Source organism: Lactuca virosa, chromosome 1 (genome assembly GCF_052849685.1).
Source record: "Lactuca virosa cultivar CGN04683 chromosome 1, Lactuca_virosa_CGN04683_v6, whole genome shotgun sequence".
In the NCBI taxonomy this organism is placed as follows: Eukaryota; Viridiplantae; Streptophyta; class Magnoliopsida; order Asterales; family Asteraceae; genus Lactuca; species Lactuca virosa.
The window spans coordinates 243,093,830-243,238,008 of record NC_136426.1 but is presented as its reverse complement, the minus strand read 5'-3'; the positions used below and the strand labels follow the sequence as shown (position 1 = coordinate 243,238,008).

Sequence of the window (144,179 nt, the reverse complement as noted above, 5' to 3'; positions counted from 1 at the left end):
TCTGAATAGAAGTTTCTTGGGCCAATTATGGAAATGGACCTTAGGATGAGGCTCAATTAAAGAGTTGGGCCCAATATGGAAAATTGGGTCAATTATAAGCCTTGTATATTTGAACCTTTGGATCAAAGATTTGGAGTTGCGCCTTGGCCCAAATTAGGGAAAGGGTAAAATGGACAATCACCCTATGTTTGGGACCTTAGCCAAGATTGATATTCCAACGGTTGATTAGTGTTCGTTTATTGTGATAGCTTGGGATTTTCGGTGATTCAGCAGTCGGAGGTTTTCATTTCAATTCGACATTGTGAGGTGAGTTTTCCTCACTATAGTTAGGGGTTGAAGGCACCAAGCCGGCCCATTGGATTGATATCCTAGTAGTTATTGATATGCTAAGTATGAGTTGATATGCATGCTACTTTGATATGCTAGTCTAGTAGATCTGTAGGACTACCTGTGATACTATCTGATTATCTGTATGTGTATTTATCTGTTAAATGTCGACATGTTGTGTGGGTTGGGTTGAGGTAGTACTGCTCCGTGATGTAGCCAACAAACCCTGGAGTATGCCAGATATAAGTTGAGGGCCAGGGAGGGCATGCCAGACTCCTACTGATGACTCATGAGCATTCCAGATTCAAGCTGAAGGTCGGGCAGGGCATGTCAGACTCATACTCAGGGCCAATCTTTTGTATTCTAGTTCAAGGACTAAGGGAGCAAGCCAGACATAAGTTGTGGGCCCAGGGGGCAAACCAGACTTATGTTGTGGGCTCGGGAGCAATCCAGACATGAGCTGTAGGCCTCATGGGGAAGCCAGACTCATGCTGTGGGCTTAGGGGTAATCCAGACTGTAAAGTTGTGGACCCATTACATGTTGTTATGATGTGAGGTTTTTTGGGGGAACTCACTGAGCTTTTGGCTTACAGTTGTGGATTTTGTTTCAGGTACGTCGGATGATCGCGGGAAGGAGAATGCTTGATCATGCACCTCCTCATATTTTATGTTATGATTTCTGGGATTCTCTGATGTTAAACTATTTTGAAAGCAAATTGTAAACAATGGATGGTTTTGGAATGTTTGAAAAGTTTGAATTTTTCATGAATTTTATGGATGTTACAAGTTGATATCAGCGCCTTGGTTTGAGTGAATTGGAGGAACACTCGTGTGAATCCAGTCTCAAACTAAGGGAAAGATTTACAAAATGATTTTCAAATGGTTTTCAAAATACTAAAGGAGGATGCGATGTGTACGATTATCCTGAGCTAATAAGTAGACCCCAAAATACCATACTGTTATTTGATATTGTGATATGTTAGAATAGCATGCTAGTGATAGGCTAGGGATCTTCAAGAATTGTATGATAGAATTGCCTGGTTACATGATGCCTGATAGCCTAGGGTTTTCCTTATATGAAATTAACATCATTACTATAGTTGCTTAGTGTATGCATCACAGTTGTATATAACTAAGATCTTATAGCCTGAGAATGTTTGGTTTGGCCTTATTTCCTGTTCTTGTTTGATGAAGGGCTTAGGGTAGGATCGGATATTCGAATGTCTATAGGATCCAATGTTATGTATGGCTAGCATACACGAGTGCTACAGGGTTGGTGGAAGTTTCATGGATGAGTTGTACGGGGTCATTCGGCCAGTTATGAGATATTTAGCCTTCCTCTAGGAGTGAGGATTGAGCATTCGCCTATGTTTATGAGTATTGTTAGGGCGTTGTGATGATCCCTGAGACAAATACGGGTAGGTGTGGAAGGTAGTATGTGCCCGTACTACTGAAAGCACAGGACCCGTACGCGTAACAAGGAAGTCACAACCCCTAGGGCTTCGTTGGGGAGTTGGTTCCCTGTTGTTTATGTGGGTTACCTGATATCTTTCTGGTGTATTTTCAGTATGGTGGTTACGAGGCGATTTAAGACTGGATCCGGGTCGAGATCAGGAGTTGGCAGTCAGGGCGGGCCAACATTGTCAGTGACCATTGGTCAGATGAGACCAGATGAGTTGGATGTCAGGATTCGGGAGATCCTGCATGAGGAGGTTGCTGTACTTTTCCGGGCTGAGTTGCCGGAGATGTTTGGGTCTATTAAGACCGCTATAGTGGAGTATTTTGATGAGCGCTATGCAGCCATTGCTGACACAGCTGCCGCTGTAGCCTCCGTAGCCTCCGCAGCTGCAGGTGGTGGGGCTGGTCGAGCTTTTTAGTATCGGGACTTCGATAACACGAAGCCTCCAACTTTGAATAAGGTACAGGACCCGATCATATCTATGAGGTGGCTATCATACGTTGATGGATGATTTTTCACGTGTTCATGCCCTGCTGACAAGAGGTTCAGGTGCGCTCTGAACCTGCTGAGGTCCGGAGCGAAGGATTGGTGGAGACTTGTTATGGGGTTGTATTCTGATGAGCAGAGAGCTGTGGTATCATGGGATTAGTTCAGGGAGATATTCCGTACTCGCTACATTCCTCGAGTTCAGCGCAAGAGGTTGTGTAAGTCCCAAATCTGCTTGTGTATCAATCAGATCTGTTTGATGGTGCGGAATCCCAATCAAACGGATGATGCCAGATCAAAATAGAAGAGAAGGAGAAGAAGAATAATATGAATCTTGTATGATTTTATTATAATGAAATTCCCTTACACAAGATTCACACACTTATACATACTTAAGCTCCTCTCTCTCTCTCTCTTGGCCATACTCTCTCACACATGTACTCCTCACCACTAATACAATATATAGTAGACATGGGACGTGAATGGGTTTACGGACGTGAACTAGTTCATGGCCGTAAACACCCGCCTTGACCTTGAACACAACAGCGAACACATATTACACTATAGAAAAATACATTTTGCTAGAAAAGTAAAGTATAAACCAATATTTTTGACCCAACAGGTTGGCTCAGGAGTTATTGGATTTGAGACAGGGATCAGAGTCGGTGACGGAGATCACCCAGATGTTTACCAAGAGGGCGATTATGCACTGAGTTTGCTTCCGAGCAGGCACAGCTGACCTGTTATCTGAGCATGATCAAGACGGACATCATACAGTTCATTTCTACTCAGAGGTGTGATACGAGTTAGCGACGTGAGCTCGAGATCGAGTTTTAGTTGAAGGAGCAGAGGCAGGCCCCGGCACAGTCGAAGCCTGCGCCAAAGCGGTCTAAGACCGGTGATACTGCATCTGGGGGTCGAAAGGGCCGCACTTGTGGTAATTGCGGTAAATCGAGGTGGTGATGCGGTGGGAGGTCCCGAAATCTCCCTCGGATATCAAGAGTTTTCTGGGTTTGGCCACCAGAGATTTTTTCAGGATTTCTCCAAAATTGCAGTACCCCTTACTCGTCTGACGAGGAAAGGGGTATATTTCTGGGTGGGGCCCTGAGCAGCAGACAACGTTTGAGACCCTTCGGCAGCGACTGTGCGAGGCTCCAGTCTTGACCCTCCTGGATGGAGTGGAGGATTTTGTGGTTTTTTGTGATGCATCCATCACCGGATTGGGAGTGGTCCTCACGCAGAGAGGATGAGTGATAGCCTATGTGTCGCGGTATTTGAAGCTGCATGAGACGAGATATCCCACACATGATCTTTAGTTGGGAGCGGTGGTGTTCGCTCTCAAGATCTGGTGACATTACCTCTAAGGGGTCCGCTGTACCATCTACACGGATCACAACAGTTTGAGGAATATTTTGGATCAGCCAAACCTGAATATGAGGTAGCGCAGGTGGCTAGATGTAGTCAAGGATTACGACTGTGAGATCCTTTACCATCCGGGTAAAGAGAACGTGGTGGCGGATTCACTAAGCCGCAAGTCGGCTGGATCTTCTGTTCCGACATCATGTATGAGGATTTTCGTGGACTCTCCACTAGTGGGATCGATTAGAGAGGCTCAGGGCGAGGGAGTACGAGAGGAAAATTGGAAGATTAAGAGGATCAGGGGCGATATCGCCCGATTTGTTCAGGACAGTCGTGGGTTGTTGACCCGTTGCGGTAGGGTGTGGGTCCCGATGTCTGGCGGGGTTAGACAGATTGTACTTGAGGAGGCTCATAAGTCTCGTTTCTCTATTCACCCGGGAGCCACCAAGATGTATCGGGATCTGAGTTTGAGTTACTTGTGGCCGTGCATGAAGAGAGAGATCACCTGGTATGTCGAGAGGTGCTTGACCTGCAGGATGGTCAAGGCCGAGCATCAGAGGCCACATGGCAAGCTGCAGCCTCTGGAGGTTCCCATGTGGAAATGGGAGCAGATCACGATGGACTTTATCACCAAGTTGCCAAGAACGGAAAAAGGTTTCGACGCTATAAGGGTCATCGTGGATCGATTGACCAAGAGTGCCCATTTTCTGGCAATTTGGGAGATTTCTTCGAGCGAGAAGTTGACCCGTTGCGGTAGGGTGTGGGTCCCGATGTCTGGCGGGGTTAGACAGATTGTACTGGAGGAGGCTCTTAAGTCTCGTTTCTCTATTCACCCAGGAGCCACCAAGATGTATCAGGATCTGAGTTTGAGTTACTTGTGGCCGTGCATGAAGAGAGAGATCACCTAGTATGTCGAGAGGTGCTTGACCTGCAGGATGGTCAAGGCCGAGCATCAGAGGCCGCATGGCAAGCTGCAGCCTCTGGAGGTTCCCATGTGGAAATGGGAGCAGATCACGATGGACTTTATCACCAAGTTGCCGAGAACAGAAAAAGGTTTCGACGCTATATGGGTCATCGTGGATCGATTGACCAAGAGTGCCCATTTTCTGGCAATATGGGAGAGTTCTTCGGGCGAGAACTTGGTCGATGTGTATATCCGGGAGATCGTTGCTCACCATGGGGTGTCGGTCTCTATTGTTAGATTCACCTCCTGTTTCTGGAAGAAGTTCTATGAGGAACTGGGCACAAGACTGCATTTTAGCACCGCTTACCATCTACAGACAGATGGCCAAAGCGAGCGGACCTTTCAGACCCTCAAGGATATGTTGAGGGCCTGCGTCATTGATTTTGGTGGGAACTGGGACTCCTACCTACCCCTTGCAGAGTTCTCCTACAACAACATCTTTCATTCCAGCATTGGTGCTCCACCTTTCGAGTTGTTATATGTGTTGGATTAGATGTCTAAGACGATAAATATTATTGGTATGTACTCGACCCGAGAGTAGCATGGTCCATTTGGGTTGCATATCATCATGACAATTTGTTAGGATAGACTCTTGAGAGAAGGTTATATATGATTTATTAATATATTATAAGTTATAATATATTAATATGAAATCATATGTTTTAATTAGTATTGATCAAGAATTAATTTGGAATTAATTTAGTGATCAAAAGAGACTAATTAAATCTATGGGGACTAATTATGGTGATTAGTTATATTTATATTTGTTGGGCTTATGATCCATGTTGGACCAAGTTTATGTATGGATACATAAAGAGTTGGGCCACATGAACCATGGATCATAACACCCATGAGTATGGATTTGGGTTATACCCATGACCCTTGGAATCCTACATATAAATATGTCCATTCATAGCCAAAAACGCCTAGACTTGTACTTGGAGTTCATGGAGGTGTTTTTGGGTGCATGGAATTCTCTCTCAAGTTCCACCTTTGTTCATGATGTGTTGTGACTTCATTTGAGGCTTCCACACAATTGGGGCTAAGCTCTTAAGGCCAAACACATCAAGACTTCAAGCTACATAAAAGGTATGTTACCCTAACTAGTATCTTGAATATGGTATATGTCAATTGCATGCTAGTTATAGGCTTAATACCTTGGAAACATCATTGCATGTATAATAAGTGAAAACATAGATCCAAAGTATTTAGGGTTGTATGTGCACCATAGGATGTTGTAGTATGCAAAACCCAACAGTGGTATCAGAGCCATGGGTTGTTTTCAAATTATATTTGATGCTTCTTGCTGAAAAAAGCTGCAAAAATCGAATTTTTTGCTGTCTGGACAGGGGACTCGACGAGTCCATTGAGGGACTCGACGATTCCATGTGTAAACTAATCCAACTCGTCGAGTTGGTTCTTGCACTCGGCGAGTTGGAGCCCCTGACAGCATATATTCGAGTTTTTTTGGCCTGTTTTGGATTAGAATCATTACCACAAAGTGTTTTTGTTCATAAAATTTGATTTTGATGTTATGGTAATGTTTATTCTCATCCAAATAAAAGATAATTGTCATAATTTCAAGATTTGTATTAGTTTATATGTTTTATGCTAATTTCTTGAAGACTGATGATATGAATTATCTTGTTCTTATGAGTTAGTTTAGATTAATAGAAAAATTAAGTGATAATTGGTTTTCGATTCAAATTGATCTAAAAGTTGTTCATAATATGAGTTTTTGTAACTTGTCCTTAAGTTATATGAAATGTCTCATTTATGAATTTTAAAACTCATAAAATTTCCATAAGTTATGAAAATGAAGAGTCTTATTTTTTAAATGTTTTAAAGTCTTCCATAACTTGTCCTCAAGTTATGGAACTTGAAGAGTTTTTTCATTAAACTACTTTAAACCCATAAGTTATGGAAACCAAAAGTTTTTGAATTGTTCAAAACTTGCCCTCAAGTTTTGAAATTTGTAAAGTTCCCCCCCCCCCATGAATACTTTAATTCCAAGTTAAACCCTTAGAATTTTAATAGTTTAAAATTCAACCCTTATACTATTATAATATTATAGGTTTAATATTTATATATATGTATAAGAGTAAGTCAGTCTTACCGTTAGTAGGCCTCATTCACGAAGCCGGTCTATAAGGGGGTATAAGGTTACTACCTATAAAATGGCAGTTTAATGGGTGTCCACTCTCACCCACCGCTTCCTTGACTAGTGGAGGGTCGTTAGCCGAACGGGTTTGACAGGACATTTAAATTCTCATTAAAAGTATAATGAAATACTAAGTAACTAAACACTTATAAATTCCCAATCTTAGTTACTTAGGAAAATTTGAATATGGTGTTAACCCATGCAATTGCACTTTGCACCCTCTTAAGTCGTTAGTGGAGCGTGTGTGGTTAACCGGCACACAAATCTGGGACTGACAGTGCGTGGCAAAGGGTAGCTTGATTTAAATCATAGATCAATGGAGCGTTTGTGGTTAACCGGCACATTGATTAGGTAGTTGTAACATTAAGTGTACCAAGTTAATTTGCATGGTTATTCACTCCTTGTTTGTGATCCTCGGCATCCCAGTCACAAACTTGAAGGGCACAATCGAGATTTAAACATGGCATTGAATAGTTTAATGAATCTCAAAAGATCTAGGAGTTTCAACTCATTTAAAACCTAATGTTAAATTTCGTTTTTCATGGTGGAAATTGGTAAATCGTCATTTACCTACCTTCAAATATTTTGTAGCTTGGATTACGGCATCCCTCTTCCAAGTTATAAAATATTGTGTTGGGTCCTAGCCTTAATATTTCATATTGGGTGTTATATTAAGGACTTAAATCAACTAAACTTGAATTTCTCCCTCATAGATGTCTAGTTATGACAACTATGGTCTTCCTTATCCTTTTGGATAAAGCTTTCCAAATGAAGATGATATCCCAAATGGCAATCAAGGTGAAAGATTAATCCCTTTGTTGTGCATTTATGGGACTGGAAATAATACTTCACTTCCTCCACCTCCTCCAATTATTCTCCCTAACCCACAACTTCTTGAAAAGTTCAAGGTCACTCAATCCCTATTGGCAAGCAGTGTCTATATGTACTCACATCTTGGAGATGAAGTCTCATATTGACAAGCTGGGAGAGTTAGGTGTTGAAGTCTCAAGGAAGTTGACTGTTGACTGGGTTCATCAATCACTTTCTGAGTCATATAGTGAGTTCATTAAGGACTACTATGTGACAGACCACGACATGACCCTTGATGATCTTACATGTTTGCTTGTTGCTGCTGAATCAGCAATGATTTGGAGCACTGGTAAAGAAAATTTGATTGGAAGATCTACTTCCCACACTTACATGCACATTGACAATGGAAACATTGGAAGTCCAGAAAAGTCTTCTCTTCCCAATGGAAAGGGATCGGCCATAGTCAACCCGGTTGACCAAATGGTAAAGAGAAAGGCTAAGTCTTAGATAGTCCTATGTACCATTACTAAAGAGTCCATATGTTTCTATTGCCAAAAGAAGGGGCATTGGTTGTGAAGCTGCCTCATTTACCTGAAAGTTCACTAGGATGGTAAAAGTCAAAAATTTTGACTATGCTTCAGGTAAAGTCCACTATCTAACTCTATTAAGTTCCTACGTGGAGATTCTTATTACATAATGTCTCTGGGTCGCATTTTGATGTTTTGTAGAATCGAAAAAGGAGAGGAAGCTTAGAAGAAGAGTATGATGAATCTGATCACGAAGATGGATTTCGATCGCATGATTCGAAGATCGGAATCTTCAGCTGCTGCTTAAGAGTTATGATAGATTGCTTAGGAATGCATCACAACATAGTTTTCATATGTATTTGCATTGTAAGGATAAGTTTTTCCGCAATTTTAAAATAAAAGGAAAATTTTTTATTTTATTTATTTTAAGTATCCTTACAATGGAATTTGTGAAAATTGTTGTTTATATGATTCCATTAACATCAATATTAGAAAATGGATTTGATTCTTTTGTTTATGGTAGTGTCATAATTTACCAAATAAGGAAAGATTCTCATCACCCAAGTTCCAGTTGGATAGAAACTTGGAATCATGCAACTTGCATTGTATGATGAATGAGAATTTTCATCTTTGGGAAATTAAGACTAATTCCTTGTTCACATGTATATGTGAGTCACGTGAAGGACTAGGAGATCGGGTACACTTGATTGTGCGCTGATCAGGTCCACCACAAAGAAAGATAAGGCTATTCGTCATGATTTACTAAAGTTTAGTAAATATGGTTATGCTTACAAGTTTAAGTATAATTTTGAAACATTGGAAAAGTTTCAATGTATGGTAGGACGAATGAGAAGAATCAAATTAGGCAGAAAGATAAAAGTTTCTCCAATCTGAAAAGATGGGAGAGTACTTCAGTATCATGTTTTATGATCATCCTAATGATTATGAAAAACCATATCACAATTGATCCTCTAAGGACATCTTAGTGCATTTGTTTGACTAAGAAGAGGAATCGTGAATTGTTGAAATGGTTAAATCAACAGATGAATCATACTTCGTTCCAAAATTGAGTCTTAGAGTAGTACTCCAAGATTTTAACTCGAGTGACATAATCTTAAGAAAGGTTTAAAACCCTTGTCAAATGTAGAGTAAAATGTTTTCTACTCTTGTACATTTGAAATTGGTAAGTTGTGATGTCTTGGATAAGACAAAGACCAACTAAGACTAATTGTGTGAAGTGTTTTTTTTATAAGAATCATCACTAACTCTTGAATATTTGTTTTGTCAAGGAATGGTTCTTGACATGAGAAACATATATGTCAAGAGGTTAGTGGGAGTTTTAAAGATCTTAAAAAAATTTCAAGAAGTAATCAAGAATAAAACCTGTTGTTTATAACTAGCACGCGACTTGAGGTTTGTAACCTATTGTGTTGACATATTCTTGTTTCTGTGCCCATTCCAGTTAAAGTTGACTATGCATATGAGTTCTATGAGTTCTCAATTGTTTACATAACAACCTGGAAGCAATGGTAGGACCTTGTGATGCCGGGTAGCAAGAAAACTAAGATTAAACAAGTTCAGTCCATATGAGTTTAGATTTGTCACTAACCTTGTCTTGTGATTATGGTTATGACAAATTTACATGGATAGGAACACATACACCATAAAAATCTAAGTGTCATAAGGTTTCTCTCCGATTCATGAAAATGATGGTGAGGAAACGCTTTCACTAAGTAGATTTTAAGTAGACAGCAATTGTGATATTTGCATTCTCAAAGTCGTTAGTGGAGCATCTGTGGTTAACCGGCACACTAACATGGACTAGTGATAATAGCAAAAGGTGTAAACATTATGATTACGACATCCCTCTTCATAATTGTTTAGACACACATGTGAACTATCTGAGGAAAGGTGTATGATTTTGGATACATGTCAAAGCTAGTGGGAGCATAAGTGTTATGCTAATAAGGATATAATTATCATGTTAGTGGGACCATGATTATTATGTTAAGTTTTGCAAGCTAGAAATGTTAATTATAGAAAACAAAAGTTTCAATTTGCAAAGTTGCAGGGTTTGAAAAGTTGTTTTGCTATAATTAAGGGAGAGGAAATTATGCTTCATTCTAATTCTAAAAGCTTAGATTATGAGTCTTTAATCAAATTTGGTCATGATTACATTATTTGCATTCTAAAATTCGATTATGATTACGGCATCCCTTTTCATAATTCGAATTATGAGAACATGGCAAATAGAAATAGAAATATTATAGCAAAAGACTGGTCTAGTATCATGTCTTTATGTGAGACATCATGAATCGTGTCCTATATGCTTTGGATATAGGATCGATTACATGTGCTATAATATTCATCCGTTCTAAATTTTCCAAATGCCTAGGGCATTAAGAGGGAAAAGGACTAGAACTGGATATGACTAAAAAGATTAAGCAATTGTCGAGGACAATCTGAGGTTTACTAAAGATTGGTTGCTCATGGACGGTTGGAAGTATAGTGTTAATTTTTGGAAAGACCATATTGACATATTCTGAAAAGAGGCAACTCTTGTTCATAAGTGATAGTCAAAAATGGGAATATGGAAATGTTTCCATAGGTGGAAGTTTTTCTTCAAATCTGTGTAAGATTAGAAAACTTAATGCAAGAAGTATGTTCAAAGGAATGTACTTTGAATGTGAGACTTCGTTTCTATGGAATTGCTCTCCATTGGAATACTTTGTAATGTCTGTTGTCGAGTCTTTGTGGCTTTTATGCATAGTCATTACAAAAGGATCAATGCATATAAGTTTAGAATCTAACAGATTTCAGTAAATGGCAAATAATCTTGTATTCTTACATTTGCGATAAGGATTTGGAATTGTGAAATGAGTATCATTTGAAATGTTGTCAATTGATCTATTCCACAAACAAAGGACCATAGGTAAACATAGTGTGCATGCTTGGAGCATGGGACAACTATTGTTTTGATTCAAGTATAAAGTTGATTATTCGAAACATTATACAATGAATAAGGAGTAATCAATATGGTGATTAAATAAAAAGTGTTTTATTTACTCTCAAAAGTGTTTGGGGCCATATAGGATTAGTATTATTCTTGTGTTTCACTTTGCATGTTTTGACTTCCCGAATAACTAGGTTATTCAAACTCTCCACATTCAATCATACTTTGGAAGTAGGTATGAATCAAGACTGTCATAAATTGGGCTTGTAGATGTCTAAGGTGTTTAGACATAGCAAAAGTTGTTGAAACATTCATGAGTGCTCATAAGTTATGAGTATTGGATTAAACCCACGCTCACTTGCATCACTTCATGGAATTTATCTCGAGTGATCGTGAGACGGTAATATCATATAAGTCTTCAAACCTAGAGATATGAGTTGTTGACTATGAGTTGGTTGTACATTGATTGTACGAAAGCGCATCAGTAACTTGATGTTATAAAACGTGCCTTTGTGTATGATTCAACAAGTAGTTAGTACAATCATATGAGTCGAAGTTTATCTGTTCCTTTTACCCCATGTGGATAAAAGCGATATCTGTGGTCCCCTCGATGATTTAGTGATGACAAACGTAAGTGCTCGACCGGGCCTGGACTGATTTTATTTGTTCAATTAGTTAGTCGTTATAAATCGGAAATCGGGAAAAAACATATGGATAGAGAGAATGATTATAATCCATGTCTCAGTCCATATGATATCTAGAATGGAGGAATATATGATCCCTTATCTAATAGACATGTCATTGACTAGGTCAGAGTTCAACAGCGGCTTTGAAGAGCTACGATTGCTAGTCGGGTTTTGGAGTCATACTTGCAATAATAGTTTTAGACTTATCCAAGTGGGAGACTGTTGGATTAGATGAATAAGCCCATAACTATTATTGGTATGTACTCGACTCGAGAGTAGCATGGTCCATTTGGGTTGCCTATCATCAGGACAAATTGTTAGGATGGACTCTTGAGAGAAGGTTATATATGATTTATTAATATATTATAAGTTATAATATATTAATATGAAATCATATTTTTTAATTAGTATTGATCAAGAATTAATTTGGAATTAATTTAGTGATCAAAGGAGACTAATTAAATCTATGGGGACTAATTATGGTAATTAGTTATATTTATATTTGTTGGGCTTATGATCCATTTTGGACCAAGTTTATGTATGGATACATAAAGAGTTGGGCCACATGAACCATTGATCATAACACCCATGGGTATGGATTTAGGTTATACCCATGACCCTTGGAATCCTACATATAAATATGTCCATTCATAGCCAAAAACGCCTAGACTTGTACTTGGAGTTCATGGAGGTGTTTTTGGGTGCAGGGAATTCTCTCTCAAGTTCCACCTTTGTTCATGATGTGTTGTGACTTCATTTGAGGCTTCCACACTATTGGGGCTAAGCTCTTAAGGCCAAATACATCAAGACTTCAAGCTACATAAAAGGTATGTTACCCTAACTAGTATCTTGAATATGGTATATGTCAATTGCATGCTAGTTATAGGCTTAATACCTCGGGAACATCATTGCATGTATAATAAGTGAAAACATAGATCTAAGGTATTTAGGTTTGTATGTGCACCATAGGATGTTGTAGTATGCAAAACCCAATAATATGGGAAGAGATGCCGTACCCCAGTCTGTTGGGGCGAGGTTGGTCACCGAGTCATGGGTCCGACCGAGGTGGTTCTACAAACTACCGAGATGATTCAACAAACCAGACATCGATTGCTGACTGCTCAGAGTCGGCAGAAAGGTTATGCCGACGGCGCCGATCCGAGTTGGAGTTTCAGGTCGTCGATATGGTGTTGCTGAAGGTCTCACCCTGGAAGGGTGTGATCCGCTTCAGGAAGAGGGGAAAGTTGAGTCCCTGATATATTGGACCGTTTTGGATTATTGTCAGGGTTGGCAATGTAACGTATAGACTGAACCTTTCGGAGGAGCTCCATTAGATTCATAGCACTTTCCATGTTTCGCAATTGCGGAAGTACATATTAGACGAGGGTGCGGTAGTGTCATTAGATGAAATTCAGGTCGACGAACGCCTGAATTATGTTGAGAAGTCGGTGGCTGTCTTAGAAAGGAAGATAAAGGTTGTGCGTAACAAGGAGATACCTTTGGTAAAGGTACAGTGGCAGCAACGGAAGGGATCCGAGTGGACATGGGAGTCAGAGGCCGAGATACGAGAGCATTATCCAGATCTGTTTGATGTAGCAGACTTCGAGGACGAAGTCTAGTTCAAGTGGGGGAGAGTTTTAACATTCCGGATTTCAGGTATTTTTCGAATTCTTCCTTGGTATTTTAATAAGTCAAATTTGGCCCCTGATATTGGTTTGGGCCTAGCCCTAGGGGCAGATTAGTAATTTTTGGAAGTTGAGTAGTATGTTGGGCGTACATTTGGGAATGCCATGCGTATTAGGGCACGTCCTAGTACGCTAGGCGTACACTCATGTACGTCGGACGTACGTGTGTCCGTATAAGACCCTAATTTTTAGGGTTTTTTGGGGTATTTAAGCATCATTATGGGACATTGTGGCTCACTCTTTCAGCCTCCAAACCTCCCTTAGCCGTCTTGAGAGAACCCTAGCCTCATAGTGAGCATTTTGATCTTATAAGTGTGTTTCTGCGTGCCTTAAAGGAGAATCTTGTGCATCAAGAAGTCAAGGAGGGAAGATTGGCTTGTAAATCTTGGTTCATCATCCGTTTTGGGAGCTCCAGAAGGTACAAAGTTGCTACCTTTGTGTCTATTGCTTCTAGATCTCTCATTGGTAGCTTATTTGCATTCTTTTGTCCCATAAAGTCCCATTATAATGCATGATTCGTTTTGGACGTTTTGAGTTGTCCTTTCAGACCCTAGGAAGGGTTATAGGTTATAAAAATGAGGTCCCTTTGGCTAGTTTAACTTCATATTGATTATAAGAGGTCTTAATGGATTAAGACCATGCATTAAGCCCTTTTTGGACGTCCAAAGTCTTAAATTTTGAGACTTTATGGTTCTGAGATGCATTTGGTCGATGGATTTGGGATTTGGGCTTAAGTGCTTAAGCCATTAAGCACTTATCGGAGTTTTGAATACAGTGAGGGTACGCCTCGCATAGAGAGTAGTACGCCCCCCGTACGCTGTCAACGCCTCGTTTCTAGTCAACACAAGGCTCGCGTACGCCCCGCATAACTCCGGGGTACGCCCAACGTACGCCTTCTGTTGGGCTTTTGCGAGTTGGGCTTCAGATTTGGGCCAGTTTGGCTTGGGCCTTTGCTGGACTTTCTGAATAGAAGTGTCTTGGGCCAATTATGGAAATGGACCTTAGGATGAGGCCCAATTAAAGAGTTGGGCCCAATGTGGAAAATTGGGCCAATTATGGGCCTTGTATATTTGGACCTTTGGATCAAGGATTTGGAGTTGGGCCTTAGCCCAAATTAGGGAAATGGTAAAATGGACTATTACCCTATGTTTGGGCCCTTAGACAAGATTGATATTCCAACTGTTGATTAGTATTCGTTTATTGTGATAGTTTGGATTTTCGGTGAGTCAGTAGTCGGAGGTTTTTAGTTCACTATACTTAGGGGTCGAAGGCACCAAGGCTGACCCATTGGATTGATATCCTAGTAGTTATTGATATGCTGAGTATGAGTTGATATGCATGCTAGTTTGATATGCTAGTCTGGTAGATCTGTAGGATTACTTGTGATACTGTCTGTTTATCTGTATGTGTATTTATCTGTTACATGTCGACATGTTGTGTGGGTTGGGTTGAGGTTGTACTGCTCCATGCTGTAGCCAACAAACCCTAGAGTATGCCAGATATGAGCTGAGGGCCAGGGAGGGCATGCTAGAATCATACTGAGGACTCATAAGCATTCCATATACGAGCTGAGGGTCGGGCAGGGTATGCTAGACTCGTACTGAGGGCTAATCTTTTGTATTCCAGTCCAAGGACTGAGGGAGCAAGCCAGACATAAGATATTGGCCCAGAGGCAAGCCAGACTTATGATGTGGGCTCGGGAGCAATCCAGACATGAGTTGTGGGCTCGATAGACAAACCAGACTCATGTTGTGGGCTTAGGAGTAATCTAGTCTGTAAAGTTGTGGACCCATTACATGCTGTTATTATGTGTACTATTTGTTATGTATCGGTATTTTGGGGGAACTCACTAAGCTTCTGGCTTATAGTTGTGGATTTTGTTTCAGGTACATCGGATGACCGCGGGAAGGCGAAGGCTTGATCGTACACCTCCTCATATTTTATGTTATGATTTATGGGATTTCTCTGATGTTAAACTATTTTGAAAACAATTTGTAAAGAATGGATGGTTTTGGAATGTTTAAAAAGTTTACATTTTTCATGAATTTTATGGATGTTACATTTCAGCTGGAATCCGCCGCCCGGAGAAAGTACTCATCAAATTCTTTAATAATCTCCAAAAGGTCCTATTAGAAAATAAGATAAAATAAACCTAAATACAAATAATCTTGCATCAACTAATCAAATCAATAAGAATTAACCTATCCCACTATTAGTTTGCGTTAAAATTTAATTAAAATCAAATCCTAAAAAGTAAAAACTACTAATAACTGATCTCGTATTTTAATTACTATAAAATCAACAGTAATTGATTAACTTTGGACACCACCAACACTACAGAGGACAAGAATTGCACCATCAAGAACATGTAGAGATCTCTCAACTTCAATTATGAAGTCCTTATGACCTGGAGTATCAATTATTTTACCTGTAAAAAGTAAAAAGAACATGCTTTTATTGCTAAGCGAAACAAAAACCAAATCTTCCTTTATCAAATGGCCAAAAATTTTTGTTTCATGATCCACCATGTCTAGAAAATGTAATTTAAAAAACATTCAGATGAATGTATTCAAGTTGGAACTACAGAAATAGGAATTGAAGCAGGTAGCATAAAACTACAAACACATAACACGTTTTCAAAAGAAATAATAATAAATAATGCATTTTAGTATCGTGTTTATGATGACTTCGATTTATCGTCCTTTAAATTTGTGTAATTTACGAAATGAAGCTAATAATTAACCAATATTGGATCAAAGTTACTCATTTGCATGATTAATCTACAACCAAATTCCAATAACAAGTTAATTATAACCTTAATTACAAAACCACTAACTAATTCCCCCCAAAATAAACTCAATTACCAGTTCAGGAAAGTTCAACTAGGTCAACACGATTTCAAACTTATCTTTAACTGATAATCAAACGAATTAACACAAAAAAAACAAAATTCAACATAATCATTGACGAAATAGTAAGATCTCACTTTCACTGAACTAAATAACAGATCTCACTTCCGATGAACTAAATAAAATAGTAATTTTTCACCTGATTAATTACTGTACAGTTCTAAACCTAACTACAAATTGAAATGAATCAAATCGGTACTTTTCAAATTAGGGAAAAAACCTGTTGATTGAAGCATTTTTTGAGCTGCAGTGGATTCATCGACGGGAACTTCACCTTAATTCTTACATCTTGGCGATGCTAATAAGATATAGCGATAAGACGGACATGAGGAGTGAGATCCGAACCCAGTGTCAAAGCACATGACATGGAAACCATATCCGAACCTTGGCAACGATCTGATCTCATCACCGGAGACGAATTTAGTCAAGTAGATAGTGCAGTCGGGGAATTTCTCCTCCATTGTTTCTTTGGTGTAAGAGGCTATGACGGAGCCCCGACGGATCCAGGTGCAGCGAGCGACTGCGACGAGACCGAGGACATAGATTAGGAACACAAAAGGGCGGCAATGATGACAACAAATTCGGAGGTAGAGGTGGTCGATTGAGGGAAGGCGGAGACGATCAATGTAAGGGAAGAGATACGGTGGAGACATGGGAGAGAGAGAGAGAGAGAGAGAGAGAGAGAGAGAGAGATCTGATGAGGAATGGTAATCAGACGTGTGTGTGTAAGGAGTTAATTTCTATAACCCTAAAATGCCCCTAATGCCATTTAATTTCTATGCCTCCTTCCCTTTATTTTTCCACTTATTTACAAAAAATGCCACAATGCATCTTGACCATCCATTTTTTTTATCCAACGTTCCACTTTTAGTTCTCGGATTCTCGGGAAACTATGAGTTCTCAAATGATCATTGCTCTCTCTCTCTCTCTCTCTCTGTATATATATATATATATATATATATATATATATATATATATATATATATATAGAGAGAGAGAGAGAGAGAGAGAGAGAGAGTGAGTGAGAGAGAGAGAGAGAGAGAAATATAGTTTCAAATGTTTCTAACAACTATTGTGTTCCTAAATGCACCAATTAGAAATTAGAAAATAATTAAATATTAATTAAATAAAAAAGGGTATTTTCGGTTTTTTTCCCTTTCAATTACTGATATCATTTAATAAAATCCTTGAAGTTAAGGAAACAAAATAAATATGATTGACCTACCATCTCTCATATATCACATGACTGTTCTTCTTTTCACCCACTTGTACATCGATCATAAAAGAAAAAGAAATCAGGCGAGTCGACAGTTTCACAAGCGACATCACACAACTACACAACCGACGCAAAAATCAGAAGACTCCACCATCACCGCCACCATCCTTCTTCCCTGCAGTTGCCGGCTTGCAATTCCATTCCATAGAAAACATGTTTTTTCTTCGTTTCTACCAACTAACTAATTTCTACAATTTCATTTTAGTTTTAGATTTTTATAATGGTGTTGAAATATTTTGTTGTTAATATGAATTTGATGTTGATGGTTCTGAATTGGAATTTTTTTCATTCATGATTCATAGAAAATGTGGCGATTTAGGGAGCGCCCTAAAAGTGTTTGATGTTTCAAGTTTTACCTAGGGATCGCTTACCATCCTCGAGCTTATCTCCTTTAGCAGCTCCTTGTATAAAATCATTCTCATGCAATGCAATTATGAAAGAATGCCAATCTCACAAAATGTCATTCTCATAGAATGCTAGGGTATTTTGAAGTGGATTAGAGGTCAAACATACACAAGACATCTAGGAACGAAACAAGAAGGTGAATGAGATTCTTTCAAGAATGACGATATTTTTTTGCAAGAGATTTCAAGAATGAATGTAATTTATGTTTATAGTTGTATTCTTTAAGAATGAATGTAATTACTTATTCTAAACTATTAAAATTCATCTCATATAAAATTTGTATTCATTAAAAATTATTGGTCATGATAATATATGTTTATAGTATTCTGTTAGAATATAATGTTTTTTCAAGATAATTATGAACACATTCTTTTAGAATGTCTGAATTAATAGAATATCATTCTGACAAAATTATACAACATCATTCTAACAAAATAACATTCTGATATAATAAAATCGGTTTATGCTTAAAAAATATGTTTGAAATTGAATTAATTTAAAAGAAATCATATTTTTTAAATCAAGAACATTAATTATCCCCTAAATCTCGAATTTTTCTTTATTAAATTTGTCCCAATTGACTAAAATACCCTTATAATGAATTTAGATGATATTTTTGTGTTATCTTTAATTTAATAATATTTATTAATCACTTACTTAAAATAACTAAAATGATTGGTCCATAATCAACAATACATGCACACAATACTTATCAAAAACACAATAACCTAATCATATATATATATATATATATATATATATATATATATATATATATATATATATATATATATATTGTGTGCATGTAGTATTGATTGTGGACCAACCATTTTAGTTATTTTAACAAAATAATTAATACATATTAAATGTTGAAGATATAATAAGTATTAATTAAATTTTCAGCATTTAATACGTATTAATTACTTTCTTTAAATAACTAAAATGATTGGTCAACAATCAATCTTACATGCACACAATAGATAGTAGAAACATTTGAAACTAACTCTCTCTCTCTCTCTCTCTCTCTATATATATATATATATATATATATATATATATATATATATATATATATATACCATTTGTTCCTACTTATATTCCTATTCATATTAGATATTGACATGTGAAATCCACTAATTCTCTCTCTTAATCTCCTCTTTTGGTTTTAACACTTTCATTGATCTAATGAGTAGGAATATGAATAGAAAGAAAAGGTAGGAGAATGTTTGATTTCTCAAATATATATATATATATATATATATATATATATATATATATATATATATATATATATATATAATAGCTAAATATGTAAAAAATACGTTTATACATTAAATATAAATTTTGAGAAAATCTGTAGAAAATTCATATTATTTTGGAAAAATTAACGATTTGATCAATGATCTACTGAAATGTCAAAAATGGCTAAAGTAAATAAATTAGCCGTTTTTTGGGGTTTTTCTATTAAAAATGTTAAATAATCGGGATTTTTCTGTTAAAAAAAATGAAAAATTTATTAAATTTTTTTCAAAATAATAAGACTTACCGTAAGAAACACATTAAAATATTATTGTTATTTTACTTATCAAATTAATTAACGATTACTTACAATCAAGAATACAATACATTTTTTTATAGTTCCTAATTTTATTTGTTTACATATTTTTTTCATGGTTTCGCCGTGTTATAACTAGTTGTGACAACCCGGAATTTCTATTCTGTACAACATTCAATTCAATAGAGGTCAGAACTGTTGCTGCTAATTTTCAAGCTTTTTGGAATAAGTTTGAGTATTTTAGGATTAACACTTTAGGAGATATCAGGAGAGAGGATGCCCTAGGGTTTATTGTGCAACAATAAAGTCCCGAAACTCCAAGAGTTTGGAGTTTACGGCCTAAACTGGGTGTTTACGGCCGTAAACCCCAAGAGTAAATATATGGCACTTAGCCATTTAAATCACTTTTTCACTTTTCAAGATCTAAACCCATTTCTCTCTCAAGTATCATCCAACAATTCTTCTTGATCTTCAATATTGTAAGTGTTTCTAACCCTTTTAAGTTGAGATATCACTTAATATAGTGTTTTAACACACTTCCATCCGTAAAAATGTTCCAAAAGGCTAGATCTTCAAGTTTCACCAAGAACACCAAGAACACACACCAGTGTTCTTGGACTTTTGGCTCATTTCAAGCTTCTATCTTGTAAGTACTTCTATCCTAGAGTATCATAGAGCTTGTTATATATCCATATATCAAGAAATCACCCAAGAAACACCAAGATCAAGGTGTTTATGGTCCAAGATGTTCTTGGACCGTAAACCCTAAAAAGGGTACCAATGTGTGCCCTAGCCTATCCTAAGCCTTGGTAACTAGCATAGATCCCTTCATTGATATGTTAAGGACTTGAAAACATCAAAAGACCATAGATCATATGTGTTTACGGCCGTAAACACATGGAATAGTGGTCCATGGGCCGTAAACTACATATAGGGGTGATTTGATGCCACAAACACTTCCATAGGCCGTCAAGCTACAATAGTGGTCCATGGGCCGTAAAATTTTTAAAATTTTCAAAATTTCAAATATTATACCAAACTGTTCATATTTCCGTATTTTTAAATTTTCAAATTTTCAAATTACAAATTTTCTTATTTTCGAATTTTGAAGTACTTGTTTTTCTTAAGATATATTGATATTTGATTAATTTTAATATTTTATTAATAATCTATGCTCCCCGATTAATCCCCGCCAAGACCGATTAATCCCTTAACACCAGTCGACCGTCAAGCTACCGTCGAGCGATTTTTACAACCTTGGTAAAAATATATTATTTTTTAATGGGAGTAATCTAAATGAAAGTTGTAGTAGACTAAAATACGAACGCATGGATATAAAGATCATTAAAATCTGAGATCATATGAAGAATTTATGACGTTCAGAACAGAACACATGACCTAAGCAACCAAGTAGTCGAGATCGCGATAGATATAAGCATCAAAAGCCCCATACACCTCATTAATGAATGTCCCACGTAAGATTTCGTAAGAAAAAACTAAAAAAACATTCATAAGTACAAAAAAAATGACTTATTACAAAAATATTAAGGACTAAATGTGTACAAAGTGAGAAATATATTATCCTATTAAGTCATTTTTACCGGGTAACCTGGAGTAGCCGGTCATAAGCACTGAATGTATACAATTTAACAAGTTGAAGGGGTAAATGTGGACGAAAAAAAACTCAGTGACCAAATGTGTACAAATCGAAAAATATATTACCCTTTTAAGTCATTATCCCTTGTGATTATGTTCTGAATCCTAGGTGTTTTAACATATTCCAAAATTATTTGATCATTCAATTTTCATTTTTTATTATTAAAAAAACTGATGCTGGATAGTGGCTAGAAGTATTTTCGATCTAGCTTTTGAAACTTGCAATTTAATCGCATTGGATTTCTATTACACACAAACTTTTACGTTGATTATTTATTCAGCGAACTATGGCATGCCAATTTTTTTTTGAACAGCTACTATGGCATGACAATTATGAGTTAGACTTGATTATATAGTAGTCGGAACACTGCTGCACCACAAGAATTTATGGACATGCTTAAAGTTGTTAAATAAAAAGGGTTAATAAACTAACACGGGCATTAGGTTGTTAAAGTTTATTTTTTAATAAACCAACCACTATTACTTGTGGTAATAGTAAATAATATATGAATATATGAATTTCCTAAACTAACAATTACTCCAATAGAATGAATGTGGCACATCCGTTCACATTTGAGTGAATACATTGCCTAATTATCAAGATTCTAAATAAGGTGAGATGTGTGTCTGGTGGCAAGGTCAAGTATAAAGCATGACGAGCGTTGACGAGTCATGACGTTTTTAAATGACGTGACAATTTTATATACCTTAAAAAAGATAAATCATAGAATTATAGAATTATTTTGCATTAAATTTATCTTTACCAAGTCTATCATTTGTGTATTTATTTTCAAAGAGTTGTATTTATTTTGCTTTAGATTTATCTTTACTAAGTTTATCATTTGTGTGGATCCCTGTGTGCAAATAAGATGCATGCAAGAGTTAGATTAAGTGAAATTACATATGTCACATAGTTTGGATGATGGGTTTTCTTATATTAATTAAAAAAGCTATATTATATGAAAGATCTTTTGAATAAAAATTATATTTGTTGAGCACATAACGGATATTCAGATAAAACTATATATTTATTTTAAATAATCGACACAAAAGTTTAAACAAAATAACTTAAATTTTATTAGTTTAATAAAATTTATAAATTTTTTATCTGTGGTTTCGAAAAGTTGTAACCTAATACTAAATAAAAGAAGGTATATGAAGTCCGTGCGTTGACTTTCTGTAAAATATTTGATGTCAAATAACAACCGTCACTATTAATTTAAATTGAATGCCGTAGTTAAGTTTCCAACAGCCACCATTGACTTTTTGTGGTGAATATTCATACATACATTTTAGACTGAAATATCTTATTTTTGCTGCATTTCTTCATGGGTTAACTATATATTTTTTTAAATTTAAATGTCGTATTTTATAGTTGTATATTGATAACTAGTTTATTATCCGTGGGAATTAGAGTTACAAAATTAATTAAACTTTTATAGTAAAAATTCAAAGTTATTAATCAATTATTTTAAATAAATTATTAATTAAAAGATTTTTTTAGTTATATTAAATTATAATTATTGATTTAAATAAATATATGAAATTATATCACTTTATAATTTGTATTAATTTTATTTTAATGTTATTAATTTAATATAGATAGAATGAAAAATTTAAAATTTAAAATTTGAAATTAATAATCTGACAAGTGGAAAATATTAATTAGTTGATATAATATAATAACACATGAGAAAAGAAGAATAAAATATATATTAATTAAAATGTCTAATAAAATAATACATGAATAAAACGCCAAAAGAATAAAACTATTGTTTTATTAAAATAATAAAATAGGGAGATAAATGGAAAACATAAACAATGCGCTAGTAAAAAATCCCCAATTATCTTATTTTCACTCAATATAGCTGACTTCTCTCCGTGTACTTTGGTAAGCAACAAAAAGATCTCCAAATCTCTTTTCTCTATTTGCTCTCAAAATTCGAACTTCAACATTAGAGCGAGTTCCGATTCATTTTCTGTCACCATTTTTTATCTGATCTTCTTGTTTGATTGATAATTCCGCTTCAGTTTCTTTCTAACATATTGATTTCACATCAATATGTCTCAATCCGTTGACAATCCAGATGTCTTCAACTCATCAAATCCCCTATTTCTTGGATCGTCTGATAATCCAAATCTAGTTCTTGTATCAAATGTTTTCAATGGAATCGGCTTCTCTGCGTGGAAGAGATCAATAAGTATTTTTCTCTTGGCCAAGAACAAGTTCGGACTTGTCGACGGTACAATAGCTCAGCCACTTGTTACTTCACCATCTTATTCTTCTTGGAATCGAGTTAATTCTATGGTAATAAGTTGGATTCTCAATTCATTAAGCAAGAATATTGCCGACAGTGTGCTTATGTTACAATCTGCACATGAGATATGGCAAGAACTCAATCAGCGCTATGAGCAATATGATGGAGCACTGATCTATCATATTCATCAACAACTTTACTCCTTATCACAAAATTCTGATGATTTTTCTTCTTACTTCACAAAATTAACAAAAATGTGGGACGAATTGCGAATTGTTCAAGGTTTGCCTGCATGTTCTTGTGGAACTGCTGCAGGAATCCATAAGTTTCTCGAAGATCAAAGGCTAATTCAGCTTCTAATGGGACTGAATGACTCTTACAAAGTCATAAGAGGTCAAATTTTGATGATGAAGCCCTTGCCTTCTGTCGCTACTGCATATTCAATGATCATTCAAGAAGAACAACAACTGAACATCAATTTACCTTCAAGTTTCACCAATGAAGTTGTTACTATGAACATGTCTGTTGCAAGTTCAATCATTCAAAATAAGAAGCCTCTTGCATGCAATCAATGCAAGAAAAATGGACATTCAAAAGCCCAATGCTATCTTTTGATTGGATTCCCAGCCAATTTTAAGTTTACTAAAAGCAAGCAAGATGATGTGAAATCAAGTATTCAGAATATTGTATCCACTCCAAACATATCCACAGAACAATATCAGAATCTTGTAGAAATGCTACCTCAACTCAAGAACAGTGATGCATCTCATGATACAACAACTAGCCATGTGAATTCTCTTATTACTCAAGGGGCAATGAATGAAGAAGGTACCACTTTTTTTTAAACATTTTGTTGCTAATGTTTATAAGTCATCTAAGTGGTTACATAAACATTTCTCATGGACAAGGTAAAAATATGGAACCGTGCCTGGAAGCGTTTTCCCTTTGCCACACGAGGCTTAAGCTTGAGACAGTATAAAAAAAACAAAATTTAAAAAATATAATAAAATAACATAGCAAGTCATAATTAAATTTAGAGAAATTTAAATAGCATTGCCATACTGCGTAACTAAATTTGTCTATTATCTAAGAAATCACCAACAATTTATTAATGAATAAACGCTTAAAAATTCTGTATTTATTTTTTTTCTGTTAATTAATCTGGGCAGAAAATGAAAATGTAAATGGTGGAAAACTATTTAAAAATGAAACCCAAATGAAGAAAAAACATGAGATTAGACTGTATGTAGAATCTACCTATCAATAGGTAAGGATAATTTTTCTGAATAGTTGTAAAATACATTACCAACAAGTTATATAGTAGTTCAATCTGAATCTCATGATAGGTTCAAATGTCTTTTTCAGGTCTTAACCTTAAAAGTTTTCTAATCCCACTGAAAGAGATCATCCAAGCCACAAAAAACTTCAGTCCAAAAGGATGTATTGGAGGTGGTGGATTTGGAAAGGTCTATAGAGGAGAACTCTCAGAGCGTTGGCAAAACCGCACAGCTGCTATCAAACGCCTAGATAAGGATAGCTACCAAGGAGAGCATGAGTTCCGTAATGAGGTTAAGATGATTTCCAGATTCCATCATGAAAACATCATCTCCTTCATCGGTTACTGTGATGAAGGGAAAGAGATGATTATTGTCTATGAATATGCCTACAATGGAAGCCTTGATCATCATCTCCAAGACCCGAAGAAGATGCATCGATTATCATGGATGCAACGCCTGAAGATTTGCATAGGGGCAGCAAGAGGACTTAGTTATCTTCACTCGGGTCTTGGGGAGGACAACAGAGTAATACACAGAGACGTCAAGAGTGCTAACATATTGCTAGACGACAATTTTGTTGCAAAAATCTGTGATTTCGGCTTGTCAAGAGTTGGTCCAAGGAATCAATCAGAAACCCAAATTTACACAAAAGCTGCGGGTACCCTGTTTTACTTGGATCCCACTTACCATGAAAGTGCCATCCTCCGTAAAGAATCAGATGTGTACTCGTTTGGGGTGGTAATGTTTGAAATGCTGAGTGGGATGTTGGTTTATTTAAAAACAAATGACAGGCCACAGTCTCTGATGCATTTCGTCCGCCGATACCATCACAACGAACTACATAAGATAATTGATCCCGATATTAAAGACTTTATTACTAGTCGTTCTTTTGATAAGTTTACACAAATTGCTTATCAATGCGTTAGTTTCAGTTTACCAGATCGCCCTCTGATGGACACAGTCGTTATGGGGATTGAGGAAGCATTTGGTATTCATGTAAGTCCTTTTATGGAAATCTAGTTTCATATACAAGAATGAAAACTATCATTCATCATAGAAATTCAAATAATACAAGAATAGGAAAAACTACTAAAAGAAATTAAGGGAATTAAAGGATTAGAACTAAATGTGAAATATTCTGATTCCAGATATCATTTATTTGTCCTTATTTTCTCTTATTACAGGATTTGATTTATATTGTTGATATGAGTTTAAATCTCTCTGCAGGATAGTGTTGCTATCCTTATTGAGTGTGTTATGGAAGACAACAGATTCAGTCATGGCAAACCTGTTTCAGCATTTACCCTATACAAATGCCTTCTCCATTGGAAATATTTTGAAGAAGAAAAAACAACCTTATTTGATCAAATTGTTCAGATTATTATTTCAGCAACTGAGGTAATTCCTTAGACAATGGTGAACAAAGCATATATATATATATATATATATATATATATATATATATATATATATATATATATATATATCTTCAGTCAATTTGCCCTCTTGTGTTTGTGTTTCTGGGTGGATATTTTTTCCCCTTTGGGTAAATGGAGTTAAATTAAAACTAAATTGAGATTTCCTCAACTGAATCATCCTTATTTTATGTCCTCTTAGTATTTATTCTTTTGATTTGCAACTTACAGTTTAAAAATGAAAACATTAATTTATTGAATTATTTCAATTGAAACGAAGGTTCACCTTATTTCAGGGTCAAAATAACAACAACCAGATAGCGTTTTGGTTATCAAATGTATCTACTCTGTTATTCTTAGTCCAAAAAAGTCTAAAACATCATAGTGCAAGTTCAGTTCCAGGACAACCACCTGGAACTTCCCTATCTGGAAGAAATCCAATGGTATTGGTTTTCAATCTTTTTATATTGGTTTTGTCTTTTCAGCTTATATATTTATGTTCCATGATGTGCTTTTCTACTTATATATCTAGGGATTTCATTCGTCGGTGTCTTCTGTTGACCTTTCTGAGGCTGAGGCTGCACTCAACGTAGTACAACAAGTTGAAGCCAAATACCCAGCCTATGCTTTCGTGCAAAAATTAACAATATTTGTAGAGAAAATGTATGGCATTATTTGTGACAACTTGAAAAAGGAGTTGGAAGCATTACTCGCCTTGAGTATTCAGGTAGTTGACCTTTCTATACATCCTCACTTATAACCATGCAATCATATTCCTATATTTAATTGACTTCCCATATTACCTATGATGCATATATATCGGTTTATATTTGTCAAAATGCAGACTCTACAAACGTCCAAGGGAGTGATAAAACCTGTACAGTCCTTTAACAAAGATTTTCAGTTCAGTAACTGGCAAGGCATTGTTGATCGTCTCAACTCTCTTCTCCACATATTGAAAGACAATTTTGTATGTGGATTATACATGACCTCTTATACCTGGCACAGTTCTTTTTCCAGAAAAATATAGACATATGTTGACAGATAAACATAGATACAATGATTCGGTTATACAAACATCACCAAACTTTTAAAAATTGTATCAAAGTGGATTTCAATTGGTGGATATATTTTGCTAAATTTTCTCATCTAATTTCATTTCAGGTGCCTCCCATAATTGTGCAGAAGATATTTTCTCAAAATTTCTCATATATCAATGTGCAACTGTTCAATAGGTGTTCGGTTACTCGACTTCCTTTTTTTTTCCTATAATTTTCTTGGTTTCCTATCATCAAGTATTCTTTTTGCAATTATCTTCACTCTGCAGTCTTCTTCTTCATGGAAAGTGTTGTAGCTTGAGCAACGTGGAATATGTGAAAGCTGGTTTAACAAAGTTGGAGCTATGGTGTTCTCAGGTAAAAGATGAGGTAATGCTTTATTCTGAAATTTCATGTGTAACTGTGTTGTGTATATTTATGCTTGAGTTCCACATCTTGTCTTAAAAATGGATGTGGTGGCATTAATCTTAGATAAAATGAGCTGTAGTATGCACAAGTTTTAGGTTGATCTTATCGTATATGTCTTAGTAGTTATATTCAGTTGTTGAAGCCTTTTTTTAGTCATGCTTTATGTTTTTAGGAGCCGGTTATGTGACGTCCTTATCTTATCTATGTTTAATTTTTATATGGGTTAGCCCCACAAATTATAAGTTTAGTCTTTATCTGGTCACTGATTTTTTATTTTTTTATTTTGTGTGTGTATTAAGCGAGAGGGAGTCGTTCGGCAATGAGCTCGGCATAGGCTAAGTGGCCTGGGCGCACACCACGCCTTGGCCTCGGCAGCCTAACTTGGCATCTCTTCCATCTAATTCCTTTGACTCTTTTTTGACCAGCCAATCACAAAGGCTATTTATTTATTTATTTTTCAATTCAAAAACTCTACGAACCACACCCTCTAACTAATGGCAAGAAAATTAAGTGGTGTGGCAAAGCCTAAAAACGTTGTCATCGGATCAAGCTTTCTACCCCTTGCACCACAACTTTCTCATTGTGCACCACAACTATGAGTTGTTGAGCGGAACCCCATGCTTAGTATTTGTAGTGGCAATGAGGTCAAAGGGTGATTAGGCTCCACAACACAAAAAAACTCCACTTGGAGGCCGATTAACCAATCTGCTACCATCCTAAGTTGAATTGCATAACCTCCATCTCTCTATCTTTAGTTTGTGCCTTATCTTCAAGTATCTCTGAAGGCCAGTTGAAGCCATAGATAGCTTTACATTCTCTATAGCCACCGCCTTGGTAAACATATATGTTGGATTCTTCATATTAAGAGTTATCTTTAGATTTATTGTACCATTATTTATCAATTCTCATATAAAGTGGTACCTTATTTGGATGTGTTTCATTATGCTTTGAAACATTTGATTCTTTTCGAAGTGAAGTGCAATCTGGGCATCACAATATAGGGAATGGTCTTCTTGTTCCATTTCTAACTGAGATCAGAGGATCTTTAAAAGCTTCTTGATATATTATGCTATAGCCATGTACTCAACTTATGTGGTTAAAAGAGCAACACTCTCATGTAACGTGGACATCCACCTGATGGTTGTACCTCTAATGGTGAACATAAAACTTGTTTTACTTTTCCATGAATCTACCCAACCTCTTAAATCTACATCAACAAAACCTTCCAAGACTACCTTCTTTCTTCTAAAACATAGGGCTACCCTAGAAGTTCTTTTTATGTAGCATAAAAGAACTTAACTCGTTCTCAATGATCCTTTCTCAGATTTGACATGAATATGTTAACAGATCGCACTCCATGAGCAATATCTAGCCTAGTCGATATCATAACATACATAAAACTCCATATATTAAGGCATAAGGAACTTTAACATTTTCTTCTTTGTCTTCATTCGTCTTTGGTGAATGGTTTTTGAGAGTCCCAGATGACTCCCTATAGGTGTGCTTCTAGCCTTCACATTTGGATAACTACTTCAATTTATTGACCTCCGGTATGTCGGATGTGGGATCCAGCTAGCAAGATGACATCAACAATCTGACCATCAACAATCTGACCTTGTACCTCTTGCTTGTATTGACTTCATCTTTAACCCTAAATACATGCATGTGTAATTCTTTTTTTCTCCGCTAGTAACTAGACTAAGGTGCTGTTTGTTTTTTGGAAAAAACCTCTTCAAACCTCTTACTGCTGCGCGGTGCAGCACACGTGCAACACTTTTCATCTCGCAGCTGTTTGTTTTTCAGAAGTCTTCGGATTAAAAAACATCTGCACGTGTTCTTCTTGGCGCATCACTTGTTTTGTCTCTTCCTACCTCTTCCAACCTCTTCTTTTTTTTTCTTGCTAAAATATTAATTATATATTGCTGAAATTTTATTTCATATTTTTTTTTGTTTATTCTTGTTGAATTTTTTTTCTTTTTTTTATATTGAATAATAATAATTTGGTGATGAAATATCATTATTTTATGCTAAAATATCTTTATTTTTTGTTAAAATATCATTATTTTTTGCTGAATATCATAAATTATTGCCAAAATGTCATACATTATTAAATTTTCGGTATTAAAAAAATATTTTCGGATTATAAAATTAGTTTATTTAATTTTTTAATATCTGCAGCAGCATGCAGATGTTAAAAAAACAAACATGCTTCTTATTACAGTCTGCAACCGTTTGATCCACCTCTTCTACTGCAGAGGGTTGCAAAGGTGGTCCACAGATTTTATGGATTTTTGCTTCAAAAAAACAAACAGCACCTAAGTGTAGAAATATGGTAGATATGATGAAGAATTTATGAATACCTTATTTTCCAAAAAAGAGGGTACATATATAAGATGGAAACCAGAAAAAGGAAACCATAAAATCAGGGAAAAGATATTTGCTAATCCTATTTAAGTAAGGAAGAAATAAATACACAATAATTTCCTTAAATCTATTCTAAAATACAACTGTTGACAGAAAAGGATATCATAAAATATTTACATGGTTGTAAATGTTAAACAATACAACCTTGGAATTTAATTCATCAAAATTAGTCTGTGGAATAGCCGCCTTGGTAAGAATATCCGCAATCTGGTATCGTGAAGCAATATAGTTCAGTTGAATAATGCGTTGTTCAACTTTCTCAGAGATGAAGTGACGATCAATTTCAATATGTTTGGTACGATCATGGTAGACATGATTTTTTGCAATACTTATAGCAGGTTGACTATCACTGAACGTACATCAAAATTGGTTCACATTTTTTAACACCAAGGTCGTCAAGGAGTCTTTGCAACCACATTCCTTCACAAATTGATTCAACACTGCTTTGAGAAACTACCGATTGCTTTTTACTTCTCCAAGTTACAACATATGAGCAATAACCTATAGTTGATTTTCGATATGTGGCTTTTCCTGCCCAGCTGGCATCCGTGTAGACTTTGATGTCTATGGTGTCATTTTTCTTGAATAACAAACCAACTCCTGGAGTCATTTTTAGGTATCTTAGAATTCTGTGAGCATCTTTAAGATGATCTTCATTTGGGTCATTCATATGTTGATACTAACAGAGTAAGCATTTGAGTAAGCAATATCAGGTCGAGTATGTGAGAGGTAGATTAGTTTGCCAATGAATCTTTGATATCGTTCTTTGTTCACCGGAGACCTTTCTTCACTAACATTGAAGTTCTTGAGGGATTCATGGGAGTTTGAGTAGGTTTTCATCCCAAGAAACCAATTTCAATGAGAAGATTGAGGATATATTTTCGCTGAGAAATGACAATCCCTTTCTTGGATCGAGCTACGTCCAAGACTAAGAAGTACTTGAGATTTCCAAGGCCTTTAATTTCAAATTTTGAGGCAAGAAATTATTTCAACCTTTTTATCTCCTCAGAATCATCTCTTGTTAGGATGATGTCTTCAATATAGACAATGCAAATAAATTTTTTCCATGTGAACATTTCTTAATGAACAAGGTGTCCCTGTACATATAACCTTGAGAAGTGACTTCCTTTGTTAACTTCCCAAACCACGCACAAGGAGATTGTTTGAGTCCGTACAATAATTGTGGTGTTTACACACCTTGTTCTTTCCTGAATTTTCAAATCTAGGTGGTATTTCCATATAAACTTCTTCTTCAACTTCACCATTAAGGAAGGTTTTTTTAATGTCAAGTTGATATAAGCACTCCCGGTTGATTGCTAATGACAGAAGGACTCGAATAGAGTTCAATTTAGCAACAGGGCATAAGTCTCGAGGTAGTCAATACCATAGGATTTTTTGAAGCCTTTAACCACCAACCTTACCTTAAATCTTTCAATACCGGTGTGGTGTTCGACTTAGGATCATGATGAATGCTCGTTTGTACGTCGGTATTTACTTGGATACTTCGTTTTCGTCTAGTATAGACACAAAACTTGTTGTTGAGTTGAGGGGAAATAGATGACTGGTTTTCTAAAATAGAAGAATGATTTTTAGAAATAAAAGACAAATTCTCTTCCGAGGGAAGATTTTCTAAAGTAGAAGGCATATTTTTTGCAGTAGAAGGTCATGTGAGTTGATGCTCCATAGTCAAGGATCCATGGTTTTTCGGATAACATGTTTGGAATAGTTGTACTAGAAGTGTTGTTGCCAATCATTTGTTTTAAGACTTCCATTTGATCTTTGGGGTTTTGAATATCTAATTGGTTTGTTTAGGTATGGTAGCCTGGTGTGCACAACTTTCTTTATCAAGTCGAGCACTAAATGGTTTCCAATCTGTTGGTTTTTCGTGGAGTTTCCAACAACCGGATTTCCAATGACCATGAATTTTGCAATGCTCACACCATGACCGTCCTTGACCTTTTTTTTTTTTTTTTTTTTTTTTTTTTTTTGAGTTGGAGCTGTTTGTAAACAATGAAGAAGAGTTAATTTTGTTCTCTGGTATCTGGCATCATTAGATTTTCCCTACTATCCTCATGACGAAGCTCAACAAAAGCTTCTCGGGTAGTTAGGAACGGAGGAGATCCCATTACACGGCTACGTACAACATCAAATTCTTCGTTGAGACCAAGGAGGAACCGTATTGTATGCTTTTGTTCTACCATATATTTGTAGGTCTTCACATCATCTGCACACTTCCATGGATAGACTTCAAAATGGTCAAGTTGAAGCCAAATACGAGAAAGAAGGTGAAAATATTGAGTAATTGAGGAATCTTCGTATCGTAGATCATACAAGCAAGAGTCAAGAGAACAGAGTTGTAAGTCCCCAAAATTGCTTGTATATCAATCAGATCCAATTGATGGTGCAGAATCCCAATCAATTGGATGATTTCAGATCAAATAGAAGAGGAGAAGAAGAAGAAGATGAATCTTGATTGTATTGATGATATGAATGAAATTCCTTACAATAGATTCTCTCACACACACTTCTTCTCTCTTGTTTCTCTCTCTACAATATGCTCCTCTCCTATTTATCTCTACTGGCCGTACACTCCTCACCCTATATATATGAGACATGGGCCACCAGCAGCACACAAGTGTACAGCTGCACACGCGTGTGCGGCCGTACACAGGGTGTGCGGCCGCACACACACATGTGCAGCCGTACACAACCACAAAATTACAGAAAAATATATTTTCCTAGAAAAGCAAAGTATAAACCAAATTTTGACCCAACAATCTCCCCCTTGGTTTATAGCTTTCTTTTCTAACTAACCCAACAAACTCCCCCTAAAAAGTAGCTGGCTCTTCTTGTCAATCTTCAATGGGAGCTTGGCTTCAGCTTTTAATCTTCAATTTCTTCACAGCATCAGGATGAACATATGAATCTTCTATGAAAGACTTCATCTTGAGCAGTTGGGCATTTCTTCAGAATTTTACATTGAACGCACATTGGGTGAGGAGGCTTGATGTAGAGATTCTTGAAAGATAGCGCTTTCAGCTTGAGAATCTTCAGAGAGAATATCCGAGAGAACTAATCTTCTGGATCACTTCAGCAGGTACAAGATAGCAGCAGACTGATTGAGGAGACTTCAATGCAATCCGTCACATAATCTTCAAGAACAGCTTCACCTTGCTTCTGAGGTTGAAAGATTGAATGATGGAAGAATAGTCTTCATTTCTTGCTCCTTCGAATGCGAATTCTTCGATGATCACGGATGAAGCCTTGGCTCAGAAAATCTCGATAGAGTCTCCATGAGTCTTATCTATACCTGAAATCAGTTTTCAAGACAAAACAAAACTAAAAGAAAACTTAGCACACAAAAAATATTTTTGATTTTTGAATTTTCTGATTTTTGTTTGATTTTTAATTAATTAATTTTTAATTAATTTTTTTTAATTCTCTCCCTAAATTTGTGCATAGAGGAAAACTATGAACAAATTTACCAGAAACAAAAATATTTGGGATCAAAGTTGTGAGACAGTCTGAACTCGTTTATCGGTACCTTCACCTTCATGAATAGATCTGGTCAATTGCCGGTATTGTGGTCCACTTAAACACGAATGATATCGACAAATTTTTCTAAATAAATCATTTAGCTGACGACAACCACGGGTATTGTTGTCCACTTAAATTAAGCAGCGAGATCTACAGACAACCTCTAAATGGTTCAATTTTAGTTGCACTAGAACGTGTTCCCCACTTCCCGATATACCCTGGTTATCAAGAACTTCCTAAGGACTCCTTACTTTAGGTGAGTAAACAATTATTCATAGAGAGGATAGATTTAGAGTATTATTAATTATAGTTTTTAGAGGGATTGAGAAGTAGAAGGTTGCATATGTTGTGAACCAGGTCGGATTGTTAATCACACAAAGGAGACAGCATATGGCTAACAGATAGGAAGAATTTCATAAATATAATATGCAGAGAAATAGATTTGCATATGTTGCAGTCCAGGTCGGATCTCTTCCAATCACGCAGAGGAAGCAACATATGACTGACAGATAGAAAGCAAGAAAATAATTTCCTACAGACCTACTTTATCAGAATCCCCAAGTCGCCTTATCAGAACCAGAATTAAGGACATAAGTCCGTACATCAAGGAAAAGTTAAGCCACAGTTCTAGATGCGTATTAATTTAGTGTATCCCGTGGGTTCCCGTGTTTATCTCACTGCTCAATCTACCCGAGCGTCGTATGGTCAGTCCAAACAATCCTATCTAAATCCACACTGTCAAATCCTTCGTGCCTACCAGCACTTTGAACACAGAGTCTAGACAATTCAGATTTAGTCCCTTACACTGGTTTAGACTGCCCGTTATCACTGTAACTTCATATCACTTCCCAAACCGTCACTTAACAGAGAAATATTATTATTATATTTTTTATTTTTCTGATTTTCTATTGTTTTTGGATTTTTTAATTTTTTAATTTTTGTTTTGTTTTTATTTCTCCCCCTAAATTTGTGCATAGGAGAGAAACGAAAGTAAATGCGCAAATTTAAACTATCCTAAAACAAAAATTAGTCTTTAAAGCAAATCAGCTTAAGAAAAACTCAGGAGTATAGAGAAGAAAACTCAAACCGTAAGTCACCGATTGAATTTGCATCCAGAAGGTCTGAGAAAAGCACGCATAATCTCAGAAAAGATCCGAAAATTCTTCACATCGTTAAGCACATACCCCATGAGTGACCCCTTCCTTTCTTCCCTTCCCGCAAAGGACACATACTCTCAAACAAAATTCCGAGTGTTGTACAGTTGAGAGATGCCTCCTATCAAGTGCCTGGAACAGCCACTATCAACAAACCGAAGTCTGATGATATGCCTCCATAGCTGTTCCGACACCGAGCGGGATTAGTTGGTCTTTGGAACCCAGTCCATTTTGAAACTAGGTTGACCTTTTTCATCCTTGCAAGGAACTCTCTCCCACGACATATCCTGCTTATCACAAACAGAAGATGAAGAAATATTAGAATCGTTAGAAGATTTGGGAGAGTGAGCCTTTGGAACCCATTTGTAGTTGGGTTTAACCCATTTCTTTTTCGATCTGATGGGTGGCTCAGTACTTGCTTTTGAACTTGAGGTCTGTTGTCGAGATGACGTTGACCTAGCCGGTTTTGGTTTCGTTGGAGCATTTCTTGAAATTGGCTTCTGGACCGGCATTCCCTTCTTGCCCTTGGGAGTTGATTTGTTGGCCTTGGGAGTTTGATTTTTCGCCTTTTGCGCGTTCCAGTCGCTATTGTCTGAACGTGACCTTGAGGGGTTTCTTTTGAAGTATCTCCTTCTTGGCGCGTTCTGCCACCCTTGTGCATAGTAGGGAACGTATGCACGATTAGGACAATTTCTGGCAATGTGTCCAGGTGTTCCACAGTGAAAGCAAGTCTGCTTTTTCACGTAGGAGTTGTTTCTTCCTGCCCCTGGTGGCGTACCCTTGCCTTGTTTCTAGTTGTTCCCACATGCACACTTGCAGCAAGCAGTCGGTTTCGCTTGTTTTGGAGGCCTGTATTTCTCAACAGCAGGTTGATCAGAAGCAACTGAGTTCGAAGCAACGGATTCAAAGCTCAAGGAGATGTTGGTTTGTTCAATGGTTTTCTCCCTGTTCTCATCTTCTGCTACTTTACCTGCACATGTAACAGAATCATTAGAAACGTTCACCTAAACCTTTTCTGGCACAACCACAGCAGGTTTCCCATATTGAAGATGTGCCTCCCTGTCAATTTCTTCCTGTGTCATAGGGATGGATGCATAGTTATGATCGAAAGGGGGAGGAACACTATCATACCCTAGACCTTTGTTTTGATTATCTTTGAATTTTAATTGGGTTTCAAATAAGGACTCGACTGTCTTACTTGACGTAGTGTAATTTTTGAAACTAATATCTGTTTTTCCACACTTAATTTTCAAAGCGTCAAGTTCTTCAGTTACCGCAACAAGTTTTTTCTTAATGTAATCATAATTTTCACACTTGTTGCTGTAATCTTCCTGGAGTTTTCGGAAATCCTTGATTTTGGTTTCTAATTGAGCTTTCAGGGGTTTCTGTCCTTTCCTGAGTTGATATCCTTCGTATTTTAAGTCCTCATTCTCTCTCTTGATGAACTCTATTGATTCTCGCAAAAATTTCATAGTTTTAGCACAAGATGGAGAACATGAAACTTCATTTACCGGAATGGATGAGGAACTCATTTTTATAAAAAAAAGCCTTTTGACAATAAACCTCAAAAGTCAACCCTAAAAGTCAAATTTAAAAAGTCAAACTTGAAAAGTCAAACTTAAAAGTCAAACCGAAAAGCTAAATTTGAAAATTTAAAAGTTAAACGAGAAAGTCAAAGTTTAAAGTCAAAGGTCAAATCTTAAAAGTCAAAGTCAAAATTTTAGATCAAAAAAATCAAAAATAAAAGTCAAAAATAAAAAACTAAATTTTTTTTTTGGTTGAAAATGTAATTTAAAAATGAAAGAAAATTGATTTTTGGGTTGATTTTGTCAAATTGCGAAACTTGGATGCGAGAATAAGATGTTAAGTTTAAAAATTCGAAGGGATGACACAAGGGATTGGCTGGCTGAGTTGGTTAAGCGCGCTGTGGCAATGACCTAGAGGTCCCAATTCCAGTTGAGATTAGATCAAAAATAAGAATGGTCCATATCGGAGCTGTAAAATTTTTGATAAAATCCCAATTCCAAGCAGGAATAAATTCTCCCATAAAAATGGCCTTAATTGACAACAAAATTACTGACAGACAGGACTGCATCTTAGGTGCTGCTAGGGGAAACCTTGCTTACCAAAAAATTATGTTTTCAGTCTATCCAAAATTTGCTCTGGATTTGAAATCTGCAAATATAGATAAAACTTTATCTTTTATACATCACTTTGAAAGAAGTGACCTTATGAACCCAGGTGATAAATCATTCACCATAACCTATCTCATAGGATATGCCCTAACCAATAGTCACCATAGCATAAACTACAAGAAAGACGAGTACATCGAACTTGATGATGTCTTTTCAGAAATAGGCCATGTCAAAGATAAACAATTCTGCGACATAAATCCTCAAGAAAACTTTTGGGTTTTAAATATAGCTAGAAACAAAAAAGCTCTAGGAGAAACTCTTAGACCAAGAATTTCTATGGACTCACTCCATATAGGAGAAAGCTCAGAAAGAAAAGATAGTAACTTGATAAGAAACATGTCTTTAAAAATTGATAGTCTACGTCAGAATATCAAACAAATCTCTAAAGTTATAAATGAGTAATAAAATAGATTTTCCTCATTTTTATAAAAAAGGTAAAACAGTAAAAATTAAAACTCTTGACGACAATACTAAAAAGAAAGAATACATTTTCTCTACTTCTGGAAAAGCTGGTATTCAAACAATTGTAAATCATTGCAATAATCTCAACCAGATCATTGCAAGATGTCTCTTAAAAACTTCAAAAATAAGTCATTACCTTGGTATTTCAAAAGATATTTCTAAAGATATTTCAAAAAATAAAATACCTTTTAACCAATTTAAAAACGATTTAGCCTTTTTGGTTAAAAACAATCTTGATAAAAATGATTTTGAAAAATTCTTCGAAGTTATTGAAAGGCAAAATAAATTAACTATCAAGTTAACCCAGTCTATTGACAAACATTCTATTCTTTTAGAAAACTTTTTAAAAAACAACCATTTTGTTGAAGAAGTCGCCAAAAAGGCAAATATTGAAGGCACTCTTAAGGAAAACAACCTTAAGATCACTAATATACAATATCAGTTAAAACAACTAATAGGATGACCTCGATTCCCGAGCTCAATAGATCAATCAACCTCCTTAATGAAAAAATAGATGGGTTGATCATAAACTTTGACTTAACAGTCAATAAATACGTAACCACTACACAGTTGGAAGTAGCATCTGCAAAAATTATTGCAGACATTACTAAAGAGTTATCTGAAAAGATTGACTCTTGCCCTTGTAATAAAGAATTCTTGAACACATCAAGAATATTTCCATCATAGAGCAAAAAACCAAACTTGGAAAATATTCAGGTCTTAAGAAATACTCACCTCCCAATCCTAGTATTGGAAACCCTGACTTAGGAAGCTCAAAAGACTCCCAGAAAATTGATATTTTCAAAAAAGAGCAAAAATGAAAGAAACAATCTCTGAGAAACTTGAGAAATATTTCTTTAACCTTCAATATGAAGATTATGATAAGGCTGACCAAAAACTTATTCAGCTTTTATCTTTAGAAACTAAAGAATGCGAAGAATTGTATCAAAAAGAACCCAAACTTTTTGATCAATATTTTAGAATGACTAAAATAGATGAACATGATACTGAATCAGAACAAGAAGATAACTTTAAAACTAATACAAAGACTGTTAAGTTCGAATATTTAGATATGGAAGATGATGAAGCAGAATCTTCTTATGCAGCCACAAGAAGAGGCAATAAAAAGAAATATGAGTTCAAAATGCCTGTACACAATGGTATTCCAGATAGTAGCAAAGGACCCAATACGATCAATATACTCAATATTGATTGTATCCAAGATCTAAAACTCAGAGAAAGAGTTGTAGAAAAATGGGTTACTGAGATTTCACTAATCTTACAGACAAACCCAGATGAATTTGAAAAAGCAAAAAATGTTCTTCTACTTTTAGAACACAAAACTGATGGAATTGTGCAAAAGTTCCTAAGAAACAATAATTGGAATGAAGATTTGCATGGTTCAGATCTTTTTGATAATCTCATAAATGTCATATACACTACTTTCTTAGGTCTTGATTATATTTCTAATAAAGACTTTACCATTAATAAGAAAGTTGACGTAGCAAGAGTTTCAATGACAAAACTCCAATTACATGATATTAGTCTTCTCGACAAATACACATGTATGTATGAATCATATTTATATGATATTCCCCAGAGAAGTGAATATGCACAATGGATATATGCTTATCTAATGAAAATTCCAATTATTGGAGAAATCTGTACTGAAAGATGGAAAAAAGAAGCTACTGGAGAAATCCAGCAAACCAGTCTTTCTTATGCAACAAAAATTGCAAAGTAAGAAATTGATAGAATCTGTCAAGATATATATAAACAACAAAAGCTCAAAACAATAAGTAAAGATTGTTGTAGCATTCTCTCTGATTTCAAAAACTTTGATATTGGAAGGAAAACTTATACTAAGAAAAAATATAAAAACAAAAAGAAATACAAATCTTTCTGGAAAAAGAAAAAAAGAAAATTTTCACCAGGAAAATACTTCAAAAAACCTTCAAAAGAATCACCTAAGAAGACTACTTCCTGTCCACGAGGAAAGAAAAAATGTAGATGTTGGATCTGCAATGAAGAAGGACACTATGCCAATGAATGTCCAAATAGAAAAAAATACCCTGACAAAGTCAAGGTTTTACAAACCGCTAATAATGGAGGTTATGAAGCTCTTGAAGAGGAGTATGAAGGTATACAACATGTCTTTACATTTCATGTTGAAACTGATTCTTCATCAAATTCCGATGAAAACGAATCAACCACGGATGACTCAGACTAGTCTCATACAGGCTCCACTTTTTAGGGAGGAGGAGTTTAACCATTTTTGCGCAAACCTCCAGAAGATTAATGATTCCCTTATTATGAATCTCACTAATCCAAACTCTATTTATGTTTCTGCCTTCCTTAACTTTAAAGGATATAAGAAATTTAGAGTACATTGTTTTGTAGACACAGGTGCATCTTTATGTCTTGCAAGCAAATTCATCATTCCGGATGAGCTCTGGGAAAATGCTCCCAAAGAAATTAGTGCCACTATTGCAAATGGTGAAACCATAAAGATAAATAAAGTTTGTAGAAATATTAATCTCGAACTTTCAGGAGAACATTTCAACGTTCCCACTATTTACCAACAAAATTCAGGAATTGATATCATAATTGGTAACAACTTTTGTCAAGTTTATGGACCATTTATACAATGGATAGATAGAATTGTCTTTCATCTTAATAATGATATGGTAATTATAAAAAAAGGTCACAGAAGCCTATAGCAAAGGAAAACCAGGTTTTCTCGAAACTCAAGAAAAAGGATCTAAAGAAAAACAAATTCCGGGTACTAATATAACCCAAGAAGGAATTAATAAAGAAAGGATTATTTCTATTCAAACTACCAGGTTCAAACAGATTGAAGATATTCTTGAAAAAGTTTGTTCTGAAAATCCTATTGATCCAGATAAAACCAAAGGATGGATGAAAGCTTCAATTAAGCTCATTAATCCCAAAACGGTTATTAGAGAAAAACCTATGGTTTACTCTCTACAAGATAGATAAGAATTCTCCAAACAAATCAAGGAATTACTTGATATGAGACTAATTATAGAATCAAAATCCCCTCATATGTCCCCTGCCTTTCTTGTCAATAAAAAAGTAGAAAAAAGAAGAGGAAAGAAGCGCATGGTTGTCAACTACAAAGCAATCAATGATGCAACTATTGGAGACTCAAATAATTTTCCCAATATGCACGAACTTTTGACTCTTCTACGAGGAAAAAATATGTATTCAAGTTTTGACTGCAAGTCAGGTTTCTGGCAAGTCCTACTTGATGAAGAATCGCAGCTTCTCACTGCCTTCACATGTCCTGATGGACTCTTTCAATGGAAAGTACTACCCTTTGGGCTTAAACAAGCTCCTAGTATTTTTCAAAGACACATGCAGAACGCCCTTCGAGGACTTGAAGGTTTCTGTACTGTATACGTTGATGACATCATGGTCTTCAGCAAAGATGAACAAGAGCACTATGTTCATGTTACACAGGTTCTCAGAACCATTTTAAAATATGGAATAATACTTTCAAAAAAGAAAGCTCATCTTTTCAAAACAAAAATTAATTTTTTGGGTTTAGAAATAAATGAGGGTACTCATTGTCCTCAAAAGCATCTTCTTGAACATTTACATGACTTTCCAAATGTTTTAGAAGACAAAAAACAACTGCAAAGATTTCTTGGTGTTTTAACTTACGCTGAAACATATATTGAAAAACTTGCAGCCATGAGAAAACCTTTACAGGTAAAATTGAAAAAAGATGTCATCTGGCATTGGTCAAATGCTGATACAGACTACATCAAAAAGATAAAGAAAGTTTTAATCAGTTTTCCAAAACTTTATCTTCCAAACATTGAAGACAGTTTAATTATTGAAACTGATGCTTCTGATGAATTTTGGGGAGGTGTTTTAAAAGCTAAAACCCCCAAAAACGAAGAACAAATTTGCAGGTACACCTTTGGCAGTTTCAAGGCAGCCGAGAAAAACTACCATAACAATGAAAAAGAATTACTCGCTGTAAAAAGAGTTATTACAAAATTCTCTGTATATTTAACACCAGTAAATTTCCTGGTTCGTACAGACAATAAATTTTTTACTTATTTCCTCCGAACTAAGATTGCAGGAGACAACAAATTAGGCCGACTAATACGTTGGCAAGAGTGGTTCTCACGATATACTTTCACTGTTGAACATCTCGCAGGAAATAAAAATGTACTGGCAGACTGCCTCACCCGTGACTTCAGGTATACTTTACATCATCCATGATCTCACTTGCTCCTCTCGAGCCCTATAAAAGGATATGATCCTCATGACATATTCCTCACAAAAAACTTCACCTATAAAAAAGAGAGGGGGAGATTAGAGAGAAAAGTAAACAAAAATTGAGTTTACAAAAATGGAAGACCTCAACACTTTGAGGATAAAGAAACAATGCTCCTCATTGAGCTATCTGCAATTGAGCAGAAAATCAACTTGTATGAACAAGTAACAACGGTCACCAATGTACCGGAAAGCGAAAGCTTAAAAACAAAGGCTATTCCAGTGCAAACGGCACCTGGTAAAGAATCGACAAATCCGTTGAAAGATGATGCTTTGCTAAAAAACATAATAAAGGAGACCGCTACTCCTCTTCCTGAAGGAAAAACTAGCTTATTGGTTAACCCCAATCCTGGTACTGAAGGAATCAGTAAAATGACAACTTTGTCACCCACCAACAAATCTGTGCAGGAGTTCACACCAGATTACAAAAAAGCTCTTAACAAAGAAGCTGAAAGATTTTATGTAATCTACAAAGGACCACATGCCGATGTTCATACTAACTGGGGAATTACAGAAACTTTCTGTAAAGCTGATAAAGTTACTTGCAAAAAATTCAGAAATGAAGCATCTGCAAGATTAAGCATTGCCACCTATCAAGATGATACAAGCAAAACTAGCCAACCACTTCTTCGACCAAAAATCCAAAAAGTCAAAGAAGCTCACAGAGACCAAAGGTTTGACGTTCCAATTGACGTTCAACAAACGGTTAACTATCCTGAAATCTCTTTTGAAGATTTCAGAACAATCTGGAAGAAAGCAAGAGCTGCATGCCCAGAAGATCTTATTTATGAAAAGTTTTTCACTACGGATAAGAAGACAAAAAGTCTGTTCAACTTCCTCGAAGGAGCAGATGCAAATTTAGTCTACCAAGCCTTTCAAGCTGGACTAATCGACAATATCTACCCAAGTTGCAACCTTCAAGAACTCAAATTCTTCCCAAGCAGCATGGTAGAATCCATTAAGAACTTTCGAAAGAAAGTACTTAAAGCAAAAGATAACCCGATCTACATCAGATGCATCTCTTCACTCCCAGAATGGATTCAAGAATCAACTCTTTCTTCATACCATTTTCTGGAAATTGGTCTTTCTAAAACCAATAGAGAAATTGAACAATCTCGACCAATGGAGGATAAAGATCTACCATTCACAGAAATTCTTCATCCCAATCGCATCAATGGGTTAAGAAGAATCTCAGAAAAAATCATTGAGATTATCTCTGGTTCAAAAAAGAAGATTAATTATACCAACTCACATTATATAATTACAAGCTGGAGTTACAACAACACCAGTCAAGAAGATCTTCGTCAAGCCTCTATGTTTGGCGAAAAATTCATGAACAATACCATGGAAGTCTCCAACGCTACACACCAACACTTCTGCCGACATGCAGAATAACTTTCGAAGAACATCTCTGTCACTTTTGCGAAAGCAAAGATTCGGAGACAAAGGAGGGGCCCTCCTCTGAAGATGACAAATCCTCATCATCTTAATAAAAGATGCTACGCACACTTCCATCCACTCAGAAAAATAATGCGTCTTACCTTTTAGAGATGCCTTCCAGCTATCCACAATAATGTAATTCGTTAGTGGAGAGAAACGTCATGCCTGACGTAACAAACAATTATCAGACCCTCTCAATGTATCTATAAATTGAGAGTTATGTTTTCATTAAGGGCATCGCAATAACGAGTGCAAGAAAAACACTCTCTATCCTATAAAATTTTAATGTCTTGTGAGTAAAATCTCCCTTAGAGGGGAGAATATGTAAAATATTGTAAGAGTACTCCCATCTTGGGAGCTCTTTTATCAATAAATCCATGTTTTGTTATACTTGAGTGTTCATACAAAATAGAGTCATGAAACTTGTAAGTGACAGAGTGTCAGGTCGACGATGGTCAACAGTACCGCAGGCATGAGGCCAACAGGGAAAGCAACCATACAGACCAAAGGATGACACAGGCTGGCTTGAATAGTTTCTATCTATGTAAGTAATACTCCTATTCCAAAACACTTATTGATTAAATGAGTTTTCTCTTTACAATTTTTGTATCTATTCCCTTCTTCTTGTTAAAGACACTTAATGAACCAGTTTAGTATGTGTGTGCGGTTTTGTGCGGTAAAGTGTCTTTAACAAGAAGAAGGGAATAGATGCAAAAATTGTAAACAGAAAACTCATTTAATCAATAAGTGTTTTGGAGTAGGAGTATTATTTACATAGATAGAAACTATTCAAGCCAGCATGTGTCATCCTTTGGTCTGTGTGGTTGCTTTCCCTGTTGGCCTCATGTCTGCGATACTGTTGACCATCGTCGACCTGACACTTACAGGTTTCATGACTCTATTTTGTATGAACACTCAAGTATAACAAAACATGGATTTATTGATAAAAGAGCTCCCAAGATGGGAGTACTCTTACAATATTTTACATCTTCTCCCCTCTAAGGGAGATTTTACTCACAAGACATTAAATTTTTATAGGATAGAGAGTGTTTTTCTTGCACTCGTTATTGCGATGCCCTTAATGAAAACATAACTCTCAATTTATAGATACATTGAGAGGGTCTGATAATTGTTTGTTACGTCAGGCATGACGTTTCTCTCCACTAACGAATTACATTATTGTGGATAGCTGGAAGGCATCTCTAAAAGGTAAGACACATTATTTTTCTGAGTGGATGGAAGTGTGCGGAGCATCTTTTATTAAGATGATGAGGATTTGTCATCTTCAGAGGAGGGCCCCTCCTTTGTCTCCGAATCTTTGCTTTCGCAAGAGTGACAGAGATGTTCTTCGAAAAGTTGTTCTGCATGTCGGCAGAAGTGTTGGTGTGTAGCGTTGGAGACTTCCATGGTATTGTTCATGAATTTTTCGCCAAACATAGAGGCTTGACGAAGATCTTCTTGACTGGTGTTGTTGTAACTCCAGCTTGTAATTATATAATGTGAGTTGGTATAATTAATCTTCTTTTTTGAACCAGAGATAATCTCAATGATTTTTTCTGAGATTCTTCTTAACCCATTGATGCGATTGGGATGAAGAATTTCTGTGAATGGTAGATCTTTATCCTCCATTGGTCGAGATTGTTCAATTTCTCTATTGGTTTTAGAAAGACCAATTTCCAGAAAATGGTATGAAGAAAGAGTTGATTCTTGAATCCATTCTGGGAGTGAAGAGATGCATCTGATGTAGATCGGGTTATCTTTTGCTTTAAGTACTTTCTTTCGAAAGTTCTTAATGGATTCTACCATGCTGCTTGGGAAGAATTTGAGTTCTTGAAGGTTGCAACTTGGGTAGATATTGTCGATTAGTCCAGCTTGAAAGGCTTGGTAGACTAAATTTGCATCTGCTCCTTCGAGGAAGTTGAACAGACTTTTTGTCTTCTTATCCGTAGTGAAAAACTTTTCATAAATAAGATCTTCTGGGCATGCAGCTCTTGCTTTCTTCCAGATTGTTCTGAAATCTTCAAAAGAGATTTCAGGATAGTTAACCGTTTGTTGAACGTCAATTGGAACGTCAAACCTTTGGTCTCTGTGAGCTTCTTTGACTTTTTGGATTTTTGGTCGAAGAAGTGGTTGGTTAGTTTTGCTTGTATCATCTTGATAGGTGGCAAGGCTTAATCTTGCAGCTGCTTCATTTCTGAATTTTTTGCAAGTAACTTTATTAGCTTTACAGAAAGTTTCTGTAATTCCTTAGTCAGTATGAACACCGGCATGTGGTCCTTTGTAGATTACATAAAATCTTTCAGCTTCTTTGTTAAGAGCTTTTTTGTAATCTGGTGTAAACTCCTGCACAGATTTGTTGGTGGGTGACAAAGTTGTCATTTTACTGATTCCTTCAGTACAAGGATTGGGGTTAACCAATAAGCTAGTTTTTCCTTCAGGAAGAGGAGTAGCTGTCTCCTTTATTATGCTTTTTAGCAAAGCATCATCTTTCAACGGATTTGTCGATTCTTTACCAGGTGCCGTTTGCACTGGAATAGCCTTTGTTTTTAAGCTTTCGCTTTTCGGTACATTGGTGACCGTTGTTACTTGTTCATACAAGTTGATTTTCTGCTCAATTGCAGATAGCTCAATGAGGAGCATTTGTTTCTTTATCCTCAAAGTGTTGAGGTCTTCCATTTTTGTAAACTCAATTTTTGTTTACTTTTCTCTTTAATCTCCCCCTCTCTTTTTTGTAGGTGAAGTTTTTTGTGAGGAATATGTCATGAGGATCATATCCTTTTATAGGGCTCGAGAGGAGCAAGTGAGATCATGGATGATGTAAGGTATACCTGAAGTCACGGGTGAGGCAGTCTGCCAGTACATTTTTATTTCCTGCGAGATGTTCAACAGTGAAAGTATATCGTGAGAACCACTCTTGCCAACGTATTAGTCGGCCTAATTTGTTGTCTCCTGCAATCTTAGTTCGGAGGAAATAAGTAAAATTTTTATTATCTGTACGAACCAGGAAATTTACTAGTGTTAAATATACATAGAATTTTGTAATAACTCTTTTTACAGCGAGTAATTCTTTTTCATTGCTATGGTAGTTTTTCTCGGCTGCCTTGAAACTGCCAAAGGTGTACCTGCAAACTTGTTCTTCGTTTTTGGGGGTTTTAGCTTTTAAAACACCTCCCCAAAATTCATCAGAAGCATCAGTTTCAATAATTAAACTGTCTTCAATGTTTGGAAGATAAAGTTTTGGAAAATTGATTAAAACTTTCTTTATCTTTTTGATGTAGTCTGTATCAGCATTTGACCAATGCCAGATGACATCTTTTTTCAATTTTACCTGTAAAGGTTTTCTCATGGCTGCAAGTTTTTCAATATATGTTTCAGCGTAAGTTAAAACACCAAGAAATCTTTGCAGTTGTTTTTTGTCTTCTAAAACATTTGGAAAGTCATGTAAATGTTCAAGAAGATGCTTTTGAGGACAATGAGTACCCTCATTTATTTCTAAACCCAAAAAATTAATTTTTGTTTTGAAAAGATGAGCTTTCTTTTTTGAAAGTATTATTCCATATTTTAAAATGGTTCTGAGAACCTGTGTAACATGAACATAGTGCTCTTGTTCATCTTTGCTGAAGACCATGATGTCATCAACGTATACAGTACAGAAACCTTCAAGTCCTCGAAGGGCGTTCTGCATGTGTCTTTGAAAAATACTAGGAGCTTGTTTAAGCCCAAAGGGTAGTACTTTCCATTGAAAGAGTCCATCAGGACATGTGAAGGCAGTGAGAAGCTGCGATTCTTCATCAAGTAGGACTTGCCAGAAACCTGATTTGCAGTCAAAACTTGAATACATATTTTCCTCGTATAAGAGTCAAAAGTTCGTGCATATTGGGAAGATTATGTGAGTCTCCAATAGTTGCATCATTGATTGCCTTGTAGTTGACAACCATGCGCTTCTTTCCTCTTCTTTTTTCTGCTTCTTTATTGACAAGAAAGGCAGGGGACATATGAGGGGATTTTGATTCTATAATTAGTCTCATATCAAGTAATTCCTTGATTTGTTTGGAGAATTCTTATCTATCTTGTAGAGAGTAAACCATAGGTTTTTCTCTAATAACCGTTTTGGGATTAATGAGCTTAATTGAAGCTTTCATCCATCCTTTGGTTTTATCTGGATCAATAGGATTTTCAGAACAAACTTTTTCAAGAAGATCTTCAATCTGTTTGAACCTGGTAGTTTGAATAGAAATAATCCTTTCTTTATTAATTCCTTCTTGGGTTATATTAGTACCCGGAATTTGTTTTTCTTTAGAGCCTTTTTCTTGAGTTTCGAGAAAACCTGGTTTTCCTTTGCTATAGGCTTCTGTGACCTTTTTTATAATTACCATATCATTATTAAGATGAAAGGCAATTCTATCTATCCATTGTATAAATGGTCCATAAACTTGACAAAAGTTGTTACCAATTATGATATCAATTTCCGAATTTTGTTGGTAAATAGTGGGAACGTTGAAATGTTCTCCTGAAAGTTCGAGATTAATATTTCTACAAACTTTATTTATCTTTATGGTTTCACCATTTGCAATAGTGGCACTAATTTCTTTGGGAGCATTTTCCCAGAGCTCATCCGGAATGATGAATTTGCTTGCAAGACATAAAGATGCACTTGTGTCTACAAAACAATGTACTCTAAATTTCTTATATCCTTTAAAGTTAAGGAAGGCAGAAACATAAATAGAGTTTGGATTAGTGAGATTCATGATAAGGGAATCATTAATCTTCTAGAGGTTTGCGCAAAAATGGTTAAACTCCTCCTCCCTAAAAAGTGGAGCCTGTATGAGACTAGTCTGAGTCATCCGTGGTTGATTCGTTTTCATCAGAATTTGATGAAGAATCAGTTTCAACATGAAATGTAAAGACATGTTGTATACCTTCATATTCCTCTTCAAGAGCTTCATAACCTCCATTATTAGCGGTTTGTAAAACCTTGACTTTGTCAGGGTATTTTTTTCTATTTGGACATTCATTGGCATAGTGTCCTTCTTCATTGCAGATCCAACATCTACATTTTTTCTTTCCTCGTGGACAGGAAGTAGTCTTCTTAGGTGATTCTTTTGAAGGTTTTTTGAAGTATTTTCCTGGTGAAAATTTTCTTCTTTTCTTTTTCCATAAAGATTTGTATTTCTTTTTGTTTTTATATTTTTTCTTAGTATAAGTTTTCCTTCCAATATCAAAGTTTTTGAAATCAGAGAGAATGCTACAACAATCTTTACTTATTGTTTTGAGTTTTTGTTGTTTATATCTATCTTGACAGATTCTATCAATTTCTTCCTTTGCAATTTTTGTTGCATAAGAAAGACTGGTTTGCTGGATTTCTCCAGTAGCTTTTTTTTTCCATCTTTCAGTACAGATTTCTCCAATAATTGGAATTTTCATTAGATAAGCAGATATCCATTGTGCATATTCACTTCTCTGGGGAATATCATATAGATATGATTCATACATACATGTGTATTTGTCGAGAAGACTAATATCATGTAATTGAAGTTTTGTCATTGAAACTCTTGCTACATCAACTTTCTTATTAATGGTAAAGTCTTTATTAGAAATATAATCAAGACCTAAGAAAGTAGTGTATATGACATTTATGAGATTATCAAAAAGATCTGAACCATGCAAATCTTCATTCCAATTATTGTTTCTTAGGAACTTTTGCACAATTCCATCAGTTTTGTGTTCTAAAAGTAGAAGAACATTTTTTGCTTTTTCAAATTCATCTGGGTTTGTCTGTAAGATTAGTGAAATCTCAGTAACCCATTTTTCTACAACTCTTTCTCTGAGTTTTAGATCTTGGATACAATCAATATTGAGTATATTGATCGTATTGGGTCATTTGCTACTATCTGGAATACCATTGTGTACAGGCATTTTGAACTCATATTTCTTTTTATTGCCTCTTCTTGTGGCTGTATAAGAAGATTCTGCTTCATCATCTTCCATATCTAAATATTCGAACTTAACAGTCTTTGTATTAGTTTAAAGTTATCTTCTTGTTCTGATTCAGTATCAGGTTCATCTATTTTAGTCATTCTAAAATATTGATCAAAAAGTTTGGGTTCTTTTTGATACAATTCTTCGCATTCTTTAGTTTCTAAAGATAAAAGCTGAATAAGTTTTTGGTCAGCCTTATCATAATCTTCATATTGAAGGTTAAAGAAATATTTCTCAAGTTTCTCAGAGATTGTTTCTTTCATTTTTGCTCTTTTTTGAAAATATCAATTTTCTGGGAGTCTTTTGAGCTTCCTAAGTCAGGGTTTCCAATACTAGGATTGGGAGGTGAGTATTTCTTAAGACCTGAATATTTTCCAGGTTTGGTTTTTTGCTCTATGATGGAAATATTCTTGATGTGTTCAAGAATGTCTTTATTACAAGGGCAAGAGTCAATCTTTTCAGATAACTCTTTAGTAATGTCTGCAATAATTTTTGCAGATGCTACTTCCAACTGTGTAGTGGTTACGTATTTATTGACTGTTAAGTCAAAGTTTATGATCAGCCCATCTATTTTTTCATTAAGGAGGTTGGTTGATCTATTGAGCTCGGGAATCGAGGTCATCCTATTAGTTGTTTTAACTGATCTTGTATATTAGTGATCTTAAGGTTGTTTTCCTTAAGAGTGCCTTCAATATTTGCCTTTTTGGCGACTTCTTCAACAAAATGGTTGTTTTTTAAAGAGTTTTCTAAAAGAATAGAATGTTTGTCAATAGACTGGGTTAACTTGATAGTTAATTTATTTTGCCTTTCAATAACTTCGAAGAATTTTTCAAAATCATTTTTATCAAGATTGTTTTTAACCAAAAAGGCTAAATCGTTTTTAAATTGGTTAAAAGGTATTTTATTTTTTGAAATATCTTTAGAAATATCTTTTGAAATACCAAGGTAATGGCTTATTTTTGAAGTTTTTAAGAGACATCTTGCAATGATCTGGTTGAGATTATTGCAATGATTTACAATTGTTTGAATACCAGCTTTTCCAGAAGTAGAGAAAATGTATTCTTTCTTTTTAGTATTGTGGTCAAGAGTTTTAATTTTCACTGTTTTACCTTTTTTATAAAAATGAGGAAAATCTATTTTATTACTCATTTATAACTTCAGAGATTTGTTTGATATTCTGACGTAGACTATCAATTTTTAAAGACATGTTTCTTATCAAGTTACTATCTTTTCTTTCTGAGCTTTCTCCTATATGGAGTGAATCCATAGAAATTCTTGGTCTAAGAGTTTCTCCTAGAGCTTTTTTGTTTCTAGCTATATTTAAAACCCAAGAGTTTTCTTGAGGATTTATGTCGCAGAATTGTTTATCTTTGACATGACCTATTTCTGAAAAGACATCATCAAGTTCGATGTACTCGTCTTTCTTGTAGTCTATGCTATGGTGACTATTGGTCAGAGCATATCCTATGAGATAGGTTATGGTGAATGATTTATCACCTGGGTTCATAAGGTCACTTCTTTCAAAGTGATGTATAAAAGATAAAGTTTTATCTATATTTGCAGATTTCAAATCCAGAGCAAATTTTGGATAGACTGAAAACATAATTTTTTGGTAAGCAAGGTTTCCCCTAGCAGCACCTAAGATGCAGTCCTGTCTGTCAGTAATTCTGTTGTCAATTAAGGCCATTTTTATGGGAGAATTTATTCCTGCTTGGAATTGGGATTTTATCAAAAATTTTACAGCTCCGATATGGACCATTCTTATTTTTGATCTAATCTCAACTGGAATACTTTTCAAGTTATTGTTTATTATTTCTTTAGTTAAAAGGGGTAGAAAGACAGCTCCTATTGTGTGTTTTATGTCTACAGACATTTCTTTAGTACTAACAAAGTAGAAAATTTCATTTTTTCTTTTAAGTGGATTTAAAATACTAAGTTTAGAAGGAACATTTTTGAAAATGTTTTCTTTCTTTATTTTTAAATCCGTTTTCTTAACTCGAGAGAGAAGGTCTTGTTTTATTAAGAGGTTTGCATGAAAGCCGTCTTCATCCTCAACATAAGTTAGGATTTGTTTTTCTTCTGAATCATTTTCTTCAGAATTATTGAAAATTTCTTTATTCATTTTAAGAAATGTTAACAAGTTAAAATCCTTTTTCTGAGTTCTGAAACTGAGTTTAAAGCTTTATCAAGGTGTTCTTGATGCATTTTTTGCCTATGAAGGAGGTACTTACGTATATTAACCATGGTTGGTATATATTCGTGAGTATGTTTATTTTGTGCTTGTAGAATTCTGAAATTTATATGCACTAAATCTTTTTTATTACTTAAAAGTATTTCTTTATGTTGAGAAATCTCATTCTCTTTATTACGAATTTTTTCGAAAATTCCACTGTAAAGTGTTTCATTATAATGTAATGTCATTTTAACAAAGGCTCTGATACCAGTTTGCAAGATTAATGATTCCCTTATCATGAATCTCACTAATCCAAACTCTATTTATGTTTCTGCCTTCCTTAACTTTAAAGGATATAAGAAATTTAGAGTACATTGTTTTGTAGACACAGGTGCATCTTTATGTCTTGCAAGCAAATTCATCATTCCGGATGAGCTCTGGGAAAATACTCCCAAAGAAATTAGTGCCACTATTGCAAATGGTGAAACCATAAAGATAAATAAAGTTTGTAGAAATATTAATCTCGAACTTTCATGAGAACATTTCAACGTTCCCACTATTTACCAACAAAATTCAGGAATTGATATCATAATTGGTAACAACTTTTGTCAAATTTATGGACCATTTATACAATGGATAGATAGAATTGTCTTTCATCTTAATAATGAGATGGTAATTATAAAAAAGGTCACAAAACCCTATAACAAAGGAAAACCAGGTTTTCTCGAAACTCAAGAAAAAGGCTCTAAAGAAAAACAAATTCCGGGTACTAATATAACCCAAGAAGGAATTAATAAAGAAAGGATTATTTCTATTCAAAACTACCAGGTTCAAACAGATTGAAGATCTTCTTGAAAAAGTTTGTTCTGAAAATCCTATTGATCCAGATAAAACCAAAGGATGGATGAAAGCTTCAATTAAGCTCATTAATCCCAAAACGGTTATTAGAGAAAAACCTATGGTTTACTCTCTACAAGATAGAGAAGAATTCTCCAAACAAATCAAGGAATTACTTGATATGAGACTAATTATAGAATCAAAATCCCCTCATATGTCCACTGCCTTTCTTGTCAATAAAGAAGCAGAAAAAAGAAGAGGAAAGAAGCGCATGGTTGTCAACTACGAAGCAATCAATGATGCAACTATTGGAGACTCACATAATCTTCCCAATATGCACGAACTTTTGACTCTTCTACGAGGAAAAAATATGTATTCAAGTTTTGACTGCAAGTCAGGTTTCTGGCAAGTCCTACTTGATGAAGAATCGCAGCTTCTCATTGCCTTCACATGTCCTGATGGACTCTTTCAATGGAAAGTACTACCATTTGGGCTTAAACAAGCTCCTAGTATTTTTCAAAGACACATGCAGAACGCCCTTCGAGGACTTGAAGGTTTCTGTACTGTATACGTTGATGACATCATGGTCTTCAGCAAAAATGAACAAGAGCACTATGTTCATGTTACACAGGTTCTCAGAACCATTTTAAAATATGGAATAATACTTTCAAAAAAGAAAGCTCATCATTTCAAAACAAAAATTAATTTTTTGGGTTTAGAAATAAATGAGGGTACTCATTGTCCTCAAAAGCATCTTCTTGAACATTTACATGACTTTCCAAATGTTTTAGAAGACAAAAAACAACTGCAAAGATTTCTTGGTGTTTTAACTTACGCTGAAACATATATTGAAAAACTTGCAGCCATGAGAAAACCTTTACAGGTAAAATTGAAAAAAGATGTCATCTGGCATTGGTCAAATGCTGATACAGACTACATCAAAAAGATAAAGAAAGTTTTAATCAATTTTCCAAAACTTTATCTTCCAAACATTGAAGACAGTTTAATTATTGAAACTGATGCTTCTGATGAATTTTGGGGAGGTGTTTTAAAAGCTAAAACCCCCCAAAAACGAAGAACAAGTTTGCAGGTACACCTTTGGCAGTTTCAAGGCAGCCGAGAAAAACTACCATAACAATGAAAAAGAATTACTCGCTGTAAAAAGAGTTATTACAAAATTCTCTGTATATTTAACACCAGTAAATTTCCTGGTTCGTACAGACAATAAATTTTTTACTTATTTCCTCCGAACTAAGATTGCAGGAGACAACAAATTAGGCCGACTAATACGTTGGCAAGAGTGGTTCTCACGATATACTTTCACTGTTGAACATCTCGCAGGAAATAAAAATGTACTGGCAGACTGCCTCACCCGTGACTTCAGGTATACCTTACATCATCCATGATCTCACTTGCTCCTCTCGAGCCCTATAAAAGGATATGATCCTCATGACATATTCCTCACAAAAAACTTCACCTACAAAAAAAGAGGGGGAGATTAGAGAGAAAAGTAAAAGTTACATCAGAACATGAAATGATACAGAATGTGGAGGATGAGAGTTATTTTGATGGAGATGGAGGAGAACGTGAAGGAAGTGATGAATTTGACTTCTCAGGGCTTGATAATGTTGCCATTCCTCTCAACTTCGATTTTGAACATGAAGTTGAACATGATACAGGTCTGGATTTCTCAGATAGATTCTTCGAAAAGGTCGATGAAGTTGCTCAAACTGCAACAGAGACTAGGGCTGCAAAGAAGACTCTCGAAACTATGCCTCCATTGTCCACCCAAATGGAAGAAAATTTGAGTCAAAAGGATACAGATTCTAGGATTCCTCCCCTAGATTCTGCTACTCCTACAACAGTTCCTCCTTCAAGTATCTCGACACAGACGCAGACCTCTCTGCCTCCCGTTCAAGAAAGTCATCAAAGTTTGAGGCAGAGAGTGCTCACTCAAAGCCAGTCATCACCTATTTCAGCCACTGTTATCACCACGACTGTTGCAACACCACCCCTACAATCTTATGAAGGTCCAAGTTCTATGCTTGAGACAGGAGGTCCATCTAATGTTCCTGCATATTCCCCATCAAGATCGTCTCTAGATGATGCTTCAGTCAGACTTGCTATGCATTTGTCTCAACACCCAGAATCAACCTCCCGTGGAAAAGGTATATCTTTAGAGGAAGGGCGCTCATGGGCTGATAATCCTCAAATAATCAAGCTTCAAGAAGAAATTGGCATTCTGAAGCAGCAAAACATTGAAAAGGACATCTTGCTGGAACAACATGGCAACCTTATTGCTGAGCTTCGGGCAGAAGATGCCTCAAAGTCAAAACAGATTACTGACCTGCAAACCAATCTTGGGTCAGTAACTGCCTTTTACTTTGACTTGAAGAACAAGCTTTTTGATGCCTTTGGAGATAAGCTCAAATCTCTGTTTCAACAGCCCCATGGCATTGAAGATCCTCCCACTGCTTCCTCTCAACCTTCAGAAAGCGACCTTCATGTTAATCCACCTCCTCCAAGAACAGCAACCGTCGTTAATCGATTTGAAAAAGAACCTGAAGGTGCCAGACCTCGAATCACAATAAAACATGGAAAAAGGACCGTCACTGCCAACAGAAGCGAAGGATTACTTTTTATGAAAAATTCAAACGAAAATCGCAAGTCAAAGGATCCTGAATTGACAGTGACGGATCTTAAAAAACGAAAATTTGGTGACGAGTTTGGAGATCGCTCCGGGATCAGAATGTGGGGTTATGATCCTGAGTCCAATCTATGGGTGGTTAAGAGGAATTCTGGCCGTTCAGAGCACTACAAGAGCACCCATGATTTCAACTCATGGACAAAGGTCGATCTCTCTGAGCTCTCAAGAGCTCCATTCCACAATTCTTCTAACGTTCCTAGTGCTACGAGCTTCAAGCAGTTTCTGGAAAGACAGGTCAGAGATAACTTCCCTTCAATGAAGACGGCAAAAGCACTGGTTATGAAGGATAAGGATATTATTGATCCTGAAACAGACCGTCCAGTGAAGATCATGATGTGGCCTGCTACAAAACAAGTCAAGGAGATTCCCATTCCGCAACATTTTCAGGAGGGATATCTTGACGATATGGAGTTTTGAGCATTTGATGACGAAACGGCGACCGCGGCAATAAAGTTCAAAAACAGTGAAACTGTTGTGAGACTAGTCTGCGCAAAGGATCTTCTGAGATTCAGGGAGAGAGACATTTGTACCCTAGCTCGTCATCAAATTATCTGCAGGAAAGAGGCCATGGAGGTTGCAGCCAAGGAGTACACATGGATGGTCGCCTCTATCATCAATGGAAAGCTTTGGATGGGATCCATGGGAAAGTCTGATCTGAAGTTATTTGACAAATCTGTAGAATGAAGACCACTTTTATGCTAGCCTCAAACCAAGGGGAAGATTGTTAGGTCATAATTATGTGGTTTGGGCTAGGCATCTTATTGTATAAGTCTTGATAGAGTGGTAGAGTATGGTTGTGGTGTTTGTAACACGTTTGTGGTGTGTGCTGCCGTGCATGTGTGTGCGGCCGCACACAGTGTGTGCGGCCGCACACACGTGTATGGCTGCACACTTGTGTGCTGCTTCAGGAGGTATAAATAGTCTGAGTCTGTGTCAGTTGTCAGGTGAGAGTCAGTGACGTATGTGTGTGTTTTCCCAAGGTGTACTTGACATTTATTCGTAATAGATGTGTGCATGCTTGGTTTAATTCTTCTTCTACTTCTTCTACACTCTGTTTGATTGTTGCAATTCATTGATTACTGATTTGGATCCTTAGATCGGGACTTACAATTGGTATCAGAGCTTGGATTGTATTAGTCAATTTTGTCAGATCTGGAGCTTATTTGATCTTATTTTGAAAAGATATTTGCGTTTTTGGATAGATCTCTGAAAAATAAGGGGGGTTTCTTCTTTGCATTTTTCATAAAAACGGGGTTTTGATCGAGTTTTGGAGCAAAAAGGGTGAAAAACGTCGTTTTTTTCGCGAATCTGTTGAAGGTGTGCGGCCCAGTTGAAGGTGTGCGGCTCGGGTGTGCGGCCAGGGAGTGTGCGGCTCGGTGTGTGCGGCCGGCTCGGTGTGCGGCTCGGAGTGTGCGGCCAGGGTGTGCGCCTCGGTGTGTGCGGCCGACTCGGTGTGCGGCCAGGGTGTAAGGTCCTCGGTGTGCGGCTAGGAGGGTGCGGTCTCCGTGTGCGGCTCGGTCTCGTGTACGGCTAGGCGGCTTCGGACGGTGTTCACGGCTAAAGCGACTTCGGACGGTGTATGAGTCTTCGGTCCTGGTCAGCTCAGTCTTCGCATCAGCTTTCATTAAAAAAAATTGAGAGAGTTTTCGGGTTGCCAGGTTTCCAACCTGGGTCTCCAGTTTCATCAAACGCGCCTCTTACCAGTTGATCTACCAAGGAATTCGTTAAACATCTCGTTCCTTTTAAACTTAAGGTCTTCCCAGCACAAAATAAATCAAAAGAAATTCGAGGTTTACAAGTTTCGAACACGGGTCTCCTCCCAACTCAACCAGCACCCCTTCCAACTCTTCTAGACTTCAAGTTGATACATTCCTTCCCAATCTAATTCATAAGGCGTCTTCATTTCGACCCTTCTTTCGCAATTTTTTTATATATTTTACCCAAAAACAATTTCCTTTTATTTTTAAATTCCTTTTTCACCCAAAAATTTTAGTTTTTAATTTTTGACTTTTAACTTTGACTTTTTACTTAAATTTTGACTTTGACTTTTCTAGTTTGACCTTTGACTTTAAAATTTGACTTTTTCGTTTATCTTTCAAAATTTCAAATTTAGCTTTTCGGTTTGACTTTTAAGTTTGACTTTTTGAGTTTGACTTTTAAGTTTGACTTTTTAAATTTGATTTTTAAGGTTGACTTTCTCGGTTTTTAAGTCAAAGGGCAAATTCAAACAAAATATATAAAATATAATAATAAAAAAAAAATGAGTTCCTCATCCATTCCGGTAAATGAAGTTTCATGTACTCCATCTTGTGCTAAAACTATGAAATTTTTGCGAGAATCAATAGAGTTAATCAAGAGAGAGAACGAGGACTTAAAATATGAGGGATACACACTTCGGAAAAACCAAAAGCCCTTAAAGACTCAACTAGAAAATAAAATAAAGGATTTTAGGAAATTACAAGAGGATTACAGCAACAAGTGTGAAAATTACGATCACATTAAAAAAAACTTGTTGTTGTAACTGAAGAACTTGACGCTTTGAAAATTAAGTGTGGAAAAACAGATGTTAGTTTCAAAAATTATACTGCCTCAAGTAAGACAGTCGGGTCCTTATTTGAAACCCAATTAAAATTCAAAGATAATCAAAACAAGGGTCTAGGGTATGATAGTGTTCCTCCGCCTTTCAATCATAACTATACATCCATCCCTATGACACAGGAAGAAATTGACAGGGAGGCACATCTTCAATATGGGAAACCTACTGTGGTTGTGCCAGAAAAGGTTGAGGTGAACGTTTCTAATGATTCTGTTACATGTGCAGGTAAAGTAGCAGAAGATAAGAACAAGGAGAAAACAATTGAACAATCCAATGACTCCTTGAACTCTGAATCTGTTGCTTCGAACTCAGCTACGTTTGATCAACCTGCTGTTGAGAAATACAGGCCACCAACTGTAGTGAAACAGAGTGCCTGTTGTAAATGTGTGTGTGGGAACAATAAGAGACAAGGCATGGACACGCCACCAGGGGCAGGAAGAAACATCTTCACAGTGAAGAAAAAGTCTTGTTTTCACTGTGGAACACCTGGACACATTGCCCGAAACTGTCCAAATCGCGCATACGTTCCCTACTATGCACAAGGGTGGCAGAACGCGCCAAGAGGGAGATACTCCAAAAGAAACCCCACAAGGTCACGTTCAGACAATGGCGAATGGAATGCCACGAAGGGCAAGAGTTCAACTCCCAAGGCCAAGAAATCAAATCCCAAGGTCAAGAAGGGAATGCCGGCCAGGAAGTACAATCCAAGAGATGCTCTCGTGAATTCAAAATCAAAGTCATCTCAACGGCCGACATCAAGATCAAAATCAAGTGCTGAGCCACCCATCGGATCGAAAAAGAAATGGGTTAAACCCAACTACAAATGGGTACCAAAGGTTCAATCTCCCAAATCTCCTAATGCTTCTAACGTTTCTTCATCTTCTGTTAGTGATAAACAGGATATGTCTTGGGAGAGAGTTCCTTGCACTGATGACAAAGGTCAACCCAGTTTCAAAATGGACTGGGTTCCAAAGACCAACTGATCCCGCTCTGTGTCGGAGCAGCTATGGAGGCATATCATCAGACTTCGGTTTGTTGATAATGGCTGCTCCTGGCACATGATAGGGGACATCTCTCAACTGTACAACACTCATAACTTTGTTTGAGAGTATGTGCCCTTTGCAGAAGAGAGAGAAAGAGGAGAGGAGCATGTTCTAGAGAGAGAAAGAGAGAAGAATAGTGTGTGTGAGAGAATCTATTGTAAGGAGCATCAATCATATCATCAATACATTAGATTCAAGTTATTCTTCTTCTCTAAGTAGTTCCTTTCTTTGTAGACATTCTTGTCTTGCAAGTACCGATTCACTAGTTCTTTATGTTGTCAAATTGTTCCTCTGTTGGTATGTGGTAGACCTACTCCTAGGTCAAGTTTTCTAAACTTAGTGTAATCTTGATACCGACAATGGTGGCAACTATCATATTTCAGTTAAAGATTTCCATTGTCAAAAGTATACCTTAGATCGATAGCATGAAAAGTAAGCAACTTTATCAAGGTCCCATCAATTGAATCCTCTTGCCCTACGGAGACTGAGGATGTGGTCATCTCCACTTCTGAACACGATACTGAAGAAGTTTCTTTCGTAGTATCCCATATTTCTTTTGCAGTTTGGTAAAGAAGGAAGTTCTCTCCAACTTCTGTTGTCATGGAACTGATGAGCCATGACATAACCAGATGATCATCTGTTTTCCATGAACGAAACTTTGGATCTGTTTTTGGAGGTGCAGGGGTGCAGGGATTTCTCCGTTTAAATGACCATCTTTGGTACGGCCATAGATAAACCAAAAAACTAAATGGGACCATTGTAGGTAATTTTGTCCATTCAGTTTGTGATTAGTGGGAGGAGGTGTTGGATCATGTTGAATCAGTGGGGATTGGTTAATGTTGGAGGTAACTTCGAATGTATTGCTTGAAGGCATGGAAATTGAGATTCAAAACAAGAGATGAGATGAGCAAATTCGGGTTTTAAAGTGGGCTTAACTCTGATACCACGTAGAAATATGGTAGAGATGATGAAGAATTTCTAAATACCTTATTTGCCAAAAAAGATGGTACATATATAAGATGGAAACTAGAAAAAGGAAACCATAAAATCAGGGAAAAGATATTTGCTAATCCTATCTAAGTAAGGAAGAAATAAATACACAATAATTTCCTTAAATCTATACTACAATACAATTGTTGGCAGAAAAGGGTATCACAAAATATTTACACGTCAATATGTATAAGGGAATTGAGCACTTTGGAGCATAGATGTGCCATCCATGATGAAGATGCGCCATCCGGTGCATGGATGCACCATCTTGGAAGAAGGTGCCCCATCCATGATGAGGATACACCACCTTGGGAAGCAAGTATGCCATTTATTGTCAAGGTGTGCCACTTTGAAGGAGGATGTGCCACCCTTGAAGCCTGATGCGTCATTTAGGAGAGAGTGTGCTAACCTTGAAGCTTGATGCGCCATTTAGGGTGTAGAAGCACCACCCTTCAAGAGGATGTACCATCTCTGGCACAAGATGCGTCATCTTGGTGCAAGGGTTCGCCATATGGTTCCTTGATGAGCCATGACATCCCTTGATGAGCCACTTATGCTTTGATGCACTCTATGATGCTCAAGATTGTCCAAGGATGCTTAGAAGTTGAAGATGCTCAATGAATATTGCATGATGCGTCACCATGATGGTTGATGAGCCAATCTTGCATCATGATGAGACACTATGGATCATGATGGTCCATCATGTATATTGTCGATGCTTATGTAATGTATATCAAGGATGAAGGTTCCAAAAGGTACTACATGGCGTTGTGATTCGTTGACACCTTTCATGACACTATAGATTAATGGGCTTGGCCCATTAGGGTTTTACGTCTGATCCCTTCTCTATAAATAGGGATGTCTAGTAGTTATTTGTTTAGTGTCTCTAATTCTATAATGATAGACGGATATCTGTTGAATTATACTTGTAACCTCTGAGAACTCATAAATAAAGAATATTCCCCTTCTGTCCGTGGACGTAGGTCACCTTGACCGAACCATGTAAATATTGTGTCTTATGTGCTTTTGGTTTCGTGTTTTATCTACTTTACTTCCTAACATGTTCCTTATTTTTAGTCATTAATAAGTAAAAAAAATTTGCAACGGAAAATCTAATCTACTCTTATAATCTCTTATTCCATTATGTCTTAGACGTGACTTGAACTCTCAACCTCGTGAGGGGGTGGTGGGAAGGATACTGTTAGGCTAAAAGCCCTTTGGACAATACGTAATTATTTTATAAAGAATATCTTAACTCGAGTCCTTCTTTCTTTAGTTGATCTTCTGGTCGTTAGGGTTTTTAATTCCACTTCCTCTATAATGTCTTTTCATGGGATCTCGTCAAACACGACTTGATATTTATTTTTTGGTTTCATACTTCTACTCTCAATAAATGTGAAATATCGACTTCTGAAAACCTTTTGTTGTGGTTATATTAGAAACGATAACCCATATCATCTAAATTATAGCTAATGAAGGTACACTTTTTTTCCTTTACATTATCATGTCTATATCTGCATCCTTTATGTTGATGTAAGGGACACAAGAAAATACTTTCAAGTATGTAAAAATATCTTTAGACCTTGGCATTCCTCCTTTATAATCATGAACCCTAGGGTGACTGAGGGTCCATAGTTAATTAAACATGTAACGTACTTAACAAATCTTCCCAAAAAATATTTGGTAAAACTACATGTAATCTCATGCTCTTTTCCTTCTCATTCAATCTTTTCTCCATACGCACATATATACCTATGTAAATATACACATATGCACATATACACATGCATATGTATGCCTATGTATGTGCGTAAAAAAATATGTGTACACTAAAAGATTGTTATGATATTTTAGCGTACGTTGACATTATTTATTTTCATAATGAAATAATGTTAACTCTCTTTTTTAAGAAAAATAATAAAAACGTCATTTTTGTAAGTCACAAATACTTTTATTATCTACTTTCTCAGTTTCATCATGAAAATACACACCTAAAAATGATTGTAATTGGTAGCATTTCAACTATTGATTGTTAGTAACTCTTTGTTAATACCATTCGTTAAGCCTTATTTTGTGTACTTAGTAGCATTTCAACTATCATCTAAATTGTTTTTATATTATAGTATGCAGGTTCGGCATGGGAAGAACTTACCCATGTTAGACAAGCTATTGGGTTCTTGGTATGTTCTTCCGACTAAGTTGTACCTGTAGCATTTAGTATTGTTTTCTTCCATCACTATTAAACAAACTTTTTTTTTTTCATTTTCTCTAATTTCAAATTCTACTTTTTCAATGCTTCATTGATATATAAGTCAACTTTATACAATATTTTTATGATCCTCAGGCAATACCTCGAATGCATGGGATATCGTGCGATGAAATCACTAATGATCTATTTTATGTAAGTCTCTCTCTCTCTCTATCTCTCTCTCTCTCTCTCTCTCTCTCTATATATATATATATATATATATATATATATATATATATATATATATATATATAAACATAAAAGTATTTACTTAATCAATCGAGTAACCGTAAAAGATCTTAAGGACGTTATATCATATGAAGTGTGGACTAGAAGTTAACATATATATATATATATATATATATATATATATATATATATATAGGGCTAAGTTATTTTGTTTCTTACATTTATTGTGTGCTAGAATGCACCAATAGGAATTTAGTAAATTAAATAATTATTTAATTAAATAAATATAGATATTAAATGATTTCCATAATTATATGTATATTAAATGATATCCATAATTATAATTCTATTTTTATGGAAACTAATTAAATCCGTCATTAATGTCAGCAATAACATTCTTTCAGAATGAATTTGCATCTAGGTTTTTATATATGAGTTAGTATTTTGTTTCAAAACTCACTCACTTAAAATACAATAAAATTGCATGGAATATGAAGAACGAGAGTGTATTCTACTAGAATACACTCTCATTCTTCTAGATATGAATTCATTCTGAAAGAATATTATTGTTGATATTAATGACGAATTTAATTAGTTTCCATAAAAATGAGTTATAAGTATGGATAACATTTAATATACATATAATTAATACTAAATTCCTATTGGTGCATTCTAGCACACAATAAATGTGAGAAACATTTGAACCTACCTCTCTCTCTCTCTCTCTGTCTCTGTCTCTCTCTCTCTCTCTCTCTCTATATATATATATATATATATATATATATATATATATATATATATATATAAACATAAAAGTAATTTACTTACTCAATCGAGTAACCATAAAAGATCTAAAGGAAGTTACATCATATGAAGTGTGGACTAGAAGTTGACTTATAAACACTTGATAGTTAATAGACAATATATATTTAAGATATTTAACAATATTTTATTTTTCTTATTATAGATGGTACTAAAGTGTAATATCTAGTCTTATATATAGGACCTTTATTGTAATCTTCAAATCTTAAGAATAATACAAAAATCATTCGGTGGCTTATTATGGTATCAGAGCCGCCACAGCCTCTGTAACCCTAAATCACCGATTTTTTTTTCTCTTTTCTTTCTTCTTTCAATCATTCTTCAATGGCGATGATCCAATCCTTTACCAATGTTGAGAAAACTACTCACAATTTTCACAAATTCGCCTTTAAACTCTCACCCACCAACTACAGATTCTGGAAGCAAATGATTTAGCCCTTCATGGTCACCAATCGTCTATTCGGTTATATAGATGGTACCATCCAATGTCCTCCACCGAAGACTGTTGCAACTACTGACACAGCCTCCACTGATAACCCTAGCTATCTTCATTGGATTACCAATGATGCACATGGGCGGATGCTTCTTGCCTCTACTATTTCAGAAGCCTCCTATCAACATGTTCAAGGTACAACTTCCCAGGATCTATGGCTCTCCCTTGAAAGAGCCTATGCCCCCAACAACTCTTCTCGTGAATACACATTGAAGACTCAACTTTTGAAGATCGAGATGAAGGGTGATGAAACATCATCTGCCTATCTCACCCGAGCACAGGAATATGCAACTGCTTTAGCCAATATTGGAGAACCCGTAAAAGACAAAGACCTAACCATGCTAGCTATCTCCGGGCTACGTGATGAATATAATGGCCTAAAGTCAAATCTGTTGGCTCGTTTCCCTCCAATAACCTTCCATGAACTGCATGGGTTATTAAGTGATCATGAGTTTATGATAAATCGATCACTTCCAGCAGTCCCCCAGGCCTTCACGGCTGCTGTCCCACTTGTTTCACGCCTCCCAGCTGCCCCACCAGCACAATTGACTAGTTTACAGCAGCTGGCAGCACAACTTGGCTACCAAATCAGCCCCATTGTGGCTACAAACAATCAGCCCCAAGCCTTCTATACCAACCGAACTTCAAACAATTACCGGGGCAAGCGTCGTGGTAACTCCCATGGCAACTACAACCGAAATCGTGATGATTCACGCGTTTCTGGTTTCGGTGGTAACACTCGTCCACCTCAGTTTGCTTGGGCTTCAACTCAGAATATGGTGTATGGCCACTGTAACCGGTGTGGCATAGGTCATATTCCAGCCCAATGCCCAAATCAGCCCACTTTAACTTCAGCTCGTGACGTGTCACAAGCCAATTATGCAACATTCTCAGAAAATGGCTCGGATGCCGGTTCAACATGGTTTCCCGACACTGGTTCAAACAGTCACGTTACACCCGACTTCACAACTTTAGACAATGTTGATGCTTACAATGGCAACAATTCTCTTCATGTTGGTGACGGTAATCATCTCCCTATTTTTCACATTGGTTCATCTAAACTATACTCTCCCAACAAAACCTTTAATCTATCTAATGTTCTTCATGTCCCTGAAATCAAAAAGAACCTTTTATCTGTTCAACAATTCTGCTTAGATAATAACGTGTTTTTTGAATTTCATTCGTCCTTTTTTGTTGTGAAGGACGAGTCTACACGTTCCATCCTACTCACGGGACCAAGTAATCAAGGGCTATATTCGTTGTGTCTCCCAAAATTGAAGTCTCTTCCTCATATGTCTTTCACCGCCATCAAAGCATCACCAACCACTTGGCATCATCGTCTTGGGCACCCTCATGCTCGTGTTTTTCAATCAATTATTTCTCGTAGTCATTTACCTATTTCTTCACATGTAATTTCTTCTTTATGTTCTAGTTGTCAAATGGGGAAATCGTCAAAATTATCATTGCCACTTTCAAATTATCGTAGTAATCATGTTTTGGATTTAGTTTATTGTGATGTTTGGGGCCCCGCCCCATCTACTTCTTTTAGTGGTCACCGATATTTTTTATTATGCGTTGATCATCATTCACGATACATGTGGTTTTACTCATTAGCTCAAAAATCGGATGTTTATATCACTTTTAAAAACTTTGTTCTCATGGTTGAAAGACAATTTACAACAAAACTTAAACAAGTTCAAACCGATTGGGGGGGGGGGGGTGAATTTCGCACTCTTGCATCTTTCTTCACCTCTCTTGGTATAATCCATCGCCGCTCCTGCCCTCACACAAGTGCCCAAAATGGCCTTGTTGAGCGGCGTCACCGACATGTGGTGGAAACGGGCCTTGCTCTCCTTGCTCACTCACATGCTCCTCCACGTTTTTGGGACTTTGCTTTCGAGACAGCGGTTTACGTAATCAACCGTTTGCCCTCTCGTAATTACTCCAACAAATCTCCTTTTGAGCATCTTTTCAATAAAACCCCAAATTATTCTTTCCTTAGAATCTTCGGGTGTCAATGCTTCCCGTATCTTCGCCCATATAACCGACATAAAATGGATTTTAGATCCACCCTGTGTGTCTTTTTGGGATATAGCCCTCTTCATCATGGCTACTGGTGTTTGGATCCAACCACTGATCGCGTATACATTGCACGCCATGTTCGTTTCAATGAAGAAATTTTCCCTTTTACCCCTTCTCCTACACCTTTACCTACTGAAAACGAACCTCCTTATTTCTCCTCCTTTCCACAACCTCAACCCATTCCCGACACTCAAAATGCAACCCCGGATCCACCTACTACTGCAGCTTCTTTTTAGCCCGCTGCAGCCCCGGTTACGCCCGCTGCTGCCTCTTTTCAGCCTTCTAACAGCCCACAAACTCAGCCTATACCTGCTGCCCCTACACCAAATTTTCAGCCACAACCTTCATCTTTACCCACACAGCCCTGTACCCGACCTCCCAACCTTCGCCAAAACCCAAAAACCACCACTAGATATGACCCATCAGCCTACTTCTCTTTCAATTGTCCTGCTAATTCTATTGAACCATCCTCTTTTACCGTTGCTAACAAATCACCAATATGGCGTCAAGCCATGACTGAAGAGTTTGATGCACTTGTCAAAAACGGAACTTGGTCTCTAGTTCCATTTGCTAAAAACACTAATGTCATTGATTCAAAGTGGGTTTACAGGATCAAAAAGGATGCAAATGGGAATGTTACTCGCTACAAAGCCCGCCTTGTGGCAAAAGGCTTCAACCAACAACCGGGTGTTGACTACCAAGAGACATTCAGTCCCGTTGTCAAAGCAACAACAATCCGTGTTATTCTATCTCTTGCTGTGACAAATCAATGGTCTCTCAGACAACTTGATGTTAAAAACGCCTTTCTCCATGGTGATCTCAAGGAAACGGTTTATCTACGTCAACCACCGGGCTTTGTTGATAAATCAAGACCTGATCATGTTTGCTTACTCCATAAATCCTTGTATGGATTGAAACAGGCACCGAGAGCATGGTTTGAACGACTCTCTACAACCTTACAGTCTCTCGGTTTTGTTGGTTCTAAAACCGATCCCTCATTGTTCATCCTCAAGAATAGGGGTACATTAGTCTATGTTCTTGTTTACGTGGATGATATTATTGTTACCGGGAATGATCCTCAAGCAATCACAGGTGTTATCTCTAAATTAGGATCAACGTTTGTTGTCCAAGATCTAGGGAACTTACACTATTTCTTGGGCCTTGAGATTGTTTCTCATGGTAAACACATCATTCTATCTCAGCTCAAGTATGTCTCTGACTTGCTAACACGTGCTGGTCTAGCAGATTGCAAACCCGTGTCATCGCCCATGAGCAACTCTCAAATATTAACCTTGTCCGACAGCCCCTTGCTAACGGATCCAACCAAATACCGCCAAACAGTTGGTGCTCTACAATATGTAACTCTCTCGAGACCCGATATTACTTTTGCCGTCAACAAAGTTTGCCAATTCATGCAAACTCCAACAGAAAACCATTGGTCTGCTGTTAAACGAATACTTCGTTATCTCAAGGGAACATCGCACTTTGGCGTCTTTATCCGTCATGGGTCTGCTTCTACACTTCAAGCTTTCACCGATGTTGATTGGCGCGCCACCTTAAAAGCGTACTCTGATGCTGATTGGGCCGGCTGTCCAGATGACCGTCGGTCCACGGGGGGATTTGCCATCTACTTGGGTTCCAACCTAATTTCGTGGACTGCTCGCAAACAACGTACGATTTCTAGATCTTCCACCGAATCTGAGTATAAAGCTCTTGCCGACACGGTTGCTGAGATAACATGGCTAGAAGCTCTCCTAAACGAGCTTGGTATTACATTTAAAGTCTCTCCCACGCTTTGGTGTGATAACTTGGGGGCCACATATCTTTCCGCCAATCCTTTGTTTCATGCACGAACGAAACATGTAGAAGTGGACTACCATTTTGTACGAGAAAAGGTTGCTCAAGGAAAGTTGAAAGTTCAGTTTATTTCCACACATGATCAAATTGCCGATGTGTTTACGAAACCACTCCCATCTCAAAGATTTCTGATGTTAAGGTCCAAGTTGCAGGTCGTTCCCCGCCCTCAACTTGCGGGGGGATAATAGACAATACATATTTAAGATATTTAACAGTATTTTATTTATCTTATTATAGATGGTACTAAAGTGTAATATCTAGTCATATATATAGGACCTTTATTGTAATCTTCAAATCTTAAGAATAATACAAAAATCATTTGGTGGCTTATTAATAGTGTTTGGTTGCATTCCACATGTGAGAGTAACCAGGAGGTACTTGAGTAAACGAGAAGATTATAGTTACTTTAGTTAGAGGTTGAGAAAGGCATGAAAGGAAAGATTGCAAGTTACTTGATCCTGACATAGGGTTAATTCGAGTTAGCAGAGATGTAAATTTTCAAAGAAAAAAAAAGATGTGGGAGTAGGGGAAGGAGAAAAAGATCAAGGTAACACCAGATGTAACTTTTACTTTTGAAGTGTTATAGTTTGATGAAACCATCATTGCTGAAACCGAAAAATATCGCAAAGACTCAAATGAAGACATTGGTGTGCCTCAAAACCCTCATAATGTTCTAGAAACTTTTGTGTCCTATCAAGCAGAAGAGACACTACAAGAAATTAGAGTATTACCGGCGACAAACGTCGCCGCTAAAAATAGCGTTTGTCGCCGCTAATAGTATTAGCGCCGACTCGTCGTCGCTAAAAGGCCGCCGCTGATGCTTTGTCGCTGATAATCAAAATGGCGTCGCTAATGTCATATGTCGCCGCTAATAACATGACGTCGCCGCTAAAGTAGTGTCGCTGCTAATAACCGACTGTCGCCATTAAAGGCGTCGCCGGTATTGGTATTTTTTTATATTTTATTATTATTTCACATTAAAATTGAAAAAAACCATATAAAAAGTATAAAAACTGCTATGATATTAATTAAACTATTCCTACATCCTTCCATTCCAAAATATTAATCCAACATCCGTTTAAAATACTCATCCAATTTAGCATAATACAAAATATCGAAAATAATAGTCTAAAATACTTACACAAACAAAACATACAAAAATCCTACAACTAGCTACTCGTCATCATCGCTCTCCTCGTTTCCTCCGGTTTCATTTCGTTGTGGCAACGAATGAAACCAATCTTCAAGTGCGGCACTACATGCTGGATCGTTTAACATTGTATGAAGCATTTCCAACTACAAATAAAACAACATAGTATTATAAGTTAAACAAATATTATAACATTCTATATACAAAATATACATTCCACATACAAGCAAAGTACAAAATATAGCATTGTACAATAACTAACAATTACCAAACTACAAAATGCCATTATAGCATTGTACTTTCATAATCAAACAATTACCAAATTACACATATTTCATATAACACATTATAGCATTGTACTATAACTAACAATTACCAACCTACAAAATACCATTATAGCATTATACTTTCATAAACTAACAATTACCAAATTACACATATTGCATATAACACATTATAGCATTGTATTATAACTAACAATTACCAAACTACAAAATACCATTATATCATTGTACTTTCATAAACTAACAATTACCAAACTACACATATTGCATATAACGCATTATAGCATTGTACTTTCTTGTTATAATTTTTTCCATAATAGCATTTTACTTTCATAAACTAACAATTACCAAACTACAAAATACCAATATATCAAACTATAACCAAACTAACAATTACCAACATATAAACTATTATCAATCTAACAATTACCAACATTTTAAACTATTACTAAACCAACAATTACCAACATTTGAAACAATTACCAAAATAAAATAGTTTTGTCACCTGTGATTGTGGTGGTGGTTGCATCAGTGGTTGTTCCTGATCGTACATTGACATAACCGTAGGTTTACGTCCGATGCCTCTGATATGGCCTCGTCGAACAACCAATATTCTTTCAAAACAATTTTGTGTATCCTTTGGTGTTAGACCGATGGCTTCAGAAGAAGCTTGAGTTTGTTGACTGAGGAAAACATGTTGTTCTGACATTGTACAAAATTATCATTAGCGTACTAAGTTACTTAACACAAACATGACCAGATATTGCATACTCAGTTGGAATGGTTAGTCGCTTCATGGAGAAACCAACATTTGAACACCTAAAAGTCATGAAACATATTTTAAGGTACATAAAAGGGTTAAGTATGTATGGTTTGGTGTATGTCAGAAGTAACGAAGAAAATGGTGTTATAGGCTATACCAATAGAAATCAAGCTAGAGATGTGAAGGATAGTCGTAATACAATAGATATGGAATTTTATCTTAATAAAAATCTAGTTACGTGGACCTCACAAAATGAAAAGAGTGTGGCTCTCTTATTATCAAAAACAACGTTTATGGTAACTACAAGTGCAACATGTCAAGGAGTTTGGATTCGAAGGCTACTTGGAAAGTTAACCAGAAGAAGAATCAACCCAATAGTGTTGTATTTGACAACAAATCGGCTTTGGAGTTTATGAAGAACCCGATATTCCATGGGAGGAGCAAACACATAGACACAATATTTCACTTCATATGTTAACCGGTGAAAAGAGGTAATGTCATCATGAAGCATGTGGGAAAATGAACAAAAGATTGATATACTTACTAAGTTTATGGAAAAAGTCATGTTTGAAGAAATGAGGAACCTACTTGTGGTGAAGGACATCTTAGTTTTTGAATTAAGTAGGAAAATGTTAGAGATAATACATAAGATAATGCCTCTTGGGCTTTTTGGGAAACCTTCCTTTTATTCAGTATTTGAGTTAGAGTAACCTTGCACTCCAAGTAATCAGCTTCTTACCTTACAACTCTCGGTAGGTAGGATCACAAGAAAGAACATTACATCCAATGTAGTCGTGTTAACCACTCGACCCTCTCCATATTGAGCTCCATCTGTGAAATAACCTTCATTATTTCTAAGATGATTTCGTTTACATCGATGTCTTATCCCTTTTAATTTGCTCTTGATTCACACGAAAACCCGTCAATATCTACCGAAGATCGTGTGCATTATTTTCTTTTTGTCTTCATAATCAGATAATCATCTATCTAGTAAAATAACAAATCTATCTTTTCGGTAAACTAATTCTAACAGGAAAACGATGTATCTTCATCTCTCATTTAAAAACTTGGCATGCTAAAATTTCAAGACATGTTATTACCAATGTTCCTTTTCTATCAATTTAGAAAATGTGGGAACTTAGAGATTCATGCATTAATTAAACATTTTAACATGAAAGACTCTCTTGCTATCAAACATTTTCACATAAATAATCACTTTGTTGTGTACCCAGAATATCGTCATGAACTCAACTGGCTGGTTAGTTAAACTAACTTCTACTTTGGCCTAATTTGCACTGCCTGACAACTTATTAATTTGCCAAAACATATACAAACAAAATACCAAGTTCCTTAGAACTTGTCTCCGCTTGAGTTCTCTTCGAAATACTATATGAGTAATGGAAGGCAAATGTTCACACAACTATATATTTTTACTTATGACATGAAAATTATTCATGTTAAAGGCACGTCCATGCGTGTCGTTTAGGTTTTGCAACATATCATCTTCTTTTTCCACATATCATATTCACTCGTTACATGTCGTATTATGGCAACACGTATCCATGACCCATACATGTCAACATGTCATGTCGTTACACATATACATGCCACGTTTATGTTTTGGCTTTCATTCACTCAGCTTCTGACTAGACGTTGAAACACAATGATTTTCCCATGCTTGATTTCTATTAATCATTTGAATATATACAATATACATTGGGCTCCATTAGGCTAATAATACCATATTGATACATATACATGGGCTAAGCTAATACAATGAATACATATACAATAAGCTCATTCTCAAGTTCAATGGCCCGAGCATCTTTGTTATCCCGAAAGAGATTCTTGAGACTAAGCCAATGTGTTGGCAGTGGAGTTTTTGGTGTGAATCATATTAAGAAGGGATTGAGTGAGTGTTCCATATAACCAAGTTTTTACCACATAGTCGATTTTGAATCATTCTTCATCTTTGTTAGTGGTTGGTTTAGAATCGTCGGTCAGAAAGTCTCGAACACCAAAACAATGGCAAGGATGATGGGAACGTATGTCTTGATGTTAAAGGGTCCATACGACTTCTAATTGCCTGATGATGTGGGGTTTTCGCCGACAATTGTTGGAAGAGAGAAGAAGAAAATGCAATGGCTAGGGTTAGAGAAGAAAATGATACGAGAGGATCACTCTGATACCATGAAACACAATGATTTTCTCATGATTGATTTCTATCATTCACTTGAATATATACAATATACATTGGGTTCCATCGGGCTAATAATACAATACCGATACATATAAATGGGCTAAGCTAATACAATGAATACATATACACTAATAGACACTTCGTGTCCACAAACCTGGTGCGTTGCATTCCCCCAAATTAGTTTTAAAGTAAAATGCCTTCTCTGGAAATAGCAACCTACTTTATCGTGTATGCTAGAACTGCCTCTACATCGAGTATAATCATATAGTTAAATTTTCGGGTCGTTACACTGATCATGGCAATTTATTTGTATCCCCGGGTAGAATTAATTGATTGATCAGGTGTATGCAGGTAAAACAATTATTCTACCTCTACCCTATTTCGAACCATTTTGAAATTCTATTTCCAAACTAATTAGTCATATATTTTTATAAATCTCAATGATGGAGAGAACTATTGAACAACTTTTAAGGCAAATAATGTTGGAAAACATAAGCTCAATATGTCGTAATTGGTTCAATCACCATGCCAAAAGGAAGTTTGATTCCCATAGCCATTTAAAAAGGTCTATTAGATCAATATTTATGGTGAAAAAGTAAAAATCAATTCTAGCAATTACTTTTCAAACACCAGGAATATCAAAGTTTGACTCGGATGAATTTCCAAGTTCGAGAACTAATGTGAATTTCCCTTACTGTTCTCGCCTAAGAAATGTTTGACGTCGGTTTATGTATCCACCACCATATAGCTATAAGAAAATTGTTCGACACTCCCAAGCTTCCTACAACATGACAAATAAGGGGCCTTAACTATGTCCCACCTTAAGCAGCATATTTTGGTGTGCGTAGGGTGACTACCCAACGAAAATTTCTTCAAATTTGTTCTAAATCATGGTGACAGAGAGTGGATATTTAAAAAAGATAAAAAGTTGATTGGAACTCCCAAGTACAACCTTGATTAGAGTTAGCTCCCATGAAATTATATTTTTATTTCCTTCCATGAAGAAAGTCTTGATTGGAACTTAAAAAGCATTGGTTTCTAATTTTTTACAAAGTACATATTCGTCCCCATGGGCAGGTCGGTATATGTGAAGGGAAAGGATATGAGCTGGAAATGGAGAATTATTTCCATTGACGAGATAAGTATGGGGTCAATGCCAATCCTAAATACTTACCTCTTTGCAAAGCTTACTTTAAAGGAAGCTCCGTACAATTCTTATAATGTTATTGAAATTGAAGTCAATCCAATATCCTATAAATATGAAATCATATATGTAGAATAAGCATGAAAATGTTGTAACATTATTTAATGTTTTTAATTCCATGGTAGATCCCTAAAAGGCAACATTTTTTGGTTTTGCAATGTGTAAAGATTCCATAGCAAAAATGAATAGAAATTGATACAATCGATATATATCCTTTTTGTACACCTCTTTAAATCTAGCTACTCTTTTATGGGAGAATCATTTGCAAGGACCTAGGCTCTTTTCTTTAAGGATAACCATGGATCCAAGATCACACAATGTTGCGGAAACCCATTTGTTCTATATGATAGAGTCGAGAAATCCTATCTTGAAGTGCCAAAGTCAAACACCTTTTCAAAATCTAATTTAAAGAACATTGCATCTCATTTCGTTTTTCTTGACCCAATAAAATACTTCATTTTTTGGGACAATCTAGAATGTTTCATCCTACCAAAAATGTGGATTACATATCTCTCACTATTAGTGTATATATATTATTGTGTATTGCTTTATATTTGGAAAGATAACTAGCCCGTTTGTATTGATCTTGTATATTGGCCTACGGCCCACTGTATTGTATATTTATTCATTCCTATTCAATGAAATCAATTATGGGAAATTACGTGTCAAACATGGTATCAGAGATCTTTCTTTGATCCTTGGTGACCTTAATCCAGCCGGCCCACTTCTCTTCTCCCCTCTCTCCAGCGGTGTTCCTTCCACCGTCCCCCTCTCTCGTCCCTCTTTCATTCTTCTTGGCCATGGCTAATCAAAAACCATACGGTATTACAAATATCAAGGCATATGTTCCCCTGATCCTTGATTTAAACGAACTCAACTATGATGCTTGGCGCAAACTTTTTACCACTCACTGTAAGGCTTTTGGCGTTCATGGCATCCTTACCGGCACCACAAAACCCACCAGCCCCACCGATGCTGAATGGGAAAATCTCGACAACATTGTCCAGATATGGCTCTATGGGACCATGAGGCAACCGTTACTCAACATGATCTTAAGCGTTGAAGCACTCTTTCGGGACAATAAAGATGCTAGGGCAATCGAGCTTGATAATGAACTCCGCTCATTAGTCATTGACGACCGCACCATTGCAGATTATTGTCAGAAATTGAAGTCCTTATCTGATCTTCTAGCCAACATCGACTCCCCAGTTCCCGAGAAAACTCTTGTCACCTACATGCTTAACGGTCTATCACCAAAATTTGAAAACATTGCCATGCTAATCCGTCATAAGGATCCATTACCTTCTTTCCTTCAAGCCCGGTCAATGCTTGTCTCTGAAGAACTCCGTCTCAATCGAACTCATCCTCAACCATCAAGCCATCACGACCACAGCTCCTCCCCTTCTGTTCTTGTTGCCTACCACTCCACCACCGATCAAGCTGCTATTCCTCCCCCTTGGCAATGGTTTCCACCGGTGAACAATGATCGGCCCACTGATATCGCTGTTGCATTTAACACCATGACACTTAATGACCCCGAAGATGCAAGTTGGTACATGGATACGGGAACAACCTCTCATCTCGCATCAGATTCAGGTATACTCTTTTCTGTCAGTAATAAGAGTCCTTATAATTCGGTTTTTGTTGGCAACGGTTCATCCATTCCCGTTACCCAATCTAGCCATTCCATAATTCCTACAACCCATCGACCCTTACACTTAAATCATGTCCTTGTCACACCCAATATCATCAAAAACTTGATTTCTGTTCGTAAATTTACTACTGATAATAATGCCTCCATTGAATTTGATGCATATGGTTTTTCTGTGAAGGATTTCACAACCAAACAGGTGCTCCTTAGATGTGACAGCACGGGCGACCTTTATCCTATAACACCATCTGTTGTCGCCCTCCTTACAACCAACGCTTCTCTTTGGCATCAACGCTTGGGCCACCCTGGACCTCGCGTTCTTCAGTCGTTAATTTCTAGTGATTTTATTTCATGTAATAAAACCAGTCTTTCTATATCATGTAATGCTTGTCGTCTTGGCAAACACATTCGCTTATCATTTGTTTCTTCTAATAATAATGCCACTGAGTTGTTTAAAATTGCTCATTCTGATTTATGGGCCTCCCCGGTCACTAGCAATAGTGGTATTGAATATTACATTATCTTTCTTGACCATTATTCTCATTTTTTGTGGGTTTATCCTTTACGAAAAAAATCCGATGTCTTCACTAAATTTTTACATTTTCGCAAATATGTTCAAACTCAATTCAAATGCGAAATTAAATCATTCCAATGTGATCATGGTGGAGAATTTGACAATCACGAATTTCACTCTCTATTTGATCAAAATGGCATACAATTTCGTTTCTCATGCCCTTGCACCTCCCAACAAAACGGCAAGTCCGAACGGATGATTCGTTCCATTAACAATATCATCCGCACTCTTCTCTTTCATGCACACATCCCACCCACGATGGAAGCCTTACACATGGCTTGCCATCTCCTCAATATTACCCCATCTACCTCTATCTAAAATGACATTCCCTTCACTCGCTTATTCCATAAAAACCCAACATATGATCATTTACGCGTCTTTGGTTGTCTTTGTTATCCTTTAATACCAACCGCTCACAAACTTGCACCTCGATCAACTCCATGTATCTTTTTAGGGTACCCATCTCTCCACCGAGGGTATCGTTGCTTAAACCTTCACACTCGCAAAATTATTATTTCCCGACATGTTCACTTTGATGAACAATCCTTCCCGTTTAAAGCTATGACACCAACCTCTCCACCATCTTATACCTTCCTTGAAAATGACATCACCTCACCGCCCTCTCCCCTTTTCTCTTCCCTTCATCCCGTCTAAACCTCTTCAAACAACCCCACAACTTCTGCCAATCACCAAACCAGACCCCTCCCCAACTTCGAAAACCACCAAAACAGCCCCCCCCACATCCGAAACCGTCCTAAATATCCCTTCTTCATCCGATTCTGATCCTCACAATCCTTCCCCACCTCCCTCTCACTCTCCTACAACTCACATCCCTCACCCTATGACCACTAGAGCCAAAAGTGGTATCACCAAACCTATCTCTAAACTCAACCTTCTCACCTCAACTGAATCCCCGCTACCCCGCTCTCATCTTTACGCCCTTCGTGACCCAAATTGGACCAATGCCATGAAAACCGAATGTAATGCTCTTATTTCTAACAGAACGTGGGTACTTGTACCTAGACCACAGGGTGTCAACATTGTTCTGTCTATGTGGTTATTTAAAAAAGAAATACAAAGCAGATGGCTCTTTAGAACGATATAAAGCTCGACTTGTTGCAAATGGAAAAAGTCAAAAACCGGGGATTGATTGTGATGAAACTTTTAGCCCGGTTGTTAAACCGGCCACCCTCCGTACCGTTCTCAGTCTTGCCACTTTTCGGAAATGGCCTATACACCAGCTTGATGTTAAAAACGCATTCTTACATGGTCACCTCAATGAAACCGTCTACATGCATCAACCTCCGGGTTTTCATGACCCGGACTTCCCAGACCATGTGTGCCATCTCCAGAAGTCTCTTTATGATCTCAAACAGGCCCCGAGAGCATGGTTCAATCGGTTTGCTACCTTTATCACCCGCCTTGGATTCATCCACAGCAAAACAGATTCGTCCCTATTTATCTTTAAGCGCGGGAGACGCCACTGCTTACTTGCTGCTATACGTTGATGGTATTATTTTGACAGCTTCTACAACAGATCTCTTAGACCGAATCATCAAACTTCTCACTGCGGAATTTTCTATGACCGAATTAGGTCCTATATCATACTTTCTGGGCATCTCGGCAACATCTAATAATGAAGGACTATTTCTTTCTCAGCGCAAATATGCCCTTGAAGTCCTCGAGCGAGCTAACATGTTACATTGTAACCCGTGTCGAACTCCGGCCAATCGAAACTCGACGACTCAGGCGACCCAGTCTCTGACCCAACTCTTTACCGCAGCTTAGCTGGAGGCTTACAATACTTGACCTTTACTCGACCTGACATTTCCTTTGCTGTGAAACAGATATGTTTATATATGCATGACCCGCACGAACCTCACTTCCATGCTCTTAAACGCATCTTGCATTACATTCGTGGGACATTGGATTTCGGTCTCCAGCTGCATCGATCCTCTACCACTGGTTTGATTGCCTACTCAGATGCTGACTGGGTCGGTTGTCCTTCTTCTGGCAGATCTACTAGTGGTTATTGTGTTTTCTTAGGAGATAACTTGATCTCATGGTCTTCAAAACGTCAACCAACGGTCTCCAGATCAAGTGCCGAAGCCGAATATCGTGGTGTTGCTAATGCAGTTGCCGAATCTTGCTGGCTTCGAAATCTTCTTCGTGAGCTTCATACCTCCATTCCTAAGGCAACCATTGTGTATTGTGATAACATCAGTGTCGTATACCTTTCTACGAATCCAGTACAACATCAAAGGACGAAACACATCGAGATAGACATTCACTTCGTCAGAGACAAAGTTGCCACCGGTGAAATCCGTGTCCTGCACGTCCCTTCTTCTCTCTTCATGGATTTCAGGAACAGTTTGAGTGTTCAGACGTTAACTACCGCTCAAACTGCGCCGGGGGGGGGGGGGTATTAGTGTATATATATTCTTGTGTATTGCTTTATATTTGGAAAGATAACTAGCCCGTTTGTATTGATCTTGTATATTGGCCTACGACCCACTGTATTGTATATTTATTCATTCCTATTCAATGAAATCAATTATGGGAAATTACGTGTCAAACACTCACAAGATAGCTAATCACCATTTTCAACATATTGGCTAAGGTCTTTGAGATACCCTTTTAGAAGCATCCAATCAAATTGATTGGTCTTAATTCAGAGATGGTAAGCAGGTCAAACACTTTTGTTATGAGAGTGATGAGATAAGAATTACATCCTTGATTGATTGCCATCATAAGATAGAAATCCTGTAAAAGTTATAGTGATCTAAAGGTTGCTATAACATTAGAATAATTAATCAAAGAATAAAATGCCATACATGTGATATTTAAAACTATCAAAGTTATGAAATTGACCATTTTTCTCCCGTATTTCCTCGCATCCATATCCACAAAAGATGAGGAATATACTAAAACAATACAACTAAATGCCATAATAAACTTAGTAAAATTTTCAAATAGTAATGAACAGCCACCTTCCAAAATGAGTAATAGTTTCTAAAGAAAACACGAGTTTCATGCTTTATGGATATTTATTGATATGGACAATGATATAATACATTTGTGCTCTCTCCCACTATCAATATCTATTTGACACTATTTATTTCTAGATTATAAGCATCGATCAGGTGAATAGAACATGCACTCTTAGTTGGGATGAGAAGGATGGCACTGAGATTGTATCCGCAGATGTAAGTGTTATATGTGGAATTTTATCTTTACAAAACTAAACTAATTGCTCTATATGATATATGAAGTAGCTTGTGATTATGATATATTTGTCTAGGATATTTCAAGCATGAAGATACTCATGGAAAAGGATTCTGATGGTGCTACAAGTAACTCTTTTCATCTAGAAGATAGTTCCAGGTATAACTAACATCTTAAACTTTCTTATCATTATAAAACATGAAAATTAGACTTAACTGAATTAATGTATTTTACTTTTTTTACAAAATTTGTTCCAAAAAAACATTTTAGTTATCAAACCCATAAAGAAGGTTGCAATTAATATTACAAACCATACGAAACGTACAACTATATATTACATTACATGTCAAAAGACGAAAATTGTGATTTCCACTTATAACATCTATGTGTGAAGTCTTTTAATTCCAAAAAACCCATGCTAGTGAAACTAAGTTACTATAACTTGTCTTTGGTACCTAAGTGCATGTCATTAAAATAAAATAGAATACATTTGATAAAAATCTTCTCATGGTATACTGTATACATAGGTTTTGACACAAAACATATATAATTCATTTCCCGGCATTTTGTAAAACCATTAGTTTAACATAAGGCATTTGTCCTTTAATACCAAAACAAAACATTATTTTGAAATCATGGTTTCAAATGTACAAATTTTCCACATACTTCATAGTATCTAAATGCTAATTCGAAATCAATATTTCAAATACAAATCCAATAATTATTAAAATACCAATCACAATATCACTTTGTAGAATTTATTAGCCACATGGTAAAAGTAAGAAAAACTTGTAACTATAAGGATTATATGGTCAAAGTTTAATTTCTTATGTGTCTACAATATTAAATAATAGTCATGATAAATTAAAAAACTATGACTATGTTGTTTATGGTCATGGTTTAATTTAATATATTTGCCTTAAAGAAAATAATATTCATTATAGAAAAAACTTGTGACTGTAACTATTTTGGTCATGGTTTAATTTGTCATGTGTTTCTAAAAGTAAATAATAATCATGATAAAAATTAAAACATGTGATTATATATATCTTATAATTTAATTTTTGTTTGTGTCTAAAAGTAAAAATGTTCATGAAAAAAGGAAAACATGAATTTAAGTATCTTATAGTTATAGTTTCAGAAAAAAAAAATAACTATAAGAATTTTATTGTCATAATTTAATTTCTTATGGGTGTCCTAAACTAAACAATGCTCTTGGTAATTGAAATAATTTGTGAATATATGGATTCTATGGTGATAATTTAGTTTTTATATGTGTCTAAAACTAAACAATAATAATGATAAAAAAATAACCTATGACTATAAAAAAATCTATCGGTGCTAGGGCTGTTCGGTATTTGGATAAAACCGAATTGTCCAATTGGACAATTTGGATTGTACTATTTGGTTCGGATATTTGAAAATTTTGTATTGGTTTTCGACACAACCGAATTATTATTTTGGATTTCGGATTGGTTATGGTTTATAAAATAAGAACCGAATAGTCCAAAAAAACTGAATAACAGTTTATTATTTATTTATTTTTAATATATATCTATAATTATTTATTAATTTTGTAATTTATTTTTTGAAATAGGTTCAAAAGGTTTCACCTAGTAAAAAATATTAATATACATTTTCTCTCAAAAGTTTTTTTATCTATAAAATATTAAAATATAATATACCTTCTTAATAATTGTTTATAAATTTCATATCGTAACTAAATAATTTGTTTTTGCTTCTTGTGTAAAATTCAGTAATATTATAATTATATGTCATTTTAAAATATTTTAGTTTTTAAAAACCGAATTATAAAAACCGATCCAACCGAATTGTAACTAGATCGGATCAGATCAGATTTGAATTTAGTTTGGACTATTCGGATCCTTGTTTTGAAAACCGGAATCAATTTGGATTCACTTGATTGGATTGGATCAAACCGATCCATCCAAACGAACACCCCTAATCGGTGCGGTTTAATTTGTTATGGATGTCTAAAAGTAAACAATAATCATGATAAAAGAAATAATCTTTGACTATAAGTTTTTGATGGTCATGATTTAATTTCTAATTTGTGTCTAAAAGTAAGTAATCTTCATGATAAAAGAAAACACATGTGTTTATAATTCTTTTATGGTCACCCTATAATATGTTATGTGTGTCTAAAAATAAATAATTGTCATGATAAATGAAATAGAATGTGACAATATTTTGTGGCCACGGTTCAATTTTGTATGTCTCTAAAACTAAAAAAATTTCATGCTAATTAAAAAACGATTTAACTATAATTATTTTATGGTCATTGTTTAATAAGTTATGAGTCTATAATTAAGCAATAGTCATGATAAATGAAATAACATGCGAGTATAATTATTTTATGGTCACATTTTAATTTATTATGTTTTTCTAAAACATTATTGATGATAAGAAAAAAAAACACATGATAATAAGTACTTTATGGTCACCGTTTAATTTCTTATATGTTCCTAAAAGTAAAGAATATGTATGTTAATTGAAATAACTTTGTGACTACAAGAATTTTATGGTAATTTTTTTTTGTATGTGTCTAGAAGTAGATAATAGTCACGATAAAACAAAAAACATACGACCATAAGTATTTTATGTTCATGGTTCAATTTCTTTTTTGTCTAAAAGTAAATAATAGTCTTGATAACCGAAATAACTTGTGACTATAAGAATTTTATGTTAACGGTTTATTTTGTTATATGTGTCTAAAGAGAAAACAAGACTTGTGATAAAAGAAATAATATCCACTATATTATTTTTATATCAAAAGGCATTAGGCCTTGTTTGAAAATGTGTATCTCTCCTAAGGGGTTGACATAAAATCACCAACAATCATCCTCCATTTTAGTATAACCAAGGATCTACAAAACCAATAATAAGAATTTACCAAAATTATACATACATTATGTTGGTTTTTATTCAAAAACTAGTTTAAAAAATATGATATTTAGCAACGGAAGACTTGATCATTTTTTGAATAACATAAACAAGTTAAACCCACCAACGATCATCTTGCAAAGTTTGGAAAGAAAACAAACACAACCAAAGACGAAAAAGAACAAATAACAACCTTTGTAGTTCTTTAGATCCTCTTGGAAGGCTTGGAAGTTGATGAAGAATGATGAACTTTAGAGACACCAACAAGAAGCCAACTTGATGTAGATGCTAGTCTAAAACTCTTAACTCTTAAGCTTGAAGTTCATAACGAATATGAACTTCAAGAGAGCATAAATGCAAGTAAGTAAACTCAAAGTCTTTTGCAAAATGGAGAGAGCATGCATATCATATGCATGTTACGGTTTTGATTCCACTCAAAAGGAAGGCATGAAAGCCTTCATAAAGTGATTCTTTTACACATAAGTTCTTAACCTCTTAAGCCCTCATGTCACTAGACCATGCTTGTCCCCCCATGCTTTATAAGACTTGCCATTACTTTATATTAACTATGATAAAAGCCATACTCATCCTTTTTTACTCTTATTTTCAAAAAATAATAAAAGGAATAAGATGAAACTTTTATATTTTATAAAACAAGTTTATAAAATATAAACTTTAACTTTTTGGTAAAAGACAAAAGAATTTATTTAGTCCAAAATGTTGTACATAACTTATTAATTCATACCATATGAATTATATAATGTTACTTACTAATGAAAATTATTATTTCCTAGAAATAAATAACTTCCAATTTAATTATAAGACTTTATTGAATATTTATTAAAATCAATTTCTAATAAAAAATCAATTATATCAAGTTGTTGTTAGTGTGATCCATTAGTATCATATGTTAATTAGCAGTATCACTTTAATATGATTATTGAGAATACTAGATCTTTCACATTAAAGTATCGAACCGGTTGAATTTGCATATTAGTATATTACGCATTCCAAATATTCAAGAACTATGGTGTTTTAATAATTGAATCCTTCAACCTATTTGAATACCTAGAGATAACATAAACTTAAGTTAAAATAAAATGTCTAATTACAAAACTCCTGGCACTATTATTAAACAAATTGTCCCAATCCATTCCCAATTATATAAAAATAAAGTACCTCCTTACAATTTCTCAAAGGACTTATTAATAATATACACTTCACTATCATACATGTAATTCCTATCCTCATGTACAAACACCCAAAGTAGGAATGCCTTTATTGGCTCACACCCAAAAGTTTAAAACCATAAAAAGTTTAGGAGAAAGGAGAGAGGACATTGAGAACTGAATTTCTTAGCCTTCCAGGAGGTTCAATCAAATTTCATAAAGGCTAGAGGGTTTTATATATAGTTGAGGTAACTTGCAGATAAAGCTTATTTAAATCAATTAAATAATCAAATTTAATCATGATTCAAATCATATTCTTATTTGTTACCTGTGTCGATTCTAGAAGCTCTTAGAGCCTCTCCAAAACCATCCACACTCTTAGGGTTTCTAGAATGCTCATCTTGTTCAATTATTGAACAATTAACATTTAGTCCATGCACCTTTAATTAAATATAGATTAATTCTAATTAGTTCCAATTAATTCCAATTAATTCTAACTAGTTTCTAGTTAATTTATTAACTTGTAATAAATTAATAAACTATTAATCTCATTCTCTTAATTTCTTTCGGCTATTTTAGCTCCTGAGGGCAATCCTAAAAGGAATTTGTTATTATTATTATTACCAAAGTTATAAAAATTAGTTATGACATTTGACACCTATTTCCAACACTTGAGTCTACCATTATATAGTAATTAAAATTGCTAACTAGAAATTTCTATCTAGATGCATCCTCAGTGATGTAGTCATCGTTCTCCGACTTGTAACGACGTCTGGTTTGCTCCACTATCTCATCTTCTTGTGCTTCTAGTGCATGAGTGCTCATATAATAAACCACCTTGAGATTGGTAGAAAGAGCATCTTCTTCTGCGAACGGCATAAGTCGTTTCCCTGGAATTTCTCCAACTTGTAGAACTTGGACGTCATCTCTTTCACTGATTCATTCTTGATTTCAGAAAACCGTAACAAATATCAGATTCAGTTGTTAGGGTTGGGTTGGGAGGAGAATAGGGTTTTTGAAATCAATGTGAAACTTGGATGTTCTTGAAGGATTGTGTGATCACTTCTGAATACGATATTTCAACCCTATGTTTGGGATACACAAAATCCGAATAATGGGGATAATTGTTCAAGTAACAGTCTTGTATCAAGGCACCGGTAGGAAACCACGAACTAGGGTTTTTTAGAATTCAAATTCTTCTAATTACCAGATATAAGATCAATCAACATTACATGTTGATTTTATCTCATTAACAAGGGATGACAGTTTCAAGGATATTAATATGAAATTAATAAGATCAATCAACGTTACTAAATATAAGATCAGTGAGCGTTACGAAATATAAGATCAATCAGTATTAGAATCTGAAATTAATATTTTCCATAATACTTTCCTTAACAAAATTAATTTCCGTCCAACTCGCTGATTGGACCTGCCAGGGATGTTGCCCATAGGACCCCTCAAAGTGGCATAACCCTCTCTTGACTCCTATCATTTGGTTGAACCGACATCAAACTTGTTTATATAAGAATGCACTCCGCACCTCCTAACTTGTCTAAAAACAAGAATTGAACTCCAATTGGAATCTGAAAATTGCGTTATATACTAAAATGGCATGGTAACACTAAAATCACCAACACATCCATCATTTATAAGTTCAATAGATTTTACTTTAGTGTTATTTCAAATACAATTCTTCATACATAATCTAATAACATTATAAATTAACAATCTGCACTTTCAAATGCAGCATGTTTTTCTCTGTTGATGACCTATCATCTTCCTTGCAAGTGAAAGATTTCGTAAATGTGAAAGCTGCTCTAGAACTTTCCAAGTATCAAGCATTTCATTTCTTGTACAATTAATGACACAACCACAAGATTATGTTTTGGGAATGTATAGCATAATATTTGCATGTTTGTAAAATAAGCAGACAAGGTATTTCCGACAAGTTGAAGAAGTTATCCTTTAAATTTAAGGATGGTACTGAAAATACTGATAAACTACATCCAATTGGATGGAATGTATTTTGATAATGGAGCATTGTACACATATTTTGAATAACATGAATGAAATGGATTGTTTCTTTCAATTGGAATCAAGAAAATCCATTTGCTTTGTTCGATGGAATGTAATCGTGTATTCTTGAAGAATGTGTGTGTTTCCTAATGTTAATTTTTATTGCTTAACCACATGTAAGACCCTTTTAAAATCTGAAAAACCACAAAATCAAACTGTTAGTCATAATACATTTGATTTATGATAATTACCTATCGATAGAGACTTAAAATATGTATATGTTTTAATCATTGCTGAATAGTGTAAGGTCTAAAGTTGAGCTCCAATGTTGATTCATGTGGATTTCGTAGAAAGATCTTGACTAAGAGTATACGGAGCGGGCAACGCCACCGGGCGTGATGGTGATAACGGGACGAAACGCGTGTTATTCCTCTGCTTTTTTCCTGATTTGCTTCTTCTCAACGCCGTTTCATATAAAAAACACCATTTCCTTTTGATATTTATAGATATGTTATGGACATAATAAGATGATGTGGCACCCATAACGTGGGTATGGGCGTTACCCATACCCACCGGCCTAATAAATAAAGGTTCACTGTGCCACATGTTTTTCTCTCATTCAATTGGCTACATGTCATTTTGTCATAATTTTGAGATATTTATTTTCAACTTGCCACTTATTTCATTTTTTTTATTTTCCAATATATCATTAATTTAGTTTCCATAAATTAAATATAAAATAATGACTATATTAATTTTAAATTTTAAATTTCAATTTCAATTTATAATAAATTACAGTTTAAACCTTCGTATCTAACATTTTGTTATAATTAACCTGTTTGTTTGGTACACGAGTCTGAAAACTAAACATGTAATTTTAACTTATTTATTTTTCACATGCTTATTTTTTTTTAAAAAAAATACATAATTTTCACTTATTTCAAATTTCAAATCTAAATAAACTTCATGTTTACTCCTTCGTATTTAATATTTTGTTTTAATCAATTCGTATAATATACGTGTCTTACAACTAGTTATCATATAATAAATGAAATTTAACTCATATATTCATGAGAACCTGCGAATTAAAGGTAGAACGTTAGATCAAAGTTAACTCATTCAGGGTATGATCGTTATACTATCAATCTTATTTATTGTTTAATTTATTGTGTTATTGGGAATATTAAAAAAATATCTAACAATTAACATAATAAATCAAGTTTTTGGAATTTGTTTATAAAAATAATAATTTTTATTTTTTTAAAAATGCAAATTTAATTTTTTTTTAAAACATGATTTAAAAAAAATAATATTTTTTGAAAATAGTAAATTTTTAAAAATTAGTAAATTAAAAAAAGTAGAATATTTAAAAAAAAAACTATAAGTTTTTTAACCAAAACAAATCAACGATCCAGGTGCATATATGCATATTTTTTCAAGTGTATATATACATATTTCTTGTACTATAATATTAATAAGTAAATTATAAAAAAAAAGCTTATTTTTATTTAGTAATCTAAAAACACAATACTACAAGTATTTTATTCGATACAAAATAAACCATAGTTGTTAACTCGTAACTCGACTCGTGACTCGAAATCCTAAATTTTAACTCGTGACTCGAATCGTGAACTTCCTTGAGGAGTTGGCAATTGACATCATTTTGCACTCCCTACCCTCGTGTTATGATCAATTCTGCATGACATACCACATGAACAAGGAGGAAGTTACACTCAGCAAGATTCAAGGACTTCTGAAGACCGCTGAAAGTGGTCTTAAAGGTAAGTCGGTTGTTACTACTTCTACTCCTACAGCTACCCCTGTTTTGGCTATCGGGCAAGGCAAAGGGAAGAAGAGGAAGACACATTCGAAGGGTACCAAGGGAAAGTCTCTTGATGGCTCCTCATCAAGTGGAACCAAAGGTGGTTCTGCTACTCCTTCTGCCATCCCTAAGGATGTTGATTGCTTCTATTTCCAAAATAAGGGGCACTGGAAGCGAAACTGCCCAAAGTACTTGCAGGATGTCAAGGATGGGAAAGTGAAACCATCCCATGCAGTTATTTACACTATATTGTCTAATAACTCACCATATTCTAACTCTTGCGTCCTTGATACAGGTTGTGGTATTCACATATGTTGTGATTCGCAGGGCCTAAGAAGAAGTGAGGATGTGGAGCACAGGAAGATAAACTTAATCATGGGGAATAGGAAGGCTTCACCTGTTACCAAGATTGGAGTTTATACTTTGTTGCTAAGTAGTGGGTTAAAGTTAGATTTGAATAAATGTGTTTACTCGTCAGAAATGGCGAGGAATATTATTTCTTTTCATGGTTTGTACAAACAAGGGTTTACCTTTTCGTTTAATAATGAATGTGGTGGTATTAATGCTTTCTTTAATAATGTTCTTTATTTTAAAGCATTACCTTGTGATGGTGTGTATGAAACTGTGTCGGTTGTAGATAACCTAGGAAATAATGTGTTGTGTATTGATTCCTTTACTAGCTTGGATAAAGCATCATTGTGGCATTGTCGTCTTGAACATGTAAGCAAGAAACGCATAGGCCAACTCCAAAAGGATGGAGTCTTAGAGTCATTTGACCTAAAGTCAGATGATAATTGTGAATCTTGCTAGCTTGGGAAAATGAAAAAATCACCCTTCACTGGTACTTGTGCAAGGGGTGAGGGTTTGTTGGACCTTATACATACTGATATATGTGGACCCTTCAAAACTGCCACAAGGGATGCTAATCGCTATTATCTGACTTTTACTGATGATTATAGTAGATATGGTTATGTATACTTAATCAAGCATAAGTCAGAGACTTTTTAAAGGATTTAAGAGTTTAAACAGAAAGTAGAAAATCAATTGGGCAGGGACATTAAGATGCTTCGATCCGATCGAGGTGGTGAGTATCTTAGCACAGAGTTCCTCGACTATCTTAAGGAGTGTGGGATTGTCTCACAATTGACACCTCCCAGGACACCACAGGTGAATGGTGTGGCTGAGAGGCGTAATCGGACCTTGTTGGACATGGTTCGCTCCATGATGAGTCGAGCTTCGCTACCAATCTCTTTTTTGGGGTATGCCTTAGAGACTGTCACCCATATCCTTAATCTAGTCCCTACAAAGAAGGTTGCCAAAACGCCTCATGAGATGTGGACTGGGAAAGTTCCCAACTTGGACCACATCAAGATTTGGGGTTGCGAGGCTTTTGTGAGAAGCAAAACTCATGATAAGCTCGAACCTCGAAGTGAGAGGTGTATTTTCATCGGCTACCCACATAAATCCTTTGGTTACCTCTTCTACAGACCCAGTGAGAATGTGGTCTTTGTGGCAAGGAAAGGGGTCTTTCGTGAGAGAGAGTTCATGAGCCCAGGAAACAGTGGGAGGAAAATTGACCTTGAAGAAATTCAAGAGTCAAGTGGTGAAGGAACCTCAAACCCTAGCAATCAACCTGAGGAGGAAACTCCTGTTGATCTGACTGACGAGTCTGTACCTCTGAGGCGCTTCACGAGAGTTAGGAATGCACCTAAGCATTACTATGGTTTCCATATTACTGCGGAAGGTGATACACTTATCAGTGATAGTACACTGGTAAATATGGATGAACCTAACAGCTACACGGAAGCCATGGCAGGCCCTGAGGCTGCTAAATGGAAAGAGGCTATGGACAGCGAGATACAGTCCATGTATGACAATCAAGTTTGGAACTTGGTTGACAATGTACCAGGTCGTAAGATAGTTGGGTGCAAATGGATCTTCAAGAAGAAGACCGACATGGATGGTAATGTACACACTTATAAGGCGCGACTGGTTGCAAAGGGCTTTTCTCAAACTCTGGGAGTTGATTATGATGAGACCTTTTCACCGGTGGCAAAGATTAAGTCTATTACGATTATGTTAGTCATTGTTGGATTTCATGACTTTGAAATATGGCAAATGGATGTCAAAACCACTTTCCTTAATGGGAAGTTGGCTGAGGATGTTTACATGAGTCAGCCAGAGGGTTTTGTCAGCACAGAGTACCCTAATAGAGTGTGTAATCTTGAGAAATCCATCTATGGATTGAAACAAGCACCTCGCTGATGGAATCTTTGTTTCGATGATAAAGTCAAAAAGTTTGGCTTTTCGAGAAGTGAAGATGAGTCCAGTGTATATGTCAGAGCTAGTGGGAGTATAGTTAGCTTCTTGGTGCTATATGTGGATGACATACTGCTCATAGGAAATGACATCCCAACTTTGCAGGAGGTGAAGTCCTGGCTTGGGAAGTGTTTTGCTATGAAGGACCTTGGAGAGGCTGCATATATCCTAGGGATAAGAATATTAATAGACAGGAGTAAAAGACTAATTGGACTTATTCAGAGTACCTACTTGGATAAGGTGTTGAAAAGGTTCAACATGCAGAATTCCAAGAAAGGAGAATTACTGATCCAAAGCAATGCCAAACTGAGCAAGGCTCAGAGCCCGAGTACAGAGGCTGAGATATCTGAGATGAGTCGATTACCATATGCTTCTGGTGTTGGCTCGATCATGTATGCTATGACTTGTACCCGCCCTGATGTGGCCTTCGCTTTGAGCATGGTCAGCAGATATCAGGGGAACCCTGACAAGGCTCACTGGACTGCGGTAAAGTATATTCTCAAGTACCTGCGGAGGACTAAGGATTGGATCCTTACCCTTGGAGGGTGTGATGACTTGAGAGTAGTAGGGTATAGTGATGCTAGCTTTCAGACTGATAGGGATAACTTCCGTTCTCAGTCGGGCTGGGTCTTTACTCTAAATGGAGGGGCAATCACTTGGAAGAGTTCCAAGCATGAGACAGTAGCTGATTCGACCTGTGAATCAGAGTACATAGCAGTGAGTGAAGCGGCAAAGGAGGCGATGTGGCTGAAGAACTTCATCGGAGACCTTAGAGTTGTACTAGCTATTAAGGAGCCTATGGAGATTTTCTGTGACAGGAATAGTACGCATGGTATATCCAGACACATTGAAAGAAAATATCACTTCATAAGACACAAGATAGAAGAATGACTCCGCGTGACAAAGACGATATCATCAGAAGATAATCATGCAGATCCCCTTACGAAGGGACTGACGAGGGTTAGGCATTTACAGCATGCGAGGCGCATCGGGCTAAAGGATGATATTAGTTTTACAGATTAGATAGCTATTTCTGAAACTTGTAAAATGTAATCGACATTTGATGATGAATAAAAGGTGTGTTTATTTATGAGTCAGGTGTTACTGTCTTTTGTCAATTATTTACTATTGTTTCAGCTTTGCATGTTTTGACTTCCAGATTAAATTACTTTATTCAAACTTCCACAGTCGGTCATACGTCGGAAGTAGGTATGAATTAAGACTGTCATGAATTGGGCTTGTAGATGACTAAAGGTGTTTAGCCATAGCAATGGGTGCTACAACATTCATGAGTGCTCATAAGTTCTGAGTATTGGAATAAACCCACACTCACTTGCATCACTTCATGGAATTTATCTCGAGTGACCGTGAGACGGTAATATCATATAAGTCTTCAAACCTAGAGATATGAGTTGTTTCCTATGAGTTGGTTGTGCATTGATTGCACGAAAACGCTTTAGTAACTTGATGTTATAAAACGCGCCTTTGTGTATAATTCAACAAGTAGTAGAAACAAGTATATGAGTCGAAGTTTATCTGTTCCTTCTAGTCCTTGGAGGATTAGAAGCGATATCTGGGCCCCTTTATCATTTTGTTTTGACCTATGTACCGGGCCCAGTCAGAACCTAATTGATGTGTTCAATTTAGTTCTATGTCAAACAAATCAGAAATCGGGAAACAAACTGTTGGACAATAAGTACGACATTGTTCCATGTATTTGTCCGGCTGATATCTTGAGAACAGAGGATTATATGATCACTTATCTAAAATGGCGCTTCATAGTTAAACAGAGTTTTAAGAGCTACGATTGCCGGTTGGTTCCTGAAGTCATATAGGCAAATATAGTTATTAGACTTATCCAAGTGGGATACTGTTGGATAAGGTGTCTAAGTCCATAACTTTATTTGGTATATACTTGACCCGACCCGGCATGGTCCATTTGGGTTGCACTTCACCCGAACTATTTGTATGTTAATCCTTTGAGAGTTGTATGTTTATGATTTGTTAATATATTATAAGTTATAATATATTAATATGAAATCATGTTATTTAATTAGTATTGATCATAAATAAATTTAGAATTAATTTGGTGATAAAAAAGGTGACTAATTAAATATGGGCTCTTGTATTTTATGTAGTGTGGGCTAATACTCATTTGGAAGGGGCTTGACATGTATGTGAGTCCATGGAGCTTTTAACCCATGGATCCTTGGAAAGGAAGAGTCATGGGTATTAGGGTTTACATGGATGTAACCCTAATTCCCCACACTATATAAAGGAGCTTATGATGCTTGAAATGACACTACTAAGTTTGTGTGTAAGAAGGTGTCCGATTTCTACAAGCAAACATACACTCTCATAGTTTTTCCAAGTTTGTGGTGATTTGTGATTTCCATTTGTGGCATCCACATTATTGGTGCTTGGCTCTCAAACTCCAAGGAATCAACTCACTATTGAAAGGTATGTAATTCTTTTAGCTTTTATGTTTAAAGTTCCCCATGCCATGCTAGATAGGTTATGAACCTTGGAAAAACAAATTTGCATGTATTCATAGTAAAACATAGATCCAAGGTTTCTAGGGTTGCATGTACACCATAGGAGTGTTACGATGCTCAAAACCCAACAAAAACATCAACAAATTCCTTAAGCAGGGGAACCATAGCCTCAGGAATTTCAACGTCTTTAGCCACTTCCATACCTAGCAAAACAAAATGTCACCTTCCCCCTCCAACTCGTCTTGAAACTGAGTAAGGGTCAATAGAGTACCCGAAGGTTTAGGAATTGGTTCCTTTGGATTACTGGGAACCAATGTTATCTTCACACCACCAAACAAGAAACTGTAAGTATTGGTCCGCCCGTTATGATCTATGTTATGATCATACTCCCAAGGTCCGCCCAACAAAAAATGACAAGCATCCACAACAACCACATCATACATCACATCATCTTAATATGTGGTACCAATAGAAAAGTGAACATGGGCTCATTTAGATACAGTTACCTCACCACCCTTCTTGCGCCACAGTTGCTTGTATGGCTTAGGGTGATTTTCTATTTTCAATGCTAACTTTTGGCTTCAAAATCTGGTTTAACAGACACATAATTTTGGGAAAAATTATATGTTCATTAAATTGATGATCGACCATCCAAATTACATCAGAAACAGTTAAATAAGAACGAGAAATTAAAATAGAACCCTAAAGGTGCATAGGTCAAATACAAACCGAAAAAGAAAACCCAAAACTTAACGAAAAATAACAAAATTGTTCATAACTCCGTTTAGAAAGCGATTTATGGACTCAAAAATAGGTAAGTCCCCTTTGGAGACTTATCTAGATGGGGTCCTTGATCCAAGCTTCGATTTGACTAGTCGTAGGCCCAAAACGGAGCCTCATAGAAAAATTCATGGCCATTTACGTGAAACCCCTTTTTTTCACACAATCGTGGGCCTCTAGGAACGCTAGGGCCCGATCCTCGACACTGGGCACACATCACCAACTAAAGAATCCCTGTAATAAGGAAGCAAATGGTTTACATTGAAAACATCATAACAATGAATATGACTTGGTACCTACAGACGGTAAGCATTGGAATTGATATTTTCCAAAATCTCCACTGGTCCAATCTTCTTGGTCGACAACTTGTTGTACTCACCAACTAAAAAACAATCCTTAGTCAAAACATCCCAAACAAAGTCATCAATTTTAAAATCAACTTCTCTGTGTTTTTCATCTGCATCTTGCTTGTACTGGAGTTAGCTCGAACCAAGTTCAAAATCAAAAAAATTTTGCACTTTCTGTGGAACAACACCAGAAATAGGAAGCAACATCAAATCAAGTGGTCCCCATGGCTGAACAGAATAGACCACCTAGAATGGACTAATTCCAACACTTCGGTTGATAATTATGAGAATACTCAACTTAACAAAGCTTTTGATACTAGGCCTTCACATGATCACCCACTAAACACCGCAAAATACTACCAAGTGGTCGATTGATAACTTCTAAGTGGCCATCCGTTTGAGGATGATATACACTACTAAAATCGGGCTAAGTATTCGCCATTTTCTACAAGCTGCACCAAAAATAACTCAAAAACCTAGTGTCTCGATTTGAAACAAAAGAAGACAACAATCCATGAAAATGGTAGTCGTCTCGAAAGAAACTGTGCCACATTAACTACATCAGTTGTCTTTTTGCAAGGAATAAATTGCACCATCTTAGAAAAATGATCAACAACCACAAAGATTGAATCATTTCCCCATTGAGTACGTGGTAAACCCAATACAAAATCCATGCTTATATCTACCCACGGTGCTAAGATACTCACCACCTCGATCGGATCGAAGCATCTTAATGTCCCTGCCCAATTGATTTTCTACTTTCTGTTTAAACTCTTAAATCCTTTAAAAAGTCTCTGACTTATGCTTGATTAAGTATACATAACCATATCTACTATAATCATCAGTAAAAGTCAGATAATAGCGATTAGCATCCCTTGTGGCGGTTTTGAAGGGTCTACATACATCAGTATGTATAAGGTCCAACAAACCCTCACCCCTTGCACAAGTACCAGTGAAGGGTGATTTTGTCATTTTCCCAAGCTAACAAGATACACAATTATCATCTGACTTTAGGTCAAATGACTCTAAGACTCCATCCTTTTGGAGTTGGCCTATGCGTTTCTTGCTTACATGTTCAAGACGACAATGCCACAATGATGCTTTATCCAAGCTAGTAGAGGAATCAATACACAACACATTATTTCATAGGTTATCTACAACCGACACAGTTTCATACACACCATCACAAGGTAATGCTTTAAAATAAAGAACATTATTAAAGAAAGCATTAATACCACCACATTCATTATTAAACGAAAAGGTAAACCCTTGTTTGTACAAACCATGAAAAGAAATAATATTCCTCGCCATTTCTGACGAGTAAACACATTTATTCAAATCTAACTTTAACCCACTACTTAGCAACAAAGTATAAACTCCAATCTTGGTAACAGGTGAAGCCTTCCTATTCCCCATGATTAAGTTTATCTTCCTGTGCTCCACATCCTCACTTCTTTTTAGGCCCTGCGAATCACAACATATGTGAATACCACAACCTGTATCAAGGACCCAAGAGTTAGAATATGGTGAGTTATTAGACAATATAGTGTAAATACCTGCATGGGATGGTTTCACTTTCCCATCCTTGACATCCTGCAAGTACTTTGGGCAGTTTCGCTTCCAGTGCCCCTTATTTTGGAAATAGAAGCAATCAACATCCTTAGGGATGGCAGAAGGAGTAGCAGAACCACCTTTGGTTCCACTTGATGAGGAGCCATCAAGAGACTTTCCCTTGGTACCCTTCGAACTTGTCTTCCTCTTCTTCCCTTTGCCTTGCCCGATAGCCAAAACAGGGGTAGCTGTAGGAGTAGAAGTAGTAACAACCGACTTACCTTTAAGACCACTTTCAGCGGTCTTCAGAAGTCCTTGAATCTTGCTGAGTGTAACTTCCTCCTTGTTCATGTGGTATGTCATGCATAATTGATCATAACACGGGGGTAGGGAGTGCAAAATGATGTCAATTGCCAACTCCTCAAGGAAGTTCACATTCAATTTCTGCAAACGATCCACATACCTTTACATTTTCTGCATGTGGCCCGTGATGGATTCACCATCCTTCATCTGGGTTGTTATCATGGAGGAGATTATTTCATCCCGCTCTTGACGAGCACTCTGATGGTATCTTTCCATCAAGTCCTGGTGCATCTCAAAAGGGTAATAGTCCTCATAGGACTTTTGGAGCTCGGATGTCATGGTGGCCATCATGATACATGCCACTTTGGTGGCATCTCTCTCATGTGTCTTGTATTCAGCGATCTCCTCAGGTTTAGCAGTAGACTCATCGAGTTCCTTAAGCTCCTTGTCGAGGACATATTCCTTGTCCTCATAACGAGTGACCATCTTGATGTTCCAGATACAATCCATAAAGTTGGAACCATCGAAGATGACTCTCCCACAAAGGTTCATGAGAGAGAAGGAGCCGGTAGGGTTAGAACCCGAAGCATTGTTGGAAGACATCTGAAAAGAAGAAAGACAAGTTCAGATTAGATATATATAGTCCTTAATAAGACACCCAAATGTAATATTAAGGCTAGGACCCAACACAATATATTATAACTTAGAAGAGGGATGTCGTAATCTAAGCTATAACATATTTGAAGGTAGGTGAATGACGATTCACCAATTTCCAACATGAAAACGAAATAAATTATTAGGTTTAATTGGTTTTGAAATTCCTAGATTCTTTTGAGATTCGTTGAACTTTTCAATGAGCATGTTTCAATCTCGATTGTGCCCTTCAAGTTTTGTGACTGGGATGCCGAGGATCGCAAAACAAGGTGTGAATAACCATGCAAATTCACTTGGTACCCTTAATATTATCACCTAATCAATGTCTCGGTTAACCACACGCGCTCCACCGATCTATGATAAACCTTAAGTCACCCTTTGTTATCCTTACTAGTCCAAGTTAGTGTGTCAGTTAACCACACACGCTCCACCAACGACTTGGTAAGGTATAAAGTGTGAATTTCATGGGTTAGCACCATTTTCACATTTTCCTAAAGTAACTAAGATTGGGAATTTATAAAACATTTAGTTACTTTATAATAATCATTTTACTTTTAATGAGAATTAAAGTCATTGTCCTACCCGTTCGGCTAACGACCCTCCACCGATCAAGGAAGCGGTGGATGAGAGTGGACACCCAATAAGCTGCCATTTTATAGGCAACAACCTTATACCCCCCTTATAGACCGGCTTCATGAATGAGGCCTACTAACGGTAAAACGACTTAATCTTATATATATATATATATATATATATATATATATATATATATATATATATATATATATATATATATATATTAACAATTAATCTTATAATAGCATAAGCGTTGAATTTTAACTTTTAAAACCCTAAGGGTTGGAATTAAAGTATTTTAATGTGTGTGTGACTTTACAAATTCCAAAACTTGAGGGCAAGTTTTGAAACTATTCAAAACTTTTCATTTCATAACTTATGAGTTAATGGTTCATAAAAGTGAATACTCTTCATTTTTATGTAACTTATGTGTTTTAAATAGACATTAAAGAAAGTGACCTTTAGAAATCCATAACTTGAGGACAAATTATGGATTCCATTAAAAACATAATTGATCAAGAATTAATCATTAAACAATTTAGCAAGTAATTCCTATGATCTAACAATAACTCATAAGAACATGAATATCATATCAAAATTTCAAGAATCATGTGAACACATATAAAACATGGAATTTTGATATAAGCCATTGTAAATGGATTAGCACAACCATTACACCATTTAAAACAAGTTTTAAAACACCAAAACAGTTTAGGGTAATGTTTCTAGTCCATTTCCAGCAGCAAAAGTCGAAAAACTGCAGTCAGAGCCTCCTACTTGTCGAGTGCAGGAACCTACTCGACGAGTAGGATGAGTTTTCACTTGGACTCGTCGAGTCTCCCCATGGACGCAGCGAGTCCACTGTCCAGACAGCTCATTTTTCGATTTTTCAATAGTTTGCATCAAGTATTCAAGAAAACAATCCTAGGCTGTGATACCACTGTTGGGTTTTTAGCATCCTAACACTCCTATGGTGTACATGCAACCCTAGAAACCTTGGGTCTATGTTTTACTATGAATACATGCAAATTTGTTTTTCCAAGGTTCGTAACCTATCTAGCATGGCATGGGGAAATTTAAACATAAAAGCTAGAAGAATTACATACCTTTCAATAGTGAGTTGATTCTTTGGAGTTTGAGAGCCAAGCACCAATAATGTGGATGCCACAAATGGAAATCACAAATCACCACAAACTTGGAAAAACTATGAGAGTGTATGTTTACTTGTAGAAATCGGCCACCTTCTTACACACACACACACACACACACTTAGTAGTGCCATTTCAAGCATCATAAGCTCCTTTATATAGTGTGGGGAATTAGGGTTACATCCATGTAAACCCTAATACCCATGACTCTTCCTTTCCAAGGATCCATGGGTTAAAAGCTCTATGGACTATCCATGGATTCCCATGCATGCCAAGCCCATTCCAAATGAGTATTAGCCCACACTACATAAAATACAACGAGATAGTTTTTGACTTTACTACGACGAGATAGTTTATATGCAGCTGTGAAGAAATGTGTGTTTACGGTCCCTAAAGTCTTGTTCTTGGGGTATGTTGTTTATAGGGAAGGAGTACAGGTGATGAGTCTAAAGTAGCAATTATCAGACAATGGACAACTCTAACTACCATCACTGAAGTTCGAAGCTTTCATGGTCTTGCTTCATTTTATAGGAGGTTTATTCCAAACGGTAGTTCTATTATGGAACCAGTGACTGATTGTATGAGAGGGAAGACCTTTACTTGGACCGAAGCAACAAAATTAGCTTTCCAATTGTTAAAAGAGAAGCTTACTACAACACCGATTCTTGTATTGCCAAATTTTTCTCATGTTTTTGAATTACACACAGATGCTTCCAAGGTTAGGATTGGAGCAGTTCTAACTTAAGGATGATGACCAATTGCCTATTTTAATGAGAAGTTGACGGGGCCAAAGCTGCATTATAGCACTTATGATGTTGAGTTCTATGTAGTGGTCCACGTTGTAAAGCATTGGCGCCATTATCTGTTTCTTATGGAATTTGTTTTGTTTACATATCATGATTCTTGAAAACATATTCGCAGTCAAGATAAGGTGTCACACAAACATGGGAGGTGGATGTCGTTCTTGAAAAAAAATTCACTTTTATGGTGAAACATAAGCCTGGAATGTTGAACCGAGTGGCTGATGCATTGAGCCAGAGGAGTAATTTGCTAGTTTCCATGAGAGTTGGTATGTCGGGGTTGGATGTACTCATGAAGCAACTAACGATTGATCCTTATTTTTCTGTTGTTCTACATGGTATACAATCTGGTTAGAGGTGTGATTTTCTAGTGCATGAAGGTTTCCATTTTAAAGGCAATCAGTTGTGTATCCCTGATTCTAGTCTCCGCCTTCAAATCATCAGGGAGTTGCATGGTGAAGGGCATGTTGGGCGAGATCTCACTTTACATTTGGTGCAATCATCTTATTTTTGGACTACTATGTGCATGGACGTGGATAGATATGTTAAACTATGCCGAATTTGTAAGGTGTAAAAGGGCACATCTACAAATGTAGGACTCTATATGCCTTTGCCTATTCCATCACAATCTTGGGTGGATATAAGCATTGATTTTGTATTGGGTTACCACGTACTCAATGGGGCAATGATTTAATCTTTGTGGTTGTTGATCGTTTTTCTAAGATGGTGCACTTTATTTCTTTTAAAAAGACGACAGATGCAATTAATGTGGCTTAGTTATTCTTTCCAGATGTCTACCATTTGCATGGATTGTCTTCTTCTATTATTTCAGATCAAGGCACTAAGTTTTTAAGTCTTTTATAGCACAACTTGTGCAAAATGGTGAATACTTAGCTCAATTTTAGTAGTGCATATCATCCTCAAACGGATGTCCAAATAGAAGTTATCAATCGATCACTCAGTGATATTTTGTGGTTTTAACGGGTGATCATGTGAAGGTCTAGGATCAAAAGCTTTGTCAAGCTGATTTTGCTCATGATCATGCTATCAACCGAAGTAATCAATTTAGTCCATTCCAGGTGGTCTATTCTGTTCAGCCATGGGGACCACTTGATTTTATGTTGCTTCCTATTTTTGGTGTTGTTCCAAATAAAGTGTAGGATTTTATGGAAGGACTATGTGATGTTCATAAGGCTATTCATGACAACTTGGTTCGATCTAACTCCAAGTACAAGCAAGATGCAGATAAAAACCAAAGACAAGTTGATTTTGAAGTTGGTGACTTTGTTTGCGTTGTTTTGACTAAGGATCGCTTTTCAGTTGGTGAGTACAACAAGTTGTCGGCCAAGAAGATTGGACCAGTGGAGATTGTAGAGAAGATCAATTCCAATGCTTACCGTCCGCAGTTGGCAAGTCACATTTGTTGTTCTGATGTTTTCAATGTAAAACATTTGCTTCCTTAATATGGGGTTTCTTCAGATGATCACCATGGTGCGCATTCGAGGTTGGATTTTTTTCTACCTGGGAGGGGATAAAGTGGGCCCTATTATGGAGGATTGGGCACTTGCATTGCTTGAGGCCCACAATCGTGTGACAAAAGGGGCTTCACGGAAATGGACATGGCTTTGGCTACAGGGCTCCAGTTTGGGCCTACAACCATTCAAATCGAAGCTTGCAGCAAGGAACACATCTAGATAAGTCCCCGAAGGGGACTTGCCCATTTTTGAGTCCATAAATCACTTTCTAAATGGAGTGATGAACAATTTTATTATTTTTCCTTTTGGGTTTTATTTGGCTCATGGAACTCTAGGGTTCTGTTTTAATTTCTGCTTCTTATTTAACTATTGCTGATGTAATTCGGATGGTCGATCATCAAATTCTATGAACTTTCAATTTTCTCCCAAAATTATGTGTTTCTTAAACCAGATTTTGAAACCAATCCCATGGTATTCGTAGAATCAACGTGGTTTTGAAGAGATTGTACGCTGCATCAGTTGGTATCAGAGCCAAATTCCTGGTTCAGAAAGCCTCCGAGGAGAAACCAGACACCCGCTAATGTTCATGAGCAAGAACTGGATGAACATATTATGGCATGAATGGATGAGATGATGCATCAAATGGTTCACTAATTGACTAACAAGATGGTCAAAATGAAGAATCGAGGAGGGAAAAGGTCTCGAACTCATTCGCAGGTGGAAGTTGGTGAGTTTGGGAAGTCGTTCGATGGCAGTGACCGTTCGTATTCTGAAGACAATCCAGAAAGGAGGTCAAGGTATGATCGTAGTGGTGACGATAGGCCTTAGGAGGCCAGAATGAGAAGTGACATCCTAGAATTTGTTAGGGCTAGTTTAAATCTGGAGGGGTTCAGCGACTGGTTGGCTACTAGTGAGGAAGTTTTTGAGTTCAAAGAAGTCGCAGAAAACAAAAGAGTGTCATTGATTGCTACTAGGCTACGAGGTAGGGCACCTGGATGGTGGCAAAAATTAAAACTGACATGAGACAGGCTCAGAAAGTCAAAGGTATTGAATTAAAGGAAGATGAAGAAGTATTTACGGTCCAACTTCCTACAACATAATTTTCAAAGGTTGATGTACCAATGCTTGCAAAATCTAAAGCAGGGTGCCAAGTCAGTTGACGATTCCACAACTAAGTTCTACCAATTGATTGCCTAAAATGATATCCAGGAGATAGAGGAATAACTCGTTGCTCGATATATTGGGGTTCTAGGTCAAAATCATGGACTCTATAATATGTTTATCCCTGTATATGTTTCTGAAGCGCACCAACAGGCGTTGGCTTTTGAAAAACAAAGCCATTGGGTGGGCGGTTGGTCTTTAACTGCCATTGCTGAAGGAAGTTCCAGGATGGATGGTATGGTCCCCCGTGTTGTGCCTAATAAAAAAAGACCGACATCTAACAGTGCTGGACAAACTCCTAGGACAACTAGTAGTAGTAGCTTGAAGTGTTTTAGTTTTGGGAAAATGTCATTTATTTGTTGAGCAAGATGATTGGCTAAATGATGACGATGGTGAAAATTACGAAGATGACCCTGTGTATGATGAAGAGCCTCAATTCGAAGAGGAAGTTGTAACTGGAGATGTGGGGGTAAATCAGGTGGTAACGTGCTCATGTTTTACACAAAACGTTGTTGGTCATGATTGGCTCAAACACAACATCTTTCAGTCAACATGTACTATTTTGGGCAAGGTTTGTACCTTTTTTATTGATTCAGGAAGTTATGATAAACTTATATCTGAAGAAGCGTTTCAAAAGTTAGCTTTGAAAATAGAAAATCGCCCAAAACCTTACAAGCTACAGTGGCTCAAGGAGGTTGGTGAGGTAACTGTATCTAAATGAGCCCTTGTTTAATTTTCTGTTGGTACCACGTATAAAGATGATGTGTGGTGTGATGTGGTTGCAATGGGTGCTTGTCATTTGTTGTTGGTAAGACCTTGGGAGTATGATCGTAACATAGATCATTACCGGCGGACCAATACTTACAATTTCTTGTTTGGTGGTGTGAAGACAACATTCGTTCCCAAGAAGCCAAGGGAACCAGGTCCTAACCCTTCGGGTACTCTATAAACCTTACTCAGTTTGAAGACAAGTTGGAGGCAGAAGCTGACATTTTTGTGTTGCTAGGTAAGGAAGTGGCTAAAAAGGTTGAAATTCCTGAGGTTATGGTTCACCTGCTCAAGGAATTTGCTGATGTTTCCCTAATGAATTACCTGATGGCTTGCCACCTTTAAGTGACATCCAACGTCATATTGATTTACAACCAGGAGCCCAGTTGTCGAATAGGCCACATTACAGGATGTGTCCTAGGGAACATGAGGAGTTGCGATGACAGGTGGAGGACTTAATTTTAAATGGTCATGTTCGGGAGAGCATGAGCCCGTGTGATGTTCCCGCTTTGTTGACTCCTAATGAGTATGGTATGTGGCACATGTGTTTTGATAGTCATGCAATCAATAAGATCACAATGAGATGCAAATTTTCAGTTCCTCGACTTTAACTCGGGGATGAGTGAAAGACCGCCTTCAATACTCGTGAAGGATTGTATGAGTGGTTGGTGATACCTTTCAGTTTATCAAACGCTCGTAGTATGTTTATGCGAGTGATGAACCAGTTGTTTAGGCTCTTTATTGGTAAATTTGTAGTCGTTTATTTTGATGACATACTTATTACAATGCTACTTTTAGTGAGCATGTCAGCCATGTGACGAAGATTTTGACTTTACTACGACGAGATAGTTTATATGCAGCAGTGAAGAAATGTGTGTTTATGGTCCTTAAAGTCTTGTTCTTGGGGTATGTTGTCTCTGGGGAAGGAATACAGGTGATGAGTCTAAAGTAGCAGCTATCAGACAATGGTTAACTCCAACTACCATCACTGAAGTTTGAAGCTTTCATGGTCTTGCTTCATTCTATAGGTGGTTTATGTCAGAACCCGAAAATTTCTATCTTGTAAGGTTAAACACATCAACTTAAGGTCAAACTTATAGGTTTCTAGACCTAGTATACGTAAGGGTTGCGTGTTAGGAAGTGAACCACGTAAGAACCGAGAGCCTAGATCAACATTCGAGCCATAAAACCTCATCAAGTGAGGTTCACGGCTGTGAACCCTCTTTAGGCTGTGAACTCATGTTATATATATATATATATATATATATATATATATATATATATATATATATATATATATATATGAGTTTTAGAAGCTTACTAGTATCTTCAAACACTTGCCAAAACACCAAGATCTTCAAGTTTTTTTCACCTTTGGGTGGTGAACCATTCATCATTGGCTCGTGAACCTTCAAGTGGGCCGTGAACCATTCAAATTGGGCCGTGAACAATCATGTGTTCTTGGGCCGTGAACACCCCGTAAGGTTGTGAACACCATTTCAGCCTTCCAACTTGCGTCTAACACTCCTTTGGTGAGTGATTCTTTCATCCTAGGTTGTTTCCCAATCGCCTTTGTAGTTAGATTCACAAATTTCATGCCTATATGTATCATTATATGTCATTTAGGACTCGTTTGTTCTTCGGGACTTCATTCGTGGAACTTATCATCCTTATTCGAATCTTCAATTGAATCACCCACATAAGGTGAGTTCATACCCCCATAATATATCTTTTAAATGGTTTTAAATGCTTTCAAAGGGGGGATACAAGTTGAACACAATAAAATTGTGTTAATATTTACCTGTGATAACCATCACATTAACAGAATTCTTATGCTTTTATAACTTATTAAATCAATTCAAAAACTCTTTTAAAAGATGTTAGATTGTTGGTTATAAACCCCCATTTTTAAAGTACATGCTTCACTCAGTTCCTAATTGAGTCTTTTCTACAAGTCAATAACAGTTCAAACAAACATACTAGTAAACTATAATAGGTATAGTTTAGGGATTCAGTACGCACTATATTCTAGAACAGAGGAACAATACATGATTCACGTACATATACTTTACACTCCCAGTAAACTAGGAGAGGAACGTATCATTAATTCATTTGTTTAAAACAAAATATGATAATACTCTAGTATATGGTTATATATATATATATATATATATATATATATATATATATATATATATATATATATATATATATATATATATATATATATATATATATATATATATATATATGGGATACATCTACAAAGTACCGAGTTTTATTTAGAAAGGGTACATCTACAAAGTACCGGACAATAATAATAAAACATAGCAATATATAAAACTCACAACAATATTGACTAAGGCGTTTAGAGTACAAGATTTCATAACTTCTAATAGTCTTCCTAAATAATAGAACAGCGCCACATAACTTTCCTAGTAACATGAACATACAGTTGAAAGGGGCCAACAATGCTAACTTTATGATTCCTCGGTAGATACATTAGGGTTATATATTAATCAGATCCGACAGGCAGTAGGATGTGTGCTTTCTGCTTCATTTCCTGTTCCTTGTTTGGTTGTGGGCTTAGAGTAGATTCACACAGTCTACTATCTATTCGATCTTACATATATATATATATATATATATATATTTATATATATATATATATATATATATATATATATATATATATATATATATATATATAACCCGTATACACCAAGTAATCATAGGGAGTAAGTGGTATGGGTCAGGTCATAACATACAAATTCAGTATACCTCTTTCTAGTACAAAAACATACTTTTCGGATAGAAATTAAGTAGGTGAAACTAGAAACTTATTTATAAAAGGTTTAATACTTCTCATTAAACTAATATAACATAAAGGACCTTTATTGGTTCATTCTACAATTCCTTAGTTTATACAGCAAGGTTATATATAATTAATATCCGATAGGCAGTGGAATGCGTGATTTCCTCCTTACTTCCTGTTCCTTGTTTGGTTGTGGGATGAGGGCAGATTCACACATTTAACTGTCCGTTCGATGTTAGATTATATATAACTAGTATAAACTAAGCAATTATAGAAGGAACTATTATGGTCACCATTTTACTAAAGAAAATATATGATTTTCTTAAAGTATATTTTCATCAAATGTCAAAGAACTATTATAGTTAACTCTGTAAGCACCTGGTAAATACATCAGGGTTATATACAATTAGGATCTAACAAACAATGGAATGTGTGACTTCTGCCTCATTTCCTATTCCTTGTTTGGTTGTGGGTTTAGGGCAGATCTACGCAATTCATTGTCAGTTTGATCTGGATTGTATATAACTAGTATTCATTAAGTGCTCATAGAAGGAATTGTAAGAGTCATTTTTACTTATCATTCATCACATCAGAAAATATAGGATTTTCTGGAGGAACAGGCGAACTTTTCTAAAAGAACTTAGAGTATACTTTTTATAACTAAAATACTTATGAACTCAACAGCTTAAATGTTGATCTAGTCTTTCAAAATAACTTGTATTCTCAGGAAAGTAGTAGACAGGTACGCGCACCGGGATTCAGAAGATGGAGCATAGTAGCTTCATGTATTTGTTTTGTTATTTGCTTTGGAGTCAATATTTTGTGAGTCTAATACATTGTAAACACTTTTATATTAATGCAATGGTTGTTTGTTACTTTGATTACTATGATGCATGTGTTGTGATACTAAGCATGACGTCCTCCGCCCCCGAACGTTTCCGCCGTCTCAGTTTGAGGGTGTGACAGATTGGTATCAAAGCATTGTTTATAGTGAACTGAGTATATCAACCTATAAAAGATATACAACTATAAATACAATGGGGCCGAAGTGCTCTAACTAAAGTATATATTTAAAATATAATAATATTTTCTATAAAAGTATACATACATGCATACATATATACATACTAGAACAAGTATCACAAGAAGAACAAAATAGAAGTATTTAAAGGTTGGACATTGCGGTCAAACCTGGACAGTTATGTAATTATATATGGGATCAGTATAGCCTGATCAACTATATTTATTTGAGATATGACTAACATATGTTTGGGAGTGATGTGATGTTGCAACAGAATTAAAACTTACCTAACTCTATACATAAAGGATTTCTAGATCAGAACTTAAAGTTAAAATACTATAGGAGCATTTTATGATACTATAAGATAACAACAAGTTTAGAACATACCAAGTTCATACTATTAAAATACTATAGGAGTATTTTAGGCACTATAAATAACTTATGTGAAGATTTAAAAGACCCTTCTAGTAGGTCTATAATTTCGGAGTGTATACTCCCAAGGTTTTATATAATTGAGATTTTATAGACTTAGAATTTGTGATCTATGCTTTACTTCCTGTTCCTTGTTTGGTTGTGGTTTTGGAGTAGGATCACTTATTCGAAGTTCTATTTAATCTTAAATTATATACAACTTGTATACACCGTGCAATTATAGGAGGGCCCGGTAAGCATCACCCCATAATGTTTCACTTAATCTCATAGATTCTTTAGACACTTCCCTTCTCGCACGACAAACCTAGATAGATGTAACAACTCCGTCATAGCAGTTAGCAGAGAAGTCAAGGAGGAACAAGAAGAGGTTCATGAGGAGTTTTCCAAGGAGGGATCAGCCTAAGAAACCAAACGACTTATGCGTCACACTAATAATTAATAACCTAAAATGAGTTAGTGAGCTAGTGAATACACTACTCACACTATGTGTTAGGATTATTTCGTTTTTCGTAACAGCTTGTAGCAAGTTATTCAATTAACAAAAATTCATTCGAGGATAGCCACTTCAAATTCATAAAGTTTATTTTATATAGACTTCCGTCATGAATTGTTTCAGAACCTTACGAAAGTCAAAACATGATACACTAGGAAACAAGGATAACTTAGTTTAAATATCACTCGTACAATACCTACTTCTACTCACTACCATGGACACATCTCATAAATGTTGGCAAAAACATTGAGAATAGTCCAGTAAAGCGTGAAATTGTTAAGTATATTTAATTTGGTGGAATACAACCAGCAATGACCATCATTACTCACGAGATCATTTCTCGTCATGCAACAGAATCATGTCTTCACAAGGAAGAAACCAACCAACTGGCGAGGCACCAATTCTGCAGATAGACTCCGCTACTTTTCAGGCTGTGGTCACAGCTACTGTGATAGCCGTCATGGCACAGCTCAATGCTAATAACGCCATCGGAAGCGGAAGTAGTGCCAATTATGCTAATCGCAGTAATAATCAAGGGAACCAGCGAGTGTCAGCTGACAAGGACACCCCAGACCACAAACTTAAGTATAAGAAACGAAATTTCTGGGACAAAAAGGGGAAAAAGTCGGCTCAAGGTCCTACCAAGAGACCACAGCTCATGACTACCCCTGTGGTCACAACAGCAGTCACCACATCTGACCCTACATCTGCCACTACAACTCCCATCAACCGATATGCTGGAAATCTTCCAAAGTGCGACAAATGCAACTACCACCACACTGTAGCTTGCCGGGAGATGCAGTGCACGAATTGTCGCATGAAGGGGAACACTGCCCGTTTCTGAAGGACACCAGCACTAACAATCTCCCAAGTCCCCAGAGTAGAAGCAAACCAGGTTTGTTTTAGGTGCGACGACTCTGGACATTTCAAGAGGGATTGTCCAACGGAGAGAAATGACGAAGGGGCTCGCTTCTGTAGAACTCCGACTCAACACATCACTTCAACCACCGATGCTAGTATAATTCAAGTATGCGATGCATGTGATGAAATGGGACATTTCAAGAGAGATTGTCCAACAGAGAGAAATGACGGATGAGAAGGAGGAATTTAATGACAAGACATAAGGGAGCAACGAGGAACCCCTGTTTTGAGATTTTTGGTACGTCTTCTAAGTGAAATTACTTTAAAGATTTAAGTTTATAGTAATATTAATATTAAAACTTGGGGAAAATTTAAAAGTAATTATTAATTATTTACTCGAACAAGTCAAACATTCATAAGAGAACTAAAGATCCGTTCAGGTGAGCTATGATGGATTAGTATGTACATCAGGGTTATGCATAACTAAGATGCTGCAGGCTTAGAGTGAGTGATTCCGCCTCAGTTTCTGCTCCTTGTCTAGTTGTCGATTTAGGGCAGAGTTACTTAGTCAACCGTCTTATTCATCTTAATTATTCATGACTTGTATATACCAAGCGATCACAGAGGTACTCGAGACAGATCATAATATAAAGTATCGTCACTAGTTATCAAAGCACTTTCACTGCTAGTACTCGCTTATCACGGTACGATATGTAGCAGTGGTAATATCAAGGAGAAAATGGAAAGCACTAGAAAGCCAACACAGAATGCACTGTCGAGCACACTTGAAATACACCTTTGTTATAACAAAAGTTTCTTTCAAATTGACTTAACACTTGTTTCTATAAAGAGTCCGGCGTCGTCATCCGGCGTGGATTGGTGTGGTCCTTACCATACCAAGTTCATGTGTTCCGAAAACCCACTGCCTTAACCGAACGATTAACGAAACCCTTGTCACTCGTAACGACAACACGACCCAGACCTCAGAATTGTCTCTTGTCTTCTAAACCCCGAAGTACTCTTGAGAGGAGTACTGTGACCTCCGAAACCTTGCCGACGTATACCCCGCATATCTTCAAGAACTACCACTCGTCCAATAGGTCAAGTTCAAGAACAGAGGCTAAGGACATATACGGTTAACCTATCACTATTAAATGTATACGCAAGGGTGGTATATAATTATGATTATACGGATTTAGTATGTGTGTTTCCACCCTATCTCCGGTTCCTTGTCTGGTTGTGGACCTGGGACAGAGTCACACATCCGATCGTCTTACTAATCTTAATTATATACGACCTGTATACATGAAGTACTGATAGATATACCGTATATGAATCCTATCAGGAACTTCAGGGCAAAGTCGCCCAGGTCTACGAGTAGATATTCTACCATTTAGAGGAGCACGATCCCAGGAGTCCTGCTAAGAAAGCCAATTTCGAGATGAAATTCCATCAAACGAGGGGATGATGTCACAACCCCAAAAATTTCTATCTTGTAAGGTTAAAGACATCAACTTAAGGTCAAACTTATAGGTTTCTAGACCTAGTATACGTAAGGGTTGCGTGTTAGGAAGTGAACCACGTAAGAACCGAGAGCCTAGATCAACATTCGAGTCATAAAACCTCATCAAGTGAGGTTCACGGCCGCAAACCATGTTCACGATCATGAACCCTCTTTAGGCCGTCAACTCATGCTATATATGAGTTTTAGCCACTTTTCCTTCACTTCTTCTTCTCTTGGCCGCAATCATTCCATTCTCTCTCAAGTATCATATTTCAAGAACACCATCTTTCACACCTAAACACCCCTTTTCCTTTACTACTCCTTAGAAGCTTACTAGGATCTTCACCCACTTTCCAAAACACCAAGATCTTCAAGTGTTCTTTACCTTTGGGTAGTGAACCATTCATAATTGGGCCGTGAACCTTCAACTGGGCCGTGAACCATTCAACTGGGCCGTGAATACTCATGTGTTCTTGGGCCGTGAACACCCATAGGGCCGTGAACACCATTTCAGCCTTCCAACTTGCTTCTAACACTCCTTTGGTGAGTTATTCTTGCATCCTAGATTGTTTCCCAATCGTCTTTGTAGTTAGATTCACAAATTTCATGCCTATATGTATCATTATATGTCATTTAGGACTCATTTGTGATTCAGGACTTCATTCGTGGAACTTATCATCCTTATTCGAAACTTCAATTGAATCTCCCACATAAGGTGAGTTCATACCCCTATAATCTATCATTTAAATGGTTTTAAATGCTTTTAAAGGGGGGAATACAAGTTGAACAAAATAAAATTGTGTTAATATTTACCTGTGATAACCATCACATTAAAGGATTTCTTATGCTATTATAAGTTATTAAATCGATTCAAAAACTCTTTTAAAAGATGTTAGATTGTTGGTTATAAAACCCCATTTTTGTACATGCTTCACTTAGTTGCTAACTGAGTCTTTTCTAAAAGTCAGTAAAAGTTCAAACAAACATACTAGTAAATTATAATAGTTATAGTTTAGGGATTCAGTACATACTATATTCTAGAACAGAGGAACAATACATGATTCACGTACATATACTTTACACTCCCAGTAAACTAGGAAAGGAACGTATCATTAATTCATTTGTTTAAAACAAAATGATAATACTCTTAGTATATGGTTATATATATATATATAAATGGGGTACATCTCAAAAGTACCGGGTTATATATGGGGTACATCTACAAAGTATCGGGTTATATATGGGGTACATCTGCAAAGTACTGAGTTTTATTTAGAAAGAGTACATCTACAAAGTACTAGACAATAATAAATAAAACATAGAAATATATAAAACTCACAACAGTATCGACTAAGGCGTTTAGAGTATAGGATTTGATAACTTCTAATAGTCTTCCTAAACAATATAACAGTGCCACATAACTTTCCTAGTAACATGAACATACAGTTGAAAGAGGCCTATAATGCTAACTTTATTATTCCTCGGTAGATACATTAGGGTTATATATTAATCAGATCCGACAGGCAGTAGGATGTGTGCTTTCCGCTTCATTTCCTGTTCCTTGTTTGGTTGTCGGCTTAGAGCAGATTCACACATTCTACTATCTATTCGATCATATATATATATATATATATATATATATATATATATATATATATATATATATATATATATATATATATAACCCGTATACACAAGGTAATTATAGGGAGTAACAGGTATGGGTCAGGTCATAACATACAAATTCAGTATACCTCTTTCTAGTAAAAAAACATACTTTTTGGATAGAACATTAAGTAGGTGAAACTAGAAACTTATTTATAAAAGGTTTAATACTTCTCATTAAACCAGTATAACACAAAGGACCTTTATTGGTTCATTCTATAATTCCTGAGTTTATACATCAAGGTTATATATAATTAATATCTGATAGGAAGTGGAATGCGTGATTTTCGCCTTACTTCCTGTTCCTTGTTTGGTTGTGGGATTAGGGCAGATTCACACATTTAACTGTCCGTTCGATGTTAGATTATATATAACTAGTATAAACTAAGCAATTATAGAAGGAACTATTGTGGTCACCATTTTACTAAAGAAAATATATGATTTTCTTAAAGAATATTTTCATCAAATGTCAAAGAACTATTACAGTTAACTCCGTAAGCACCTGGTAAATACATCAGGGTTATATACAATGAGGATCTAACAAACAATGGAATGTGTGACTTCCGCCTCATTTCATGTTCTATGTTTGGTTGTGGGTTTAGGACAGATCCACACAATTCATTGTCTGTTTGATCTGGATTGTATATAACTTGTATTCATTAAGTGCTCATAGAAGGAACTGTAAGCGTCATTTTTAATTATCATTCATCACATCAGAAAATATAGGATTTTCTGGAGGAACATGTGAACTTTTCTAAAAGAACTTACAGTATACTTTTTATAACTAAAATACTTATGAACTCAGCAGCTTAAATGCTGATCTACTCTTTCAAAATAACTTGTATTCTCAGGAAACTAGTAGACAGGTACGCGCACCGAGATTCATAAGATGCTGCATATTAGCTTCATGTCTTTGTTTTGTTATTTACTTTTAGAGTCAATCTTTGTGAATCTAATACATTGTAAACACTTTGATATTAATGCAATGATTGTTTGTTACTTTGATTACTATGATTCATGTGTTGTGATGCTAAGCATGACGTCCTCCGCCCCTGAACGTTTCCGCCATTCGGGTTTGGGGTGTGACAGTTTATTCCAAACATTAGTTCTCTTATGGCACCAGTGACTGATTGTATGAGAGGGAAGACCTTAACTTATACCAAAGCGATAAAATCAGCTTTCCAATTGGTAAAAGAAAAGCTTACTACAACATAGATTCTTGTATTGCTAGATTTTTCTCAAGTTTTTGAATTACACACGAATGCTTCCAAGGTTGGGATTGGAGTAGATCTAATTCAAGGAGGACAACCGATTACCTATACAGTGGTCCAAGATGTAAAGCATTGGCACAATTATCTATTTCAAAAGGAATTTGTTTTGTTTGCATATCATGATTCTTTAAAACTTATTCGCAGTCAAGATAAGGTGTCATACACACATAGGAGGTGGATGTCATCTTTGGAATAATTCACTTTTGTGGTGAAACATAAGTCTGGAATGTCAAGCCGGGTGGCTGATGCATTGAGCCAGAGGAGTACTTTGCTAGTTTCCATGAGATTTGGTGTGCCGGGGGTGGATGTACTCATTCAGCATCTAACGGTTGATCCTTATTTTTTTGTTGGTCTGTAGGGTATACAATCTGGACAGAGGTATGATTTTCTAGTGCATGAAGGTTTCCATTTTAAATGCAATCAATTATGTATCCCTGATTCTAGTCTCCCCCTTAAAATCATTAAGGAGTTCCATGGTGAAGGGCATGTTGGGCGAGATTGCACTTTACAGTTGGTGCAATCATCTTATCTTTGGCCTAATATGTGCAAGGAGGTGGATATATATGTTAAACGGTGCCGAATCTGTTAGGTGTCAAAGGGCACATCTACAAATGCAGGACTCTATATGCCTTTGCTTGTTCCATCATATCCTTGGTTGGATATAAGCATGGCTTTTGTGTCGGTATTACCACGTACTCAATGGGACAATCATTCAATCTTTGTGTTTGTTGATCATTTTTCTAAGATGGTGCACTTTATTCCTTGCAAAAAGATGACATATGAAGTTAATGTTGATTAGTTATTCTTTTGAGACGTCTACTGTTGCATTGGATTTTCGTATTTAATTGTTTCAGACCGAGACACTAGGTTTTTGAGTGATTTTTGGCGCAACTTGTGGAAAATGGTGAATAATTAGCCTAATTTTAGTAGTGCATATCATCCTCAAACGCATGGCCAAATAGAAGTTACCAATCGATCACTTGGTAAACTTTTGCGGTGTTTAGTGTGTGATCATGTGAAGTCCTGGGATTAGAAACTTTGTCAAGTTGAGTTTTCTCATAATCATGCTATCAACCGAAGTATTGGATTAAGACCATTCTAGGTGGTCTATTCTGTTCAGCCACGGGGATCAGTTGATTTGATGTCGCTTCTAGTGTTGTTCCAAAGTGTCACACCCCAAAACCAAGAACGGCGGAAACGTTCGGGGGTGGAGGACGTCATGTACAGTATCATAGCAATGCAAAGTAGTAAACAAGCAACAACATCATCCATTGCATTAATAGTGTAGTTTAATGCATGTGCGTTCTTTCATAGTAATATGACACCAAAATAAGTAATCAAAATAAAAGACGAGTCTTGAACGTGCTCCGTCTTCTCAAAACCTGGTCGACTGTACCTGTCTACCGATGACCTGAGAATACAAGTTGTTTTGAAAGTGTAGGTCATCATTTAAGCTGGTGAGTTCATAAGTATTTTGTTTAAGAGAGTATCTTCCTTGATAATTGAATAAGTTTGAATGATCTACTAGAAAATCCTATATTTTCTTATAAGTGAGAAGCAGTCTTAATAATCAAGACTGTAACCTGTAAGCAAATATGCCATGCATAGAATGAAGAATGTAGAGTTTTATGTTTAAGTAAAACTGGTTAAAAGGGTGTTTATCCCGAATTATGAACATGCTAATAATACTCCATTGTATAGTTATTACCCCCTGAGCATGATTGAGTTAAATATATATTACTATGTACAAGAGTTGTTGTTTCTGTGGTTTGTGAGTTTCTCATAACCATACTAGACGTAGTACTAATGTCGACATTTGTCACCCCAGACTTGCTAGTCTAACTGTAGCTAATAGTTTAGGTGCGGGGTCGTGAACCCCGTATAGATCTATACACAAATTCGCGCTCTCCCTCCAGGAGACTCTGGTCAAAGATGGGGACTTTCGTTTGGTACAAACAAAGCCATATGTCTCACATGATTGCTAACAACAAGTTCACGAGTAATATAGTGAAATACCTTTTGTATGAAAAGATTATCCTTGATATGAAGAATGCATACTTGTAAATAAATCACATTTCTATTATAAGATCATGTTGTAACCCAAAGAGGTAAAGAAGTGCTTTTCCATGATAACTACTTCATATGATAATCAAAACTACAGTATGAAAAGTATACCAAAAGATTTACGCGTACACATTTCTATTTATAGTATTCTCTATTATAGTATTCTCTGTTATAGTATTCTCTGTTATAGTATTCTCTGTTATAGCATTCTCTGTTATAGTGTTTGTATATGACAGTATTTCTCCTAAACTATACCTATAATAGCTTACTAGTAATTTATGTAATTTGAATGAATGAAAGTATACCTTTGCTACCCAAAGGTATTGAACTGATTGAATAGTACTTTTATATCTACATATGTATACATAATATTTAACTAAGATTTAGACGACCTTCGGACAACTAATCGATACCCTAAGTACACATCCATACAAGGAAAAGGAATTAAAGCGGGTTAGCAGTCCTAAGTCCTTTAAACATTATTTATATAACTATACATACATAGACATTGCATTTAACAATATGTAAGTTTAAAAGGAAGTTTTGTAAAACATTTGAAGAGTTTAATAATAAATATTGATGACTTGATGTCAATGTATAAAACAATTTAAAAGTAGTTTGTTTGATAAGACAGTGTAAAGTAAAAAAATCCTTTGTTCGAAACACAGTTATAGAGTATATGAAATCATTTGCTTGAAACACAGTTATAAATCACATGTGATTGATTATATAACTACTATGTTTTCTACTTGTATCCCCCCATAAAAGCATTAAAATCATTCGAAAGATAGATTTACGGGGTATGAACTCACTTGATATATTGAAGAAGGTGAGACAAAAACTGAGCAAAACTTCGACTTGATAAGGTTGATTTCTCGGGATTCTCGGGAATGTAAAACCTTCCTTCAGAAACTTGGATGTGAAGACCGGGCTTTTGGGATGGCTTCGAGGGTTTAAACGCAGAGCTTCGACACGAAAAAGAAGAGAATTGAGCAATGAAACCCGGAACCCTTTGAGCTCTATTTATAGCCCAATTGTTAGGTCCCACGTCGTGGCAAAAGGGTTGCCCACGTCATGGAGTCGATCCTATCCTCTTCCATGGATGAGACGTCTGCTGCCAAGCCTGAAAACCCATCAGTCATGATCCCACGTCGTGGCCATCTATGCCATGTCGTGGCCAGCTTGACAGCCTCAGATTTTGTGTCTCGAACTTGTAAAATCCGTAACTTTTGCGTACGAGCTCCGTTTTTGACGTTCTATATATGCACGCGTAGGTGAGAATATGCTTTACAACTCTTGTTTAGATTTGGTCGGCTAATTTTGATTTTATTTTTAATTAATTATTTTTAACAGGCCGGGACACAAAAACTCCGTCATAAATCCATAACTCCTTCATCCGACGTCCGTTTTCGTCAGACTTTTTACCGTTGCGCTACTAATGTTGAGATTTTCGATTCTTGTTTAGGTCATGATGGCAAAAAGTCGCTCGATCTCTAATTCGAGTTTTTAGCTGTCTACTGCTATGTCCGAAACTTCGAAAAATCATAACTTCCTCATATGAAGTCAGATTTGGGCGTTCTTTTTATGTATGTTTACGTTTTTGGGATATCTACAACTTTCATTTAGACACCTAAGGTTGAAAAGTATTTTATTGAAATTTCTCGTTTTATGCTTAATAGTGTTTTACCGGATTTGCTACGGATCTTAAATTGGTCATAACTTCTTCGTTATAACTCGGATTTTAGTGTTCTTTATATTTTTGGAAACCTTAATACGATATTTATCATTCTAGGCAATCCAGTAGAGACTTTTGAACATTTTATTTTTGACGATAATTTCATTATATCACAAGAGGTTACAATTCTTGACTTTTTAGGTCATTACATTAATTCAAAATATCGGTTTGTCACACAAAGAAAGTGCAGGATATTGTTGAAGGACGACCTGATGTTCATAAGGTTGTTCATGACAACTTGGTTTGAACTAATTCCAACTACAAGCAAGATGTAGATAAAAAACGTTGACAAGTTGATTTTGAAGTTGGTGACTTTGTTTGAGCTGTTTTGACTAAGGATCACTTTTCAGTTGTTGAGTACAAGAAGTTGTCGGCCAAGAAGATTGGACCAACGGAGACGATCAATTCCAATGCTTACCGTCTACAGTTTCCAAGTCACATTCGTTGTTCTGATGTTTTCAATGTAAACCAATTGCTTCCTAATTCTGGGGATTCTTCAGATAAAGACCATGGCGCACATTCGAGGTCGAATTTTTTCTACCCAGGAGGGGATGATGCGGAACCTAGTGTGGAGGATCGGGCCCTCGCGTTCCTAGAGGCCCATGATCGTGTGACAATAGGGGCTACACGGAAATGGCCATGACTTTGGCTATACGGATCCGTTTAGGCCTACGACTAGTCAAATCGAAGCTTGGAGCAAGGAGCACATCTAGATAACTACACGAAGGGGGCTTACCCATTTTTGACTCCAGAAATTGCTTTCTAAATGGAGATATGAACAATTTTGTTTATTTTCCTTAATTTTTGGGTTTTGTTTTTGGGTTTGTATTTGGCCCATGGACCTTTAGGGATATGTTTTAATTTCTTCTTCTTCTTATTTAATTGTTTCTGATATAATTTGATTGGTCGATCATCTATTTTATGAACTTTGAATTTTCTCCCAAAATTATGTGTGTGTTAAACCAGATTTTGAGGCCAATCCCACAACATTCGTAGAATCAACGTGGTTTTGAAGATATTGTCCTGGTTATGCTTTTAGAATCAACATGTTCCCTCATGTTTATCTTTGTTTTTTTTTTGTATGCAGAAACCCGTATTTCCCAAAGGCACCAGCATGGAGCAATCTAATCCATACGGATGATGATGTGAGACTACCATTGGAGAGTATTGAGCGGGATGAGGCTCCCGAGGAGGAACCCTAAGAAGAAGAGTCGAAGGAGGACATGGATTCGGAAGAAGAGTCAGTCGTAAATGGAGTTAGAAGAACATGAATTAGAAGGGAAGTGGAACTGATGAGTGAAGAGAAATAGGACGTGACAACACCCACTACTCATAGTCTTCCACTTTGGGGAAAATGCTACACAAAGAAGATGACTCAGAATTCCATACCAGTATGAGGAAAAATAGCGAATATGATTAAGATGAAGTTCTCTGATCTTCTGAGAAAAAGGGACAATCCAACATGGATTAGAAGCCAGGTGGATACATGAATTTTTGAGAAAAAAGCTACAGGAACCTTCGAGGAAGGATAGGAATCAGGGGCAAAAGCCCCCATATACCCTTAACATTAATCCTTTGTCCTTACTCTTTAAACGAAACACCGAGTTGATCCATCATATATGAACTGTGAGTGATGAGCTTAATATTAAAAAATGAAATGTAGCGTATTTTACTGGAAGTGTGATAATGGTGGAGAGGCAGCAGGTGCAGGACCAGGAATCTCGTATGAACTTGAACCAACCCATGAACTATAACCTTGATCGTGTAATGGATCACGATATGAGGCTTTTAGGGATGGAGCTGAAGAGACAAATGACTCTCACAATAGCAAACACGGTAGAAGCAAATCATGCAACAATGGATGAATGACTAACTGAATTGACTCAGGGATTGGGTGGTTTTCTAGGATTTTAGTAGAGGAATGATGGAGGTTGGTTGTAAATAGGATCTCAGTGGTAGGAAGGCGTATAGGCAAATACATAGTGGATTTGCCAATTTTGTTGTAGAAGTTTCATATCAGTGTAAAAGTAGTAGCATGATCGGGCATGTAATTGTAACATCCATAAAAATTCATAAAATTTGAACTTTAAAAAACAACCCTTTTTCTAAAGAAGTGTTTATAAAAACGATTGTTCCCAAAACATTATTTAAAATCAGAATCGCTTTCAGCATAGTTTTCAAAACATTCAAATTTTCAAAGTTTCCCAGAAATCATAAGCCCAAAAACGCAAGGATGTGTACGATCGCACCTTCACCTTGACACGATCCATTAAAGTACCTGAAACGATAAACCAAAAATGTAAGCACGAAGCTTAGTGAGTTCCCCCAAAATACCAACACACAAACAATAGCGCATATACAAAACAACATACTATAGGTACAATCAACCATTGAGTTGGAATACCCCAGGCACCTCAACCATCGGGTTGGAATGCCAACATACTATGGGTCCAATCAACCATCGGGTTGGAATACCCCAGTCCCTCAACCATCGGGTTGGAATGCCAACATACTATACGTCCAATCAACCATATGGTTGGAATACCCCATGCCCTCAACCATCGGGCTGGAATGCCAACATACTATGGGTCCAATCATCCTCGAGATGGAATACCATCAGGCCCATTCAACCATCGGGTTGGTATGCCTCGGCCTGTTGGCTTACGCACAAAGCAGTGAAGCCTCAGCCACCGACCAAACATGTGCACATATAACAGATGATCATATAGTAGTCTACACCCAGTCAAACCAATGTATAGATCACTAAGCATAGCAACATCCTATCTACCAGGATACTGATCTAACGGATCATAACAACATAGCAACATCCCATTTACTATGGATACTGATCTAACAGATCATAACAACATAGCAACATCTTATCTACCAGGATACCAATCTAACAGATCATAACAATACAACAACATGCATAACAGGATATCAATCCAATGGGCCGACATTCGTGCCTTCGACCCTCAAGTACAGTGAGGACAACTTACCTCACAATGCCGAATCATATTGAAAACCTCCGACTACTGGTTCACGAAAATCCCGAACTATCACACTAAAACAAACATCCATTTAACAATTGGATTACCATCCTTGACTAATGATCCATAGTTAGAGTAAATGTCAATTTTACCTTTTCCACAATTGGGCCAAGACGCAAACCCAATTCTTGATCTAAAAGGCCCAAATAACCTCAAGGCCCATAATTAGCCCAATTTTCCAAATTGGGCCCAAATTCCTTATTGGGCCTTATCCTAAGGTCCAATTCTCTAATTAGCCCAAAACACACCTACTCAGATAGTCCATTAAGGACCCAAGAATTTAAGCCCAAAAGATGGCCCAAAAAATGAAGCCGAAAAGCGAAAACCCAACAGATGGCGTACGCTGGGCATACCTCGAAGGTACACAGGGCGTACGCGAGCATCGTATTGACCGCATACGGGGACACTGACCAAGTAAAAGGGGGTGTACTTCTTCCTACGTGGGTCGTACCTTCGCAGAGCCCAAAACGTTGTTAGGTCCTTAATGGCTTCAGAACTTAAGCCCAAACTTCAGATCCATGGTTCAAATGTACTCCCAAATCATAAAGTCTCAAACTTTAAGACTTCAGACATCCAAAAAGTCCTTAATACATGGTCTTAATACATTAAGACCTCCCACAAGGAACATAGAGCCAAAGTACATAAAGAGGCCTCATTTTTGTGTCTTAAAACCCATCCTAGGGTCTGAATGGACAACGCAAAACATCCAAAACGAAGTATACATAACAGTGGGACTTTTGGGACAAAAGAACACCAAAAAGCTACCAAGATGAGATCCAAACAAACCAAGCATAAAGGTGGAACCTTTTTATCTTCTGGAGCTTCTTAATGAAGTGATGATCCAAGATCTACTAGCTCTCTTCAATCTCTAATCACATTGATTCAACTCCTTCTTCTTCAAACCCACAAGGAACGCACTCTTAGCTCAAAACACACACTTATCGAGTTAGGGTTTGCCAAAAACGATTCAAGGACTTGGAGGCTTGAGAGATGGGAGTAAATGGTTCATAAAGATGCTTAAATACTCCACAAACGCTAAAAATTAGGGTTTTCACCCAGAGACACTTATGCCCAGTGTACTACTCATGCTCCCAAAATTACCATTTTGCCATTAGGGCTTCCCATGGCCACTTCTTTCCAATCCAAGTAACAAAAATGACATAATTAAAACCCAAGCGATAAATTTGAAATTACTTGAAAATCGGGGTGTTACAATTCTTCCCCACTTAAATTCAATTTCGTCCTCGAAATCATTCCTTACCATCCCTGGAATGCCCGACATCCTGAGGGGTACACCCACAACCATGAACATACAACGACCTTCCAAAGGCGAATAAACACAAAAGAAATCTTTTCAACCCAAAGAAGACGAATCCATAATCCCATGCAATAAACCGACCCTACCTTATCTGAAACCTCAGGACTCGAAATGGGTCTGACTTCCTGACAGACCACCTTTACTGAACCAATGCTAAATCCATGACACTTACCCATCAAGCTATCTATTCAACTCCTAATGATAACAATTCCATGATCACAATGAGCTACATGATATGGATTTCCTTAAGTGTCGGAACGATATGCAACTGCTATAATTCTGAAAACCCCATGACCTGCCCGACCTTCATACCGATAGAACCATCCCAAAGCACAAACACATGAACTAACTCCTGACCCTCCAGCTGATGCCTTTGACATACCGATTCCTTAACTTACATCTCCCTGACTTACAGTTCTTGCATGGATACACTTTCTATTCTCAACGCGAGTTCCCACCAAAAGCCATCCCAAAATGGCCATCCAAAAAAATTCTCATAAGTTATTCCCTAAGGCTGATGAGTGTCCATCCATGAATCTACCCCATTCACCGACTGGAGACACCACAAAACATGCAGAAAAGATCCTCAAAAAAAACGATCGTTAACCTCTCCCAATACAAACCCATATGATATACCAAAACCTTAAATAACCTTTGACTCTCTGTTATGCCATTCCCAGCCTCCGACCGACGAGAAAAGATGATCAATCCAAGAGTTTCCGCATTTCATCCAACCCCTAACAACAACTTGCGAACAAATGGAAATTCGATGCATACATTCCACATATACTTTCTGATACCTGACTTATACTCCCAACAACCCTTGACCGCTCCCTATCCAAACCAACTAATTTATGGGTCTTCCGATCCCCCATCAACACGTCAATACTGAGAGTATCACAAACATAAGAAATTGATAATCATGCCCATCAGGCCCACGGCCTATGACTGGAATGATCTTGATCTCATACCGACTTTTTCGGAATTACATCATTCGCCCAATAATCTAGGCCTAAATATACTCACCTCCTTCCATTTCCCTAAAGGGACAAAATCAATGTCCCACACAACACCAAACGAGCACAACAATGTTGTAACCCTACCACACATGATTCCCTTTATAGAACAAGTTGCTACCCAAGCAAAACCTTTCGAACCCATGGTCGCACATGACCCGGGGATAGGAAAATGGTTGAACTCTTGATCCAATTCGAAGTCTATAACCCAACCAAACCATGCACATAAGTCGAACCTAACCCCAATGCTACCTTGTACAACTCACAGATACACACAAAGAATTACTGCCATGCATATTCTTAGGGAACCCCTAACCTCATGATTGATCGAAACAAGATCGCATACTTGATTGAGACTGAACATATTCTACCAACACGAAACTAGCTCGAGAAGACTTCCAAGGCGATCCCGAAAGTTGCCAAAACCCGAGTCTGCTACGAATCAGAATTCCAATTCACCATTGAGAGTAAACATACCCAAGGACCAAGGGAACATAAAGACACTGCACAGGAGGGTAGTTGATGCATTCCTTGATCTTTAACTATCACTACTTAAATCCTTTGGAGAATTCCCGTTGAATGATGAACTCAACAACCAATGGTCTAGGACACCTTGACACCTAAACCAGAGAACCACAAACCCACCTAGAGCTGATAATTCCCACTTCTGGAAAGGGTTCATCGATCAACATCTGCCCAACAAATCTGAAAGCAACAATCCGAACAACGAACTCACAAAATCCTCAATAACAGACACTCAACCTGAGAATCCCAAGTCTCCCCAACTTAGAACTCGAACCACTACCCACTAGTGGAGAAACCAAAACATAACCCAATTGGACCAACTAGGTACAAACATACTTGACCATGGAATGAATAACATATGTAGAATAGTCCTCCAGATACGAATCAAATGAACCCTAAGAGAAACCTAAATTCCAGCTGAAGACCTCTGAATTTCCCAATTATAACCACTTACAAAGCATAAGCAACTACCAATTTACGATCCTGACATACATTCCTTTCTTGCAATCCAACTACAATCTGACACTTGACTTTCCCATCTACTAAGAATATGGGCCCTTGCTCGCATCCCTAAGGTACTCATGCCACATCAATCCATCTGCATACACCAACGTTGTCATACTGTCGCCAACCACTGCGACCAACAAACCCCAAGCTGAGAATTCAACCTAACTCGGGAGGTCACAAGCCTACCCACTCCTTCTAACTCGGAAAAACTAAAGGGCAAGATCCTTGCCACAGATAACGACAATCTAATCCGACAATCCACTACTTAAATCCCAGATGCGATTTCCAAGCCATCATATCAACCACTTCCTCCCCATGTCTCGAGGCCCGAGGCAGGACCTCTAACAAAACCCTCGAAACTTCTTACCAACATACTCATCTGGGTCTGAACCACTCAACCCACATCAATATCACCACAGGGGCCTAAACAAACATAAAACCCATCCTTGCCTGAGCAGCCCAAGCCAAAAGATCGACAGATACGGAACCACTACCTCAAACCATGGTCTCCAGCCATGCTATCTTTCCTGACCAGTCCTTAGAATCCCCGAAATCTTCCTTGAAGCGAGTATGGATCATGTGCTTCCAATAGTACGTGCCCAATACTAACTTCCACACCTATCTACACTTTCCTCAAGAATCATCTCGGGTCTGCTAAGACCTAGTTACAAAATACTCATGAAACCTGCTCAACAACAAAACAACTACACTAGAATACTCCCTAGGCTATCTTAGGGTTCCACCCTTCATTGCCATCAGCTGCTGAGGAACTCCTCACAATGTTAATTAGCTATTCCATGAATGCAATGACATGCAACAAAGCTCAGATAATCCTTCGAGTAACAGACTCATCCCTACAACGGCTGGACTCAAACGAGAGCTGAACAACAGGGTCAAATCCGTCACTCTGAGATGATCCAACCTTTTTCAAATATGACTTGACATATTCACTTAATAGCTAACTCACATCACTCGTGAGTTCCATAAAGCACAAAGCAAGCATCATTGGTGCAGAGGAGCCGACTGGCACTAAAATGTAATAAAATCAGACAGATCCTCATACGAAATCCTCGTTCTTCAACTCCCCGTACCATGGGTGGACCTTCTCCATGATCTCACTCTACCCAGAGTGGCTACTAATTCATTGCGCTGACCCACTAAACACTGCACCCACTCACTAAACTTCCACGAACCATGCAACACTCGTGTATACTAGCCATACACAACATCGAATCCTATAGACAGTCGAATACCTGATCCTACCCTAAGCCCTTCATCAAACAAGAATAGGAAATAAGGCCAAAACAAACATTCTCAGGCTATAAAATCTTAGTTATGTACAACTATGATTCATACACTAAGCAACTACAGTAATGATGTCAATTTCATATAAAGAAGAATCCTAGGCTATCAGGCATCATATAATCATGCAATTCTATCATGCAATTCCTAAAGATCCCTAGCTTATCACTAGCATGCTGTTTTAACATATCACAATATCAAAGCATAGTGTGGTAGTTTGGGGTCAACTTACTGGCTCCGGCTGATCGTACACATCACATGCTCTTTCGGTTATTTTGAAACAATTTTGAAAGTTATTTTTAAAGCCTTTACTTTGAGAATTATTTTTAAAACCCTTTTTCCTTAGTTTGAAGCTGGATTCACACAAGTGTTCCTCCAATTCACTCAAACCAAGGCTCTGATACCAACTTGTAACATCCATAAAAATTCATAAAATTTAAACTTTCGAAAACAACCCTTTTTCTAAAGAAGTGTTTATAAAAACCATTGTTCCCAAAACAATATTTAAAATCAGAATCGCTTTCAACATAGTTTTCAAAACATTCATATTATTAGAGTTTCCCGGAAATCATAAGTCCAAATACGCGAGGACGTGTACGGTCACAGCTTCACCTTGACACAATCCATTGAAGTACCTGAAACCATAAACCAAACTTTAAGCACAAAGATTAGTTAGTTCCCCCAAAAAACCAACACACAAACAATAGCACATATACAAAACAACATACTATGGGTCCAATCAACTATCGGGTTGGAATACCCAAGCCCCTCAACCATCAGGTTGGAATGCCAACATACTATGGGTTCAATCAACCATCGGGTTGGAATACCCCAGGCCCTCAACCATCGGGTTGGAATGCCAACATACTATGGGTCTAATCAACCATCTAGTTGGAATACCCCATGCCCTAAACAATCGGGTTGGAATGCCAACATACTATGGGTCCAATCATCCTCGAGATGGAATACCCTTGGGCCTATTCAACCATCGGGTTAGTATGCCCCGACATGTTGGCTTACGTACTAAGAAGTGAAGCCTCAGCCACCCACCAAACATGTGCACACATAACAAATGATCATATAGTAGTCTACAGCCAGTCAAACAGATCTACAGATCACTAAGCATAGCAACATCCTATCTACCAGGATACCGATCTGACAGATCATAAAAATACAGTAACATGCATAACAGGATATCAATCCAATGGGCTGGCATTGGTTCCTTCGACCCTAAAGTATAGTGAGGACAACTCACATAGCAATGCCGAATCATACTGAAAACCTCTGACTGCTGGTTCATGAAAATCCCGAACTATCACAACAAAACAAACATCCAATTAACAATTGGATTACCATCCTTGACTAATGATCCATAATTAGAGTAAATGTCCAATTTACCTTTTCCCCAATTGAGCCAAGACCTAAGCCCATTTCTTGATCCAAAAGGCCCAAATTACCTCAAGGTCCATAATTGGCACAAGTTTCCAAATTCGGCCCAAACTCCTTATTGAGCCTTATCCTAAGGTCCAATTCTCTAATTAGCCCAAAACACACCTACTCAGATAGTCCATTAAGGCACCAATATTTTAAGCCCAAAAGATGGCCCAAAACACAAAGCTTAAAAGCGAAAACCCAATAGCTGGCATACGTTGGGCGTACCCTGAAGGTACGCAGGGCGTACGCGAGCCTCGCATTGACCGCATACAGGGACGCCGACCAAGTACATGGGGCGTACTTCTTCCTACATAGGGTGTACCCTAACAGATCCCAAAACCTTGTTAAGTGCTTAATGGCTTAAAACTAGGGTGTTACAGTAATGCCCCATGCTTGTTATCGGTGGAATGGAGAAAGCTTATAGCGAGAGGCTTAGATAGTCTTCAAAAATTTCCAATTGTTTTTACTCATGTAAAAATGTTTAGGGCTTTCACCCTTAACATGCACACACTTTTGTAATCGCTAAAAATGCATGTAACATATAACAATGATATGAATATATTGATGCATATGTTATATTAAATCCTGAACCCGTTGAACAATTATATAAACTATGTGTTTAACTTGAAATTTGGTGAACTCTTACAAACAAAATAAGTCATTTAACATTGTACTTTAATGAATAAGAAGTCACCAAACTTTTTTTGCTAACTATAATTGGACATTTAACATTCCTCTGAGAAGAAAAAGCGCTTGAATAAAGTAGAAAGAACCACAACCTCTACCTGAACGACCACCGCCAACACTACCGCCTGAAATAGGCATACCAAAGAGCTCAGTAGAGTTACAGTAATTAATATCGCAATGCATTAATATTGTACTGGAAAGCATTAACACAATTCGAAATTGAACATCTGGAGTAGGAAAAGGTGGAAATGGTAATGGTTGTGGCAGTAGTTCTCATGGAGATCTTAGAGGGACCCAAAGGACTTGTACATACAAGGAATTTAAGAAATTCAAACCCAAAAACTTCTACGAAAATGAAGGAGTTATTGGTTTAACCCCTTGGATTGAAAGGATGGAATCAATTTTCCAAATTTGTTTATGTCTGGAAAGCTGCAATGTCTGGATTGCTGCATGTACGCTCATATATGCACCATTGACCTGGTGGAAGGAAAATGAATCAACAATGGGAATTAATGAGGCCAACGACATGTAATGGGAAGAATTGAAGGCACTACTGATCGAGGAGTATTGTCCTCGGGATGAAATACAAATCCTGGAACAGGTGAAAGATCTTGTATGCCCAAGAGTTATTATATAATGATAGCGTTACTAACATATGATCCTATAGGGTCACACCTTATAGAAAGTTACCACTAATAGATTATTTATTTTTTATAATTTTATTATTAATAAATATACAACACTTTTATTTAATTGGTATGCCCTCCCTCTCTTTTTCTTTCTTCCATTTTGGTGTTAGAAATGAAGGCTTTAAAGATGCTTCTCTTTAAGAACTTATTTGGTATAAGTCTTAAAGCTTAAGAACAACTTTATACAAGTATTTACTAGAATATTTTGGTGGTTAAACTCTTTCTTGGTGAATACATTATAGAGAACTTCTACTTGGAGTTGTAAAGCCGTATTCGCCAACTTCTTAATTGCCAAAAGTAACCAAAGTCTTCAATGGTTGTTACACTTTCTTTTTCTTTGGTCATGTTTACTCTTTCTAAGTTCTTGCAAAATGTTCCTTGGTGGGTATAAAATAGTTTTAGTTTATTCAAACAAAAAATTCTTCCGTTGTCGATTACAAAAAGTTTTAGACTATAGTTGGACTATTTTTGAATAAAATCCCAATAATTGGTATCAGACGTATTTTTGCAAGATTTGTTAGATTACTTGTTAACTTGCTGAAATCTTTGTTTTTGGAAAACATGGATGGTTTCTTTAACAACTTTATAATTGTTATTTTTTGGTGACAAAAGTTTACATGCATTTTTGTCACTAAAGTTGTTTTTGAAAAACAAATAGTTATTTTATATAACGTGAGTGTGTGTGTGTGTATATATATATATATATATATATATATATATATATATATATATATATGTGTGTGTGTGTGTGTGTATGTGTGTGTATGTAGTGGCGAGTCTAGAATAATATACCATGTGGTTCACTAACCGAGTTTAATCTTGTCGGTTAAAAAAAATTAGGTTCAATTAGAATGGTTCACCCAGAAAAAATAATAGTTTGAACACGTATAAAAAATTGGTGTTGAAGTGACTAAGCCCAAATTAGTCATTCCTTTTTTTTTTATTATTAAAAGCAACTTATACTTAGAGTTACTCGGTCTAAACAAGACATGAACAAACTTATGTTTTACAAATATGAACTACATAACCATTTTTTTCTTGGAGTCGATGTGAAACTACTTAACCTCACTTATGATATGTCTTCTATTGTCTATAGTTTATATCTTTTTTTTCCCTTTCATTTTTACAAAACACATTAAGTTAGGTCCTTCAAAATATTTAAGGTATATCCTAAATAATTTTTGTATATAACATGTTATAAACATTTTAATTTTAGGTGGGTTAAGTGACCCACCTTCCCATAATATAGGTTCGCCACTGTGTGTATGTGTGTGTGTGCATGATGTGCATGAACTAACCATGGAACCCTGTGTTGTTGTGTGTGTTGATTTGATTAAAATGGTTGTAATATTTATTTATGCGTATGGTATATATTAATTAAATAGATTATTTTTGTTTTGTTTATTTTTGTAAGTAATAGATTAGTTTTACAAATAATTTATTTTGTACTAAAATGTTACAAGAAATGAAGATGGATCAATTTTTAAAGATCAAAAGGGGTTATTTTCGTAACTTTTAAGTTCAGGTGCAAACACAACATTTTATAAAAAGTGCTGCTAATAGTTTTGTTGTTGGAAACGTGTTGCATCAGATTCCTTTAGGTGCACGTCCTAAGGCAACACTTTCCTGATGTGTTGCATGTTGCTGAAATATTACCCTTCAAGTAGTTTACAACCTTTTTGCAAACAATGGATGTTTTCTCAAGTGGGAGCTTTAACAACAATATCACTAGAAGATTTTGTTGTCCCTTAATGTCCCTTTAGGAATGAACTTGACATTTTTATGGTGGCTCACAAAATTATCACTGGATTTGGTTGGTTTATGTACATATGTTTATAACATGCTTGTGTTGTTATATATTTATCTTGATATTGTGTTTTGATTGTTAAAATTAGTTTTTACATGCAATTAATATTTTGAACATAAATAAACATTAAAAGGATTTTGGTATTAATGACATTTACCTTTTAACGTAAGATGGTAAAATAGTTTTAAAAATAAAATGAGTTCTATCGTTTAAAAACTAACGGTAAATTTCGAGATTAAAATTCATATAAATTTAAAATGGAGATTTTAAAAAACCTATCAAACTCCAAGCCTTATTTTATAAAATGAAGTTTTATTAAAACGTTTACAAATGTTCTAAAGCATTCAAATGTCAAACCTAATACTTGCTATTAATTTAACATTTGATCGCATCAATTTTATAAAACCGGATTTTATAAAAGAACATTAATAAAATATGATTTTACATAAAATAAGATTTTTAAAAGGTATACCGTGATCTATTGGCTGCATGCAATAATCACGATATAATATATTTTTAAAAACTTGAATTATAAAACATCAAATACCTCTTAAAACGTCAAATCTATGCAATCCATTTTGAAAAACACTCGCAAATCTCTTGCCCTAATGGGATAAAGGATAAATAACCACTTAATATTATCTTTTGATGGTTGGGGTGTATTCACGATTTTTATAACCAAGTTAATGGCTGATTATATAGGTTTTTCAAATTCAATGATTTGATTGGAAGTCTTTTTGATAAATGATACCTAAATAAGAGAGTTTAGAGGCATAGATAGCATCAAACATGTCTTAATATGTTTTGTTATTAGCGATCCCATAAATCTAGGAATTATATATTATTATATAGTTGATAATCGATATCTACCTAGTTGGATTCAAATGAATGGGATACATGATATCTAACCATTTGTTTGTTTTGCATCTAGGATCCTAGACTTTGATCATTAATGTTTTTGGAAACTAAAAGAGTATTAATTATTCAAGATTAAATATTGAAAACACTAAATGAATTTTGTTAGAATTTTGTAGATATTGTAACGCCTGTTCCAGGTATCATTTAATTTTCTAAGCTTTTAGGGTTTTGTGCTAGGACTCGACGAGTTGGGAAGCTCCAACTCGTCGAGTGGAGATCATATATGAGGACGCGAGATTTAGATCCTACTCGACGAGTCGGAAGGCCCCGACTCGACGAGTAGGCGCTGTAAAGGAAAACCTTAATTTTCAAGGGTTTGTACCCTATTTAAAGAACTTATGGCTCATTTGCAGCCTCTTTCATCATTCTTACAGTCTAGAGAGATACCCTAGTCGCGTTTTGGTGCTTTCTTGAGTGTGTGTGTGAGCTTTGGAGAGTGAATTTTGGGCTTTTGGGAAGGAAAATTAGAGAGTGAAGAGATTGAAGTAAGGATAAGGCTTTGGATCCGGCATCTACCTGTTGTTAGCATCTAGTTAGAGGTAAAAAGTTGCTACCTTGATCTCTTTTTGCTTAGATCCCATCTTATGGAAGAATATGGCCACTTTTTGTGAAAAGAGGGTGTCAAACTCGGATTTGGACTTGTCATAAGGATATGGTTCCAGATCTGGACACCTCTAGGTCTTTCATGACATAAAGTTGCTTCCATTACCTAGTCTAAGCCCTTTTCCATGTCCTAAGTGTTGACTGAACCCTAGTTTTAGTGTTTTAGCCTTGGGAGGCATTGGATGCACGTAAAGGTTGCAACTTTATGTGGTAACTATACCATAAGAGGTTGGATATGTAATTTGGAGCCTTGGATCTCACTGGAAAGGACTGAACACAAAAAGGGCTGAAGGGACTCGACGAGTTGCTTAGTCAACTCGACGAGTTAGGTCAGGTTTACCCGTTTTTGAGATTCTGAGTGGTTTTGGTGAAGGACTAGGGTTTTCAGTCTACATGAGTTTTCGGTCTTCTTAACATTAAGGAACTCAATGAGTTACTCAGGTAACTCGGCGACTTGACGAATTACTCAGGTAATTCGGCGAGTTACTGGAGGCACTCGACGAGTTGGGGTCAACATGGACTGTTGACCTTGATTGTTGACTTGGACTTTGACCAGGGTTGACCAAGTTTGACTTTAAGGGTACTTATGGTATTTTGGGATTTTGACAAGTTGATGACATGATGGTTATAGGCAGTTGAGTTGGAGCTGCGCGTTGGGACTTATCTGATACTATTTTATTAGTTCAATATTCTTGAGAGGTAAGTCTCCTCACCATACCAATGGGTTGAAGGCACCAAGGTCGACCCATTTTACGATATGTGCATTATGTGGCATGGTAGTTGGATAGTTTCCAGGGAGTATGCTAGTTGTATGTGTGGTATGCTTGTATGGAAGTCCCTGAGCGGTTCCCGTGGAAATATGTTAAGACCATGAGGAGGTTCCTATGGTATTTGGTATAAGTCCTTGGAAGGTTTCCATGGCTTCCTAGTACATTTACATGTTTAGTCTGTATGATATTTCTATGAGTAGGGAAGACCGTGTGGAGGTTCCCACGACAGTGAGCCAATACCACGTGGGGGTTCCAGTGGCGGCTAGTAAAGACCACGTGGGGGTTTCCTGTGGCACTTGATGTAAGACCTTGGATGGTTTCCACGACATCCCTATATGTTTATATGCATGGCTTATGTGGCTTATGTAGTTTTTGTAGCTAATATGATTATGTGATTATGTGGATTGTGTGGGGTATGCTCGGGGGAACTCACTAAGAATTAGCTTACACTTTGTTGATTTATTTTAGGTACTTCTGAGCCTAAGGGCAATGGCAATGTCTGATGGCACGACATACACTCTCACAGGAATTTTTATGGGACACTCTGATATTTGAAATAAAATTTGTTGATGTGTGAATTCTGAAAACAATTGTTCTTGAGATTTTGTAGTTGATTGGAAATGTTTTGATAATTCAAAAATGAAAATTTTCTTTTGAAATTGGGTCATTACAAGTTGGTATCAGAGCCTTGGTTTGAGGGATTCGGGCACACTCGCGGGTGTGTCAGGACTCAAACTAAGGAAATGGTAAAATTGTTTTCAAAAATAAAAGTTGAAATCTTTTTAAAATGGAAAAAGAAGAGGAGAGTACAATGCGCGTGATCGGCCGATCCAAGTAAGTAGTTTCCCCAATATGTTATCCATGCTATAATGATATTTAATTTGTGATAATTATATGAATCTTGCTATGTGTATGCTTTCAAAATTGTATACGGTTAGGGTCTTATAACCTCAGAATGATTGATTTGGCCTTATTTCTGTTCCTTGTATGGTTGTGGTCCTAGGGTACGGTTTGTCATTCGAAATTCTATTTGATCTTGTTCTGTGTATAATTTGCATGCATAAGGCAACCTGTTATGATTGAGTTCTGGTTTGATATGGATGGAGGAAATCTTAGGTTAGCCTAGGATTTGAGGAATGCGGTAGCCTGTGAGATATGATTTGTTTTAGGATGAATTAGAGTTATCAGGTAGAGCCTTGGGGAAGGTATATTTAGGTGTGGAAGGTAGTATTGGGCCCGTACTACTGAAAGCACATGACCTGTACCCGAACCGTCGTTAGATCTTGAAGCTCTAAGGAGAACCGCTGTGGGAGGATCCCCCCTTTGGATATGCTGATCATTATGTTTTATGGTACTGCAGTATAGTATGGTGGTGAGACGGTTTGGAGCAGGAGGATCAGAATCGGGATCACGATCTAGATTTGGGTCGGGTGACACTACTGAGCCCATTGACGAGAGACTACGCGAGCTTATTGTAGCCGAGGTTACGAGGGGCATCCTTGACGCTACCCCTACGATTTTTGGAACGGTCAAGGAAGGTATGATGGAGATTATGGAGGAGAGGCTCAGGGCATTTAGAGCCGAGATTGTTGCGGGCCAGGTCGGGGCCCGAACTCCTTCGTTCCGCGAGTTCAAGGCGTGTAGGGCGTCGAAGTTATTCGGGATCAGGGACCCCATAGTTAGCCAACACTGGGTGGCGGACATAGAGAATGCCCAGCGCACGAGTTCTTTCCCTGATGCGGCAAAGGTGGGTTTTGCCTCGTGTATGCTGAGGGACCGAGGCAGTGACTGGTGGGGAGAGGTGACCAGTCAGGTGGGGGCAGCTGGAGTGGTAGAGATGACGTGGGCAGAGTTTTCCAGACGCTTTGATCTAGAGTTCGCACCATCTATTGAGGTACAACGGTTAGTGAGGGAGTTTTTGGAGCTCTAGAAGACTACCGACACTGTGGTGGAGATTACCACCAAGTTTCGGGAGCGAGCACTGTTGATTCCGTGGTACGCTGCAGATGAGGACATGAGGAGGATGAGGTATCATTCCATGCTGAGGGATGATATACGAGAGTTTGTGAGCTTCACAGAGTGTAAAACCCTGAATGAGATAGAGGAGAAGGCCCGTGAGCGGGAGATGGAGTTAGAGCTTCACACTAAGCAAAAGCTGGAGCAGGTTCAGACAGTTGTGGTCAGGATAAAAAGCCTAAGACCTCTGATTCTTTGGGTAGGGGTCAGCAAGGCTGTGGCCGGTGTGCCACGTGCGGGAAAACGCACAGTGGAGTTTTTTGGGAGACGGGCCCGGTATGTTATACATATGGTCAGCCGGGCCACACGAGTAGGGACTGCCCCAAGAAAGGCTTGATATGTTTCCACTGCAACCAGGCTGGCCATAAAAGGCCGATTTCCCGAGGTTGCTGAGAGGAGGAGGAGCGGTTGCGGCGCCTGCACCCGCCACAATGAGGATCATTGACGGCGTCCTTGTTAAGGCGGAAGCTCCAGCGATGAAGAGCCACGCGTTTTAGTTGACTACCGAGGAGGCTCGGGCAGCGCTAGACATTATGGCTGGTATGTGTTATACCTTTCCTGCTTACTATTGATTTGTATTGCTTATATGTATATATGTGCTCCTGTAGAGGGACCTTTTTGGTCAATGGTATGTTGGCCCACGTTCTATTCGATTCGGGTGCTACCCGATCGTTTGTATCTCTTGCACTTAGGAAGAAGTTTCGGGATGCGCCGAAGACTTTGGATTCCACGCTTGAGGTGGAGATTATGGACGACTGCACTGTGAGTGATGCGAGGGTGTATCAGGACTATGTCCTGAATGTGTTTGGGGAGAGGTTATGTGACAACCCGAAATTTTTTGCCTTGTAAGTCCAACCAGTCAATTCAACCGAGTGTCAGACCCGTTTATGCTATCTTTTAGCATTGTTTAGAGTCTGTTTAAGGGTTCTAAGCTCAGTACATTCAAGCATTGGGTATAGGATTGAGTTGCGTAAGTTCTTCGCGTTGAAACCGAGCCGAACACTCCATCAGAGGGAGTGTACGATCGCACACATGAGTGTACGGTCGTACACCCATCATGACCATACACCCCCTCCATAAGTGTGATATCCCTTCATTCCTAAGTCATTTCTTCAGTTTCCAAGTCAAGAACTCGAGTTTTCTCTCAACTATCATCAAGCTTTTCACCCCGATCTTCAAAAATGTAAACCTTTCTTCCGTTTTGATTAGTTGATGTTCTTCTTAACCTAGTAACACCCTTTGATTTCATCCATGCAAATCATCTTTTGGGTAGATCTTCAAATCTTCATCCATTTCACCAAGAACACCAAGAACATACACTTGTTCTTGGTGATTGTGAACCCTTTTCAAGCCTCCAGAACGTAAGTATTATTTCCCTATGCTTAGTTCATGTTAGGAACACTTGTTTAACACCTTAAAATCGTCCAGAACTCAAGAACATAAGGAGTGTACGGCCGTACACCCATGTGTGGCCGTACACCCCTCAAAACACCCCTAAAGGGCCTCCAAAATTCAAATCTAGCTTCAACACTTGATGAGCAATAGTCCCACAAGCTTCCCTATCATTCAAGCAAACTTTTGTGCACTTGTTACCATGAGTGTACGGTCGTACACTCCATGGCCGTACACCCATGGCTGCACACTCCATTTAGAGGCCGTACACTCCCCTTAGATGAAGCACATGTGATTCTAACACTTGGTTCAAGTGATTCCTAGTCCCTAAGAGTGTTTCCTTGCATATAGTTGCTTCTAAACACTATATTCATGCCATTATATGTCATTTAGGACATGTGTGTGTCTCGGGACTTCATTCGTGGAACTTCTCATCCTTACGCACATATTCGATTGAATCACCCACATAAGGTGAGTTCATACCCCGATAATCAATCTCTTAAACTGATTTAAATGTTTTTAAGGGGGGGATACAAGTTGAACACAATGATAATTGTGTAAATGTTTTGTTATAAACATCATTTCAATGGGTTGCTTATGTATTTATAAGTGATCAAAACATTTCAAAAAATCTTTTAAAGTTATGTTACTTTATAGTTTATAAAACTCCGTTTTTAATGTACAATAATAACTTAGCAGATAAATGAGTCTTTTCTTCAAGTCAATAACAGTTCAAGGTAAACATACTAGTAAACTATAATAGGTATAGTTTAGGGGTTCAGTTCACACTAGAACATACTATAAAGAGAAACAGGGAGGTAGATACCATACACGATAACATAAAGAACATACTATAAAGAGAAACAGGGAGGAAGATACAATACAACAGAGAGACATACTATACACTATAACAAAGAGAACATACAATATACTATAACAGAAGAACAAATCATGATTAACAAAATTATACCAATGATCACTAACTCATTGTTCTAAACAAAAGGTGATAATAAATGTGGTATACAAGATCAAGATAACTTTAATGTGAGACTATTTCACGGCTTAACAATTTGTTTGCTGAAGTCGCGTTTTGTAACCAGAGTCTCTTGCAGGGAGAGCGTATAGTATGGTTACGGCCACAACACATTATGACCTTAATTAGCAAACTGGTTTTTAAGGTAGTCAGTACTTCAGTAGTCATTTCAAAAGACTGTTGCATTACTTTCATTTTCCCATTACTTTCATATTGTGACAGTTCCACTTGAAAGTTAATGCAAACTATTTTTCGAGTTAAGATAGTTATAAACTAGGGAAAACTTACATCTTTTCAAACTACAAACATATCAGTCGAGTCCAGTACATTCAGTAGGAAGGGGCCTATAATGCTAACTTTATAATTCCTTAGTTTATACATCATGGATATATATTAATCGGATCCAACAGATAGTAGGATGTGTGCTTTCTGCTTCATTTCCTGTTCCTTGTTTGGTTGTGGGCTTAGAGCAGATTCACCCAGCCTACTATCTATTCGATCTTAGCTATTATATATATATATATATATATATATATATATTTCGTATACACCAAGTAATCATAAGGAGTACTAGGTATGGGTCAGGTCATAGGACACTAATTCAATGCACCGTTTTCTAGTACAAAACATACTTTTCAAATAGAACATTTGGTATACAAAACTAGAAACTTACCAGTAAAGGGTTTAATCCATTTTATTAAACCAGTATAACATAAAGGACCTTAGGTGGTTAATTATATAATACCTTAGTATATACATCAGGGTTATATATAATTACTACCCGATAGGTAGTTGGATGTGTGCTTTCCGCCTCATTTCTTGTTCCTTGTTTGGTTGTGGGTTTAGGGCAGATTCACATAATTAACTATCTGATCGATATTATATTATATATAGCCTGTATAAACTAAGTGATTACGGAAGGAACTATTGTGGTTACCATTTTTACTAAAAAGAAATAAGGGTTTTCTTAAAGGATCTTTTCATCAAATATAAATGAACTATTACAGTTAACTCCGTGAGTACCAAGTGAATACGTCATGGTTATATACAACGAAGATCTAACAAACAATGGGATGTGTGCCTTCCGCCTCATTTTTGGTTCATTGTTTGGTTGTGGGCTTAGGGCAGATACACACAACCGATTGTTTGTTTACTCTGGGTTTTTATATAACTTGTATCCATTTAGTACTCATAGAAAGGATTGTAGAGTCATTTTTACTTATCTTTCATCAAAGCAGGAAATATAGGATTTTCTGGAGGAACAGGCGAACTTTTCTAAAAGAACTTACAACTTACTACAACTTTCTTACAACTTACTTACATCACTAAAATCTTATGAACTCACCAGCTTAAATGCTGATCTACTCTTTCAAAATAACATGTATTCTCAGGAGACCAGTAGACAGGTACGCGCACTGGGATTCAGAAGATTGAGCATAGTAACTTCATGTCTTGTTTTGTTATTTACTTCTGTAGTCTATGTTATGTGAACCACATACTTTGTAAATACTTTCTTTCTAATGAAATGGTTGTTTACTACTTTGATTACTATGATGCATGTCTTGTGATACTAAACATGACGTCCTTTGCCCCCGAACGTTTCCGCCGTTCCGGTTTTTGATTATAACAGGTTACGTGTTGATCTGGTCCCGATACCATTGTGAGGGCTGAAGGTGATCATCGGGATAGACTGGTTTGGGGCCAATGGGGCCATGATCGATTGCAAGCGCCAGCTAGTGAGGGTTCGAACCCAAGTGGGGGAGAACTGGTTATTCATGGAGAGAGGGCCTCGTAGGGGCCAACCCTCTGTTCAGCTGCGAGGGCTAGGAGATTTCTAAAACATGGTTGTTCGGGATTTTTGGCATATATATCGAATATGAGGATGGAGACCCCGATGGATTTGGGCAGTGTACTGGTTGTACAGTAGTTCTGGGATGTCTTTCACGAGGAGTTACCTGGAGTGCCTCCGGAGAGGCAGGTGGAGTTTTGCATTGATTTGGTGTTGGGTGCCGCTCCGATAGCCAAGGCATAGCTAGCTCCACCCGAGATACAGGAGCTATCTACACAGCTTCAGGAGCTGCTAGACCGAGGGTTTATCCGTCTGAGCAGTTCCTCGTGGGGAGCTCCGATCCTGTTTGTGAAAAAGAAGGATGGATCGCACATGATGTGTATTGATAATCGGGAGCTAAACAAACTAACAGTGAAAAACTGTTATCCACTACCGAGGATCGATGATTTGTTCGATCAGTTACAGGGTGCATCTTGGTTTTCCAAGATTGACCTTTGGTCGGGGTACCATTAGATGAGTATTCGAGATGAGAATATACCGAAGACAACATTCAGGACTCGGTATGGGCACTATGAGTTTGTGGTGATGCCATTTGGGCTCACCAATGCCCTAGAAACGTTCATGGATCTCATGAACAGAGTGTGTAGACCGATGCTGGATCGGTCGGTGATCATTTTTATTGATGATATCCTAGTCTATTCTATGACCAAGTAACAACATGAGCAGCATCTGAGAGAGGTATTGGAGACACTGAGAACGGAAAGGCTTTATGCCAAGTTCTCAAAGTGTGATTTCTGGCTGCGAGAGGTGAAGTTATTGGGGCACATCATCAACCAGGAGGGTATTTCGGTTGATCCAGCCAAGGTTGACGCAGTGATGCGGTGGGAAGTGTCGAGGAACGCATCTGAGATTCATAGCTTCTTGGGTCTAGCGGGGTATTATCGGAGATTCATCCAGGATTTCTCTAAGATTGTGGTGCCTTTGACCTGCTTGGCCAAGAAGAATGTGACATTTCGATGGGGCCTAGATCAGCAGTTGGCTTTGGAGACCTTGAGACAGAGGTTATGTGAGGCTCTGATCCTAGTACTACCTGAGGGGTTGGACGATTTGTTAGTGTATTGTGATGCATTGATCTCAGGGTTAGGGGCGGTACCGATGCAGAGGGGGCATGTGATCGCTTACGCCTCGAGGCAGTTGAAGCCTCATGAGGCGAATTTCCCCACTCACGACTAGGAATTAGGGGCAGTGGTGTTTGCCCTCAATATTTGGAGACACTACTTGTATGGAGTACAGTGCACTATTTATACTGATCATATGAGTTTGAAGTATTTAATGGCTCAGCAGAACCTCAACATGCGACAGAGGAGGTGGTTGGATGTACTAAAAGATTATGACTGTGAGATCTTATATCATCCAGGGAAGGCCAATGTGGTGGCCGATGCTTTAAGCAGCAAGACGGCAGGTTCCGCGATTGGGAGCATTGGTTTGAGGATGACACTGATCTCTCCACTGTTGGATACGATCAAGGAGGCTCAAGTGGAGGGTTTGAAGAGAGAGAATTAGAAGTTAGAGCGGATATGAGGTCATATTCCTTTGTTTGTTTGGGATTGTCGGGGTCTCTTGACCTTCTGTGGTCGAGTGTGGGTTCCAGCATCGGGAGGAGTGAGCAGAAAATATTGGAAGAGGCACACAAGTCCAAGTTCTCTATACATCCAAGGACTACAACAAATGTATAGAGACTTGAGGCTGAGTTACTGGTGGCCCTGCATAAAGCGGGAGATTGTCTGGTTCATGGAGCGGTGCTTGACCTGCCGGAAGGTCAAGGGCGAGCATCAGCGGCCTCATGACAAGGTCCAGCCGCTACCCATTCCGATGTAGAAGTGGGAGGAGATCACCACGGACTTCATCACAAAGTTACCAAGGACAACGAGGGGTGTGGATGGCATATGGGTCATTGTGGATAGATTGACGAAGAGTGCCCACTTCATTTCGATCTCCGAAAGCATCTTCGTGGAGAAATTAGCGGATATTTACGTGCGAGAGGTGGTGGTTAGGCACGGGGTGCCAGTTTCACTAGTCTCTGACCGTGATGTTCGATTCACATCTAGATTCTGGAAGAAGTTCCACAAGGAACTGGGCACTCAGTTGCATTTCAGTACGGCATACCACCCCCATACAGATGGCCAAAGCGAGTGGACGATCTAGACACTCGAGGATATGCTTTCGGCATGTATGTTGGATTTTGGAGGTAGTTGGGATACAGACCTCCTACTAGCAGACTTTTCATATAACAATAGTTATCATGCTAGTATCGACCGACCACTATTCGAGATGTTGTACGGTCGGAGGTGTAGGACCCCTGTTTGTTGGGGCGAGGTAGGGCACCGGGACATGGGAAGCACCAAAGTGGTGCTCAAGACTACCGGGTTGATTGAGCAGGTGCGCGACCAGCTGCGAGTCGCACAGAGCCGTCAGAAAATCTATGCTAAACGGTGCCGATCAGGCCTTGAGTTCCAGGTGGGGGTTTTCGTCTTGCTAAAAGTGTGACTGTGGAAGGGAGTCATTAGGTTCCGAAAGAGGGGCAAGTTAGGGCCTCGATACATTGGACCATTCAGGATTACCTCCTGGGTGGGCAAGGTGGCCTATCGCTTGGATCTTCCGTATGAGCTTAACCAGATACACAACACCTTCCATGTGTCTCAGCTACGGAAGTGTGTCACAGACGAGTCCGCGGTTGTTTCTCTGGATGACATTCAGGTGGACGAGAGCATGAACTACATTCAGAGGCCTGTTGCGATTCTGGATAGGAAGACCAAGGTTCTTCGACACAAGGTGGTGAAGTTAGTAAAGGTGTAATGGTAGCTCCGAAAGGGCTCCGAATGGACATGGGAGCCGGAGGATGAGATGCGAGATCACTACCCGGACTTATTTGCATCAGCAGACTTCGAGGATTAAGTCTAGTTTAAGTGGGGGAGATTTGTAACGCCTGTTCCAGGTACCATTTAATTTTCTAAGCTTTTAGGGTTTTGTGTGAAGACTCGACGAGTTGGGGAGCTCTAACTCGTCGAGTAGCGATCATTTATGAGGACGCGATATTTAGATCCTACCCGACGAGTCGGAAGGCCCCAACTCGACGAGTAGGCGTTGTAAATGAAAACTCTAATTTTCAAGGGTTTGTACCCTATTTAAAGAACTTATGGCTCATTTGCAACCTATTTCATCGTTCTTACAATCCAGAGAGAAACCCTAGCCGCGTTTTGGTGCTTGCTTGAGTGTATGTGAGCTTTGGAGAGTGAATCTTGGGCTTTTCGGAAGGAAACTTGGAGAGTGAAGATATTGAAGTGAGGATAAGGATTTCGATCCGGCATCTACCTGTTTTTAGCATTCGGTTAGAGGTAAAAAGTTGCTACCTTGATCTCTTTTTGCTTAGATTCCATCTTATGGAAGAATATGGCCACTTTTGGTGCAAAGAGGGTGTCAAACTCGGATTTGGACATGTCATAAGGATATGGTTCCAGATCTGGACACCTCTAGGTCTTTCATGACATAAAGTTGCTCCCTTTACCTAGTCTAAGCCCTTTTCCATGTCTTAAGTGTTGCATGAACCCTAGTTTTAGTGTTTTAGCCTTGGGAGGCCTTGGATGCACGTAAAGTTTGCAACTTTATGTGGTAACTACACCATAATAGGTTGGATCTGTAATTTGGAGCCTTGGATCTCACTGGAAAGGACTGAACACAAAAAGGGCTGAAGGGACTCGATGAGTTGCTTAGCCAACTCGACGAGTTAGGTTGGGTTTACCCGTTTTTGAGATTCTGAGTGGTTTTAATGAAGGATTAGGGTTTTCAGTCTACATGAGTTTTCGGTCTTTTGGACATTATGTCACACCCCAAAACCGGAACGGCGGAATCGTTCGGGGGTGGAGGACGTCATGTACAGTATCACAACAATGCAAAGTAGTAAACAAGCAACAACATCATCCATTGCATTAATAATATAATTTCATACAAGTGTGTTCTGTAAAGTTAGATAGACACCAAAAATAATATACATCAAAATAAAATAGGAGACTTGAACGAGCTCCATCTTCTCAAAAACCTGGCACCGGTACCTGTCTATTGGCGACCTGAGGATACAAGTTATTTTGAAAGAGTTTATCAGCTTTAAAGCTGGTGAGATCATAAGTATATTAGTGTCTGTGTTTGTATGAACGCGTTTGTAAGATGTTTGTAAAGTATAGGTTTTGTAGATGTTTATAAAGTATAAGTTTTGTAAATGTTTGTATTTGTTTGAATTCTCCTAGAAAACCCTATGTTTCCTACTAACAGTAGCCTTCTACCAAGGCATCTAGTATCTGTGTGTGTGTCTCTTGAAAGAGTGTGTATTTTCCCAAATCTGACTATCATTAACCAAAAATATAGTCCTTACATTATTATTTATTATGTGAATATCACAAAGTAAATGTAAAGGGAAAATGACATAGTACTGTAGTGTTGTATTAAGTAACTACTGCTGTACTAATTACTTTAAACCTATTGTTGTTATTTAAAGTACCATGTGATAGGCCTGTACCCTACTACCGACTCAATAGTAAGACGCCGTAAGAAATGACGTTTGGCACCCGTAGACTTGCAAGTCCCACTGTAACGAGCAGCAAGGTCTAGGATAGTCAATCCAGTATAGATCTATACACAAACTCATACGCTCCCCAATTAAGGAGATTCTGGATACAAAACGGGTCATGACAGGTAGTGCCATACCCCCGTTAAGTGGCTCACATAACTGTATTTAATGTATATGTATATGTATATGTATGTGCTACCTGTATTGTGTGTTCTTTCTCTGTCTAGCTTGTATGTTTTGTTTCTCATCACTCTGTATTATGTTTGTTTCTCATCACTCTGTATTATGTTTGTTTCTCATCACTATGTATTATGTTTGTTTCTCATCACTCTGTATTATGTTTGTTTCTCATCACTATGTATTACTTATGAATGAACTGACTCATTGTATGTTTCATTGTTCTAGTAATAGTATCTTCCTAAACTATACCTATTATTGTTTACTAGTAATGTTGTTTGTGTATATGAACATGTTTGTATACCTTTGCTACCCAAAGGCATTGAACTTAATGAAAGAAGTAACCTTTTATATCTATATATGTATACATGATATATAACTAATATTTAGACGACATTCGGACGAATAACCGATACCCCAAGGCCACATCCAAACAAGGAAAAGGGAATAAGGTGAGCTAGCCTTCCTAAGTCCTTTAAACATTACTTATATAACTATACATATATAGGTATACATTTGTTAACATAACATAATATAAGTTTAAAAGAGTTTACTAAAAGTATTTGATAAGTAAAAGAGTTTGTAAAACAGTTTGAAGTAAAACAGTTTGATAACACAGTTTGAAAAGTAAGAAATCCACTTGTTTGGTAGTTATTAATCACATGTGATTTATATAATAACTATAATAGTTCAACTTGTATCCCCCCCATAAAAGTATTTAAAAACATTCAAAAGGTTAATTAATGGGTATGAACTCACCTGTAGTGAGTGGTTTGGATGAATGGAATGTATAGGATGCTAGGTGTCAAGTGAAGACTTGTACACACTCAATGATCCTAGTTAACATATAATATCACATATATGTATCCAATTAGTCTTTAAACAACTAAATAACAAAGTTAAGACATCCTAGGACATGTAAAACACCTTATATAGGTGCTATAAGTCCTAAGGATTGCATCTAAGTGTTGTAGGACATTGCTATTGAGTTTAGGGTTCAAGGGAACCCCTTATTTGAGTTTACGGTTTTATGACCATAACTCATTGAGTTTACGGTCGTAAACCCATGAGTTTACGGCCGTAAACTCATGCTTCTTTGACCATGAGTTGTTTTGAAGCTCTACAAGCCCTTAGAAGCATTTCCACTTGAAGTATAAGCCTATGGAAGTGATTAGGGCACCATTTCACTCCTAAATGGAGTTTACAGTCCTTGGACCATTTGTCCTTGGGTTTACGACTGTAAACCCTTATGGTTTATGGTCTTTTGATGTTTTCATGTTCTTAACTCAACAAGGAAAGGATCCAAGCTAGTTCCCAAGGCTTAGAAGGGTAAAGGGCACACTTTGGCACCCTTTTTAGGGTTTACGGTCCAAGAACATCTTGGACCGTAAATACCTTTGATCTTGCCTTTCTTGGGTGATTTCTTGATATATGGAAGTGTAACAAGCCTTAAGATACTCTAGGATAGAAGTACTTACAAGATAGAGGCTTGAAAAGGTGTTAAAAGTCCAAGAACACTAGTGTGTGTTCTTGGTGTTCTTGGTGAAACTTGAAGATCTAACCTTTTGGAATGATTTCACGGATAGAAATGTGTTAAATCACTAGATTAAGTAATATATCAACTTATTAGGGCTAGAAACACTTACAAGTTTGAAGATCTTGAAGAATTTTTGGATGATACTTGAGAGAGAATTGAGTTTGGATCTTGGATTTGTGAAAAAAAAAATGGTTAAAATGACTAAGTGTCATTTATATACCCCCATTTAGGGTTTACAGCCATAAACACCTTTGTTTAGGCCGTAAACTCCAAACTTTTGGAGCTTTGGGACTTTATTGTTGCACAATAAACTCTAGAGCATCCTCTCTCCTGGTATCTCCTGAAGTACTAACTTAAAAGACTCAAACTTATTCCAAAAAGCTTGAAAGTTAGCAGAAACTGTTCTGACTTCTATTGAATTGAAATGTTGTACAGAATAGAAATTTCGGGTTGTCACGTCATCCCCCCCCCCCCCTTAGAAGGAATTTTGTCCCTAAATTAGAGTTTAAGCAAATAAGTAGTTACAAATAACTAAGTAAAAAGAAGAGGATATTTCAGTTTCATCTGATCCTCTCGCTCCCAAGTGAATTCAGGTCCTCGCTTGGCGTTCCAGCGAACCTTCACTATCGGGATACGGCTTTGTTTCGTTTGCTTGACCTCCCGGTCCATGATCTCTACTGGTTCTTCCACGAAGTTGAGGCTCTCGTTGATCTCGATCTCGTCGAGTGGGATTACAAGAGTCTCGTCGGAAAAACACTTTTTCAAGTTCGAGACGTGGAAAGTAGGATGTACGTTACTGAGCTCGTATGGTAAGTTAAGTTTGTAAGCTACAGGGCCGATTCTTGCGAGAATCTCGAAAGGCCCTATGTACCTTGGATTTAGCTTTCCACGCTTTCCGAAGCGTATTAAGCCCTTCCAGGGTGAGACCTTCAATAGAACACGGCCGCCCACCTGGAATTCCAACGGTTTCCTTCGTTTATCAGCGTAGCTTTTCTGTCGGTCTCTAGAGGCTTTCAATCATTCACGAATTTGAACGATCTTCTCTGTCATTTCCAGAATGATCTCCGGGCCCGTGAGAGTGCTTTCAGGAACTCGTCCTTTAGCTAACTGGGTATCACCCACCTCAGCCCAGCACAGAGGGGATCTACACTTTCGGCCATAGAGGGCCTCGAATGGAGCAGCCTTTAAGCTGGTGTGATAACTGTTGTTGTAGGAAAATTCTACAAGGGGTAAATGAGTATCCCATGCTTTCCCAAAGTCGATCACACAGGCTCGCAACATATCTTCCAAGGTTTGGATAGTCCTCTCACTTTGCCCGTCTGTCTGAGGATGGTAGGCTGTACTCATGTCCAGCCTCGTCCCTAGGGAACTTTGTAGTGACTGCCAGAACCTCGAAGTGAATCTACTATCTCTATCCGAGATAATGGATATCGGAACACCATGCAGTCGTACAATCTCCCTAATGTAAGTTCTTGTAAGCTTCTCCATCTTGTCTGTTTCCTTGATAGGCAGGAAGTGTGCGGATTTGGTCAATCTATCGAAGATGACCCATATGGTATCAAGTCCACCCGTTGTCTTGGGCAACTTGGTTATGAAATCCATAGTGATCCGCTCCCACTTCCATTCCGGTATCTCTGGCTGTTGTAGTAGACCGGAGGGTTTCTGGTATTCGACCTTGACCTTTGCGTAAGTAAGGCATTTACTTACGAAGGTAGCAATCTCTGCTTTCATGTTAGGCCACCAGTATAGCTTTTTAAGATCCAGATACATCTTATCTGAACCTGGGTGGACGGAATAACGACTGTTGTGCGCCTCGTTCATGACCAAGTCTCTGAAACCACCAAGTTTCGGGGTCCAGATCCGATCCATGAGAAAATAAGCTCTGCCACCCTTAACCTCCAAGTTCTTATCCATCCCTCTCAGGGATTCACTCGCCACATTTTCAGGTTTCAAAGCGTCGAGCTGAGCCTCCTTTATTTGTGTGGACAAGTGTGAATGGATAGTCATAGTCAATGACTTGACTCTACGACCAGAATATTCTTTCCGACTTAGGGCGTCAGCTACTACATTGGCTTTACCCGGATGATAACGAATTTCGCATTCGTAATCCCTGAGTAGCTCGACCCACCGTCGTTGTCTCATGTGGAGCTCCTTCTGGTCGAATATGTGTTGTAGGCTCTTGTGGTCTGTAAAGATTGTGCTCTTTGTACCGTACAGGTAGTGTCTCCAGATCTTCAGAGCAAACACAACTGCTCCTAGCTCGAGATCGTGGGTAGTGTAGTTGACCTTATGTGTCTTTAGCTGTCTCGAGGCATAGGCGATGACCTTACCTTGCTGCATCAGAACATATCCGAGTCCTTGATTTGACGCATCACAATAGACAACGAAGTCTTCTATCCCTTCTGGGAGGGATAGTATTGGTGTGGTGCACAAGGCTCTTTTGAGCGTCTGGAACGCTCTCTTCTGCTTCTCTTCCCAGTCAAAGGCCATGCCCTTCTGGGTCAGCATTGTAAGAGGTTTCGCAATGCGGGAGAAGTTCTGAATGAACCTGCGATAGTAGCCAGCGAGACCTAGAAATTGACGAATTTCTATAGGCGTCTTCGGTGCTGACC

At 37.0% G+C, this 144,179-nt stretch overlaps 1 protein-coding gene across 4 annotated transcripts; it reads left to right on the top strand.

Annotated features, from left to right (window-relative positions):
- Positions 1-23,104: 23,104 nt before the first annotated feature.
- Positions 23,105-84,395, top strand: LOC145165645 (uncharacterized). Of its 4 annotated transcripts, none has more exons than XM_079084436.1 (13): positions 23,105-24,304; positions 24,842-25,749; positions 25,981-26,151; positions 26,465-26,611; positions 26,701-26,895; positions 27,013-27,138; positions 27,333-27,403; positions 27,496-27,583; positions 61,606-61,662; positions 61,827-61,883; positions 78,125-78,205; positions 78,301-78,383; positions 84,048-84,395. In XM_079084436.1, exons 1-13 carry the CDS (start codon positions 23,281-23,283, stop codon positions 84,160-84,162), a joined length of 3,123 nt encoding a protein of 1,040 aa, XP_078940562.1. In that variant the 5' UTR covers positions 23,105-23,280; the 3' UTR covers positions 84,163-84,395. The 4 variants fall into 4 exon arrangements, with proteins under 4 accessions (XP_078940562.1, XP_078940554.1, XP_078940571.1 ...); XM_079084428.1 differs by having other exon boundaries at positions 27,496-27,595; XM_079084445.1 differs by lacking the exons at positions 61,606-61,662; positions 61,827-61,883; positions 78,125-78,205; positions 78,301-78,383; positions 84,048-84,395 and adding an exon at positions 72,648-72,719 and having other exon boundaries at positions 27,496-27,595.
- The last annotated feature ends 59,784 nt before the right edge of the window (positions 84,396-144,179 follow it).

Bases quoted from the DNA above. Each gene is read 5' to 3' on its own strand.
- LOC145165645 (XM_079084428.1), top strand. From the start codon at position 23,281: ATGTCTCAATCCGTTGACAATCCAGATGTCTTCAACTCATCAAATCCC. The intron at 25,750-25,980 runs GTAAGTCCTTTT...ATCTCTCTGCAG, and splicing joins AGGAAGCATTTGGTATTCAT to GATAGTGTTGCTATCCTTAT. The intron at 26,612-26,700 runs GTATTGGTTTTC...TTATATATCTAG, and splicing joins TATCTGGAAGAAATCCAATG to GGATTTCATTCGTCGGTGTC.